Here is a 144179-nt window from a genome sequence, read left to right as displayed (position 1 = left end):
GAAAGAAAATGGTTCGTCTTTTCCGCACACTGTCAGCATTAGCCAGGATTCTGGCTGGAAACAGATGGTGCCCTTAAAAGGGATAGGAAAGGCACTATTTACAAAGGTGTGGTCAGAGAGGATAGAGAAGCCTCGGAACCCAAGGACCACCGGAATCTATCACTACCCTCTGCCTACAGAGACAAGGACTAAGGATGGGGTTGGGTGGGGTGGGAGTGGGGCAGGGTGGGTCGTGGGGAGGCGCAGACAAAACACTACCTACCATAAGCAAGGCTTCCTCGGGATTGCATCGAAGCATGACATGACAGATCGATAGGGGATGGACAGTCAGGCCGGCAGACAGACAGACAGATAAAGACAATAGCTATACTTCCAGAAAGCTGTGCCAGTAAAAGTAACTTTTAGGGGGCACAGGCTAAGCAAGCGTGTGTCAACTCGGGTGTCCCCAGCCTTCTGACATTGTGACATGATACTGTCATCTCTGAAGTTTACACTAAGGAACAGTGAAACTGAGTTATATTTTTAAAAAGTCACACAGGGGCTCGCTGGCTCAATACTTAAGGGAATAAGGAAATGCCCAGACTGACAACCTTGGTTTGATCCACAAACTCCTAGGTGTTAGAAGTAGAGAAGTGACTCCTACAAGGCCCCCTCTGATTCCCATGTGTGCCATAGCACATACATGCCCTCCCCTTCCAAATAAATGCTTTTAAAAATTGCAAAGAGGTGGCTCAGTGGTTAAGAGCACTGACTGGTCTTCCAGAGGTCCTGAGTTCAAATCCCAGCAACCACACAGTGACTCACAACCATCTGTAGTGAAATCTGATGCCCTCTTCTGGTGTGTCTGAAGACAACTACAGTGTACGTATATGTAGTAAATAAGTAAATCTTTTTTTAAAAAAATTGCAAAGTATATTTTTCAGTGTGTATTGGGCTTGTCTCTATAGATATCCTGGGACGTGTGTGCACCCGTTAGAAGCCTGACTGGGGATTAGATACAGTTTACTCATAGGAGTTGCAAGTCATTGCAAGAACCCAGTTACCCAATACTAGGCCATTATTCCTAAAGTAAAAGCAGGGTGAGGTGCTATGGGCCTCCAATTCCAGCATGGGAACTGACTAAGCTAAAGTCTGTGAGGATGTCCTGGATGCAGAAGATTGTGGCATGAAGGGCTCTGAGCAGGTGCCTGGAGCCCAGGCTAGGGCAAGCTGGGAAGGTGAGGGACCAAGTCAATGAGGGACCAAGCATTTACATTTCTGTGATTCTGAGAAGTGACAGGGCAAGCACTATAGAAGTTCACAGAAGGGTCCGGTCACGTGGGAGCTGGCACTAACAAGGACTCTCAGGACTTGCAGAGAAGAACTAGTCAGGATGTCCTAGAACTGTTGGCTTTCGAGCTCATTCTCTAAGAAAGGCAGAGGCCCCTCTCATCCCTCCCGACCCTCCGTTATAGGCTACACAGAGCTGGGAAACCTTCCAAGTGCTCTTCTGCGAGCTCACATCTGCCTGTATGCCACGGAGGCCTCCTCGTTCCTCTGGGCACGTGGCGGTGGAGTTGTAAGGAAAGGCACCCCCGAAAGCTAAACGGGATAAAACTGCGGGAGAAGCTGAATGCTGAGGAGGGGCTCCATTCACGTTGTGCAAAATGGCTGCCTTTCCTCTCCTGATGGTCCTGAGATTAAAATAAAAAAGTGTAATAGCAACACACATCCTCTCCAGCACATCACAAAGTGAGCATGCTCAGTGGAAGCTGGAAGGACGGATGGACAGGCGATGCGTGAGAAACTCAATTCGTACCACCATGATGCTGCGCGGGGTGGGGCGGGGTGGGAGCGGCGTCAAGTTGCTGAGTTCCTTAAGTTTTTCCTATCTGCCCAGCTCTGCCCAGGTCCTTCTTATAAATATGAACTTATTTCACATTCCAATAGCCTTGATGGATGGGTGTTGATTGTCCTGTTTTGTAAGAATGTGAGACCTACAGAAGCCGAGTATCCCATTGCAAAGATCCAAGTTGTCGGGTTGTTGGGCAAGAGTCCTAACTGGAATGTAACCTTACCTAGTGCGTCTGTCTCCAGGCCATGTCTTCTTCTGTTACTCTGCTTTCTCTTTTGCTTTCTTCCTTATTTATAAGAAGAAAGTCCTTTTTAAAATGTTATTGTACTCACTTTTTATTGATTTAATTTAATTTGGGGATGGAGTGGGGCAGGGTACTTCACAGCCCTGGGGATTGAACTCAGGTCCCCAGGCTTGCACAGCAAGCACCTTTACCTGTGGAGCCATCTCACTGGCTCTGGAAAAGTCCTTTGGAGACAAGATTCTAGTCAGAGGCCGAGGCAAGGGGACAATAGTGAATGTGAGGCCAGCATGGTCCACAAGCAAGACTCTGCTTCAACAAAACTGAACCAACCAACCAAACAAAACCCCCGAGCCCAGCCCAGATCTTCTCCATGTTAAAATATGCCTTAATGGAACTCTCCTGCCAGCAGAGGTGAGCGACGGGCTGCCCTTCTGGGACTTCCTTGTTCTGTTCAGTTTCCAAACACTTCCTCATTTTTCTTTGCTCCAGAACAGCTGTATGGGATGGTCCCGTGAAAAGACAGACTCCGTCTCACAGATGAGTTAACACGGGGTCAGAGGGATTTAATGACTCCTGAAAACTATGCAACCTCACCTTAAAACCAAATAAGAAAGACGTTCCCCACCCCCCAACCTCTTTCTCCTGGCCTGGAATTGCAAATGATTCTATCTCTCACAGAGAGGAGTCTAGAGCTAAGGTCAGGCTCCGTGGCAAAGGCCCGTGATCAGCTAGCAATGCCTCTCATGAGTCAGGAAAGATAAAAACTGAGGACCACGGGCTTCGTGTCTCAACTTACCCTAACTTTCCAAAGCCTGACATTAATTATTTCTTAAGAACTGTGTTAGTTTTCTTGTGAGCATGGCCTGGTTCAGGGTTGATGTTCCACACAGAGAGGTACTAGAATTTATCGAGAAGCAACTGTCTACCAGGCACTGGGCTGGGCTATACAGCTATATTTTTTTATTTACTGCCATTCAAGTTGTTTCTCAACAAGCATTCAGATCCAAGTAAACTTAGGCATGACCTCAAGAAGCTGTTGGAAAAACTTATCTCCTTGCAGAGACTTCTTAGAAGCCAAAATAAGTTCAGAGAACTTCATAAAGAAGAAAGTATAGATGGGGGAAACACCTCAGTACTTTGGGCATACATTTTTCTGCCACGGAACACAATGAGCCATGTTCCATTAATTTTTAAAACTCTACTTATTTAATGTGTGTGAGTTTGTGTGTGTGTGTGTGTGTGGGGGGGGGTGTGTTGGAGGGTATTCCACCATGCATGTGCAGAGCTCAGGAAACAACTTGAGGCAATGGCTCCTCTCCTTCTATCATGTGAGTCCTAAGGTTCACACCCGGGTCATCAGATTTGGTGACAGGTGGCTTTAACCTTGAAGTCATTTGGCCAGGCATGTTCTATTCACTTTTGTCTCCCACACTTGTCTGGCTCTACACTAATTCAGAATGATCAATGAGGGATGAAATAAAGCGGGTTTGCTAATTAGGCAAACAGGAACATGCTGTGGACCGTCCCTCTAGTGGCCATAAAAGTTACAACCTCCCACGCCCACCCTGCCCACTTTTTTTTTTTAACCTAAGAGCTTTATATTTATTCTGTGTATGTGCCTCCAACACTTTCACAACACTTTTCTGCTCCTCCATAAGGAAGCAAGCTCCATCCCATAATAGGTTTGGTTGCTTCTTTTTTTTAAAACGAGCTCATAAGGAGTAGGTTTGATACGCTGAGCCTGGAAGTCTGCCTGGGTACACATCACATGCGGACTGGGGTGCTTTCCCAACCTTCTTGGTGTAAAGGTGAACGGTCCCACAGCCAGGCTATTGAAACAGCCTGGTCTTGTTAGAGGCGGTACTGTAGAAAAGCCTATAACTGTCGAGCGGTAGATCAGGTTGAGCGCCTCCAAGCGTGGTCTCAGAAGAGGAAAAGGAAACTTTTTTTTTTTTTTTTTTTTTGGTTTAATCAACAGTCAACATTTAGTGACTTCAGCAGATATCTTAAATATGGACAACACCTTTGGTCCACGTGTGTGTGTGTGTGTGTGTGTGTGTGTGAGAGAGAGAGAGAGAGAGAGAGAGAGAGAGACAGAGAGAGAGAGACAGAGAGACAGAAAGAGAGAAGGTCCCATTATGTAGCTTTCCCTGACTGGTCTAGAACTCACTGTGTAGACCTGGCTGGACTCAAACTCACAAAGATCCTCCTGCCACCCCTGAGTGCTGAGATTAAAGGTGTTTGCCACATCTGGCTGGTCCACAATTAAAAAAAAATAAAGCTCTCTATTTTTTGCTTGTTTTTGTTTTGTTTTTCCAAATGGTTTCTCTGTGTAGCTCTGACTGTCCTGGAACTCACTCTGTAGAACAGACTGGCCTCGCACTCAGACGAGATCTGTCTTTGCCTCCTAAGTGCTTGGATTAAAACTTGAGTCACCACTGCCTGGCACAAACAAAACAAAACAAAAAACCTTCTAAGATGACAGGTGACAACTGCTTCTGTATGGATGTGTATGTAGGTCCACGAAAAGGCAGTTTCTGACACCGAGGAGCAAACAGCCACATGCATGCTACCAAAGACAAGGTGTTCTTCATGTTTTAATTATCCATGGTCATATCGTCGTATATGGGACACTACCTCTGCCCAGGGAGGAGCTGAGGGTGATGGCTTCAAGGTAGGCCAAGCTACCAAGTGAGATGATCAGAGAACCACTGTGCCTGACCACAACAGGGTCAGTGTCACTTGGTATGAGCAATAAAAAAAAAAAAAAAAGGAAGATCTCAGATCAAAACAGGGCAAGGCTGAAGGGCTCTGAATTACGTCTTCGGGTGGCCCTCAAATACATACATATGTACACCATACACACACACAGGCACACGCGTGAATGAGAGCATGCATGCACACAAGGGCATGCACACAGCTCAGGGACTTGTCATGCACACATTCCAGAAGGTTGATTGTCCAATTCCTATCTCAAACTTGTTTCCTTGGAGTGCTGGGAACGAATCTTACTAAACAGCAGCTCAGCCAAGGCTCTGCTGCTCTGACTTTGGCAAATATACTGCTCGTGGGTGACCATTCCTGCCTTCTGGCATCTTCAGCTGGGGAAACATCTGCTCCCAGCGTATCAGCTTTATAGCCCATAACTTGCTTTCTCCTGCCTCAAAGACATCATTGGAAGGGCTAGGTGCCTGATTATATTCACACTGCTCCTCCCTCTGAGGCCTTACATCATCATTTCCTTTATGTCCTCGCCCTGTTTTAGGTTAGGGAACCTTCAGTATTATGGGGGAGGGTTGGTTGCTATGGTTTGAATGAGCCCTTCAGTCTTATGGAAGCCCCAGCATGATGGTCCACGCCTGTCCTAAAAGCTACTCAGGACAGGAAGGTAGAAAGATGGCTGAAAACAGGAGATGAGAGCCAAACAGGACAACACAGAGAGACCCAGCCAAGAACAAACAAGTCGCATGTTGAAATGCAAATGTGGCATTGTTAAGAAACAGACTTTTAGGAGATAGTCTGGGAGGGAATTTGTTCTGTGATCACAAATGTGAGTTGGTTACCAGAGGGAGTTTGTAATAGTAACACAGAGACAGAGATAGAGAAACAGACAGACAGACAGACAGACAAACAGACAGACGGGCAGGGGCAAAGACATGGACAGAGACAAAGACTCTTAGAAAAGACAAATACTGGTTATAAAAAAAAAATCAGTAAGTCAAAGATTATCCAAGTGATGCAGGAAATTTTGGAGTGTCTGTGAGAGTGACCAACCCTTTTTTTGGTTTTTGATGACTAAGCCCAGGAGTTGGGGGACTGGGCACTCACAGTCACAATGAGCTGATAGCTTCCATGATCTCACCCCACAAACTCGAAGCATGAAATTCATGGACCTCAGATGCTGAGTTTTAGAAAGTAACTGATAATAGATTTCTAGGTGGGCGCTTAAGAGAAAGTAAGAAGAAGAAGCTGCTGTACGATGGGAGCAGGTCCCTGGGGATGGGGTGCCACTGAAGGCCACTGCATAGAGTTAGTAAGGCTGTACGGATGAGGTTCAGAGGGAACATGAACTAGTTAGTGTAGTTCTATAAGGTTATACGTATAAGGTCTTTTATGCTCACCCTAGCTTTGAATAATGACATGGAGACTTACATTTATTTAAAATAGCTTTGGGCCTTTGGTCATCCTAGTTGCCAACTAGCTCTTACAGCTTCTATTTATTCTATATCTGCCATGTGGCTTATTTCGTCACAGCCTCTAGTACTGAGGCCTGCTTCTCCACCAGGTCGGGCTGGTGAGTCCTACTGGTCTACGGCCACCACAACTGGCTTTTTATTAAAACCGATGGGAAGGGTAGAGAGGGAGTGTTTACAAACTATGTTGAGGTTCTGCTTAACTGGAATAACAAGAACAAAGTCTGGCCTGTAGTCAGATCTCTGCCAGAACAGGAATCAACACTTGTGTAATGCAGAGATAGCCTTTGCACAGTGTGCAAAAAGAATATCCCCATACAAGGTGTCCGGGTACCTCTTGGTTTTAGTTACATCCTTACATATGGCTTCCAGGAAAAGGGGTGTTCATTTAAGAAAAGCAAGAAACCAGACTCCCACCCTCTTTGTGGCACTCTTGGCCTCTGGGCAGAGTAGAGTTGAAGACATTTTGGCTTTAACATTTTGGGTATCCTGGCCTCAACAATGGAGTTGTCGGGAGGACAATGACACTTTCTGTGTTCATTCGCTTTTGGGGTCTTCTATCCTGCATGCTTAGCCACTCATGTAGCCACTCTGGGGAGTTTAGGCAAGGCTCCCCTATTGCTATGTTGAAGCTGTGGGGTCCAGGGACTCATTAGGCTCCCTCCATTGATTGGAATGGACATCAGAATAGAGTAACAGGATAAATAATTTTCTCAGTGATGTTGAGACTTCAAATAAGGTGGCTGAAAGGTTGTCATCTAAAGAAAAACCTACCCTAGGGGGTTGGCATAGCAGTCTTCACGAGCCAGCATTCCAGCGGTGCAGGCATCCTGAGTATTTGTATCTGGATAAGGTGGTAGAAAATGAGGTCTCAGGATTCCTGCCAGTCACACCTCTATCTGGTAACAGGCTGAGGGAAACAGTTATTAAAACCAAAACAAAAGGGGCTGGTGAGATGGCTCGGTGGGTAAGAGCACTGACTGCTCTTCCGAAGGTCCTGTAGTTAAATCCCAGCAACCACATGGTGGCTCACAACCACCCGTAATGAGAGTCTGAAGTCAGCTGCAGTGTACTTATGTATAATAATAAATAAATCTTTAAAAACAAAACAAAAATGAAATTCAAAATTTTTATAAGAAACTGCTCTAAAATTTCCCTGATATCAAAGAGTCTGCCAAGGCATAACACCAAACCTTAAATGTAAAACACACGGAATACTTTACTTTCCAAATTCCAGACGAGTCCATTTTCTCTCGGCCCCTTTCATCCTTCCTCACCCAGTACCTGCACTGCTCTCTAGGCAAGCACTTGGGGCCATAATCTGCAAATATGGAAGCTGATGGACAGCCCAGTCCTTCTGCACAGAGACCGTTCATCGTGGCCACGGCATTTCATGTGTCCCTGTGCTCGCCTTGGGAGTAGAGCTGTGTCTCACCTCCGAGAAAGCTGTCCTGCATGAGTTAGGCTGAAGCCAGGTTGACAGCACCCTTCCTGTTGATGGAGATGGATGGTCACTGGGGTTTGTTAGGGAGGAAAAACTGATTCTGCCTTCCAGGCTATGAGGGCTTCCCGAAGGTACTTCCTAGATCGCTTGCATCGCTCACGTGAAAACTTCTCACGGCCCCAATATCCCTAGAACCTCCCAGTCTAGGCAGTGACTTTTGATTAGGCCAATACTTAGTACAGACCCTGAGCACCCAGGCTTACCTGGCTTCTTCCTCTAAGTGTTTGTGGGTTACAGGAAGTTCACACCAGCCTTCCTCCATCTTCCGGGAAGCTGCTAGGCTCTGAGCCAGCAGTTCCGTGATTTTTCTTTTTCTTTCTTTCTCCCCATTTTAGAGATGAGAACACTGAAGCTCAGAAGGGGAAATCAATTAGCGAGATGGTGTGAGTAATAAACGGTGAAAACTGGAGTTCAGGGCCATTCGTGTTGAAAAAGGAGTGTTTCCACTTGCTGCAGTCCCCGGGGGACAGGAGGTTGTAAAAATCATGAACCGGGCGTAGAGGAGCTAGGGAGTGTCCACTAGGTGGCGGCAGAGAACCAGTCAGTGGCTTGGAAGGTGCCAGGGTGCTGCTGGTTCTAACCTGGGACAAAGGCAGAGTTAGCAATCCAGAGCTGGGGCTAAGGGAACAGCTCTGCTTCTCTATGTATGCTCTGTGTGAGCACTCACCAGCGTTACCTTGTTAACTCTCACCATCGACCTGTGCAGAGAATGCCTTTAGCCCCATGGTCTTCAGACAAGTGAACTGAAGAAGTTTAAATGGCATGCAGCTCCTGCTATTCATTCAGGCCCATTGTGGGTGGATGTTGCCTGTGCCCTGGACAGCTCTCTGCAGGACCCTACCTGCCCTTGGGGGGGTTAGTGGGGAGTTAGCACAGGGTCAGCAACGCAGACTCTGGGAGCAGGTGAGAAACGCTGCAGCAAGCTCATCTGAGCAGTGCTGCAAGTTCCTTTAATACCCTCCACCTGCATCCCCCATTGGTCCCAAGAAAGCATCTCTTCTAAACAGCGGTTCCTGGTTGGCTGGCATTATTTGCACTAGCAATCCTTGTTCTCTCAGGCAGTCCTCAATTAGGTCCTCCTGCAGGAGATGCTTCTGCGTCTGCGTAGCTCTCAGCATTTACATTACATGTTCCTGCTACAGGTGGGGCCATTCCTGTGTTCTGTAAGAAAGCAGGCTAAACGGGGCGTGGTGGCGCACGCCTTTGATTCCAGCACTTGGGAGGCAGAGGCAAGCGGATTTCCGAGTTCAAGGCCAGCCTGGTCTACAGAGTGAGTTCCAGGACAGCCAGGGCTATACAGAGAAACCCTGTCTCAAAAAACCAAAAAAAAAAAAAAAAAAAAAAAAAAAAAGAAAGCAGGCTGAACAAACTATCTGAAACACCCCTCCATAGCCTCCTCTACCTCCTGCCTCTGGGTTCCTGCCCTGTTTGAGTTCCTGACCTGATTTCCTTTGCTGATGAACAGCAGTGTGGAAGTGTACGCTGAATAAACCCTTCCCTCCTCAAGTTGCTTTATGGTCATGCTGTGTCATTGCAGCAATGGAAACCCTAACTAAGAAACTCATAAGATTTAAAAAATAAATTAGGGTTTATTTTTGTTTGTTTTTGTTTTTCATTTTTAATATAACATTGTAGGCAGTGATGATTGTTAAGGCCCTGTTTCCCCATTGGTTCTTGATCTGTCAGTAAAGAAAGTCACGGGCTAATTGCTGGGTGGTAGGTACGGGTGGGACCTCCAGGTCTCTGGAGGAAAGGGGATTCGAGGAAGGAGAGAACCAGCCAACCATGTGAGGTCTCGGGAGGAGCAGTGGGCTCTGGCTGCTCCCACAGGTGGGTGGTCCGGGGAGTTTAGCAACTGAAGTTTAGGGCAGTGGCAGAGATGGAGATAAGAAAATGGTAAAGGCACACTTTTCCAGGCGGGAGATAGCAGCTCCCAGCGATTGTGCTAAGGTTTCAGGGGAAGCTGGAAGGGGGCTGGTAGCATGGTCCGATTTCTGAAGCAAAGGGAGGTAGCACAAAATTATACAGAGCATAACATTTTAATTTTAATATAACATTGTTTGAATTATTTGAAAGCTCCAATCATGAATACACTGTACTTATATCACATCTACTTCCTATACCCCTACTTCTCCTAGATCCCCTCGCTTCCCTTTCCCAACTGTATATGCCCTTTGCCCCATTTTTTCTTTATATTGAAAATAGATTCTTTCCCCATATAATATGCCCCTTCCCTCTACTCCTGTTCGTTTCACCCCGCCTCCTCTCCCCTCCAGATAATTCACTCCCTTTCTGTCTCTCCTTAGAGAAGAGAAGTCTTCTAAGATTTAACAACCAAACATTACAAAATAAAATATAATAAGAGAAAGCAAAGCCGTCACGTTGAGGCTGGACATGGAAACCCAACAGGAGGAAAAGAGCCCCAAAAGCAGACAGGAGAATCAGAGACCCACTCATTCTCGCATGCAGGAGTCCCATAAAAATACTAACCTAAGAGTTATACTACACAGGGGACCTGGTGCAGACCTGTGTGTAGGCCCTGTGCTTGCTGCTTCAGTCTCTGTGAGCTCATTTGCATCTTGCAGAGTTGCTTCAGAGGGCTGTGCTCTTCTGTCTTCCTCAATCCCGTCTGACTCTTACACTCTTTCTCCCTCCTTTGCCTTGGAGTTCCCCGAGCTCTGAGGGGAGGGGCTTGATGGAGACCTCCCACTTAGACTCTTTACGTGTAATGTCTGGCTGTGGGTCTCTTTCAAACCCGTAGTGTTTGGGTTTACCCTAGGTCTCTGGATTATCTAGGCTGTGGTTCTTGGTCACCTAGCAGTGTTGGGTACGGGTTTGTCTTGCGGAGTGAGTCTAGAGTCGAATCGGATGTTGGTTGGTTGGTCATGCCCACAGGTTCTGTGCCTCTGTTGTTCTGACTATTCTGCATGCAGGTCAGACTGTGGGCCTTTAAAAAAAAATCTCCGGACCCAGCCCCAGTTCTGGGGACAAGCGTGTGTTCCGGTTCTGCCCCAATGCCTACCTGAGGTTGTTCTACCTGAGATGTTTTTCTCCCTCCTTTTCTTTTTTCTTTTCAACAGAGCCAGGAATTGAACACAGGGAGTCACCCGTGCCCTGCCACGGAGCCACAGTCCTAACGCCTCTCCATATTATCCCAGAATCACATTTCTGCCATTTCATTCTCTGTTAAAAATGTTAGTCCTGCCCTGCTGGGTAGTGGTGGTGCACACCTTTAATCCCAGCACTCGGGAGGCAGAGGCAGGTGGATTTCTGAGTTCGAGGCCAGCCTGGTCTACAGAGTGAGTTCCAGGACAGCCAGGGCTAAACAGAGAAACCCTGTCTCAAAAAAAAAAAAAAAAAAAATTAGTCCTTTGCAAAAAAGGCTCCCCCCAAGGACAGGCTTTCTCCCTTCTCTGCTTTGTGTGTGTCCCTTGCTAATTTTAGTAACAGTCATTAAGTTTCCAGTAAGCTATTATCCTCACAACAAACTTGTTTGTAGCCCAGCATGGAAACTAGAGAGTCATAGGCTCTGAGAGGAGGTGCTCTCAGATATAAGGGGGAAGGGATCTCTGTGGTCAGCTCACCTGAGTCTGAGCTGATGAAGACTCTTGAACTCCTTAATCGAGGGGGTGGGGGTGGGGGAAGGGCTTGTCTGCCTGTGATAGTTAGGGACAGCCAGTTAACAAAGGTGACTTCTGTCCCATCGCTCACAGTGATGTTAATGTGGAGTAGAATTATCCCTGCTTTAGTGAGAGTCCAAGTAGGCCTTGAAAAGGAAAATTTCACCTGTCTCATGAAAGTGCATGGAAACTCTCAGTCCCCAGTGGACAGTTATTCCCATGGCCACCACAAACAACGAGGACATGGGCTGTAGGGCTTGCTTTCTAGATCTCAGTCCCCAGGCTCTGAATCTCTGATGTGGAAGTGCAGGACCCAGTCAGCCTTGGACTTCAGACAGACTCTGTCTGTCTGTGTGGAAGCAGAAGAAGCTGGGGTGGGACTTGATTTCCTGTCTCAGCTTCCCAAGTGCTAGTAGCGTAGGCGTGTGCCACCATGCTCTGCTCACAAAATACTTTTTTTTTAAAGTGTAACTTTATCCCAACAATATCTGAGACTTTTTTTAAAAAAATGTTTTGAGGGCTGGTGAGATGGCTCAGTGGGTAAGAGCACCCGACTGCTCTTCCGAAGGTCCAGAGTTCAAATCCCAGCAACCACATGGTGGCTCACAACCATCTGTAACAAGATCTGGCGCCCTCTTCTGGAGTGTCTGAAGACATCTACAGTGTACTTACATATAATAAATAAATAAATCTTAAAAAAATGTTTTGAGACTTTTTTTTTTTTTTTGGTTTTTCGAGACAGGGTTTCTCTGTATAGCTCTGGCTGTCCTGGAACTCACTCTGTATACCAGGCTGGCCTCGAACTCAGAAATCCGCCTGCCTCTGCCTCCCGAGTGCTAGGATTAAAGGCATGCGCCACCACGCCCGGCTTGAGACTTTTTAAAATAAAATTTTATTTAAAATTTTGAGAATTTCACACCATGTATTTTTTTTTTGTCACATCCCTTCTCTGCCTTCAAGAGCTTACCCTCTCTGCTCTCTACCCACCCAACTTGGAGTTCTCCTCCTCACCTTCCTCCTCATCTTCCCCCTCCTCTTCATCTTCCCCCTCCTCCTCACCTTCCTCCTCCTCCTCACCTTCCCCCTCCTCCTCATCTTCCCCCTCCTCCTCATCTTCCCCCTCCTCCTCATCTTCCCCCTCCTCCTTATCTTCCCCTTCCTCCCCTCTTCCTCATCTTCCCCCTCCTCCTCAACTTCTCCCTCATCCTCATCTTCCCCCTCCTCATCTTCCCTCTCCTCCTCACTTTCCTCCTCTTCCATCCTCCTCTTTCTCTTCTCCTTCACTCTTGAAGTACAGTTTGTGTTGCCAACCTACTCTCAGGAGTGGGGCCTGCCCTGGAATGTGGTCACACCACCAAAGAAAACTCACTCTCTCTTCTAGCATCTATCAAACAGCTCCACGGCTGGGGGAGGGGCTGTGTGTTTTTGACCTTAAGTAGGTCTTGAGCATGGTGTCCCAACTGCTGTGAGTTTCTATGTGCCACCGCCCTGCTGTGTCTCCTTGAAGGCAGCCACCCCCTCTGACTACTACACCCTCCTCCTCCTGAAAGAGCCCAGAGCCTGGCATGGAGGAGATGTGACATGTGACATGTGACACTCAAGTTGCACTTAGAGCTGAGCATTCCACAGCCAGAGGAATTTTTGTAGTAGAAGTATTACATTAGACACATGATAAAAATACTTGTTTATCTGAAATGTAAGCTTAACTGGGTACCCTGTAATTTACCTGGCAACTTAAAGAGGAATGGCTTGCCTGGGGCAAAGTGTTGGGACTGGGGAAAGCACAAGCCATCAAGGGCTCTGTTCTTTTTCTTTCTTTCTTTCTTTTTTTTAAAGGGTAGAATGAAGTTGGTTTCTTTCATGCCAAATAAGCAATCACAGACAACCCATTAGGAATCCAAAACGCATGACTATCATGAGACTCAAGATCAAGAACGGAAAAAAAAATTATTTTTTTTTTAAGATTAACAGCCAGAGAAGCCGTCTTCACATACACACAGCCAGACAGCAGGAAGAAGTGTTCCTCGGGGAAGGTAAGAACACCGGCTTCTTGTTAACTGTACACTGTCCTGTTCTTCCAGAACAGGGCTTGGTCTAACCTTTGGAGTCTCTTAGACTCTTCCTCATTCCTCCAAGATTGCCAAGAATATCGACGTGTGGGGTGGGGTGACAGGAACCCCTGTGCACTACATTTAGTCTGTCACCCAAAGGGACTTCTGTTGGCTTCACTGGGGTGAGGTACACGTATCCTGTAACTGTTGGCAGAGGCTCTGAGCTTGAGGTAGACACCCACAGAGACAATTAATGCAGAGTTAATTGAGTCTCTTGTCTGTCAACGCAGGGCTCACCTTACACTCCCCATCGGAGGTGATCTCCAGAGTTCAACTGTAGTTTCCTTCTTACACCTGGGAAGGGCAAATTACATGCAAAATGCCCCCGTGGAAAGGAGTCACCTTCTGGGCTCAAGGAAATCCTGATTTTGCCCTCCCATTATCCCTGTTCTTCACATTGGAGCTAATTAATGAACTTCCGTGCGGGTTGACCCTTAACATTTATAATAGCAGTAATTTTAAAAAAGGCAAAAACCTGATCATAATGACAAGGGATGAAGCTTCTGTTATTGTCTTTTATTAAGCTCACAGTAGTTATAGTCACTGTAGTCCATGAGATTCTTGTTATTATTCATTTATGCACATTTTGGGTGTTTGGTTTGCGTATAGTGGCACACACCTTTAATTAATTCCAGGACTTGGAAAGCAGGGGCACACAGGTCTATACAAATTTAAGGCCAGCCTAGTCTACATATTTCATTCTAAGACAGCCAGAGCAGTGCAGTGAAACTCTGTCTATAAAAAAAGCTTTTAATTTCTCGCCGTGAGACCTGGATAGACAGAAACAGAAACTGAACTGGAGGGGGAAGAAGGTACTAGACGAAAGGAGGTCCCGGCTTCCTCAGTCTGTCTTGGGTGATGTGGACTTGGCCAACAAGAACAGGGTCCCTTGTGCAAAAGTGGCTTTGGAAGATGTGGCCTATACACCTGGTCAGGCTTGGGCTGGGGTACTCTGGGAGACACTGCTCATTAAACACTGCAAGCTTCTGCTCTGCCAGAGATTGATAACAGTGGTAATTTTGGAAAAAAATAAGGCATATTTTTTGCTTCTCTCTCTCTCTCTCTCTCTCTCTCTCTCTCTCTCTCTCTCTCTCTCTCTCTGTGATTGATAACAGTGGTAATTTTGGAAAAAAATAAGGCATATTGTTTTTGGCTTCTGTGTGTGTGTGTGTGTGTGTGTGACATGCGCATGTGTTGTTTTGTTTTTGTTTTTGTTTTTTGAGACAGGGTGTCTGTGTAGCCCTGACTGTCCTGGAACTTGCTCTGTAGACCAGGCTGGCTTCAAACTCACAGAGATTCACCTGCCTCTGCTTCTCCAGTGCTGGGATTAAAGATGTGTGTCACCTCTGCTCAGCTTCTTTTATTGTTTTATTTTTACATTTATTATTCTATTATTATTATTTACTATTTATTATTATTATTATGTGTTAATTTATTATTACTGTGTGTGTGTGTGCACTTGTTACAGTGCACATGTGGGACTATTAATGATGCCATGGGGCCTTCTCCCACTTTCACCAGGGTTCTGGGGCTCACACTCAGCTAAGTGAGGTTGCCAGACTCACGTACAAACACCTTTCCCCACTGAATCATCCCTTCAGCCCCACCTCTTACAGACTGATGCGCTAGGTCAAGATGGAATGGCTAAAATCCTCTCAGGAGTTTATCATCGAATCAAGCTGAAGGCCAGAGAAGACACGTCCCTGCGATAACTCAGTTTTAAACGTTGTTTCCTTAGCAGTCTCTTCTTAGAATTTAGTTTTCCAGAAGGTAGAGGGTGTCAGAGCCTGAGCTAATCTGAAAGCTCTTGGAATTAACAAGATGATATGTGAATCCCCACAGGGAGGACACAGGGGTGCTAGCTAGCTGATACCTATCCTGGGAACAGTCTCTGTGTGTCATCTCTGTGAGATGAGTGTTGATGTTTTGGATACACTAAGCAATCCCTATGTGCCCTTCCTTTAGGTGTCCTGTGCTGAGTCCACACGATGCCCCGAGATGACATTCACTTTGGTTATCCCAGGAAGGGGCACAGCCACTCCTATGTCACTGCTGAAGAGTAAGTTACAAAGCAAACTTTTTGGGATTTCCAATTTGCCATTTGCAGACACGGCCAACTGACTTCCACATGTGCATGCCTATCTGTAACTTTCTCAAGCATTAATCTCCCCAAAGAATAAAACCACTGCCATTAAGGGGAGTCCTGGAGGTCCTACAGTGGTCTAACTCACAGTTCTCTGGGGCCAAACAGGTGGGGAGGAACAAGTGAGAAAAGTTAGATATTACTGTTTTTGTCCACATTTTTTGGGCCTTGGTTGTTGGTTCCCAAGTTGGGAAAATATGTCCAGGACTCAGATACCTTCTTCCTCAAGCCTATTCACCAATTCCTCTCAAGACTCCTGCAGGTGCTTTGTAGACAGAGTTAAGTTGCTAAAGAGCCAGCGTGGATGAGGGGCATGGGTGTAGGTCTCAGGCTGCATGCAGACTCCAGGCTGAAGATGGCGGCCATGACTATTGCTTGAGAGCTCCATCCTACAGAAAGGTGTTTGAGCTTCTGAGTTAATTAGTAAGAAGTATTTATGCGATTATTACTTCTAAGAACTAAGCACTTCATCGGGAGATACCGTTCTATATCTCTGAAAAGGTCTAGAGTCCAGTGGGAGAGTTAGGCAGGGAGTCATTCTGGCACCTGTAAGTGCCCTTAGGGGACCTAGGGACACCCTTTGCAAGTCCTAGGAGTGGAAAGGGTGTGGTCGGAGCTGAACCTGAGCAGGGACTCCAGACAGGCTTTCATTTAGTTCCGTGTTCTCAACTTCCTAATGCTGCGACTCTATTAGTTCCTCAGGTTGTGGTGATCCCCAACCATAAACTTATTCCCATTGCTACTTTATAACTGTAAATTTGATAGTGTTATGAATTATAATGTAAATATCTGATATGCAGGATATCTGATACATGATCTCTGTGGAAATCTCCTGGGGTAGGGGGCCAGGGGAGTGACCCACAGGTTGAGCACCTCTGTTTTAGACAGTCTTTTAGCAGTCAGCTCAGAACCCCTGCAGATCTGTTCCCCTGTAGAAAGAGTTGCTGGAAAATCTTACTGAGATTACACAGGTCAGGCAGCAAACAAGCAATCATCAATGCAGTCCAGCTGGGAGCACTTCCCAGGGGATTTCCCACGCCACAGCATAGCCAGTTGGGGAGGTGGGGGAAGTGATACATTGTAGCAAATTGTCTCCACAACATTCCATTTAGGTGGGAGATACATTGTATAATGCATTGTTTACGCATCTTTAGGCTGATGCCACAGACCCTTAAACTGGAGTTTTTGTTCTCTCTCACTCAGTAGTCTAGGAGTCTTAGTCAGTCAGTTCCCTTCTTTCTCTGTCACCCCTGCACATCACCTCTGTCTAAGTGAGGATGCGACACCACCTTCTTTGTGTTTCCACATCAGAAAGTGAGAAACCAAGGGAAGACTGGGGCCACTGTTTTCTGCTACCCCCCACATCATGACGCCCATATTTGTCTGCTGTGTTGTATGTGGGTGGGAACAGCTTAGAGAAACTATGAGGTGTGCCCCTGGATGTGGTGATGTTGGGATTTAATACAGGCCTTCAGTCATGAGAGCCTGTTTGCCTATGGAGCACTAAGCTGGTGGGTTAAAGATGGCAAATATTTGCACAATCTCATCCACAGGGAGGTGAGACAGTATCTCCAACTGCCAAGCTGGAAGCTAGAGGCAGGCCTTGTCAGCTCAGTAGGCTGAAAGCTGAGTCTTCCTGTGTGGTGTACAGCTCCGGTCTCAGTGGGTGAAGGCGGTAGTGGCTCCCACAGCTAACCGTGTGAAGAGCTGCTGTGAGGTGATGCTTAACAGAGTGGCAGGCAGACTCTGAAGAGACTCCACACACTCTCTGTAGGGGCACACTGGCAAAAAAGTCATTGGATTTTCAGAGTCCAGTGCCAGCGCCCAGAGCAGGGCATAGGAAAGTGGGTTTGGGGTTGGAGACAACAGTTTACGAAGGACACCTGTGACTTAGTACCATCATATACATCACACACACACACACACAAATTCTTCTTCTTCTTCTTCTTCTTCTTCTTCTTCTTCTTCTTCTTCTTCTTCTTCTTCTTCTTCTTCTTCTTCTTTCTCCTCCTTCTCCTCCTCCTCCTCCTTCTTCTCCATCATCATCATCTTCACCATCATCATCATCTAACCCCTTCACTGAAGGCTTGTGTTTTCTTTTGTACACCTTGACCAAAGTCCTTACTCAGGGGCAGCGAGTACTCTGGTGTCTTCCCTGAGAGGATAGGAGAGCTCCTTGGTTCCAGCAGGAGAAAAACTCCCGTTCAGTCTGCCATGGTGTCCATCAGCATCACCAGAGGCCCCAGCACAGGGCAGTGACACTTTTTTACCTCAGTCCATGAAGGTTGTCCAGTACTTGAAGCATGGTACATGATTTTCAGCAAGGTAATGAAAGAGACCAGTGAAGACTACAAGAAAAATCACTGCACAAGGCCGTCAATATCAGGATTCATCCTGACAGGTGCTCAGTCATCTGGCTGCCCTGTTTAAACAGGAGGGTCAGATGTAGCGGGGAGCAGAGGCCTCTGCACTGAAGCATCTGCATTGAAGCAATACATCTCTGAGATTCTCGGAGGATATTTCTCCTCCATTGAAATCTGCCAGTGGTATGAGGAAGAGTAATATAAAGTGAGTTCCCATAGCCAGTCAAAAGGGGCTACCCCCCTATTGGCTGTTAGCTCCCTCTGAAGCCTCAGTAGACAGGGACTCTTACATGTATGGCGATAAGGCATCCTGGGAGCTTGCCTAAACTCAAGATTCCTAGGTGCTGCCTCCAAGAGGAGTCAGTTTAGACCAGGAGTGGGGCCCCAGGGTCTGTACTTTAATGGTGCCTCATGTGACCACCCCCCAAGGTATCTGGGTGACTGAGGAGTCTTGCAAGGCCAGGCAGCAGCTTCCTCTGGCATGTCTGGCATTCTTTGATGTTTTAAGCTTTCAATCACTTGTGTGTGTGTGTTCTCAGTAAAAGATGACTGTGCATAAAGAGGTAGAACAGAGCCGTCTGTGTCAAGATGCTCAAAGAGAGAGTGCAGGGTGAGCTTAGAGCAAGAGCCTGCTGGGAATTATGTCAGATGCCTTCAGTCAAGAGAGCCAGTGAACACTTTTTGTGACAGTTTTATCTTAGAAGACGGTTCTTCCAGGAAAGGACAGAGGACGTAGGTCTGGCCTGAATCGTAGCACTCCCATTGCGGCTGTCTAGGGCCACTTACTCTGCTGGTTCGTCTACATGCTGGCTGTGCAGCCTTGAGCATCTTGTAAGCCTGACAGCAGCTGTAAAACGAACTATCCTTAGCTCAGAGGACTGCTGCACAGTGCCTGGCACAAACCGGTGTTGAGAGAAGGTCCCAGTGCCTGGGATCTGGGCGCTTGGACCATGATGCAGTTTGTAGCTCTACCAAGATTCCCCGGGCCTTTGCAGCTACTGTAAGGGATGGTCCTACACTATCAGGGCAGAGCTTCCCCTGGAAAGGCCATCCTCCAGGTCTCTCCATCCCATTTGGAGTTGGACAGGACATGCTTGATCGCTTGACACCTTGAGATGGAGGTCGGCGTTCCTGGCAGAACTCCCTCCCCGCACCCTGCAGCCACTCAATCTAGTATGCACCACCTGGCTCTGCAGAGCATGTCTGAGCAAGTTCATGGTCACATAGTGTCTGGTCCTCAGTGCTGAGCACTGTAGATGAGCATCTGCCTGGCAGGGCCGTGCAGGAATACACATGCCAAGCTCTGTTCCTGAGGCTTTTGCGACAACTGCAACGCTTCCCACGGGTCTCTGGACGCAGTGCAGAAGTGGCTGGCTTAGAGCCTCAAAACCGTGTCCTGATGCTCAGGGCCAGATGCATAGGTAAGTGCACCAGGTCCAGCTCAGACTCCTCTGTCGGTGCCACGGGGGATCAGAGCAGAGCAGAGTTAGGAGCAGGGATAGCCTCGGGTTCAAACCCTGGCTCAGACTTGTGATAGTTCTGCTGGGCAAGCCCTCTAAGTTTATTTCTTCCTCTGTGAAATAGAGATAATAAATGGTATCTACGCTGCAGATTATTATGAGAATTATCAAAAATTGGTGAGCACAGCCACTGGTTCAGAGTGTTCATTTCTGTTTCTTTTAATCTGAATTGAGTTGGAAAAAAAAATGCTTTAAATAAGCCACGTTCAGAGGAAAAGATCACTCTACTTCAGTAAGTAAACTGTCCACACGAAGGTCAGATGCCAGGGCAGCTCTTATGCTTGGGACTTGGATGTGCTAAAGGCTCCTAAACTAGGTCCTGTCCTTGGATGGTGGCGCTGTAGGTCTGGTCAGGTGCCCAGTGCGAAGACTCACAAACTGGAGACTAGAAGATGTTTTCCTGGATCACGAAAAGGGAGAAGGTTGGTTGCTGTCTCGTCCAAGTCTGGAACGATGTTTCTGAGCTCTGTTGGACATGCCTATCTCCTCGTCCAGGGCTGCAGGGATCGGCATCCTGATCGTGGTCCTGGGGATTGCACTGCTTGTCGGCTGCTGGTACTGTAGAAGACGAAGTGGATACAGAACCTTGATGGTGGGTAACGGTCCCCTGAAGGGTCTGATCCTTCCTCTGAACTTCTGGGGATGCCCGTGGATGGATGTGGATGTGTGTGACTTGTCATGGTACGGGTGTGGAGAGTGGGGATGCCCGTGAATATATGTGCATGTGTGTGTGTGCATGCCGCGTTGTTTCTCTCCTATCTTGTGGTGGTTTGGGATCAAAGTCAGCTTGTCAGTCTGGGTGGCAAATATTCTTCCTTGCTGGGTTGGGTCCCTGCCAGATTCTTCTGTCTCTATCACACTAAGTAGCCCATGGTATCCAACATCTTACTGATAATCACACCAGGAGGAGAAAACCATCCTCCCCACCGCATAAGGTGCACCACTGAAAATCTTCCCTCATCTATCCATCCATCTATCTATTGGTCATGATGTAAGGACCACATGCTAACTTGCTATAGCTCTTACATTAGGAATGGAGCCTTAAAAACCTGAACGTTTGTATAGGTTCCAAGACAAAGTCTGGGCGTTTTGAGGCCAGCAAGCCACTGGATAGGAGGGGTGGCTCAGCAGGTAAGTGCACTGGCTGCTCTTCCAGAGGACCCAGGTTCAGTTCCCAGCACCCACATGGTGGCTTATTATGTGACACGGTGCAGTAACTATTATGTCTTAGCTGTTTTCTATTGCTGTGCTAAAATACTAAAACCAACTCGAGGTGTAAATGATTTGCTCGGCTTACAAGTTGGCTTCATTCTTCATTTCTTTTTTTCTTTTCTGAGGGAGTTCTTATTCTGTAGCCTCAAAGTAATGGTCCTCTTGCTTTGGCTTTCCTGGTGCTGGAATTATTCAAGTATAGCATCAATCCTAGCTTTCTTCTTTATCTTATCTTTTAAAGAATTATTTATTCATTTTATGTATACGAGTACACTGCAGCTATCTTTAGATACACACCAGAAGAGGGCATTGGATCCCATTACAGAAGGTTATGAGCCACCATGTGGTTGCTGGGATTTGAACTCAGGCCCTCTGGCAGAGCAGTTAGTGCTCTTAACCGCTAAGCCATCTCTCCAGCCCATCTTATTTATTTATTTTTTAAAGATTCTATTCCCTATGATGTCTATGAGTGTCTGCATGTATCTATGAAATGCAGAAGCCAGAAGAAGCCAGGATCCCCTGGAACTGGAGTGTTAGGCAGGAGTGAGGCACAGTACCAGTACTGGGAACTGGGAATCCAGGTCCTTTGCAAGAACAGCGAAAGCTCGTCACCAGTGAGGTGTCTCTCGCGGCCACCTCATTTCTGAAGGATAATTTCACGAACTGTTCACTTTGTAGATCCAGTCTCCTCTTCCAGGCTCCCCAGTTAGTGACAGTGTGGTGCCAGGCACTTTAGTCCGTCCTGACAACTCTGAAAAGTGGGCTGCATCATCTTGCTACTACAGATCTCAGGACTGGAATGAAGAGTAAGGAAGTGTTGTGAGGATGCCTGGCTAGTAAGTGGAAGCAGCTAGCTTAATGCCCATTTTCACATGTATATGTTTTTAAAATTTTAATTTCATTTTGTGTGTACTGGTGTTTTGCCTGCATGCGTGTCTGTGTGGAGCATAGGATCACTTGAAATTGAAGTTACAGACAGTTATGAACTGCACTGTGGGGGCTAGGAATGGAACCTGGCTACTCAGGTGGAGTAGCCAGTGCTCTTAACCACTGGGCCATTTCTCCAGCCCTAATGGTAATTTTTAAAGCATTGTTTCCTTTTTCTTTTCTTCAGTAGACTGTCATCATTATTGCTATTCATTCTTATGACTTTATATTTCAGGACAAAAGGCGTCATACTGGTATTCAAAATACCCCAAGGGAAAGATGCTCATGTGAGAGTCCTGATCATCAGGACAGCCGACTGTCTTCTCAAGAGAAATCCCATCAGCCCGTGGTAGGTGGTGGTCATGCATCCGGGCATTTTCTTGCCAGCTGCTTTCAGTCCAAGTAAACAAAGTTGATTTCTATTCAAGTGTAATCTTAAATCTACTTACTGTCACTAAACTGTTAACTGACCGATAATGCTTATAATTAGGGCTGGTATCTTAGCTCAATGACAGAGCACTCGCTTTGCATGCATGAGGCCCTAGCATCAATCCACACGTGTGCTCCTCCCCCATTAAGGTCAAAATGGTAATTGTTGTTTTGTATATTTTATAAACAAACAAACAAATGTGGGAAAAATATGTATTTTAATCTGTGTCTTCTTATACTTAGATTTTACAGTCAATGAGATTCCTACATGTAAGAGACAAGGGGAGAATTTTCTCCTAGAGAGCTGAGCCACAACCACATGTATTAAACACTTGAAACATGGTAGTGTGGTAAAAGCTACTAGGCGTTTACATTCTGCATGTGACTTGCATGCATTCCTGCTGCACAGCACTGGTGCACACTAAGCATAGCAAAGTAATGCCCAGCTTTGGTTCTGGAGTCAGACAGGCGTGCTTGCATCTTAGCTCCATGACTTCCTAGTTGTGAGCTAGGACACGTGACTTTTTTATGTCTCAGTTTTCCCCTTGAGAACATTTCCTTGAACTGTTGTGAGCCTTAGCTGAATGACCGGCACATTGTGCTCAGTTGGTAGATCAATGTGTCTCTCTTGACTCCATCTTTTAATGATGTCTATCATTGAGTTGCCCCTAACCCCACCCCTAGTCCTAAATGTGCTTTTAGACACAACTAACAGGGTCCTGTGTGGTGAGTGTTTGTTGAGTGATACTCAGGATTCAATGGGTAGGCAAGTTGCCTCAGGGCTGCTAAACCTGACAACTTTGAGGTTGATCCCTGAGCCCTACCTGGTAAAAGGAGAGAACCAGGTCCCCCACACTGTCCTGTGAATTTTGCATGTGTGCTGTGGTGGCACAGGTGCTGCCCCCCACCCCAGACTTTCATTACGATTGGAAATTCTGACGAATGATCTGAGCATAAACACACTTTTCGATTTTGGGAATACCCTCATCTCTCTTTTTCTCTTCCCTCCAACGTCTCAACATAGACACTGGTAAAATTTAACAATTACTTCACTGGGTGAAAGATATGTATGAATGGTTAGAAGCTTCAGTATACAGCGGAAGTATAAATGCGACGACGCAAACTGCCTTGCCTCAAGCCCCGCCCCTAGACCACTCTCCACTGCCAAGCCCACTCTCCTCCTCTCTGCTCTCCTCCTCACAGGTTCCCAACGCTCCGCCTGCCTACGAGAAGCTCTCTTCACCGCCACCATATTCACTCTGAGAGCCGGGAAACTCCTGAGAGCGCTGAACAACTTCCCTCACACTTCCGCTTTAAGGCTGAGTAGACGCCGGTGTTTCGCTTTAGAATGCTGCAGAATGTGCAGCTCTACTAACAGGCCAGTGCTAAATTCTTGACAGGGCAAGCAGAGGGATATTGGAGGAATGGTGAGAAATATTAACCTTGGAAAAGCTTCAATAAACATCTTAATGTATATTATCTGTCTGGGCAGTAATGCTATTAAATTGTCATCGTTAATATTATTTTGAGGGGTAAACTCACATGGATGATCAGGGAGCACCTGACTTGCTAAAATATTTTTTATGTGTGTCCACATTTATGTACGTGTCGTTGCATGCCGATTCCTATTGAAGTCAGAAGCTGTTGGAATCCCTGGAGATGGGGTTAGAGGAGGCTTTGAGCTGCCTGATGTGGGTGCTGGGGACTTAAGAGCCATCTGCAGGAAGCAGCAAGCACTCTTAACAGCTCAGCCACCTCTTCTAACTTTAGCTTTTAAAAGCAACTTATTGGCCAGTGAGGCAGGTGTTATGGAGGGTTCATTCATAAAGGACCCCGTTACAGGTTTAAAATAACTTACTTCTGGGCTGGACAATGTTAACCAGGGAGCTTTGTGTTCTAAAGTGATCCTGCAAGAAGACGTTGTAAAGCCTCTCTCTCCTCCCTCCCCTCTCTCTGTGGTGTATGTTATGTATTTGTGAGGACTGAGGTCAGTGGTGGGTAGGTCTTTGGACACAGGGTCTCTCACCGAGCCCTCAGTTCACTGGTTTGGTTAACTGGCCAGGGAGCTTCAAATACCCACCAGTTCAGCTCTGGAGTTTATGTGCTGCCGTCCCTTAACATTATGTGGATTCTGGGCTTCCAGACTCTACGTAAGTCATCTTCTCAGAAGAAAATAAAATTAACAAATATATGTATATACTTGTCAAACTATAAAGTTTCATTTTTGAGAACTTCAGACACGAGAACTGCTAATTACATTATTCTACCCCTTCCCTTCCTCATCCATATCCCTAGCCCACCCCTTCTCAAATTCAGGACCTCTTTCCTATAATTGCTAGTTACACACACACACACACACACACACACACACGTTAATATGTAGTGTATGTAGGAATTCCCCCCCCCCCATCCTTCCCATCCCCCATCCCCAGTCAGGACTCCCTTTCCAAACCCAGCTTCTGGAGGGTAACTGTGTCAGCTCCTTCTCACAAACCCGATGCTCTTAACACTAAACACATCCTAAATGCAGCCAGTATCACTTTCCTAGGTAGAGCTATAAAATGGAAATAATAGTAAGAACAGGCTGTTCTTATTAAAACCTAGGAAGATTCTCGGTTGTAAAGAGCCATGAGCCTGAGACCTGCTGAGACATTGCTAAGAACCACAGAAATCTCAAGGCTGTTTAAAGAAATGTTTGTCACTACATGCTTCTTACTTATGGTTAAGTCAATAAACCACCTGTAATATCGTGTCACTAGAAACACAAGCGTAAGATTAACAGACCGTTTCTACCAAAGACAAAAGTAGATTAAAGGGATAAACACAACAACAACAACAACAACAACAACAAAAAACGAGACCCTAAACAATGTTTGTGCCTTTCTCAAATTTCAAAATACCCCGATTCCTCTTTCAGACAGATGAATTCTAAATGAAGGGACTTTATCAGGATTTTTGCCACCCTACTACCTCCACCCTGCTCCACAAGACCTTTGAATCTCACTCACATCTTCAGAGGGACCCGTGGCTTGATGGGGAAGGCCCATTTCAGTGGAGGGCTCTCCAAGCCTCTCACACTATCACACACTGACAAATCTCTTTTCCTTGTGGACAGCTTTTCCTCAGTGTCCCTCTTAACAGTATCAGGTGATGGGCAATAGGTTTGGGCTGAGTCCACCAGAGAGAAATTAGAATGTACACTATAGGTATAGCAGGTGAGCAATCTAGCTCTGCTTCCTTGGACTCACAATCAACTGCAGGCAATCCTGGGAGCCCTGTGCTAAAGACAGAAGTACCACGAGGTGCTAGAAACCTGTGTGGTAACACCAGGAGTCTACCCCATCTAGAGATGCTCACACTAAATCAGAGGATAAACATCTCCATAGAAATGGATGAGTGTTAAGGCTCTGGTACCCTGACAGTAAGTTGAGGCTCTGAATTCAGTGCTGCCTGGATTGAAAGAACTCAGGGAGGGGAGATCCTTGTAGACACTGCAGGTAAGATTGGCTTACTTGCTGATGGAGAAAGTGTGAACCTAGATCAAATCCCACTGGTAAACGCAGGGCTCCAGGCCTCCACTGCAGTGCGCTCACTTATGGTCAGAGAAGGGTTCAGGGCACAGTGCTGCTCTGCTGTTTTCTGGGAGCCAGGTGGGGACTCGAGTAATCAGAACTCACGACTAGTCAGTCTCCTCTGACTAGAAACAGCCTTTTCCAGTTAGCCAACTATACTGGACAAGGAACACTAGCTTCACTCTGAGGTGAGCTAACAAAGTCAGAGAACAAGTTTATAGAACCACCTCGCCTTTCTCCTTCAGTGCTCACACTGTGGTCTCGAATTCAAGCCTCAAGCCTCTACAGATTCCCCATGGAGATTCTTCAAGTGGAAACTCCTAGTTTCTTTGGAAAGTTGGTTATGTCAAATGTTGTTTTGCTGGGGCCCACAGGTGAAAGGATGTTTGGTTATAGCAAACATGTGAAAGGACACTTGATGAAGGAGTATAAATATGACCCCACAGACAGCGGGGGACAGCACAGAGCATTGGTTTGCTTTGCTCCACTCCCTACTCTTCCCTAACAACACACATGTATTGGTTCGCCATATATAGTACTGTTGAGCTCAACTTGTGGTAATGCTGTCAATGAAAGAAACTTGCCCAAGAACTGCTGGTGAGGTTCCCACCACAGATTGCTGCTTCAGCAGCCTAGCCTCAGGCTGGCTGGTGAGCCTGGCAGTTTCCTCAGGATTATGTTAGAGTTTGATTTTAAAAGCTCAGTCACTTGAGATATCAAAATCCCTTAATCTCATTATGGCAAAAACATCTTAAATGTGTCTAAGAACTTTGGGTAGGAAAACCAAAACCACATCATTTTTAAGAAAACCTAAACTATGAGGGGCGAAAAATCAAGAAAATTGAAAAAAAAAATAGACATGAAAATATGAATGAGAGAGGCTGTAAAGGACGCAGCCTGAAAACATTTCTGAAACTGAAGACTGGGTCAGCCTACTTCTTTTTTTAAGAGACAAGAGCTTTGTGTATCTAGAATGGTCTTGAACTTCTGATCTTCCTGATTCTATGTCCTCAGTGCTGGGGACTGAATTCAGGTCCTCATGAATACATGATAGGCAAGCATTCTACTGTTTCAAAACAAAGCGGCCTAAGCAATCCAGGGTTCTGTTCAACAAGTGTGTGTCAAACCCCCCGGTGCCAGCGCTGGGATAACAGTGACTGATGAGGTTCCGTTTCAGAACAGCAGACATTTACATACAGAAGTGACCCAGGGATGCCCTCAGGCTATAAGTGACTGCAGTATCAAGATGGTATTGCCTCGTGGCAATGACAGGGAGACATGAAGCAACTAGAACTTATAATCACGCTCTCAACTCAGAGAAGGGAGATGATACCTCAAACTCTGAGTTATATATCATCAGTATAAAACAATTATTTGAGAAATGTGAGTTGAGCCGGGCGTGGTGGCGCACGCCTTTAATCCCAGCACTCGGGAGGCAGAGGCAGGCGGATTTCTGAGTTCGAGGCCAGCCTGGTCTACAAAGTGAGCTCCAGGACAGCCAGAGCTATAAAGAGAAACCCTGTCTCGAAAAACCAAAAAAAAAAAAAAAAAAAAAAAAAGAGAAATGTGAACATTTTAGTAATACTTGTTATCCTTTCCAATTTAATGACATCATCTTGATGTAATATCAATTCTCTTCTATTTATGTGTGTGGAATGTACATGCTGCTTGTGTGCACTGGTCCCCCTGGAGCTGGAGTTAGGAGCAGCTGTGAGCTGTCAGGTATGGAGGCTAGGAACTGAACTCAGGTCTTCTGGAAGAGCACCAAGTGTCCTCAATCACTAAGCCATCTCTCGAGCTTCTTTTCTTTAAACAATGAAAAAAATATCTTAAAATAGTAAGTATTTTGTGTGTATGTTGTGGAGGTCAGCAAATGACTTTCACAACCCTGTTCTTTCCTTCCTTCATGTGGGCCATGGGGATTGAACTCAGGTTTCTGGTTTGGTGGCAAGCGCCCTTATTCACTGAGCTACCTCATAGACCTAGGCCCATTTCTTCTAGTATTTTAAGTTTTGGACTAGAATGCTGTGATGAGGTTAGTACTGTAAGCTGAATGTGTGTCTGAGCGTCTCAATAAAGTAATGAAATCATGGGGCTGCAGCAAATGCAAAGCTACCTTTTATTTACAATGAGGCACATTCTGATGCACTACAAAGTCAAGCCCTGAGTCAGAACTGAGCCACCAAATTTGCTTCATAATAGAACTTAAGCAGTTGCTCTCTAACCTGACCAAAGAGCACTGACCAAAGAGCATTGCTATTCTCTCTCGCTTTTAATTTCAAGTGACAAAGAAATTCATGTTTTTAAACATAATTTGGAAGACCAGTAACAATGAACCAAGCCCTCAATGTAAACAGAAATGTACCTGGAGAAGGAAGGGGAAGGTTAACGCCACCACTCTGCATTACTTTTGTAACCTTTTACGAACCCAGATTATTAAAAACTAAGTTTTGCCAGACATGTCCAGACATGTCTATAACCCTGGCACACTAGGGAGGCTGAGTCAGGGCCAGCCTGGGCTACATAGAAAGTTCCAGGCCTGCCTAGGGACACAGAGAAACCTTTTAAAAAGTTTTAAGAAACATGTTTTGAATGCATAGACATAAACCAAATATACTTATCTGAAAAAAAAACAACACCCATTTCTTTTTGTCATTATAGAATTTGGTGGTGATTTTTTTCTATTTTTTTTAAAAAATGTCTGAAACCATAAAATTTTGAATGGAGACCTCAAAATAGAAGTAAAGTAGAACTATGGAGACAGAATGTGAAGCCTTAGATTCATGCCCTGGCTCTACTGCCCATGAGCCATCTAAGACTGGGCAAGCCACTCACTCCCAGGGTTACACAGGGAAGGAAGCTCCATCTACAGTGAAGCCTGTGCAAGTGTAATCTTCTAGATGCTTCCCAATTCTAATACAAAGTTTTAAAGGGCTATTTTCATTTATACCATGTATTCTTTCAATGGACAAGAACACATTTTAAAAATGGTATTCAAACAAAGAAATACAGCAACTCAGTTTATTATATGCAGATTCTTCTGCATCGTTGCTAACAGTTCACTGGTCCAAAATTACTAAAATACTTAAAAAACTATACATTATGTAAACAAAACATAAATAAGACAGTATTGTTCTTTGTACATATATTTAGTACAGATTATTAGGGATTTAAGGAATATGTACAATTTTACACCATAAACTGCATTTTCTTAATGCATAAATATATATATATGTATTCTTTTTACAGAAACAAAAATGTCACTAATGACACAGAATACTACTATACTGTAGATACATCACAACAATCCAAATTCAAGAAGAAACATATCAATATAAGTGTGAAAAGGCTAGCTTACTTAAACTAGTCAAACTTGACTTTGTTCAATTTATGTTATATAGACAAGTACATCTTGATGACATATTTTGAACAGAAAAACCTTGGAAAACATCCTTACACCAATGAATGAAATGGGACACCTTCTCCTCTCCAATAAAACAAAGTCTTGGGTAACTTAATGAAGGTACATTAAGACACACCCTGACCTCCCACATACACACACACACATGTATCAACAGCATGTTTTCTCGCAAGTATGAACAATATGTTTTCAACAGTATAATAAACAGTTAAAATTTTTATAGGAGTTAAAACAATGCCCTGTTATTTAAAAACTGGCTCAGTCAGTCTAAATTCAAGATGCAGCTGTGTCCGGCTTCTCTAAACCAGATGACGGAGAGGCAGGGAAGACAGATGCAGAACTCTGACTAGCAGATACAACTGGAGGAAGAGATAGAGGCAATGAAGACACCTTAGCTGCTGGAGTATCTATGGTATTTAAAATGGCTCCTTCTGGGCTGACCAATAGCTTTTTGACAGAGGTATCCAAATGCAGTACCGATGTGCTACTTGGCAGTGGAGGATTACTGGAGGAAATGGCAGAAACCAAAGAGGTTTTAGCTAAGAGAGTAGCTGGGGAGGGCTTAATTACTGAAGTCAATGCTGCCGGTGGTGCAGGTGGAACACAGACTTTAGCAGGTGTGTTTACGATGTGTGGTGGTGTGTGGACTGCAGAGAGAGAACTTGGACTTCCGAGAGAGTTTACAATCTTTGGAGAGTTTCTTACAGAATGCTTGAAAGGCTGTCCACTTAAAGAACTATTTGATGTCTGTATGATCTTCTGGACAGGATTATCTACTGGTGTAGCCAATATGCTTTGGCCACTGTTAAGAACTAAGGGAGGTCCATATTTTGGATTAGTAGAGATAAGGAGGACATGGCTACCAGCTCCAAGACCTTGCGGCGGAACAATAAACCGGGCTCCATTCATCATGATTTGAGTTCCTGGTGCCAAAGGTGTACTTGTGTTGATAACTATTTTTTGCTGAATACAAGGTTCACTGAACGGAGCACCTGCCAGACTAGTTATATTTGATGGTGGTGAACAAGTGTGAATGGCAGAGCCACCTGCAATAGAATTGTTACTGAGAGTAGTTTTTACTAATGAAGGGGACATATGCTGGTTTGGCATAGAAGTAACATTGGAAATATTAATTATTTTCCCTGGACTTGCTGAGGGGGATAATTCAGCTGGAGGCTTATTTGTGTTTGCATTTGTTGGCACTATAGTTGTAGTTCCTGGTGACTGAAACTGGAGAGAAGTTTGAGACTGTCTTTTAGAGAAAGATACAGGGTGCATGGCTCCTGGTATTGTTGCTGACTGTGGAACTGTGTTGATAATTTTTGGAGATGTAGTTACAGGTGTAGGCAAGGCAACAGTCACAGGAATCTGCAAAGCTGGTGTCAAGCATTTGGGAGACACTGTTGGTTGTGTAGTTGAAATGAGAACAGATGATGCGAGATGTCCTGTTTTTACAGTTGATATGGCCACAGTGTTCCCGAGATTTGATGGACAAAGTCTATTTGACAAAACAGGCATAATTCTGGAAGAGGTATCATTTCCGCTGACTAAAACAGGAGGTCGTGTCCCAGCTGAAGCAGGGGAGGAGGTCACTGAAAGGGAACTCAAAGGTACACTTGCTCCTATTCCTGAAAACGTATTTGCAGTTCTTGCTGACTCACTAGCAGCAGGAAGACTGTGATTCACAATATTTGAGCTTGCTGGAACTGAGTTACTGTTTGGTGAGATGGGGGAGATGCAGCCCTTACTACTTTTGTCTTCACCTTTTGGCATTACACTCTGCAATATATTAATTGATGACAAAGCTGGCAGATTTCCTGGAGGATTTATAATTGCTTGACCTATGTTTAGTCCAATTTTCACATCTTTAATCTGAGACACAGTTGGTGAAGAATTTATTTTTATTGGTGCTCCTACTGTAGAGGGAATTAGTACTAATTGGGGTTGCTCTGGACTCTTAATGTATGTTTTATTCAAGGGAGAAGGAAGTGACTGTTTTAATGATTCTGCAACAATAGCTGAGGATGAAGTGCCACCAGGAACTGGAGCATTAATAAAAACTACCTTCTGGGTGGAAACACCTGCAGATGTTGGTTCTGGTGCCATGTTAACCGAAGGTCCACTGCCAGAAGGGAGAATAGATGGAGCTGACACCAGCATCAGTCTCTGACCTGGAGTCTCACCGACCACATCGCCATTTACTGCTGTTGGTGCTTCTGATCTTGTAACTGGGTAACTTTTTGTGATATAATCTACTTGTTGCGGTTTAGTTGATGTATGAATAACATTTGTATTGGTTTGCCCAAAATTTCCTGTTGATATGCTAATTACACTTACTGAACTATTTGTTGTTGATGGTAGCAGTGAGCTGGAAGAAACAGAAGGCTTCAAGGGTGAAGAGGAAGAAACAGAAGGCTTCAAGGGTGAAGTGGGCATGTATGACGTTTTTTCTATCATGGGGCCCACATAACCACTGCTCAAGGTTTGGCCTTGTGTAGATTTGAGATTTTTCCCCATGGGTGGATGAAAGCCACATGAAATAGACACAGACGTAGGTGCTTGGCTGAAAGATGGTAGACTAGATGTAGTAGTCACTCCGGCTACTTGTGAGGAAGCAGAGCATGATGTTGATTTTGGCACAAGAAATGCCTGAAATTGAGGTGTAAAGGTGAAAACAGAACTTGAAGATAAACTGTTGGGTGAATTTTGTTCCGGATTAGTTTGCACTTTTACAACTCCAGTGTTCCCACCTCGAGTCCTAACAAGAATTGACTGTGAATCTCGTATACATACAGTTTTTAGTTCTTGCTTTGCCTCAGAAGAATCAACAGTTTGCTGTGAAAAACAGGGGAGGGAACTGCCAGGATCTGTAGATTCATTTAGTGTTGTTGCTGGCAAGAGAGGCTGAACTGTTGATGAAATGGTAGGTGAAGTGTTAGGCTGGGGGAATGTGGTGGACGAGATGGTACTCTTGACTTTTCCTGCTTCACTTTGGCTAGTCTTAACTGGTGATGTTAATGCATTACTTACAGAGGTTACAGGTGACAGAGGCTGTGATCTAGCACTCACATTTGATGAAGGTGTAGTTGTCTTATTGAGAACTGTATTAGGCAGTTGGGTAGAAACAGAGGTGATAGGAACAGATACTAAGGAACAGTTTACACTTGTCTGTGGGCAAGGTGAGCAATGTTCTGTGCCTTTCTGTTGAGGTGGTGCTATCTCTTTTCCAACTGCTTTCCCCTCTTTGTGCTGAATCACAAAATTCTTAGGCAGAATAAGAACTTGCTGCATCATCTTTTCTCCTGTTTTAGAATCCACCATAGGCTGCATGTGAATCTTGAGAGAACTACTGTGAAGGTCTACTGGCAGCCACTGACCACAGGGCATCTTGTACACCATCTGTAAAGGTCCTTTTGTACTGGTGAGGCAGCTCAATGCTGGCTTTAGGGGGCTTGTTTCTTCAGGAGATAGAGCTGGCTTTTCCACAGCAGGAACACTCCTACCTGTGGAAGGGGGCAGTTGATTTGTTAAGGTCACTTTGTTCCCAATATTCTTTGCAAGCAAAGCCTGAATAGGTTTGGTCCCTTTCTGGAGAGTAGACACTGGTACTGAATCCTTTGAGGCAAATGACTCTGGAATTGGCAGTTCTGGAGGCTTTGATTCTTTCAAACATTCAATCTGCATGTTGACGTCTAAGTTCTCAACTGATGTCTCATTTGTGCTTAGCTTGGCTTTCTTCCTTGGGGAAAGCTCTTTTGTGCTATCATCTAGATAACTACTTTGTTTGGACTGTCGTTTAAGTGTTTTAGGCAGTGTCTTCACTATATCTTTAGAAGGCAATTCTTTTTTCAACAACTTGCTTCTGCCCAGAGGAAAGCCTATTTCTGATAACTTCATATCATCTGAAAATTATAAAAACAAGCATTTTGTTTATAGAAAACAGTGATCGAGTAACACCAATTAAAAAAATAAAGTCACCCTTTGAGAAGGTAATTTAAGTCGTCTATTGTACAAACATTTCAAAGCTTCGGCACTACTGAAGAAGGTTGACAAGCTGACTTCCGTATCCCAAATATGCTTAAGAGCAACTTATTACTAGCTTTGGTCTAATCCTGCTGTCTATGTGTGTTAAGGAAAAACTCATGGCTAAAAAGAAGTTTAATCCGGCTAGTTTTCTTTCTCTAAATAGGGAAAACTGTATACCATAGAAGAATGGTTGCTATTCTTTATTGTCTTTAAGGACTCTAAATGAAAACAAATGTTCAACCTTTCCTGTTTTTTATCCTTAAATAAATAATTTATGGTCATATCTGGTCAGAAGAAGTCCACTTTTTCAATTCACAAAAGACATGAGCTATGTTAACACATCATTGTCAGTTTTCACATCAACTTCTTACATAACTGAAGAATGTCGCCGGTGAGTTAAAATGAGCCACATGCAGTTGAATCAATCGCTCGAGCTTCCCATACTTACTAGAATGGTATGTTTACGTTGGTCTCAGGTGGCCAAGAACCTTGGCCACACCTCATTTAAAAAAATCCCCACAATCTTAATGACTTGTCAAATTCATTTACAGTATACTTTGCCAACAGAATTTTATGAGTAGTAACAATAAAAAGAAAATCAATGAATTCCAAAGAGGTAACAGATTAGCAGTGCAGGATCTGTAACAAACAATGACATACGTGTAACTTAGGTTTAGGCATTGGCTCCAGAAACTCTTAAAATTTAACAATAACTTCCAAGGATATAAATATTATTTCTTTAAAATATCAGACTTCCTCAATCACATTCACTGACCAGATTACCTTTTGCCTTCACAACAAACAGCGGATTCTCTCTATACTTATATATTTAGAAAGCTCGAATGCCTACCTGAATCCTCCTGTTCTTTCTCCAGGGTGTCTAGAGGTTCTGCTGCATCTACAGACTTACTGACTTCGGCTTTAGAAGCCTCTCTCTCGGGGTTCCCTTCACACTCGTCAGTAGCCCATAGTTCTCTAGTGAACGGACCATGATCAGGCTGTCTTCGGAAATCATCATAGTCTTTCTTCAGGCGGCTCCTGAAATACACCAACTCAATATGGAACTTCTGGAAGTTAAATTAATTTAGCATTTTAAACTAAATATTGAAATACTTTCAATTGTCATTAAACATTTTTTTTGTGTGTTTTAAGTGTATCTAAATGTCTATTAGTTCAGTCTTGCTAATTATCCAAGAAGACAAAACATATAAGCTTAAGAAACTTAAAGGCTACATCTTTAAATTTCTGAATAAAGTGTAAACACACCATCTCTCTTGAGGGCTGTGGTTAAACTATTTAAAAAAGGCAAGAGATAACTAAAATTTTCTATCTGAATTGAAAAATGGGCCTGAGTCACTGGCCTGGGGCCACCAAGTAGCCTGGCCAACAAGCCCCAGGGATGGACTTGCATGTCATATACATGCTTGATTTGACATGAATTAGCAAAGAATAACTGTAAAACACATTTCCCTTTTTATTTATAAGATTAGAACAGAGAAACACCTATACAATGGTCGAATGCCATCCTCACTCTCAGCTACTGACTACCTGTATTTCATGGAAGATAACAATTGGAAAAATACTTGATATGCTTACATCTTTGTCTTCAAACACCTTCACGTTCACATTTCCCACCTCTCTACCGACATGAACCCCCCAATTACATGCACCTCCTCCTGTCTACTGACTACTGTACTGTCATGCCTCCATTTAATCCAAAACAATTTATTAAAAGACAAAAAATTTTAATTAAAAAAAACCACCCAAATGCATTCTTCATACCCCAATCTGTATTTCTTGGTGCTACCTCCCTTCTCTACTCCATTTTGTGGCAGAGGTCACAGGAGTACTCCTCTTCAGGTCCCCTCCTACTTCTCTTCTGTAGCTTCTTCTTCCTCAACTCACCTAGTTTCTAAGATGCCTTTCTTCCTTGGTTATCCTTGTATCTTACTAAGCATTTGTCCAAAGCCTCTTTTCAAAGTGTCCTGTTCAACCACCTCACTTACAAATGTCCACAATGGAATGTCCACTCTCCATATAACTTTTACTAATCTCATGGCTTTAAATATAATCAATATTGGTAACTCCCAAATTTGTACCTCAAAACTAGTAATGCTCTTGATTACTTATATAAGTCACATTATACCTACTCACTACCACCAAGTAGATGTTTAGAAAGTCTATCAAACTTAATATGTTTAAGTCTGAACTATTCCATCCCTCTCACTTCTCAAACCTGACTCTCCTCAGTCACTCCTATCTCAGTTAATGGGACATCTATGATCACAGCTTTCTAGATCAAAAATTTTAGGCATGAGAATTTTACTCATGAATTTCTACCATATTAGCTACTTCATTCACTGCTGGGACAGAATACTTGATAGAAGCAACTTAAGGAAGGAAGGAAGGGGTATATTTGTCTCAGTCTGAGAGTGCATCATGGCAACAGGAGCCTGAAGTGGCTGTTTCTTGCACTAACCATCCCGAGAGAGATGAATGCCGCAGCTCACCTCCCTTTCTCTTGTTTGTTCAGTCCAGGGTCCCCTCCATACTTAGGATGAGCCTTTCTATCTCAATTACCCTACTATAGAAAATTCCTTGCAGACATGCCCCTTCCCATGGCATTTCAAAGGTCCACCAAGTTGACAACAGCATTAGCTGATCCCAGACTCTGTAGTAAAATATTTAGTCAGAAATTTCCAATCACTTCCTGTCATGTATGATACTACAAGCTATTCTCCTTTAAAATTTTTTTTTGGGGGTAACTACTACACTATGACTAGTCCAACTGCTTTCATCTTTACAGTTAATTCAACAGCAGCTAGAGCAATTGCTTTAAAACTTAATGTCAGGTAGTTGCGGAGATGGTTCACATGGGTAAAGGTGCCTGCTACCAAGATTCACATGGTAGGAAGGGAACAATCAACTCCTTGCACATTGTTCTCTGATCTCCACATGTACACCACGGCAAACACTAGTGTATTTTAGGCCACAGCCTATACCCAACCTTCACACACACAAAATCAATCAACCAACCAATCAATGTAAAAACAAAAACCTAGCCAAACCAAAAGAACTTAAGGTTAGAAATACAGCTCAGTGGTGTTTGCTTAGCCATGTGCAAAGATCTAGATTCAAGTTTCAGCATTGCTAGCAAGCAAGCCAGCCCAGCAGAGAGGATAACAGCCGGTCTCTGTTAAAAACCTTTGAGAAACGTTTCATCTTGGTTAACAGAAACTCTTCCATTCCTGACCTGGCTACCTTTACCTCTGTGTCCAACCACAGTCTTATTAGTCACTTTTCTGTGGCTGTAACTTGACTTGGTGCTTCCTTCATATGCTTCTGTATTTAGAGACTGTGCCCCTCCTACCCCGTTTTCCTCTCTAATGCGTATTAGCGCATGCACTGCGAGTGCACATATTAGCGCATGCTTTACGAGGAGTTTCCAGTCTCAAACAAGAACCTGATGTTCCCTTTCTCATGCTCTTTTCATCTCATGCATTTATCACATTTGACTTTGTGTATTTCTTCCATTAGAAAGTAAATCACAGAGATGTTTTTGTATTTGCTTAATTACAAATGAATGGAAAGAAATATAATGATCTTATTACATTTTCCCAAAATCATAAATGGGGACTTAGAATAAGTTATATACATCACAAAACTTGTTACCTGTTTCTCTGAAAAGCCTTCATTAACTTTGGTTCCCATGGTAGCAATTCATTTAAAAGGCGTATTAGTGTACTATGTAATTCTTTTACAGCTTGCCTCCGATGGTACCATTTGCCCTAAAAACATAAATTTTAAGAAGTAAATTCCTTAGACTTAATCTAAAGTCAATGTCAATTAAGTTTTATTCTCTAATAAAAACTAACAAAGTGCCAATAATTCAAAAATATTTTCCACAAAAATTTACAAAAAGAGGAAATATTTTATAAGAAATCTGAATGTTTAGTGACTTTCAATTCTATACTTGAAAACCCAAATATATATTATATAAGTAGAAAAAACAAATTTAAAAATGATCTAATTATGTTAGTTGTAAATACCTTAATAAATCATTTACTGAATGTATGTAGTGTCTTGTGGTTAATCCCCAGTGCCAACATAGGCAGAAAAGAAAAAAAAAACCCTACCAACTAAATGAACAAAACAATGTAAAGGCACAAATATTTAAATACATTAATTAAATAAATATGGTTTCAAAACACCCATGGAAAGAGTTACAGAGATAAAGTTTGGAGCTGTGAAGAAAGGATGGACCATCTAAAGACTGCCATATCCAGGGATCCATCCCATAATCAGCTTCCAAACGCTGACACCATTGCATACACTAGCAAGATTTTGCTGAAAGGACCCAGATATAGCTGTCTCTTGTGAGACTATGCCGGGGCCTAGCAAACACAGAAGTGGATGCTCACAGTCAGCTATTGGATGGATCACAGGGCCCCCAATGGAGGAGCTAGAGAAAGTACCCAAGGAGCTAAAGGGATCTGCAACCCCATAGGTGGAACATTATTATGAACTAACCAGTACCCCAGAGCTCTTGACTCTAGCTGCATTTGTATCAAAAGATGGCCTAGTCGGCCATCACTGGAAAGAGAGGCCCATTGGACTTGCCAACTTTATATGCCCCAGTACAGGGGAATGCCAGGGCCAAGGGGTGGGGGTGGGTGGGTGGGTGGGGGACTGGGGGGGGGAGTGTATTGGGGACTTTTTGGATAGCATTGGAAATGTAATTGAGGAAAATACCTAATTAAAAAAAAAAGAAACTTAAAAAAAATTAAAAAAAAAATATGGTTTCATGTTGTAAAGTTTTAACTTCTAAGAGAGAGTGAAAAAGAGTTCCTACCCATTTACTTTACAATTACTTTAGTAGTCTCTAGCATAGAAAAGTAACTAAAACAGGTAACTGCTGTGTATCTTACATGTGTTGAGATATCTGTGTGTGTGCATGTGCAGGAGGATGTAGAGACCAGAAGGTAACATTAGGGCGCAAGTTCTCTTGCTTCTACAGCAAGCATTCGGACCCACTGAGATACCTTTCTAAGCCCAATCAACTAGACACTAAACTAAAATTAATTACTTATGTACCTCTTATTTGCTAGTATTACATGGATTTTCTGTTCTCCCTCTCTCCTTCCCTCCCCCTCCATCTATGTAGACTATATCTTTGTACACTATCATCTATGTACATCCACATCTGCTTGATTCTGACGGCCAAGCTCTTAGAACTGCACAACTACAACAAAGACTCTAATTTCTGCACTGGAGAGGAAGAAGCAGAGAGATCTCTCTGAGTGTGAGGCCAGCCAGGGCTAGATAGTAACAAAGTGAGACCTTGGCTCAAGAACAGAACAGAAAAGAACAAGGAAATAAACAGCATCAAATAAACTCACATGACGTAGTTTACAAAAACCTTAAGTAAAGATATACCTCATCAACATATACACATAATCATCTGATCACTACAGAAACAATACATTTAAGCACAGTACTTAACTAATACATTCATGTATCATATAATTCATATGTATAATTTCCAATGAAAGATACACAATTATCTATTTTAGATCACATTTAACATATCTAAAATCAGACTTCATTCTATAAGCAACTGTTGAGTTAATCTGCCCATATATAGAAGAGTAAAGCCACTATCTATAGCAAAGGTATATTCTAAAGTTATACATGGAGTTTCCGATTTTTTTATATATACACACATGCACATACACAAAACCTTCACAATTTATAATGGCAATTCTGTAACTTTATAACATAGTCATTAATAGTACAACTTGACCAGAAACTTTCAATACTTTGAAGCAACAAATTATGTATTTACAAAAACAAACAGCTATATTTCTTCCAAGATTTTTGAATCTTTTTAATTTTTTTTCTTTTTTAATTGGTTATTTTATTTACATTTTAAATGTTGTTCCCCTTCCTGGTTTTCCCTCTGCAAATCCCCCAAGCCATCACATCCCATCCCATTCCCCCTCTCCCCTGCTTCTATGAGGGTGCTCTCTCACACACCTACCCACCCACTCCTACCTCACCACCCTGGCATTCCCCTACACTGGAGCATGGAGCCTCCTCAGAACCAAGGGTCTCCCCTCCCACTGATGCCAGATAAGGCAATCCTCTGCTACATATGCAGCTGGAGCCATGGGTCCCTCCATGTGTACTCTTTGGTTGGTGGTTTAGTCTTTGAGAGCTCTGGGAGTCCAGTTAGTTGATATTATTGTTCTTCCTACAGAATTGCAATCCCTTTCAGCTCATTCAGTCCTTCCCCTAACTCTTCCATTGGGGTCCCTGGGCTCAGTCTAATAGTTGGCTGCAAGCATCTGCATCTGGAGTACTGCTCAGCTATTAAAAACAATGACTTCATGAAATTCTCAGGCAAATGGATGGAACTAGAAAATATCCTGAGTGAGGTAACCCAGTCACAGAAGAACACACATGGTATGCACTCACTGATAAGTGGATATTAGCCCAGAAGCTCGGAATATCCATGATACAACCCATAGACCATATGAAGCTCAAGGAGGAGGAAGACCAAAGTGTGGATGCTTCAATCCTTTGTTAGAAGGGGGAACAAAATAATCAAAGGAGATAGAGGGAGGGAGAGACCTGGGAGGGACAGAGGAGGGGGAAGAAAAAAGGGAGGGGCAGGATCAGGTGTAGGAGGAGACAGGGGAGAAGTACAGATGTCAGGAAATTGAATAGAAATATGTAGCAGTGGGGAATGGGGAACTGGGGGGTAGCCACTAGAAAGTCCCAGATGCCAGGTAAACAAGAGGTTCCCAGGACTCAATGGGGATGACATTTGCCGAAACAACCAACAAAGGGGAGATAGTACCTGTAGAGACCATATCTAGTGGATAGGCATGGCCTCCAGTAGGGATGGGGCCACCCACCCATCTCAAAATTTTTAACCCAGAATTGTACCTATCTAAAGGAAATGCAGGGACAAAGAATAGAGCAGAGACTGAAGGAAAAGCCATCCAGAGACTGCCCCACCTAGGGATCCATCCCACATGCAGACACCAAACCCAGATACTATTGCTGATGTCAAGAAGTGCTTGCTGGCAGGAGCCTGTTATAGCTGTCCCCTGTGAGGTACTGCCAGCACCTGACCAATACAGATGAGGTTGCTCACAGCCAACCATCAGACTGAGGTTTTTGAATCTTAAAGGGAACTGTTTACTAGAAAAGTAAGAAAAGGTAGGATTATATATAGGCTGTAGAGACACCAAATTTGAACCTTTAGGCATGTTAACTCTCTGTCTACAAATGATTTATTTTATGTGCATGAGTATTTGCCTGCATGTGTATGAGTGCACATGTGAGTAATGCATGTGAAGCCAGAAGAAGGAGTAGGACCTTCTGGGATTGAGTTAGAAGTGCTTGTACACCTTCTTGTGGGAGGTGGTGAATGAATACACGTCCTCTGCAAGAGCAACACATATTATTAACTGAGGATAGTTAATATGGGATTTCCTACAACATAATGATTCTCAACCTTCCTAATGCTGTGACCCTTAATTCAGTTCCGCATGTTGTGGTGACCCCAACCATAAAATTATTGTTACTACTTCAAACTGTAATTTTGCTATTGTTATACATCATAATATAAATATTTGATATGCAGATGGTCTTATAAGACTCCTGTGAAAGGATCACTTGACCTCAAAAGGCTCGTGATCTACAGATTGAGAAACAATACTATAACTAAATAGTCCTGTTTTCTTTTCAAATATAAGAAAAGTCCAAGTAAGATCCAAGTAAGCAGTTAGTTATACCTTAAAATCAAACTTTTCTCAAAAGAATTGGTGAAATAATATGAGGTGCTTATTCTAATCCATAAAACAAAACTGTTAAACAGAATAAGAAATAGTTTTTATCTAGGACAGTCACACTTCTTTTGGCTTGGAGACAGAATCTCACTATGTTAGCCCTTTGACTAACTATGTAGCTCTGGCTAGTCTGGAACTTGTGAGCTTTCTGACTTAGCCCCCCAAGTGTTGTAACTACAGTTGCCAATTGTATACTCAGCAACTACTTAGTGGAAAAGTGAAATGGTGAGAGAACAAATAAAATTTCCTTAAACTTAAGGAATAAAGTTAAAGATGAAAGTAGAAAGAATATTCTCTCTGTGGTAAAATTCATTATTAAAAGGATTAAAAATCTTAAGAGAACAAGTGGGGAATCACAAGTTAAAAAGGGACATTTGCAGAGCTAACCTGTCTTGCACAGAGGTTACAGGGTGGGAAATGTAGATGACATCAGTTAGGTCTATGCAGACAAGGAACAGGAAGGGTAGACTATGTACCTGGAAATCTTTATATCAAGTCATTGCTGTAGTGGTGTCTGTGTTAAACTACTAAATTAATTTCTGCATTATAAGAGTTTAAAAATGACTAAGAAGATTTTACATTTAATTTTGATTAATTTAAAATTAACTAACATTTAGAAAATGTACTACTGAACTAAAAGACTACAAGGAACTGAACTTCAATGGTCCACCAGAGAACAGATTTATACCTTCCACGCAACTGCCTTACCCACTAAGCTGTTTTGAAATACCTATGGTCTTCTATCATAGAAAATTAATAAAATGTATAAAACTATAAAAGCTAAGATGTCTCCAGTGAAAGGAAACATGTACGTCCATGGCAGTGTGAATCTACAGTCTCAAGGTGATTACAAGAGCAGAATCATGGCACGCACTGGCGTCTAAGGTAAGTTTTCACTCCACTACTCAGATGGGGAACTCATAGCTTTATGTGTTATCCTGTTCAGACATGATATTTACAGTCCAAATGCAATTAAAATAGTAACATTCTGTGCCCCATACCACTGGTGCTAGGGACTGAGCTGTGAGCCTTGCGCTTTACTACCAAGCTTCAGTCCTTACACTGTTGCTGTCTACTGAGCTGACTTCACTTTCACACTGTGCAGTGGAACTAGTACAAGAGGCATAAATATTATTCATTTTTATAAGCAATTAGTAACAATTTACTTTACCTTTGGTCCAATATAAACAATCTACTTCAAATCAAACAGATAACTGTGTTTAAACTAAGTAAATAACCAAAAGACAGAAATAGCTTTCTAACTGATTAATAACTTTATTGATGAGAAAAACCCAATTTTGATACTTCTTCCAAGATGGATTTATTAAAAAGGGCATGCCGTTCCAGAAGAAAGATGGCTAAAGTCAGCTTGGAAAATACTTGTAAAATGGAATCTACTCTCTTTTCAAGACATCATGCTGTCTCTCTTGGTCCCTGCAAAACCAATCCCTAAAGAAGTATAAATAGATTATATTGTGCAGACACTTTTGCAAAATCAAAAGCATAATAGTAATTAAAATAGGGACATATTTTAAAACTGAATTTAAAACAAAGGAAACATCAACTACTTGGTGGCACAAGCCTGTACTCCTAGCACTTAAGTTGGAGGCAAGAGGATTGCTGCAAGTTTGAGGCCAGCCTGGGCTACAAAGTGTTTCAAAAGAAAAGAAAAACAGAGGACTCCTTTACCTTTATTAATGTAAATTTTACTGATTATTTTTAAAAGAAAGGCAAATTCTTCATGTGTATTGATTACAGAACTAAAAATAAAACTGTTAAACAGAAGGATCAATAGAATGGATTGGTATTTGGGGCAACTACTCAGGTGCTACAGTGCTAGAGCACTGCTAAAAAATGTATTTAGTATATTATTTAATATATAACACATATAATCTGATTATTTTTAAAACAAGTAAGTGAACACAGGGAAATTTAAACCTTTTTCTTTTTTTAACCATCAAAATCTTGACCATTTTCAGAGATTAAAAAGTTTAATAATAAATTCAAATGCATTATATAAATTTAGTATTATGAACATTTATTAATGGTTAATTTAATAAAAACAGAAATAGTATTTTTTTAAAGATTTATTTACTTTATGTATATGAATACACTGTAGCTGTCTTCAGAAATACAAAAAGAGGGCATCAGATCCCATTACAGATGGTTGTGAGCCATCAGGTGTTTACTGGGAATTGAACTCAGGACCTCTGGAAGAACAGCCAGTGCTCTTAAGGGTTGAGCCATCTCTCTAGTCCAAGTAATTTTTAAAAAAAGATTTATTAATTTTATTTTATGTGTGTTTTGCCTGCATGTATTTATATGTACACTATGTGTGTACTTCATATACAAGGAGGTCAGAAGATGGCACTGGGTCTCCTGGAATTAGCTACGGTGGTATGGAACGCCATGTTGATGATGGGAATTGAATCTGGTCCCCCTGCAAGAACAACTGCTCTTAACCACTGAGCCATCCTTCCAGACCAAGAGTAGTATTTTTTTATGAATAGATTATAAACTTTAATATGAAAAATGAATTTCGAGCATTCAACAGAAAACCAAAAGCTAATAGCCTAAATTTGCAGCTTACCTTTCATTGCTTCTCATCCAATGTCCACAGCATCTGCAGATTGCCAGCTCCCTTTGTATTACATTAAAACCCATGGAGTTTTAAAATGACCCTCTGGGGAATATTATTAAAAGAAGCTGATCTATGGTCACAAGGTAAGTCCGTTATTATATTATGCAGTTTTATAAGTTTCTTTGAGTATAATACACCAATAACCTAAGGAATCATGAGGAAAGAAACAAACTTACAAAACTACACAATACTGTAAAATGAAAAACTGCATCTTAATGAATGTGAAATGAGCATGGGGGAAACTTACCTCATAACTAAAGAACAACTCCATCCTGCTGTAGAAGTCTGGGATGGGTTTGACAATGCCAGCTTAACACTGGCTAGGGTGCTGCAAAGAGGGAGCTGGCAATCTACTAATGCTGGGGACATTGGAACCTAAGGGGGAAAACAAATAAATCCTAGGTTTATTAAGTATCTCATCATCATGGATATGTCTGCACATTAATACATTCAGATGTTCTGTAAAAACACTTACTCAAACCATCCTTCTTTTAATAAAGATGTTCTTATACTGTTGTATGGAATCAAAACAGGTTATTAGGAATCATATAATAAGAAAGTTAAAGATTATATATTAATACAACAGAATTTCTTTTTAAATTGAGAAAGTATAAAAGAAAATTTTATTATGTTGTAGGTGATGTTATGTTGTTATGTAAAATGTAAATACATTACATTTTACCCTTTGAAAAATTACATAGCAAAAAGATTGATAAGTACAGTAAAGCATGAATGCTGCTTTCCAGCATGTTTCTGCTTACAAATACTGGCACATGGAAAGGAACATGAACCACAGGACAAGGGACTTGTATCACAGGCCTCCTCCTCACCACAGACAGAAATCCGATGATGGAAAAGAAATGCCAACTTCTCATTTCAAGAAAAATGAGAATAATTGTTATAGTGTCAGTAGATCCCTGATGATCAATGATGGCTCATTTAAAACTAAATGCAATTCGAAAGTGGCTTGCAAAGAATGTAAATTCATATGAATGGAAACAGCACAAATACAATTTAAAATTATTTTAGCTGGGTTTGGTGGTGAACTCCTTTAATCTCAGCACTGGGAGGCAGTGGAAGGAGGATCTCTGAGTTCAAGGCCAGCTTGGTCTACAGAGTGAGCTCCTGGACAGCCAGGGCTACACACCTTGACTTGAAAAACCAAACCAAACCAAAAAAACCTATGTACCTATGTTAATAAACTAAAGTCTAAGTAATAGCAAATAAAAAATTAATACTACATCTAGTAAGAAACTGCCTCCACATTTCCATAGTCCTGCTTATTCCGTTTAGGAGATAAAATAATACTGTGACCTTACTGTTAAACAGTACCTTTTGAAAAACTGCTAGTTTTGATAATACAGTAAAATGACTGCACAGTACTAGAGAAAAAGTTACAAAAGTATTTTAACATTGCCAGGTGGTGGTGGCACACGCCTTTAATCTCAGCACTCGGGAGGCAGAGGCAGGTGGATTTCTGAGTTTGAGGCCAGCCTGGTCTATAGAGTGAGTTCCAGGACAGCCAGGGCTACACAGAGAAACCCTGTCTCGAAAAACCAAAAAATACCAAAACCAAAACCAAACCAAAACCAAAAAAAAAACCCAAAAAACCCCACACACCAAAACATTGCCAGGTGAAATTCTCTCTAAGACTCTAAGTAGCTTTCACTTAAGTCTCATGTTGAATGTACATATCACCATCTGCTGTACTTCTAAATAAGCATTAAAAATCAGTACAAAAGTACACTGTGGTGTACACAGTTACCACTGTGATAACGTCACCGCTTTGTACAAAGAAACACCTGGGTGGCAGGTCACATTCCTCGGGGGTGAAGCAGCGCATTCTTCACTATAGGAAAACACATACTTTAAAAATACCTTATGTTCAATCTACACACGAATTTTTGCTTAAAGGCAGATGCCTCTTGGAACAAACTATGACAAAGCATAAATTGGGCAAATAATGAAAAAACAGGTTCACGTTTTTTCAAAAAAAAAAGAGTGATAAAAATCTTCCATTTTTTACTACTTAGAAGGCAGTATGTCTAACAAATTTCAAATACAGCAAGACTGAGTAAATGTATTGAAACATTCATGCTCTTAACTTCCAGGAAGACTAAAACATTTCCTAGACTAAAAGAATGTTTTCCAAATAACTCAGCAGAATGGAAATTTATCTCAACTAAAGTCACAAGAACACAAGCAACAAAAAACAGGATTCCTCTTTGAGAATACTAAAAACTCCTCTAGCCTAAATTATGACTGAGAAAAATTAAAAGATCTTGTCAGACTATGTTTCTCTCCATCTCAACCAGATGCCTTACTTTAGACAAAGCTGAGGCAGTTGTAACTACAGAGTGGCAAAATCCATAGGAAACAATCTGGATGGATAACCTTCTATTATAATTTACAGTTTGATGGCAAAATCTGAGATATTTTTAAAAGTCTTTTAAATTTAACGATGAAGTGCTCTACAATATAAAATCTGGTAATGAGAAAACAAAAATAACCTTGTAAATGCAACATTGGCTGGATTAGAGAATGGAATTGTTTTTTTTTTTTTTTTTTCCTACCCCCAAAGCAAGGTCACATGTATTTCAGGCTGGCTTCAAGCCCACTATGTAGTTAAAGATAACCTGGCCCTCCGGCCCTCCTTCCTTTCCTCTACTGCTAGGGTTACAGGATGTACAACACACTTGGCCTTTCTTGTTTGTTAGAAAAGGTATTTGGAAAAACCTCAGAGAAAAACGCTCTGAAACAGCGAGGTGTTTATTAATGAATTAAATCAATATCCCATGTACTATTTTTAACTTTAGTAAAACTTATGGGTAACTAAACATTTACATCTTCTTTGTTATTCATTGTTATAAAAAATGAAAATCAATATTAAATGAAAGAAATGTTTTGATTCTAAATACTATGTTAGTCCTGATAATAAACCTCTTAAGGGATAAATATTACTCTTCATTCATCTTGCCATAGCAAAGGAAGCCCACGAGATGAGGGCTATGTCAAAGCAACTATCTCTATCATCTAGTCCACACATTTTATATATATATAAAAAAAGCTTCCCTACAATGGTGTTCACTGTGAATCCAATTCTAATCATTATCAACTTGTGCAGATATATGACTACAATAAGAAGTGATAACCAACAGACAGCCTGACAATGAGGAAAAAAGAAAACAGACTAAAAGCAAACATACCAAAATAATCCTTCAAAATATATGGATGAATATTAATTAGAGCAAGTAATAGCAACAGATTTTTATAATAAAACAACTGATATTCATAACTGATCACTGAGTCAATCAGAGAGGTTTAAATTATGCTCAGTAGGAAGCACAAAACATCATTAAATGATAAAAATAAGGATTTTTGATAACATTTATGTTTACTAAAAAAAAATCCGTTAAGTAGAGCATCTTACTCTTAAACGATATCAAACAAATACAAGGTTAATTTCTGTAATTTACACAGATCACCGTCAACATCAGATTTTGTAAAGGAAAAAGGTATGTGTGGGGAGAGATAATTCTAAAATCAAAACTGGTCACTTGCACTGGTTAAGACAATTGTTTATGTAAACTATCCTTTAGATAGTATCAGCAGGGGAAATGGTTTATATCCTATTGGTACTTCAGTAAAATTATCCCTGGTAAAGTACAGTTTCAAGAACCCAATTTCTTCAAGAATGGAAACATCAAAAACAACCTGTAATAACAAAGGACATGAACAAGTTTGGAGACACAAAATATAATCCATCAAACTCTACATAGCCTCAAACTTCCTAATAACCCTACTCTCAAAGACTACAGCGGCATGGACCTTTAGTTCATTTCTTTAATTGGTTTTCTACTTCATCCTATGACGGAAGGCAATATGCTTATACTGCAGTTCCACTTCACTAAGGATGGCTTTGCGGAAAATCTTGAGGGTCTGCAAAAATTTTTCTCCTGTAATATGTGCTGTCTATGCTTAAGTCAACTATGCTTAAAACTATGCAGAAGGAACAAAATTTGTATCATATAAAGTAATGTTTAAGTGTAGTATATACGGGCTGAGCGATTTACAGAAGTCTACTTAGTTATGAAACATGAAAACAATAGCTTCTGAGGCCATAACTAAAAACAATAGCTCCTGTAAAACTATCATTTATGCTGATTTTTAAAAAATGATAATGCTTTCCTACTAAAGAATCAGCCTTTTAAGAACATAAAATACTAAAGTAAGATGAAAAAAACCTTTATGGCTGAAAATACTATCACATATTTTTTTTGGTATAGAACATATTACTGTAGTAAATTTTAACAAAACAGCCTTCCACACCAAGAGATTTCCCAGATACATAAAGTACATATGAAAACAAAGGTTTCAACTATTTTTAAATGGAGGCATTTCTGAAATGTTTTCCCTACTTTCTGATGATATACTAACCATATGGTTTATCTTGTTAACTTTTGTTTTGAGGCGGTCTCACTAGGCAGTGTTGACTGGCCTGGTTCTCACTATGCAGACCAGGCTGGCTTTGAACTCAGACATTCTTTTAGCACTGCCTCCCCTGAAGGCTGCTATTAAAAGCATGCCCCACCACATTTGGCTGATGACTAATATGAACATTACTTCACCTCTAGCATCACAGTGATCCTCTCAGATGTATCCTATGATAGACTTCTGAAATGCTTAAGGTCTTTCCACTCTTTGCATTAAGACAGGACTGAAGTTTTCTGATACTTCAGCCTAATCTCTTCACAGTACTTCCAATATATCATTCTTAACAGTATGTAAAATGGCTACTACTAACCTGCTGAATCACTTATATTTTATAATATCTATATTAATAAGTTCTAAGCACAAAGCAAGTGGTTTCATGAGATAACAGTTTATTTTAATGACTGATTTTCTTAAACGTCTGATACCTTCTCCCTTTACTTATTGGTATATGATTGTGTTTCTGATATGACATATCTGACTATAAATGCTAGTTAAGTAGCTGTTATCTATTTATAATGAACGCAGAGCACTTTACCAAGTGAGAGCATATATATAACATGTTCATATATATAATATAGCCTCTTTGGAACAATGAAAAATTCAGGAATTTAATTGCTCAATTATTGTTAAGATATAGAGTAAAAACCTTAAAAGCCTCCCGTCTGGTAATGGTTCTTTTAGAAGTCATCTTGGTAAAAGTAAAAAAAGGGCCTGATTATATTTGTTTAATACTACATATGATTAAGTTTGTTGCTATGTAATAGCCTTCCATTAAAGAGACGTAATCAAGAGTACGCAGTATCTTAAAAGCTACCAGTTAAAAATACTACTGTATGGATACTATCTAAGACTATACCTGTTATAAACCAGGCAAAGAAAATTAATCTTCTTGCCCCAATACCATCTTTTTATACTAAAAATGAAAATTAGACCACACAGGAGAAATGAAAGAAACAATGCTTCTATTCTTAATTGTAAATTTTCATGTAATTAGATTTTTCATGTAACAAGATTTTTAAAAACTTTGGGAAAAAAGCAGGAATGAATTTTAATGCTGACAATAGTAGACAGAACTTTTGGATAAACACCTACCGATTTTTTTCTACTGTTTTCCAGATCTTTGAGTTCATTCTCGATTTTTGTGATTAATTCCCTGAGTTCATCAAGATTAGTGCAAATAAGCTAAAACAAAACACAAAAACACAGCTTGATAACACATAATATAAAACACCCAAAATGTGGTAACAGAATTATTTAACATATACTGAAATTAAAACTATTTCTCCACAATAATAAAAGCAAGGAAAGCTCTACGGTTAATATATGAGATATTTACTTCAGGCTTCATAGAAAATGTGCTAAAGTTTCACACTGGCAGTCTCATCCTACACCCCCACCTCTACATTTGTGTTATGGTCCTGTCCTTCCTTAGTATCATTAACTTTCAGCCTAGAATGACAAAGATCTGGAAACTCATTAATTTTATAAATTACTGAATCATCTGTAAGAAAGAATCCCACCAGGCAGTCTCCGAGCAGGTGAAATACAAGCCTGCAAGCGGCCATTATCCTTTTGCCTTCAGGTTTGCAACCTGTCTCCTTAAACACACTAAGTTGCTGCTGCTGGCAGTTGAGCTAAAGGAGGACTAAAACTAAGATAGGAGCACAGTTAAGTACATATTCTTACCATGCCTTTAATAATTTTGACTGTTGCTTTTTTTTTGAGAAAGGGTGTTATATATAGCTCTGGCTTGTCTCAAACTTTGCATGTTCTTGCTCAGCCATCAAGTACTTGATTTCAGACCTGTGCCACCCAGCCCAACTGACCTTAACAGGTTTTAATAAAAATATTTTTTAAAAATAAAAACATTTTTTTTACAAAGCAGTATCTATTTCCTTCTATAATTATGTGGCTCATTTTATTTTACTTTGGTTAACACTGGCAAGTGACCAAAATGATGACTGACCTAGCTTGGCTTAACTAAAGTTTTATAAACTGAAGATTAAGAAATACTAACAAAAATACTAGTTATTCCATATGGTTCCTGTAAAATTGTATTGTGTTTGTTCAGTGAGCTTAATACATTTAACCATTTCCTAAAATAATTTAAGCAATTTAAGATCACTTTAAAAAAAAAAAAAAAGAAACAGAAAATTTAAAAGCAAAACTACATCTATACAGACAAAAAATTTCAGATCCAAGAAAATCTTGTGATGTTTATACTGTATAATTTAAAATATGCTATAATCACAGGCTGGAGACATAGTTCAGCAGTTAAGAGCACTTAGTGCTCTTCCAGAGGTCCGGAGTTCAATTCCCAGCAACCATGTGGTGGCTCAAACCATCTGTAATGGGATCTGATGCCCATTTCTGGTGTGTCTGAAGATAGCTACAGTGTACTCATATACATAAATTAAATAAAATATGCTATATACTTATAAATTATCACTAACCTTTATCAATGTGCTTATTACATCCATTAACGGAAAGTTACTGTTTTTGTAAAAAGTGCACATTCTTTCATTAGAAAATCAGACAAAAATAACAAAGTGTGTCGCCAAGATAACTGCTAGTTGTTATTAAGTAATTAAAAATAAGAGACAGAAATTGCTTTAAATTAGACTAAAACCTTAAGAAAATTATATATATATATAGCTGTAAAAATGGCAAAATGGTTCAACCTGAGATTAAGAAAAATTATCACATGTTATACCATAATTAGTATTAAAAATTACTTATTAGAAATATCTGAAAAACTTCAAATTTATTGATAAAGCAGGGCAAGTAAATAATTAAATAATCCAAATGAAACAATTTTAGGACTGGGGATGTACTCAGTGGTAGAGTACTTGCAAAACACAAAAACAAAAGTAACTTCAGAGTAGAAAATATTAAACAGAATTATAGTAGGAGAGTATAACTGATAATTATTAGAAACCACAGAGTCTAATTTGCTAAATCTGGTTATGAAAGAAATGAAAACAGTAGACTGGTCAACTAGGTAAGAACATCTACAACTAGGTAACATCTTCAGCTTCTAGTGTAACTATGAAGCCACAGAGCAACATCAGGTCTCCAGTGGGTTTAATGAGTACTCACTGGAGACTTAAACTTCTTTGCACTCCAGTCTGTTATTTCTGCTTTGTCATATTTGTCCTTTTCCACTGAACTTGGTGTATTGGTTAATATCCTAGCATAGATTTTTATTTTCACTTACCTATGGCAAGGCCCACAGTATCTTTCCTTATATTCTAGGTATCTCACTTAAAATGATAAGAGCATGTTTTATGTGAGTTTGTTGAAATTTACAGGAATACTGAAGACAAATCCTGACAAACTAAACATATCCTGAAAGCTTGAAAGATCTTTCAATTGTCAGCTACTCATGACATCAACTACTAATTATATTTCATCTGCTGTAAAACAGCTGAGGCCAAAGCATTAAAAGTTACATGAAGTAACACCTCTAAGTGGCTTATCTAGTTAATAATAATAATAAGTTACATGAAGTAACACCTCTAAGTGGCTTACCTAGTTAATAAGCTGTGATAAGTCAACTCTTCTCAAATTGCAGTGTGCATATAAAGCAGGGGAACCTTGATAGTTCTGGATTTATTATGTTTCACATATGACAAGTTTATAGTTATAGTCGGTGGATTGTACTTTTGAGTAGTCATGTACTTAATGGCTGTGTCTTATAAACCAGCACAGCTACTGAGAAACTGAAATATTCTGGTGTTAGGTAGCTAATAAAATAAAAATTCACAATTAATTTCCAAGTTTAGGGAGTGGGATATTTTTAGGATAATGTTCTTAAAGTAAATTACCTTACTTAAGTCCTACGTGTAATTTTTAAAAACAAGGATCAGAATATTTTTAGTGATATTTATCTTGACGGTACATTAAAATAACTCAAATATCTATATAATAATTTATAACCATTGTTGTGGAGCTAGGATCTCACTACACTACTACAGTGCACGATGGCCTCAAAATTATGTAGCTGAGGCTAGTCTTCGCCTTCCAGGCGCTGGGGTTACAGATATGTGCTATTATAACCAGGCCTGGCTTATACTCTTAGTATGCAAACGTAGTCTTCATATTTTTATATACCTAATGCATGCCTATTATACAATACACAAAATCATGCAAAGCTATCACAAAATTCTGTAGTAGAAAAAACAATTTGATTTATGCCAACTGTGTGTCTCACATAACTCAATTCCTTCTTTTTTAAGAATGAAGTCTTCAATTTCAAATGATAATTCTATTAAAAATAGAATCAACACAGTAAAAATTCATTTTTGTAGGCAGAACAAATACAATAGTAAGAACAAAGAAAAGCATCTCATTAAGTCCTTTTCTTGTTCAGTATTAATTTCAAAAGCGCTGCTGAGGCACAGGGCCTGGGTTAGAAAGAAAGACTGAGCTGCTGGGATTCTCTCCAGGCCAGACCACACCCCCGGAACCTTTCCTTCATACACCAGAGGCTACTACTGCCCTTCCTTCCCAGGGAGAACCTAAGAGAGATACTTGACTGAATCAAGACTGAGCCTCAACCAATTTACACATGAAAGGGACTGAAATGAGGTAACTTGGTTTGAGGCTTAGAGCAGGCTAGACAGGTGTATGGACACATAAGAACTAAAAGCAGCATATGAAGTGACCGAGATGATGCATTGGTAGAAGAGACTACAGAATTCTAAACTCCTCTACTAGACCATAGGCTGAGGGCTCTTTCTAAACAAAATAGAAAAATTTAAAAACAAGCAACAATTCAACACATTTTAGGGCAAAATTCATAATTATTTTCACTGACAGTATTAAAATGCTATCTCTTTGACTAAAAAAATATACACGAATGTATGTATTAGGGAAAGGAAAGGACTATGTAAGTAAAAGAATCTCACAATCATATCTCAGAGAATTACATAATAAAAATTTCCTTATAACTTCAATCATGCCATTTTGGTAGATCCACACTAGATTTGAAAAATACTTCCAAATAAGGCAAAATAAAAACTGTAGGTTATATTTAAAAAGCAAAGGGGAAATCATGGTAAAAAGTAAAAATAATTATGTTCAAACAAAATGGGTCATTCTCACTACCATTCTAATAAAAGGTCCTACAATTATAAAATCTGTAACTATAACACAAACTATAGGATATAAATTAGAAATCTACATAGTATTCAAACAAAATTATATTAATAGTTGTTAAGACTATGCTAACAGGAAATTACATATTTCTTATGATCACCATGGCACAACAGCAAGGACAGTGTAACAATAAAATATTCAGTTGACATGAAAAAAAATTCTAAAAACCAAGTTAACAAAATATGTAACAATACTATGTAATTAAACATGTTTTTCTAATGCCTTATATTAAATAAAATTGAAAGGTTTTAAAGAGGTTAAAAAATCTTGAATTTATAAATTAAAAAAAACCTAAGTTGAAATTATGTAATTTAAGAAGTAGCAATTAAAATATGACTTAATCTATAGACCTTTATAACATAGGAAAGTTAAAAACTTATTTGAACTTTAGTCTCAATTTGTTTTATGAAGATATACTTAACCCATAGAATGAATCACATGTATAGATCAGATGCCAAGTACATAATCATTAAAAAAGTATTTTGTGTGTATTTGTATGTGGTGGGATTACCAATGAAAAGAAAAAAACATGGTAAGGCCACTTAATTATATGTCTAAATGACTACCAAAAATGGGAGTGCCTATGGAGGCCAGAAGGTGGCACAAGATGCTGTGGAGCAGGAGTTACAGGCACTTGTGAGTCACATGACATAGGTGCTGTGAACAGAACTTGTATCTTCTGGAAGAACAACAAGTGCTCTTAACTGCTGAGCCATTTCTCCAGTCCCTACTTATTAAAATGTTAAATTATTTTGACTACTTTCTAATTGTGTGTGTGTGTATGCGCATGTTGAGTACAAGTGCCTACAGAGGTTGTAGGCACTAGCACTAACTAGATCCTCTGGAACTAAGCTGCAGGCAGGCAGTTCTGAGCAACCTGATTAAGCTGGAAATTCAACTCAGATCCTCTCTCTGAAAGAGCACACCAATGGACCATTTTCCCAACTCCTATTTAATTATTTTTAAAAATGTGGAATTTACTGGGACTTGACACATCAAGTTAAAAAATACTTTCTAACTTAATTTAGCACAAAAGAAGAATTTATATACTATTACACGTCCCAAATACTGAACAAAAAAAAAAAAAGGCTCTTTGGGGCAATCAACTTTATTAGGAAAAATGACACTTAGTTTTGAGTCTAAAAGTCTTTATATTACAAAATAAAAAAATTGTAACTGTTAAATTTGATATAAAACTTAATATTCTAACCATCTAAATTAAAAATATTCTCTGTTTTTGCAGTTAATGCTGATAAAAAATAAATCCCACAACTCTGCTGATATGCCACTGTATACAAATTATAATATTAGGGTAAGGAAGTCTACGTTTTCATTCTGTGGGTCATGTGTATTATTTGGTTTTTTCACTTTAAAATTCTTACAGTTTCCACCATGTGCTATTTTAATATGACCAGATCCAAGGCTTATTTATTGTCCTAAGTAGCTGGAAAAGTGCTAAAGTCAGCAATAGATGCTCTTAAGGAAAATCCTAATTAATTTTCCTACTTAAATTACAGTATTTTAACAGAAGTCTCTATGCCTATTTGGAAAATAGAATGTTAAGAACAGCTAGAAGAGTAAGCTCTAGCAATGTAATGGCTTCTATCATTCCTCTGTGCAGATGAAGAACTGGACTTAGAGAAGGTTAAATAACTTAGCTAAGGTGATAGAACAGTCAGGTGGTAGGCCTGGCATTCGAACTCAGCCTAGTTCCAGAGTCCACATGTTTTAACTAGAACATTACTGATACCCATTACTCACTTAAGGTTTTTGGAGGATAAAACCTACAAACCTTCACTTTTAATAAAGGCATTAGCCTTTATATTATTTATATTATTAATATTTATAAACTTTTAACAAGGAAGGGCATAGCTCTTAGGAAAAAGTAACACAGACACTGTTAGTTTCTTTACAATACACATACAAAATGAACCCAAAGCCATTACTTCAGTGTCCCTGGTGCATGTTCTAAATATGAGTATGAAGACATTTTCTGACTCCGAGCTTTACAGTGTTCACATAAACATGAGTTCTTAGGAAGCAACTAAAGGAAGCAAATTTCTAGCGTTTAACAAGTCAAAACAAAAACTGCCAAGAAGTTAAGATCAAAACAGGCTTCACTTTTTTAGATCATTAAGACTTAAAAAAAAAAAAGACTTAAAACTTTAATCCTTTAAACTTTATTTCTAAGCATATTTTCTATCAGTCAAAGATCAGCCTTTTGGTAAATAGGTCAGGTTTTTAAAAAGCAATTGAATGTTTATGCACCAAAGTTTTCTTTATTTTCAGCAGTTAGAATGGGTATTTTAGTTTAGAATGGCTACTTATGTCTACAAAGTACTTTTATGTTTATTACTAACAGATGAGATGCTATATTTATTTCCAGGACTTTGGGGAAGAAAAAAATTCACTTTATTAGATAATAACTGGTATTTTATGTATACAAGTATTGGTCTGCATGTATGTATATATACCACACATGTGCCTACCACAAGGCTAGAGGAAGGTGCTGGGTCCCCAGAAACTGGAGTTACAGATGGTTGTGAGCCACCATGTAGATACTGGGAACCAAACTTAAGTCGTCTGCAAGTACAGCAAGAGCTCTTCATAGCTGAGCCATTTCTCCAGCCTCTTTGTCTCTATTTTAGAAGGCAGTTTCAAGTTCTCATAACAGAATACAAGATCTACCTTAGCCCAATATAGACTCAAAAACAAGAACAACACACACACACAGACACACACACATACACACACACAGTACTCCTCTACCTCTCATGCTTAAGAACCAGGAAAGGAATGACTTTATGTATTTTGAAGAACAGCTCAATTTAACGAAACATGTACTTTTGACCTTACATTTCTGAGCAATAAGCAAATGGTCAATAACTGACTAGAAGTATTACTTACAACAATGTTTTCCAACATGTTTCTATGAGCCAGAGTCAAAACCACAATTTACCATGCATGTCCACACACAGAGGCAACTAAAACCAAATTTCATATAATACATATAACTATACATATTCATGGTGTTATACATGACACAGATATGTGATATTCTGACAAATTTTGATAACTTAAAAAAGAAATGTAACCCACTGAGTGATTTCATATATCACTAACCGCACCCGTAACTGTACAAAGCATTACTTACGCAGTTTGTATTACTATTACACACAGTCCACTTACAAAAATACCAAGAATGGATGTACCACTCTGTCTTAACGTCTATATTAAAAAACGGGAGAAAATGAGTGGGAGAAATAAAAAGGCTAGCAGGGTGACCAGTGGAAACATAAAGATATAATAGAATACCATTAACATGTTACAAGAAATGAATGGCAGGATGGCCTCCAGCCAAATTAATATGTAATCCAGTAAACTGTATTTTACTGGATATCCTGTATAAAGGTTATGTAAAAATTTCTAAAGAATGTATGTCATCCTAATGTCATTAAAGTATTCTACTATAAAATATATATTTTCTTTTTACTATTTAAGGATATCTAATTTTTATGAATTTCAACTTCCCCTAAATATAATTTTTACTGAAAATAGAAGTATAATATTGCTATATAGTATTTTCTTGCCCCCTATAATCTTATAACTACTTAAGACCTACATTCAATTATATTCAATTATATTACTTCAATTAAATTCAATTATATTACTTTTATTTTATGAGCTTATAAAACTTTTAGAAATGGCCTGGTTACAATAGTACAAAATTTTTTTTAACAAGTATCATTTGTTGAAAAAATACTGTATAAATAGAAAATGAAAGCATAGTTATGATGAGATTGCTTATTTTCAGCATTAGTGCTTCACATATGGCAGCAAAAATTCTTTTTTGCAGAAATGTTTAAAGACTATTATATTTAGCCTTTACTGAATATAGTTTATTTATAGTTAAAAGTTAAAATACCTATTTTTCAAGTTAGTCCACCATTTCTATACTGGTTAAACTACATAAGAATGGATTATCTGAGTAGCATCACTATGTACAAAATATGATTTTTTTTCCTTAGAAGACTCATTTACATATTTGTTTATATGTACTTAGGAATACATGCAAACGGACATAAAGAAAAGAGATATATGTATATATACTTGATTAAACTTTATAAACAAATGTTAGTATAGGTTTAACTAAAAATACCAAGGTTTATGAGAGATAAAGAGGTTTAAAAAATTAACCTTTTGCCTACATCTGTACTTTAAAGAAAAACACATTGTTAGAAAAAGTCATTAAAAGTATACATCTTGTAGTTTCTTAAAATTCAGCTATTCTCACAAGGAATGGAGCTAAAACAAAAATTAAACGGAAAAACTTGGTGACAATATTGAAACATTTACCTGAAATTCCGGCACAGCAGGTGACTTTGTGACAGTTTTCCTCTTCTTTGTGATTGCTTTTTTAGATATGGATTTTTTTCCTTTCAAGATTAAAAGAGAAAAACTTCATAATGCTGCTTACGGCACCTTGTTAACAGAAACCACATTACATAGAGCCTTGAAAGTTAAACTTTAACTAACAGATGGTTGCTGGAAGCCAAATGAAAATCATGAATCAAACAAGCCTCAGTGAAAGCAAATATTAAACTGTAACTACCCATAACAGACTCATTAACAATGCTGCATATTTATATAAGAACCAAATTGATTGTACTGTTCACAGTGATGCATAAACATTTGAGTTTATTAAAAGGAGTAGGCATAAACGCCACAAAACTACTGCTTAGTTAAAAATCTACATTCACAGCTTACGTAAGACTACACAGAAAAAGTGTCTTGCCTGAACAGTGACTTCTGCAGTTAGGAACCTGGGTAACCATTTTATCTAAGGATTATGGACTGCTCAACCAAAAGTGGAAACCCCTTAGTGACATTAGAATGCCACCCTGTACTTGTCTAATGGTCTGGTCTTGGCAGTATTTAATAACCAAACTTTAAAAAGTATAGTTAGCATATCCTTTTAATGTGCAAATAGTACTTTGTGCATTCAGAAATCATGGGGAAAAATATACCTCATCCCTAAAGAATACAATTTCTAGAATACATCTCAAGTATTTATCTACTTCTTTGCATTTAACTTCACAAAATGAAACATACACACAGTTTTGGCAAGGAACATGCTAAAATGCATTTTTCCTTATTTTAATATTGAGGATCTCACACTGTAACCAAGGCTGGCCTCAAATATACAAGCTACCACATCTCCTTGTATGTAATTATCAAATAACAAATTTATTTGATGGTGGGCTGGAGAAATGGCTCAGAGGTTTTAAAAGCATTGGCTATTCTTCCAGAGGACCTTGGGTTCATTCCCAGCAATCCCATATAGTGGCTTATAACTACTGCCATGAGATCATTGTCTTCCTGCCTTCATAGACACTGCATACACATGGTATACAGACATACAAGCAGGTAAAACATGCATACACATAATAAAAATAAATAAATACTAAATGTGCAACAAATGCTATATACATGACACTAGTTTATAAGGACAGTAAAGACTTATTGAATGGAGACCTTGCCTTCCATGAGTTTATGATTGTTAGGAGCACGAAAATGTTTCTGTCCAATGTTTTGTGTGTACTGGTTTTAAATCCAAGATCTGTCCATGTTGGGCAACTGTTCTACCTCAGAGCGACACTTGTAGTCTTTCTCTGTTAATACAATGTAAATATTACTTTCTATATTCCCTTTCATTGAAATCACAGAATTATAACTTTGATATTTTATAACCTTGACACAGAATATTTATGTATATGACTGAAATATGTGAAGTTTGAGGTACTTAAGTTTATATGGATTTCACTGTTTGGTTTAAACTGGATGAATATAAAACTATCCAACATACATTTCCTTGTTCATCACCATTAGTTGCTTCTGTGCTTACATTGTTACCTTATGACAGTACTAGGTCTAGGAAACTAGAATTGAGCCATTAAAATGAGGAAAGCTCAGGTAATAACTAAATTCTTAGTGTCTGTAAAACAGAGCTAACTCAAGGAGTTTTTGAAATCTTAATGCCAAGATATCTTTTCTACTTATAATTTTAAAGTGTTTTAGATTTCTTTCTTTTTTTTTTTAAGATTTATTTATTTATTATATGTAAGTACACTGTAGCTGTCCTCAGATACTCCAGAAGAGGGCATCAGATTTCGTTACGGATGGTTGTGAGCTACCATGTAGTTGCTGGGATTTGAACTCAGGACCTTTGGAAGAGCAGTCAGCGCTCTTAACCACTGAGTCATCTCAGCAGCCCAGATTTTGTATTTTTATGTGTATGAATGATCTGCCTGCATGTATATTTGAGGACTACATGTGTGCATGGTACTCAAGGCTGTCAGAACAAGCTATTGATTCCCTGGAACTGGAACCAGAACATTGCGACTCACTATATGGATGCCAGTTCCTTTTTTCTCTTTCTCCCATTTATTTACTGATTCACTTTACATCCAGTCATTGCCCCTCCTGCCAGCCCTCCTCCTTCTCCTCTGAGAGAGGAGGCCACATCAAGTCTCTGCAGGATTAGGTGCACCTTCTCCCACTGAGGCCAGACAAGGGGACCAGGATCCATAGGCTCTTTGGTTGGTGGATCAGTCTCTGAGAGCCTCACTCTCCTTGTCATTTCTTTCTTTCTTTTTTAAAAAGTTTTATTTATTTATTATTTATATGAGTACACTGTAGCTGTTTTCAGGCATCAGATTCCATTACAGATGGTTGTGAGCCACCATGTGGTTGCTGGGAATTGAACTCAGGACCTCTGGAAGAACAGTCAGTGCTCTTAACCACTGAGCCATCTCCCCAGCCTCTCTCTCTCTCTCTCTCTCTCTCTCTCTCTCTCTCTCTCTCTCTCTCTCTCTCTCTCTCTCTCTTTTCCTTCCTTCCTTTCTTAAATTTCTTTTATGTATGAGTACACGTGGATCCCATTTCAGGACCTCTGGAAGAACAGTCAGTGCTCTTAACCACTGAGCCATCTCCCCAGCCCCACCTTCTCTTTCCTTCCTTCCTTCCTTCCTTCCTTCCTTCCTTCCTTTCTTTTCCCTTCCCCTTCCCCCTTCTTCCCCCTTCTTCCCCCTTCCCTTTTTCCTTTCCCTTTTTCCTTTTTCCTTTCCCTTCCTTTCCCTTTTTCCTTTCCTTTCCTTTCCCTTTTTCCTTTCCTTTCCCTCCCTCCCTTCCTTCCTTCCTTCCTTCCTTCCTTCCTTCCTTCCTTCCTTCCTTCCTTCCTTCCTTCAATTTATGTATGAGTACACATGGATCCCATTACAGTGGTTGTGTGCCTCTATTACATATGGTCGTTGGGAATTGAACTCAGGACCTCTAGAAGAGCAGTCAGTGCTCTTAACAAGGTTCATAGGAAAATATTTGCTAGGTAAAAGTAAATTTGCCTTACATTTTATGGGAAGGCGTTTAAAACACAATTTGAACAAAAGGAAATGCTCTCTCAATCCTTTCTTTTACTCTTCTATCAGGCTTGCTTTATTTATTTGTTTAGATAATGTCTCTTGTAGCCCAGGATAGCATGAAATCTGAGTCCAAGACGACCTTGAGTTTCTGATCTTCCTGCCTCCAACTGCTGAATTATAAACATATACCATTATTTTTAAAAAGTGATTTATATAGTGTGCACATGTGTTCTTCTATGTGGGTAGTCATGTGCCACAGCACCCTTGTGGGGGTCAGAGAACAACCAGCATGTAGGTTCTAGCACCTCTCTGGTTCTTTCCTTCACAATGTAGACTCTGGATATTGAACTCATTGATCAGACTTGGTAGCAAGTATCTCTAACTGATGTGATGACCCATCTCACCAGGCCCTGCAAATCTTACGTTTTAATCTTTTTTTCCTTGCTTCTTCATAGCTTTTGTTATTTCCTAGGTTCCCTGCTATTATTATCATTTTTTTTTTTACATTAAGTCTACTAATCATGGTGCTAAATTTCTGATGATAGAAATTACATACTGTCTATCATACAATGCATAGCTTCCAATAAATGATCCTCAAATACTAGACCCAATTTCTCATCCGAACTTTTGACAGTACAGTTGTAGGGAACAACGGAGGCAAGGTATTTCTTAGTGGTTCTGTCCATCCACTTGTGATCCACTTGTGTCCATCTTGCATTAAAGACCACCCTGAAATTACTATGAGTAATTAATACTTTTTTTCAGCACTGGGTAACTGAACCCAAGGGCACAATGCTTTTTCTGAACACTCACTCTGCCACTGAGGTATACCCTAGTCCTTCTTTATTTAGAGCTAGTCTTGGTAAATTGCACAGGCTGTTCTTGAACATGAGATCCTATGGCCCATCCTCTGGAGCACCTGGAAGTAAAAATTATTTAACAGTGGACACAGGGGGACTAACATTTATAGTGATTATAAGAGGACTAATATTTATCTGGAACCTACTATAGGACATATTTACTAAAAACGATTTTATATAAATGATTTCTCAAAACAAAGGTTGAAGTAGGAAATAACCAACATGTTACTAGAGATAACTAAAGATCAAAAGGACTAGTTAACTTACTCAAGTTCCAGTAAGTAAGCACCACACCCAGGGATTCTAACTCCAAAGTCCAAGTTCCTTCCACTATGTAATTCTATTTCACATACTCCATGCTTTTCCTCTCAAAGCCTCACATCACCCCGGCCCAAAAAAACCAAATATAATCTACACTTAAGATTGTGTGTGAATCAGAAATCAGTTTAAAAGACAAGCAGAATTTTTAAAAAATGATGCTTAGATGTGCAAAGTTATTTTGTGGTTGAAAAACATAAGAATATCTTAGTAATCCTAACCAAAAAAAAATTTGTAACTAATGTTACAAGAGTAACAACTTAAAAAACTCATAGTTTACCTAAAAGAAAATTGTAACTAAAAGATACATTATCCTTTAACTGAAGCACAAATGACTTGTCCTTTATAAAACTGGACCTAGAAATTCAGTTCTCCTTTCTTTCATTCTATTCCTTATCTTTCTTCCTGCCCTTCACCTGTTTTTCCATGTCTTCATCCCTAAGCTCACTGGGCTACTCAAAGACTTTTTTTTTTTTTTTTTTTTTAAGTTTTTTCGAGACAGGGTTTCTCTGTGTAGCCCTGGCTGTCCTGGAACTCACTCTGGAGACCAGGCTGGCCTCAAACTCAGAAATTCGCCTGCCTCTGCCTCCCAAGTGCTGAGATTAAAGGCATGCACCACCACACCCAGCTCAAAGACTTTTAACAATTCTTTCTGGACCTAACCTTTCTGTAGTTTGAAATACTCATTTTTTTTTCAGTTAATGAATATTATTAAGTAGATGGGTAAAAAGGCTTAAGTTACTATTAAAGTAAAAAAAAAAAAACCAACAAAAACACAAATACATTGTATATGGGTGATGCTTGGGATATCAAGCCACAGAAATGGAGTTTAATTTGTGTCTACACATACATGTCTTAGGCTACTATTTAATCTGTAGAAGTTCCTGGACTGCTGTAAGTAAACAATCTGATCTTAGTAATTGATTTTCATATTATCTCCTTGCTTATAAAAATGATCATTTAGTGGTAATTCTTTTACTAATCACACAATATGACTCTTAAATATCCAATTATTTTTCTCTTTAACTTAGTGGTACATGTTAGTTCTGAGGAAACAAATAGAAGAAACTGAAAAATAAAAATTAGATGCCAAGTTCTGCTACTTTCTGTATACTGCTCTCTTTAAAAAAAAAAAAAAAGATTTATTTTGTTATGTCTGAGTACATTGTCACAGTCAGATCCCATTACAGATGGTTGTGAGACACCATGTGGTTGCTGGGAATTGAACTCAAGACCCCTGCAAGAGTAGTCAGTGCTCTTAACTGCTGAGCCATCTCTCCAGCCCATGAACACTTACCTCTCTTAAGAGGATATTCTTCCTGTCAGTGCAATAGAAAAGGTACATGGCACTGTTTATTTGCATTTAAGTTCCTCTTCACAGTCATCTTCCAGCTCTTCATTTAAACTCTACCAGCTTCTTTTCAGGCCTATTTAATGGCACCCTAATTATCTTTTCAGATTTTTTCTCTGAATCCTGCTATAAGCTGTTTAACAATGGGCAAGTAAATAGACCTTCCTGCTCCTCATGGTAAAGAATGTCTACAGAATCTTGGGGCTGGAAGGTGGCTCAGCAGTTAAGACCACTTGCTACTATCATGGAGGTGCAGGGTTGAGTTCTCAGCACCCACATAATAGCACCCAATCCTCTCGAACTCCAGTTCCAGTGGATCTAACACCTGTTCTGGCTTCCTCCAGCACAGGTACTCATGTGATGTGCGGTTATAAAAGCAGGCATAACACTTGCATACCTAACATAAAAACAACAGTAGCCATCTACTTTTGGAATGTTTATGAGTAAGTGAAATAATATATAAGGCTAATAGTGTTACATGAATATTAATTCTGCTGAGGAAAAAAGTAGAAGGGACTGAAAAATGGCATGGGTTTGAGGATGGAGTAGCTTTGTGGTTGAACACATGCCTGGTATATGCATAAAGACCTGGATTTCATTCCCAGCACTGCAAAGTTATAAAAAATAAACTGATAAGACAGAGAATTCTTTCACTTGCAGTCTCTAGTTGGTATTCTAAAAATATGTTCCACGAAGACACATAGTTAGGTTCTAGGTGCTATCAATATAGAATTCTACAAACTTCTCACAAATATGGCCCTGGGAGGTAACCAAATATTATGAATAATATTATTTTTAAGGTATTTTCTATAAATTGCTTTTTATATATCTGACACATCTTATATCAAGCTCATTCATTTGCTCTTTGGATATTGATTCAATTTTTTAAAAATTAGTATCATATGACTAACAAGAGGTCTCTCCCAAAAGATATACTCTCAAATGGCTTCTAACACTTCAACTTTTAGTTTTTATTGTGCTTTTTTTTTTACAACTTGATTAATTATAACTATGCTTTTGCTCATGATATTAATAATTTTTTAGCTATTTAAACCTACTTATTCCTCAAAGTCCTTCATTCTTTGTGAAATCTTCCCATTGGCATACAATGAGCTTCCTATTTTTATTGTATGGTCTTATTAAATTGAAAAGGCTGTTTATCAGTTTTAATATCAGATTTATTTATTCTTATAAGTTTTTGTCTGCATGTATACTATGTATACTATAGTGTGCCTGGTGCAGCAAAGTCCAGAAGAGTCTCAGATCCCCTGAAAGTGAAGTTGCAGATGGCTGTGAGCGCCTTATGGGTGCTAGGAACTGAACTCAGGTTCTCTGCAAGAATAGCAAGTGTTCTTAATAGCTGAGCCATCTCCACAGACCCGTATTTACCAGCTTTGAACTTAATTTTCTTTTTCTTTTTCTTTTAAGTTAGCAAGGCATGGTAGCCAGGCCTTTAATTCCAGTACTTGGTAGGCAAAGGTAGGTAGATCTCTTTGAGTTCAAGGCATGCCTGGGCTACACAGACAAGCTAGAGCTATAGCGAGACCCTGTGTCAAAGAAACACACACACACACACACACACAATTTTGAGTCCCAGAAATGAACTCATGGCATCAAGCTTGGCAGAAAGAGCCTTCACTCAACTGGGCCATCTTGCTGACTATAGTTTCTTAACCTATAAGGAAGTAAGACTGCTTGGCCTTATCTAGTTAGATCAGTTTAGAGATATTACAAAATGACCTGCTTGAAAAAAATGACTATTGAGGGAGAAAATTCCTTTAGAGTAAGTGGATAACTTAAGATAGGTCTTTTATTACTGTGAATGCATCTTTATACTTTAAGTTAATTTGAACTATTTGCTTCACACAATCTGTAACAATACTAAAACAGCCAAAATGTCTACCCAGAAGGGTAGATCATTAACTACAAAATGTGGAATCCTAAAAAGTCATTTAAAATGATGCAGGAAAGATCTATCTATAGCAAACAGGTGTTCATGTATTCTGTAAGGTGAGAATAATGCGAAGTATAAAAAGTAGGTTTACTTTGATCCTATTAAAAATATGTGTTAAAACAATATAAAAGATACAAAGGAGATGGAGAGATGGCTCAGAGGTTAAGAGCACTGGCTGCTTTTCCATGGGTCTAGAGTTCAATTCCCATCAACCACATGGTGGCTCATGACTATCTATAAAGAGTTCTGATGCTCTCTTCTGTTGTGCAGACATATATGCAGATACAACACTGTATACATAATAAATAAATAAATGTTTGAAAAGATACATAGTAAGAGGCTAATATTAGATCTGGGGAAATCATATATGTTCATTTATGAAAGATTTATTTATTCTTTCCTTTTTTCTTTTTCTTTTGATTTTTCTAGACAGGCCATCTCTGTGTAGCCCTGACTGTCCTGCAACCCCTCTGTAGACCAGGCTGCCTACAGATTCGCTTGCCTCTGCCTACTGAGAGCTGGGAGGCTCTACCACCATTTGGTTTATTTAACAGATTCTTAAACATGGTGCTAAGTGCTAAGGATGCAAAACCAGAAACTGTTCAGTCCTCAAGAATGTTAGAGTAGCTAAGGGAGACACTCACCAAAATATTCTAGGAACAAATGTCACTATTTAGTTAATTACTATAAAGAAATGCCTAGTGTTCTAATTATGTGCAAAAGAGAACTTAGAAAATAATGGGACATTTCCTTAAGGAAATGATAAAAGAATAAGGTAATAAGGAATATTTTTTTTTAAATTTGATTTTTACTTAATAGTAGATGGAAAATGAACTGCTTTTGCATTTCTACTAATAGCAAAAGTAATTTTAGAAAGACTCTGCCATGGCTGGCGAGATGGCTCAGTGGTTAAGAGCTCTAGCTATTCTTCCAGAGGATCCTCATTCAATTCCCAGAACACACATGGCAGCTCACAACTGTCTGTCACTCCAGTTCCAGGGGTATCTGGCACCTTCATACAGACATACATACAGGGAAAAAAATCAATGCATATTAAAAAAAAAAAAAGGAGTAGAATCTTTTTTTTTTTAAAAAAAACAACTTTATTTTTTTCCTCTGAAAAAATTATTTCTATTTAGTGTTACATATGTGTGTGTGCGTACATGTGTGTGTGTATATATATATATATATATGTGTGTGTGTGTGTGTGTATATATATATATATATATATATATATATATATATATATATGTGTGTGTGTGTGTGTGTGTTTACAGTTGATCATTTATGACTGGATAATCCATCAGTGGAGGTGGGCATGAGGCTCATCTCTGGAAAGACTGATTCTCCTCCTTAGCAGCAATTGATTGCCTGCAACTCTTTTTATCTAGTGATAGGGCCTTCAAAGATACTGAATGGACTGAGCAGGGTGTGTGTGTGTGTGTGTGTGTGTAACAATGATAATTAAAGAAAAGGTCATGAAGTGGAAAGGGACTGGGCAGACATGGGAAAAGTGTAGAGTGGAAGTGATGAGCACGTAGTTTCTACATAAAAATGTGTAAAATTCTCAAAAAGTAATAAAATAAATATAAAAATTATCTCTATTCTCAGTCCTACTTGCTAGGCTTAAATGAAAGAGATAAAAGGCATAAATGATTTTAAAAATGAAACCAAAATTTAGAAGACAGAAATAAACACCTAACTCTGAAAAGCAGATAAAATGTTTAAAAATTACAAAACAGGATCACAGTGCACTAAAATTATCAAATCTTTCAAATCGATTTGACATTGGACCTTCTATTAAAAATAATCATCTCCTGTCACAATAATAAGCCTAATTAAATTTAAAAGTCTGTAAAATTTAAAGCCTGTAGTAATCAGTATGCTGTGGACCACATGTAGGAATTTAGTCCACTCTAAGTGCACATTCATAAATCAGTCATGAATGACATAGCTTATCCCAAAGTATGCTCTATAAAGCACATGAGCTAACCATTATTTGAAAAAGTTATGTGTCAAAATAAATTTGAAGAGAATACTATAATAATCAAAATTATTTTCTTTCCTTTGAAGTTTTCCAGAACTGCTAATATAAAGGCCCTAAAACATTTATCTAAAATTTTAAGTTTAAAAAAGGGTCTGAAAATAGTTTTAAAATAATTTATATGGCTCACAAATTCATTCCTGAGCTATTATAAGCTTTTAAAAACAATTTTCATTTCATCTGATCTAACTACCCACAAGCCCTATTAGGAATGTTATTTAGTACTAGATACATGATAATATATATCCCTGTAAAATCTTTTTAAATTTCAAAATAAATGTGATAGGAGCTTCCCAGTATGCACTATGAACCTATACTAAAACACAGTAAGAGGAAACCTTGTCAAATCTATGACCCTTTCTAAATCTAAACTCCCTTCCTAAAAAGTATGACAAAGGAAGTATTGGACTCAAGTATGACAGAAACTCAACTAAAAAAGGCCATGCTGCCTCAACACCTAATAAAAATGTACAAAATAAGTGGCATGACACGACGTAAAACAAATGTTTATTTTTATAACATCTGCTATAATACTATTACATCTCAGTTTTCACAGTCTTCATAAATTTTCATTCCAAAGGTTTATTTCTGAGTTATTTTTAAAAATTAGGTTAATATGGACCACTTTTGAAGTTTTAGTACTAGAAGCTGGGACTGGTTTTGGCAGTAAATATTAAATTATTTCTTTAAAAACGTATGTTTATTTATTGTGTGTACCCTAACCTCCCACTTGCGTGTGTGTGTGTGTGTGTGTGTGTGTGTGTGTGTGTGTGTGTGCTTATAAGAATTCAGGTCATCATGCTTGGTGGCAAGAGCTTTTGCTTGTCAACATCTCTCTGCCTTGTACTTAATCAATGATTTATTACATACACGTTACAGAACATAATGAGTTCTATCTCATTATTTAAATAACTAAAAGTTCACTCCTTCATTTGGTAATTCAGTAGCAAATTTCAGCTAATTTAGTTAGTTAGCTCTGTAGCTATGAGAAGGAATGAAAATGAGACCCACAATGATGGTTGGAACCACAAATCATTTTGGTATGCAATTCTTACTAAGTTTATGTCTTATTTGTCTATCCTGTGGCAAATTAGATATAAACTTATGACAGATAGTAGCAAAAGCAACAGAGCCCCCTAACCCCACAAGAAAGCAACCAATCAGCCTAGAACTGCTGTTGTTCAAATAGGCTGCTGGCAAATATATAGGGCATTTAAATTGAGCAAAAGACACACAAATCCTTCTCTAAGTATATGCTTCATATTTTGCATTTTACTAGTTGACATAATTCTCACACTCAGTTTTTTCTAGATGTAAAAATATATTCTGAAAACAAAGTGCTAAAAAATATGTGATATGAGGAAAAGTTCAGACTCAAGTAAATCATATGTTACTCTAGATAAAGAACTGAGCACCTATACTTGTTTTGTCCTTAGACTGGAAGGAAAAAAAAAATCACTTAATGTAAGTGATAAGACATCATTTATAGGAAAAGATATAAAAGTATAGTATTCATATATGTCAAATTGAGAGTTATTAAAATATTCTAGTATTTTTTGTGAGTATATAAAAATCTCACCTGTTCTGGATTTTTAAACATGTGAAATAAAGCTTGACTCTCACACACATAAGTACACATATTCACTTCATGTTATCAATCAGAGCTTCCATGATGCAGAATTGAAAGACAATTTGAATTACACTTAAATATAAGTCTTGCCCATTAAGTAAGCTTACCAGATTTGTGCTTCTTGTGTTTTCCTTTCTTTTTGATGATCAATAATTTATTCTGGATCTCAGGTTTGTAAGACTTGAAGGGAAGAGAATGAAGACCTTCACGCTTTCTTTGTAAATTTTCATTCAAAACATCTTTCAATTTCTTTTTTTTCTTTTTCTTCTTTTTTGCCCTCATTTTAGTTAGCTTGAGTTTCTTGTGGCTTTGCAGTGAGTGCTCTAACAATATATCCCTTACAACTTTGTGGCAGTTAATGTCTGGATGATCAATGTGACTTCCATTTATATGAATTTGGCAAGATTTCAGAGCATTTTCTTTCAATAGATTGGATTCTGTCTTTATTTTGGAAGCTTCACCATATTTTTCCTGATTTTCTATAAATCTTATTTCACCTGGACTGAGTGGCTCTCCAAATCCAGTAACTTCTCCAGGACTTCTGGGTTTCTGCAAATTTTCTTTACAACAATCAGTTTTTTCAATTTCACAAGGCCTGTGAGCTTTAATGTCACAGTTGGATTTTACTTCCATTTCAACAGTGATGTCATGATTATCAAAGTTCATTTTAGCAGGACAACAGGCTGGATCAAAATCAATTTCTTGCTCTTTCTTGAAAGCCAAGGGCAGGCCTTCTCTAGTACATCTGTGTTCCCCGTTACTTGTATTAGCATAGTCACACTTGAACTTCTCCAATTTAATCCGAGGTACTCTTTTTACTTTAATGGGTGGAACTGGAAATTCTGGGGCCTGAAAGGGTCTTTGTTTATAAATCCGCACATCTGCACCACAGAACTGTGGGAAATGTACATAAGCATTCTCCAGATAGTCATAACCAAGGATAACTTCCCTGCACTCATGAATAGGCTGCCCAAGCACAGCATCTTGAACTTCTTTCTGTGTTTCATACACAAAGTCACAAAGTCCTTTAAGCAGCCATACTTTCTGGTAGAAAGGTAGCTCGTGAAAAGGTCTTTCTTCCAATGGATTAACTTCTCCAAGAACCTTAAAGAACTGAGGACACAAGCCAAGCTTTTCAGCACAGTTATCAGGATTCTCAGTCTGTCCCACAGCAGTGTACCACTGCTGTACTTTCTGTCTCAGCACTGCTTCCCAAGTCCTGTAAGGCAAAGTAGGTCTTCGATGTAAGGTAGGTCTGCGATGGGGAGGGCTTAGTAGAGAAGTCATTATTTTAGAGAGAAAGGCATTACACTGAGGCATCAGAAGACAGCGTTCCAGTTCATAAAAGACAATTTCTGGCAAGTTTAGAATCTGTTGGGCTAAACAAAGGAAATGGCCAATGGCTGGAATTTCCCACATGTTCTCCATGCAGGCTGGAGCTGCCTGAGCAAGGAGCTTTCTTTCCCACTCTTCTACTTCCTTTTGACAAGCTTCTTCTGCTTCTTTTCTTTCTTGCTCCCGAAGCCTAAACAGAATTGAATACTACTATTACTTAAAGACAGTAGCACATTAATACTGAAATTTAAAGTTGCACTTATCTTCAGTCATTAAGACATCTGTTCTACTTTTCCACATCAGTAAAATATGCCCCATTAAAAGTATGCTGTCCCTCAATTCCCCTAAGGAGTTACATATAACCCTGTATTCTCAGTTTTACTAAAGGAGAACTATCACTAAGACCATCTCTAGGGTGAAACTTCATCTTACAATGTAAATTTTGAGTGTAGTTATTTCTATACTATGACTTGATATAAAAGCAAAAAAAGCTTATATTTTTACCACATTATTTCATTTCTAAAAATTTATAGTAATGGGACTGTGTGACTATAAACAGTTTACTGAGTGTCTGTCTAGTATGTAATGAGTGTGATCCCCATTACTATATAAAAACTGACGCTTTAGGCCATTCTTCGCTATACAATGAGTATAAAACCAACCTGGAATATGAGAAATACTGCCTCAAAAAAAGAGAAAGATTATAGTAAATAACAACAACAATAAAAATAATTTGAGCAAAATGTTATATGCTTGTTACTGTTACATGGAGCTTCACTAGAAGAAAAGGACGATAAGGAAACTGTAGAAGATATTGGTAAAGAGCCTGATGCATAGGGATGAGGTTGTAGGTTTAGATTCTAGCACCCATGCAAAGGCTGGGAACAGTGATATGCATTGTGAGTGCAGGGTGAGCGGTACAAAGTGGTATAGACAGACAGATACAAGGAGTTAACTGACCTGACAGTCCTGACAGAGATAGGGAAAGGCATCCGATGGTGAATCTGGGTCTCTACACACATACATTTGCAAACACCCACTCTTAGACACATGTGCACACACCACAAACACACAAAATAGTACATTACTAGCCTATACATAAAATGAGCCAAGATGCCTATCACAGATAGGAATATAAGGAAAGATGAGGTAACATATATGGCATATTACTTACTTAGTCATTAAAGAAATTAAATTTTGTTATTAGCAATACGGATGGAACTGGAAATTATTATGTAAGTGAAATAAACCATAATCACATGACAAAGGTTACAAGTTTTCACTCATTTGTAGCAACTAAAAAGTCAATCTAATGGAAGAGCCAAGAGAAACAATGATTACAAGAGACCAGCAAAAAGGACTGTAAAAAGCTGCGAGAAAATACCAGAACACAGGAAGGAAGAATTTATTCTGGGTTTCAGCAACTATAATCTTTTAAGACAAATATAGAGTAAAAAACCTACACTAACAAATATCAGGAGTTTCTTTTATAGACTAATCCTATTTTATGGTTTTGGTTAAGAGTTAACACTACTATCCCACTTATATTAAAAATGTAATCAGTTATTCTTATTTTATAGACTTAGTTAATTAAGATTTTATACAGATACCTCCATTAGTGATTTAGTATGTGCACACATTTGGCCACTCAAACAATGTTAAGTATTATTAGCAAGATTCAGCTATTGATGGCTAGCAAGATGGCTCAGAGGGTCAAGCCACTTGTTGCCAAATCTGATGTCCTAAACTTGACCTCCAGGACAGAAGGGAAGATTCAGCTCCCACAGGTTGCCCTCTGACTTTCAAATACATGCTATATGCAGGTATAGGAGAAAACACAAATATATCAAACAATTTTAAAAATTCATGATACTATATCTCAAAAAAACAAAACATAACAAACAAAAGGCTATTCCTTATAAAATATCTTTCCAGCCTTCTGTTTTCCATCTGTGCCCGGAGCTGACCCTGTGCCTCAGCTCTCTATACCCACATCCTGCTGGGAGAGAGCTGGTCACCCAGGAGTGCTGACACACCTGAGAGCACAGGTGAGACCACCACTTCTGCTCAAATTCCTGGCCCAAGAGGGACCTGCCCAGAGCCATCAGGACACAGGAAACAAGGAACAGCCCAGAACAGGATCCTTCCGGATTCCCTCTGCCCCCAGGGAACAACCCTGTATCACAGCTCTCCATACCCAAATTCCACCTGGAGAGAGCTGGTCTCCCAGAGGTGCTGACACAGGCTTACAAGAGGGACAAGCCACAGTCAGAGACAGTAAGACCAGCTAACACCACAGATAACCAGATAGCAAGAGGCAGGGGCAAGAACATAAGCAATAGAAACCAAGGCTACTTGGCATCATCAGAACCCAGTTCTCCCACCACAGTGAGCACTGGATACCCCAACACGCCAGAAAAGCAAGACTGATTTAAAATCACATCTTATGATGATGATAAAAGACTTTAAGAAGGACATAAATAACTCCCTTAAAGAAATACAGGAGAACACAAGTAAAGAGCTAGAAGCCCTTAAAGAGGAAACACAAAAATCCCTTAAAGAACTACAAGAAAACACAATCAAACAGGTGAAGGAATTGAACAAAACCATCCAGGATCTAAAAATGGAAGTAGAAACAATAAAGAAATCATAAAGAGAGACAACCCTGGAGATAGAAAACCTAGGAAAGAGATCAGGAGTCATAGATGAAGCATCAGCAACAGAATACAAGAGATAGAAGAGAGAATCTCAGGTGCAGAAGATACCATAGAAAACATTGACACAAAAGTCAAAGAAAAGGCAAAAAGCTCCTAACCCAAAACATCCAGGAAATCCAGGACAGAATGAAAAGACTAAACATAAGGATAATAGGTGTAAAAGAAAGTGAAGATTCCCAACTTAAAGGGCCAGTAAATTTCTTCAACAAAATTATAGGCGAAAACTTCCCTAACCTAAAGAAAAAGATGCCCATAAACATATAAGAAACCTACAGAACTCCAAATAGACTGGACCAGAAAAGAAATTCCTCTTATCACATAATAATCAAAACACCAAATGCACAAAACAAAGAGAGAATATTAAAAGCTGTAAGGGGAAAAGGTCAAATAACATATAAAGGCAGACCTGTCAGAATTACACCAGTCTTCTCACCAGAGACTATGAAAGCTAGAAGATTCTGGGCAGATGTTATACACACCCTAAGAGAACACAAATGCCAGCCCAGGATACTATATCCAGCAAAACTCTCTCAATTACCATAGATGGAGAAACCAAGATATTCCATGACAAAACCAAATTTACACAATATCTCTCCAAATATCCAGCCCTACAAAGGATAACAGATGGAAAACGCCAAGACAAGGAGGGAAACTATACCCTAGAAAAAGCAAGAAACAAACCCAAAAGAAGATAACCAGACAAACATAATTCCACCTCTAACAACAAAAATAACAAGAAGCAACAATCACTTCTCCTTAATATTTCTTAATATCAATGGACTCAGTTCCCCAGGAAAAAGGTATAGACTAACAGACTGGATACGTAAACAGGACCCAGCATCTTGCTGCACACAGGAAACAAATCTCAGTGACAAAGACACTACCTCAGAGTAAAGGGCTGGAAAACAATTTTCTAAGCAAATGGTCCCACAAGCTGAAGTCATCATTCTAATATTGAATAAAATAGACTTTCAACCAAAAGTTATTAAAAAGGATAAGGAAGGACGTTTGATATTCCTCAAAGGAAAAAACTACTGCACCTCATACAATAATAGTGGGAGACTTCAACACCCCACTCTCATTAATGGACAGATCATGGAGACAGAAATTAAAAAGAGACACAAACTAACAGAAGTTATGAATCAAATGGATTTAACAAATATCTATAGAACATTTCATCCTAAAACGAAAGAATGTATCTTCTCAGTACCTCATGGTACCTTCTCCAAAACTGACCGCCTAATTGGTCACAAAATAGGCCTCAATAGATACAAGAACACGGAAATAATCTCATGCAGCCTATCAGACCACCATGGACTAAGGCTGTTCTTCAATAACAACAAAAACAATAGAAAGCCCACATACACATGAAAGCTGAACAATGCTCTCTACTCAATGATAACTTGGTCAAGGAAGAAATAAAAAAAGAAAACAGGTGAAGGAATTGAACAAAGTGATCCAAGACCTAGAAGTAGAAGTAGAAACAATAAAGAAAACATGAATGGAGGCAAACCTGGAAATGGAAAGCCTAGGAAAGAGGTCAGGAATTACAGATGTAAGTATTACCAACAGAATACAGGAGATGGAAGAGAGAATCTTAGGTGTAGAAGATATATATGGTAAAAGAGATTGACACAACTGTCAAAGAAAATTCAAAACATAAAAACTCCTAACCCAAAGCATCCAGGAAATTCAGGACATAATGAAAAGACCAAATCTAAGAATAATCAGAATAGAGGAGAAGGAAGAGTCCCAGCTCAAAGGACCTGAAAATGTCTTCAACAAAATCATAGAAGAAAACTTCCTCAACCTAAAGAAAGAGATAGACATAAAGGTACAAGAAGTCTATAGAACACCAAATAAATGGGACCGGAAAAGAAAATCCTCTTGTCATATTATAATTAAAACACTAAATGCACAGAGCTAAGAAAGAATAGTAAAAGCTGCAGGGGGGAAAAGGCCAAGTAACACACAAAGGTAGACCTTTCATTAGAATTACACTAGACTTCTTAACAGAGACCATAAAAGCCAGAAGAGCCTTGTCAGAGGTCATGCAGACACTAAGAGAACACAAGTGTCAGTCCAAGCTACTATACATACCCAGGAAAACTCTCAATCAACATAGATGGAGAAAACAACAAATTCCAGGACAAAACCAAATTCAAATATTATCTATCTACCAGCCTTACAGAGGATCCTGGAAGGAAAACTACAAAACAAGGAAGATACCTGCACCAAAGAAAGGACAAGATATTAAGCATCTCACAACAAAGTCAAAAGCAGAGAGCTGCAAGCACATAAAGCCACCTACAAAAACAAACATGTCAGGAACCAACAGTCATCTCTCTTTAATATTTCTTTGCTGCAGACCCTCTGGGTCCATTTGTCTGCTTAGAATGGGTCTCTAGTTGCAGATGGGCAAGGAGTCGGCAAATGACAGACAGACACAACACAAGAGGTTATGTAGAATCTGAATGTAATGTTTCAAATTGAGCATCCAACTTTTTATATAGAAGAAAATAGGGAAGTTAGGTGACACATCAGCAAGGCACAGTGAGGTTAGCGGATGTTTAATGACTCTTACACAAAACAGAGGAATGTAAACACAAAGACTGGCAGGAACTGGGCAATAAAACAACTGAGACAAAGTTAGGTCTATCTAAGGTCAGTCATAGTCTTAGAAGCCAGGTGTGAGGTCCTTACACTCCTAGGGCTAGGGCTTTCACACCCAAGTCATGGTTCTAATTAGGGAGTTCCACTCTAGCTAACCATCTCATGAATAATGCAATACTCTAAAACCACAGCCCGATCTACTTCCTAAACCATTGTAAATTCCTGTATATGGGAGCAACTTGCCTTTTATTCTAAGTGATAGTGTAATACTAGAGGCAATTCTGAATGTCACTGAATAGGCAACATTCTTACTGAATTCCAAGCCCATGGTCAGCTCAAGGACTTTCTAGGACATTGGAACACTGGCGAAGGCTTAGCTATGTCAGAATTCAATCTTAAAAGGCACTTATAATAAAATAATACTAAAAGAGAGCACGTGGATCCATACATTAGACTAATGCGGGGATAGGGTATTTGTATATGGGTTATGAGAAGGTCAAAGTTCCAGGATGTGTTTCCGTGAAACTCTTTGTCTCATGAGTGCTTCCAGGCCTCTCGGCCTGCCAAGCAGACTTTACTGGAGCATGCGTAGCATTTCTTAATATTAATGGATCCAACTCATCTATAAAAAGACATAAGCTAACAGATTGGATACACAAACAAGATCCAGCATTTTGCTGCATACAAGAAACACACCTCAACAACAAAACTAGGCACTATCTCAGAGTAAAAGGATGGAAAAAGGTCTTCCAAGCAAATGGTCCAAGGAAACAAGCAGGAATTAACATCTTAATATCCAATAAAATAGACTTTCAACCAAAATTTATTAAGTGTGATGAAGAAGGACACTTCATATTCATCAAGGGGAAACTCCACCAGGAGAAAGTCTCAATTCTGAACATACATGCCCCAAATGCAAGAGCACCCAAATTTATAAATAAACTTTTCTAAAACTCAAAACTCACATTGAACCACACACAATAATAGTGGGAGATTTTAACATCACACTCTCACCAATGGATAGGTCATTGAAATAGAAACTAAACAGAGACACAGTGAAACTAAGGGAGGTTATGAACCAAATGGATTTAACAGATATCTACAGAACAGTTCACCCTAAAAGATACACCTTCTTCTCTGTACCTCATGGTACCTTCTCCACAACTGACCATATAATTGGTCACAAAATAATGCTCAATAAATACAAGAAAAGTGAAATAATACTATGCATCCTATCAGACGACCATGGCCTAAGGCTGGTCTTCAATAACAGCAAAAACTACAGAAAGCCCACATACACGTGGAAACTGAACAACTGTTTACTCACTGATAACTTGGCTAGGGAAGAAATAGAGAAAGAAATTAAAGACTTCCTGGAATTTAATGAAAATGTTGACACATCATACCCAAATCTATGGGACACAATGAAAGCAGTGCTAAGAGGAAAGTACATAGCATTAAGTGCCCTGGTAAAGAAACAGGAGAGATCTTAAACTAACAAATTAACAGCACACCTAACAGTCCTAGAACAAAAAGAAGCAAATTCACCCAAGAGGAGTAGAAGGTAGGAAATGGTCAAACTCAGGTCAGAAATTAACCAAATAGAAACAAAGAAAACAATACAAAGAATCAGCAAAACCAAAAGCTGGTTCTTTGAAAGAACAACAAGATTGATAAACCCCTGGCCAAACTAACTAAAGGGCCAAGAAGCAGTATCCAAATTAATAAAATCAAAAATGAAAAGGGAGACATAACAACAGAAACGGAGAAAATTAAAAAAAAAAAACAAAAAACATCAGATCCTACTATAAAAGTCTATACTCAACAAAACTGGAAAATCTAGATGAAATGGATGGTTTTGTAGATAGATGCCACATACCAAAGTTAAATCAAAAGCAGGCAAACTATCTAAACAGGCCCATGTCAGACAAAGAAATAGAAGTCATTAAAAACCTCCCAACCAAAAAAAGCCCAGGGACAGATGGACTTAGTACAGAATTCTACCAGACCTTCAAAGACCACCTGATAACAATTTTCCTCAAACTATTCCATAAAAGAAACAGAAGGAATACTACCTAACTCTTTCTATGAAGCCACAATTACTCTGATACCTAAACCACACAAGGACCCAACCAAAAAAGAGAACTTTAGACCAATCTCGCTTATGAATATCGATGCAAAAATACTCAATAAAATTCTTGCAAACCGAATTCAAGAACACATCAAAACCATCATTTACAAAGATCAAACCTTGCACCCCAGGGATGCAAGGTTGGTTTAATATAGGAAAATCCATGAACATAATCCACTATATAAACAAACTCAAAAAAAAAATCACATGATCATCTCCTCAGATGCTGAAAAAGCATTTGACAAAATGCCACACCCCTTCATGTTAAAAGTACTGGAGAGATCAGGAATTCAAGGCCCATACCCAAACATAATAAAAACAATTTACTGCAAACCAATAATCAATATCAAATTAAATGGAGACATTCTTGAAGCAATCCCACTGAAATCAGGGACAAGACAATGATGCCCACTCTCCCCATATCTATTCAATATAGTACTCAAAGTATTAGCTAGAACAATAAGACAACAAAAGGAGACCGAGGGGATACAAATTGGTAAAGAAGAAATAAAGGTATCACTATTTGCAGATGATATGATAGTATACATAAGCAACCCCAAAAATTCTACCAGAGAATTTCTCCAGTTGATAAACAACTTCAGCAAAGTGGCTGGATATAAAATTAACTCAAATAAATCAGTAGCCCTCCTTTATACAAAGGATAAACAGGCTCAGAAAGAAATTAGGGAAACAACTCCTTTCACAATAGCCACAAATAATATAAAATATCTTGGGGTAACACTAACCAAGCAAGTGAAAGACCTGTATGACAATAACTTCAAGTCTCTCAAGAAAGAAATCAAAGACGATCTCAGAAAATGGAGAGATCCCCCATGCTCATGGATTGGCAGGATTAACATAGTAAAAATGGCCATCCCACCAAAGGTAATCTATAGATTCAATGCAATCCCCATCAAAATCCCAACACAATTCTTCAAAGACATGGAAAGAGCAATTCTCAAATTCATCTGGAAAGGCAAAAAAACCAGAATATTGAAAACAACTTTTTTGTTTTTTTGTTTTTTTTTTTTTTTGGTTTTTCGAGACAGGGTTTCTCTGTGTAGCCTTGGCTGTCCCGGAACTCACTTTGTAGACCAGGCTGTCCTTGAACTCATAAATCTGCCAGCCTCTGCCTCTCTAGTGTTGGGATTAAAGGCGTGCGCCACCCCTGCGCAAAAACAACTCTTAAGACTAAAAGACCGGCTGGGGAATCACGATGCCTGACCTCAAGCTTTACTACAGAGCAATAGTGATAAAAACTGCATGGTACTGGTACAGAGACAGACATGTTGATCAACTGAATAGAAATGAAAATTGAGAAATAAAACCACACACTTACCGTCACCTGATCTTTGACAAAGATGCCAAAAATATACAATGGAAAAAAGAAAGCATCTTCAATAAATGGTGCTGGTCTAACTGGCTGTCTGTATGTAGAAGGATGAAAATAGACTCATATTTGCCACCTTGTACAAAGCTCAAGTCCAAGTGGATCAAGGACCTCAACATAAAACCAAATACACTGAATCTAACAGAAGAGAAAGCAGGAAAGAGCCTTGAACTCATTGGCACAGGGGGGAATCTCCTAAACAGAACTCCAATGGCTCATGCTCTAAGATCAAGAATTGATAAATGGAACCTCATAAAACTGGAAAGCTTCTATAAGGCAAAGCACATAGTCGATAAGACAAATTGGCAACCTACTGATTGGGAAAAAAACTTCACTAATCCCACATCTGATAGAGGGCTAATATCCAAAAGATATAAAGAACTCAAGAAGTTAATCACCAAAAAACCAAACAACCCATTCAAAAAATGGGGTATAGAACTAAATTGAGAATTCACAACTGAGGAATCTCAAATGGCTGAGAAGCACCTAAAGAAATGTTCAAAGTCCTTAGTGATCAGAGAAATGCAAATCAAAATGACCCTGAGAATGGCTAAGATCAAAACCTCAGGTGACAACACATGTTGGAGAGGATGTGGAGAAAGAGGAACACTCCTCCAATGCAGGTGGCATTACAAATTGGTACAACTACTATCAACCTGGAGGCTCCTCATCTACCTGAAGACCCAGCTATACCACTCTTGGGAATATATCCAAAAGATGCCCCACCATGTCACAGGGCACCTGTTCCATATGTTCACAGTGGCCTTATTTGTGATAGACAGAAGCTGGAAAAACCCCAGATGTCCCACAACAGAAGAATGGATACAGAAAATGTGGTTCATTTACACAATGGAATACTACTCAGCTATTAAGAACAAGGACAACCTGACTTTTGCAGGCAAATGGATGGATCTAGAAAATATCATCCTGTGTGAGGTAACTCAGACCTAAAAGGACATGCATGGTATGCACTCAGTAATAAGTGGATATTAGCTGAAAGAAAAAAGAAAAAACCCATACAAAACACACAAGATACAGTCCACAGAATTCAAATGGCTCAACAAGCTGAAGTGTACAAGTGAGGATGCCACAGTCCCCCTTGGGAGAGAGAAGAAAGCAATCACAAGTGTGTGTGGGGGGCGGGGGGGGGGGGGGGGGAGGGGGACTTGAGAGGGAATGTGGATGAGGTGGGGGGGCCGTGGCGGGTAGAGGGGAACCTGATCTGATATTGGGTGACAGAAAAGGACAGAAGCCCCAAGGGCCAGCAGACAGAATGTAAACTGGCAACCTCGGGAAATAGGAGGTTGTGGGGGGTATCTCCCAGAATGCACCAGAGACCTGGGAGGTGAGAGACTCTCAGGACCTTTGATGAAATGCCCTATAGTAGGGAGAGGGAACTTATAGAGCACACCTCCAGCAGGAAGACAGGACATCAAGTGAGGGATGGGGTTGCCATCCCACAGTCACATTTCTGACCCATAATTGTTTCTGTCTGAAAGAATTACAGGGATGGAAATGGAGAGGAGCCTGAGGAAAAGAAGGTCCAGCAACAGGTCCAAAGTGGGATCCAGCTCAAGGGGTGTTCCCAAGACCTGACACCATTACTGAGGTTATGGAATGTTCACAAAAAGGAATCTATCATGACTGCCCTCTGAAAGACCCAACAAGCAGCTGAAACAGTCAGATGCAGTTATTTGCACCCAACCAATGGACAGAAGCAGCTGACCCCTGTTGTTGAATTAGGGAAGGCTAAAAGAAGCTGAGGAGAAGGGCCATTCTGTAGGAGGACCAGCAGTCTTAATTAATCTGGACCCTCAAGATCTTTCAAACACTGGACCACCAAACAGACAGCATACACCAGCTGATGTGAGGCCCCTAACACACATACAGTAGAGGACTTTCGGGTCTGTGTTCATTCAGAGATGAAGCATCTAACCCTCAAGAGACTGGAGGCCCCAGGGAGTTTAGAGGTCAGGTAGGGTAGGGGGTAGGGACATCCACATGGAGATGGGGTGGAGTGGGGAGGAGGTGTGGGATGTGGAGTAGTTGGAGGGTGGATGGGGAGGTTTGAGGAATGGAATATAGAGTGTAAAAAATTAATTACAAATAAAATAAAAAAAATCTCTCAAAAACTAAATCCAAGAATACATCAAAACGATCGTTCACCATAATCAAGTAGGCTCCATCCCAGGGATGCAGGGATGGTTCAATATATGGAAATCTATCATGTGTAATCCACTACATAAGCAAACTCAAAAGAAAAAAAAATCCACATGATCATTTCATTAGATGCTGAAAAAGCATTTGACAAAATTCAACATCCCTTCATGTTAAAAGTCTTGGAAAGGTCAGGAATTCGAGGCCATACCTAAACATAGTAAAAGCACTATACAACAAGCCAGTAGCCAACATCAAACTTGAAAGAAAACTAGAGAGAAACTTGAAGCAATCCTACTAAAATTAAGGACTAGACTCTCCCTATCTATTTAATACAGTACTTGAAGTTCTAGCTATAGCAATTATACAACAAAAGGAGGTCAGAGGGCTACAAACTAGAAAGGAAGAAGTCAAATTATCACTCTTTGCAGATGATATGATACTTAAGTGACTCTAAAAATTGCACCAGAGAATTCCTACAGATGATAACTTCAGCAAAGTGACTGGATATAAAATTAACTCAAATCAGTAGCTTTCCTTTATACACATGATAAACAGGTTGAGAAAGAAATTAGGGGAATGACACCCTTTATGATAGTCACAATAATATAAAATATCTTGGTGTGACTCTAACCAAGCAAGTGAAAGATCTGTGCGACAAGAACTTCAAGTTTCTGAAGAAAGAAATCGAAGAAGACCTCAGAAGATGGTAAGATCTCCCATGCTCATGGATGGGCAGGATTAACAGAGTAAAAGTGGCCATTTTGCTGAAGGCAATCTACAGATTCAATACAATCCCCATCAAAATTCCAACTCAATTCTTCACAGAGTTAAAAGGAGCAATTCTCAAATTCATTTGGAATAACAAAAATCTCAGGATAGTGAAAACTATTCTCAACATTGAAAGAACATCTGGGGGAATCACCATCCCTAACCTCAAGCTGTACACTACAAAGCAACAGTGATTAAAAAGAAAAAAAAACTGCATAGTTTTGGTACAGAGATAAGCAGGTAGATCAATGGGATAGAATTGAAGACCCAGAAATGAACTCACACACCTATGGTCACTTGATCTTTGACAAAGGAGCTAAAACCATCCAGTGGAAAGAAGACAGCATTTTCAACAAATGGTGCTGGTTCAACTATCAGTCAGCATGTTAGAATAATGCGAATTGAACCATTATCTCCTTGTACAAAGCTCAAGTCTAAGTGGATCAAGAACCTCCACATAAAACCAGATACACTGAATCTAATAGAAGAGAAAGTGGGGAAAAGCCTTGAACACAAGGGCACAGGGGAAATTTTCCTAAACCGAACACCAATGGCTTAAGCTCTGAGATCAAGAATTGACAAGTGCTATCTCATAAAATTGCAAAGCTTCTGTAGGACAAAATGGAAACAAACAGACTAGGAAAAGATCTTTATCAACCATACATCTGATAGAGGGCTAATACGTAATATATTCAAAGAACCCAAGAAGTTTGACTCCAGAGAACCAAATAACCCTATTATAATGGGTTGTATATTCTTCCACCAGGGAATGGCACCATTTGGAAGTGTGGCCTTGTTGGAGTAGGTGTGTCACCCTGGGTGTGGGCTTAATACTCTCACCCTAGGTGCCTGAAAGTCAGTCTTCCACTAGCAGCCTTTGGATGAAGACATAGAACTCTCAGCTCCTCCTGCACCATGCCTGCCTGGATACTGTCATGCTCCCACCTTGATGATAATGGACTGAACCTCTGAATCTGTAAGCCAGCCCCAATTAAATGTTGTTTTTTATAAGACTTGCCTTGGTCATGGTGTCTGTTCACAGCAGTAAAACCCTAACTAAGACACCTATCAACAAACGGGGAACAGAGCTAAACAGAGAATTCTCAACTGAGGAAACCTGAATGACTGAGAAGCACCTAAAGAAATGTTCAACATCCTTAGTAACCAGGGAAATGCAAATCAAAACGACCCTGAGATTCCACCTTAAACTAGTCAGGATGGCTGAGATTAAAACCTCAGGTAACAACACATGTTGGAGAGGATGTGGAGAAAGACGAATACTCCTCCATTGCTGGTGGGATTGCAAGCTGGTACAACCACTCTGGGAATCAGTATTGTGGTTCCTCAGAAAACTGGACGTAGTACTACCTGAGGACCTCCTAGCTAACTCCAGGGCATATACCCAGAATATGCTCCAACATGCAGTAAAGACACATGCTCCACTATGTTCATAGCAGTCATATTTATAATAGCCAAAAGCTAGAAAACAACACAGATGTCCCTCAACAGAGGAATAGATACAGAAAATGTGGTATATTTACACAATGGAGTACTACTCAGCTATTAAAAACAATGATTTCATGAAATTCACAGGCAAATGGATGGATCTGGAAAATATCATCCTAAGTGAGGTAACTCAGTCACAAAACACACACAGTATGTACTCATTGATAAGTGGATATTAGACAAAGAGTGTGGACTACCCATGATACAACTCATGGACCACATGAAGCTCAAAAGGAAGGAAGACCAAAGAGTAGATGCTTTAGTCCTACTTAGAAGGAGGAACAAAATAATCAAGGGAAGTAGAGCATGAGAGGAACTTGGGAGGAAGAGAGGATGGGGAGGGGAAAAAGAGGGGCAGAACCAGGTATGGGAGGAGATGTACAGAGGGGCAGTAAATTGAACAGAGGTGTGTAGCAATAGAAAATGGGGAACTGAGAGTAGTAACCAGAAAGTCCCAGATGCCAGGAAAGTAAGAGCCTCCCAGGACCCCACGGGGATGACATTAGCTGAAATACCCCAGAAAGGGAGGGAGAACCTTTTGAGACCATATCCACAGGTTAAGCAAGGCCCCCTGGTTGAGGGATGGGGCCACCCACCCATCTCCAAAATTTTAACCCAGAATTGCTCCTATCTAAAGGAGATACAGGGACAAAGAGTCAAGCAGAGACTGAAGCAGAGGCCATCCAGAGACTACCCCACCTAGGGATCCATCCCACATGCAAACACCAAACCCAAATACTATTGCAAGAAGTGCTTGCTGACAGGAGCCTGATACAGCAATCTCCTGAGAGGCTCTGCCAGATCCTGACCAATACAGATATGGACGCTGGCAGCCAACCATTGAACCACAGGGACCCCAATGGAGGAGTTAGGGGCAGGACTGAGGGAGCTGAAGGGGCCTTATCCGGCATCAACAGGAGGGAAGGCCCTTGGTCCTGTGAAGGCTTGATGCCCCACTGGAAAGGAATGCTAGAGTGGTGAGGCAGGAGTGGGTGGGGTAGTGGGGGGAGCACCCTCATAGAAGCAGGGTAAGGAGGGATGGGTCAGAGAAAGGTTTGCAAAGTCTCTGTGAGCCCCTATGAGCCCTGATTACTTGATTCTGTGGGCCATGTTCTTCTCAACCCTTCTGGATCCTACAATCCTTCTTACCCCTTTTCTGTGTGATTCCCCAAGCTCTAAGGGGAGGGCCCTGATCTTCTTTTTGTGCTCTCTCTACCTAATGCTGGCTGTGGTCTCTGCATCTGCTCCCATCAGTTGTCAGAGGAAACCTCTCTGAGGACGACTGGACTAGGCAATGATCTAACTCACTATGCTCTTTAAAAGAAACTCCCAGAAGTTTGTGGGAAATCAGACTGTGACTGCGGATGATGAAAGGCTCTGGTGGAATGTAGCTAGTAAATTTCCATCTTCCCCAGAATTTAAAAGGGATATTGCCACTTGTTGGCTTTGACACTTAGTGTCTGACCTTCATTAGGATCTAGTGTCATTCTGAGACATCTTTCCAGGTGTGGCAGCCATTCTCTGGCAAAACTCTGAATTTTCAATGAAACCATCAATTACGTTTTCATAACAATTAAACCCTACTGAAGAAAACTAGGAAAGCATATTTAAAAACACACTGTTGCAGGTAAAATGATTTATGATGTGTTAACTCTTTTAAAAATATTTTTTTAATTTAGTATTTGAGAATTTAATACATCTGGACATTATATTTTGATCATATTCAACCCTTAGCCTCTCTCTAACTCCTCCTGGATCCCCTGAATGTGTCATATCCTCTGTCCAACTTTATCTCCTTTTGTTTTCTGTGCATGGATGTGATGCCATCTACTGGAGCCAGAGTCTTTCTGGACAAGACATGGCCATTGCATGACCACAGCCATTGCAGCTGGGGTTGCAGTAAAGTGGGTTTCATTGTTGCTATTTGGGGGATGGGCAGCAAAAGAGGTTGTTAGATATTATTACATAAAATTAAGCAATTAAAATAGTTCAAAAAACTCTTTATAGTTTTCAAGAATTTTATTTTTACTTTGTGGGGGTGGCAGTAATAGTATACTTGTAGAGTTTGGCTTCATCCATTAAAAAAGATGACAGTCTGAGTGGTTTCACCTTGATTATTGAAAAAAGAGGAAAAAAAGGCAAAGAATGTATGCATAGACTAATAAGATATAACTGTTCACCTTAGCAGGTCAGGCTTAAAAGAACTGGCAGAATCCATAAACTTTTCTGTCTCATGCTATTGTCAGTAAACCATTAAACAACAGTCAGAAGGCTAGGACCAAAGCATCCATGATTCAGTGTCTAGCTATTCCATGTGTCCTGCAACATAAATGTTTAAATATTGTCCAGAGGAAACAACACACTAAGAAAAATAAGGATGTTATACATGAAGAAAGCTAAATTAAAAAGTCAGAAACAGACTGCCAAGAGGCATGCACTATTTATAATGAGCACTAGGAATATTTGAAAAAGTCATATGGAAACCCATTTTATAAGCATTTAATTAGTTACCCTACACAGGGAATTTTGCTTCTTGGCAAAGGCACATATTGCCAAATAAAATGCCCGGTGCCAGGTATGTGATACCTCCCTTTGAGTTGTTGGTCACAGATATCCCAGAGATCCTCAAAGCAATACACACTACTGACATCGTTCTTGGTTGCCTATTAGAACTTAATGGTAAGACCCTACTGCTGAAGATACCACACACATTACAGGACATGAGGAAATCAAGTTGGCACTGAGCAGAGTGCTTCCCTCCTGTAGGCTTACATAGTACTGGAAGGTGTTATGTAGGCTGCTGGGTGAACAAGTCAACAGTCTCCCCCAGCTGAGAACCTGTGAGTTATAACGATAAGCACTATGGAGAGACACTCTCATGGGTCCACTGGTGATACAAATATGGGGATAAACAGCTACTTTCTGGTTGGATTTATTAAAGCCTGCTCCACAGGAGAAAACTGCAGGCGTGGTACCTCCAATTTGGCCAAGGACCCAGGGTTGGGGAATTCACAGGTCCCAGGAATGAACCTATACTTATTCTGCTAAATGGACAAAGTCAATCAAACTGCCTTCTAAATCCATCACTCTCTGCCCACAGGTTAGTACTGTTATCAGACCTCATTAGCGATGAGCAGCGGATGATAGCAAACACAGGAATTCACAACTAGTCAAAATGCAGAGAACATGTTGTCAATGGAATGCTCACCCATAATTAGGACACTATATAACACCCCCACCCAATACTCAGGAACCACTGTAGAAGAAGAAGGGTTGGAAAGAGCGACAGGAAGAGTGAGGGGTAAGGGAGACCAGAATACAGGAATGTTGTATTTATGAATTCACAGAGCTGTGACTGCTGGCAAAAGGCCTATACAAGATCAAGCTAGTCAACATTTTAGCATGGAGGGGAAAGGATTCACAAGCCCTACCCATAACTGATAAGCAACAGACAAGTGATGGTGACACGGGGAGGAAGAGTCAGTTTTGTTAAAGGGTGTGGCCCCTGATAGGTTGGCCATGCTCTACTGGCTGCTGACATACCCAGCAGTATATACATGGGCAGCAGGGACTCAACAGGTTATTTTGAAAGGAGAGAGAAGACAGGAAAATGAGGGAAAAGTAGAGGTAAATTTGGTAGGAATTAAAGGGAGGAGTCAGGGTAAATAAACTACATAGCATGTAATTCTCAAAAAAAATTAACAAATACTGATACTGATGCTAGAATTACCAGAAACTGTGATAGTTATTGAAGCTATATTTTGGCATGGTCAAGTAGTTCACTTAAACTAGGTGTGTGTGGCACAAGTGTGTAATTCCAGTACTTGAAGACAAGAGGCTACAAGTTCAAATCTAGTCTGGTTTATGATAGTGACTTCCATGTTATCCAAGGTTATCTATATCTAGTGAGAGCTGGTCTCAAACACAAGAAAACAAAATCAAACAACATTAACAACAAAACTCACTTAACTTGAAAAGTATTTAAACAAATAAACAACAAAACAATGTCAGGTGGTGGTGGCCCACACCTTTAAGACCAGCACTTGGGAGGCAGAGTCAGGCAAATCTCTCAGTTCTAGGCCAGCCTAGACTACAGAGTGAGTTCCAGGACAGCCAGGGCTACACAGAGAAACCCTGTCTGGGAATCAAAACCCCAAGACCAAAAACCAAAACCAAAAGTCAAAAACAAAATTGGAACTTTTATTGATGAAAATTAAAATGTTTCAGATTAGAAAGAAAACACACTAAATGGAATTAAAAGCAATTAGAGGTAGCAAGGAAAGAAAGGTCAATGAAGTGAAACAAATGAAGAGGAGACTACTTTAATGGAGTATTTAAAAAACGACCACAGAAAGAAATTATACAAGAATGCTTAGAAATAAACTGTTAATCATATGGGTATATATTCATCAAAACGGAATGGTTAGTTTGGTGTTAAATTAAGATGGCTAAACTATTAATACAAAACAATACAGGCAGAGCATGAGGGAGGCAGAGGCTGGTGCATCTCAGAGAGTTCAAAGCCAGCCTGGTCTACCTAATGAGTTCCAGGACAGCCAGAGTTACTTAGTGAGACCCTATCTCAAAAAACAAAAACAATAACAAAAACAAGCAAAACACCTCCAAACCATAACCAAAACAAAACAAAACAAAAGGATGAGCAGAAGAGGTCAAGATCAAGACAAAGTCGAGCATGCAACTTTCCTACCAATGGAAGGAGCGCCGACAGGACTAAGCCTTTTTCTTTTTCATACAGGCATCAATGTATATTGCTATACTAAATAAGACAAGAAACAGCTGATCCTGAATCTGGGAAATAAGTTGTAATGAGACTGTTTTCTCTCCCCTTCTTTCTTTCTCTCTGTTTCCCCTCCCCCTCCCTAAAATTATCTTGTTATTTATTATTTATTTTATGTATATGTGTGCTCTGTCTATATGTACACCTATATGCCAAGAAGGCAGCAGATCACATTTTAGATGGTTGTGAGCCACCTTGTGGTTGCTGGGAACTGAACTCAGGACCTCTAGAAGAGTAGCCAGGGTTCGTAAGCACTAAGCCATTTCTCTAGTCTGAGACTATTCTCTTTCACTAGAAGACTTAACAGTATTATATGACTTTATAGTTTACAAACTAACATAAATAAATAATTCTTAAATCAAAAATTTAAAACCTAAAGATGAGCTAGGTCATTATTTGAAGATCCTGTTTATCTAACTCAAAGTACAGATTTTATTTGTTAACAGTAAATGAAGTTTCTCTAGCCTTATAAACTAGGTCAAGCAGAATTTTCTTTTCAAAATTCTGCTGTTAAGTATACAGATTTTTTTTTCATTTTCCATAAAATTGAATTAAACTTAAAAGGCTGTTGTAAGACCCTGTATATGTTAGAATATCAAACATTTAAAAAGGTGGCTGACTTACTCAGTAAAAAGAATAAAAAGTAAAAGTAAAGGTAAAAAGCTAAAAGTACAAAGAGTGGTTGACTTGTCTCTGAGTTTGATCAACTTTTTCAACCTTTCACTATGAACTCACTGTAAAATCAATTATTGGCTATTAAATCCTCTCAGATCCTACATTCAGAGATCTCTATGTAACTGTACATACAAGCAAATTTTAACAGCACTTATGATAAATTTCTACTATAAAATCAAAATGTAAGGGTCTGGGACATGGCTTAGTAATTAAGTTGTCCTCTGTCTTACATACATACACTGTATGGAATACATGTCCCCCATCTCTGTCTTGGTCTGTCTCTCTCACACACACCCCACACTTTTAAAAGAAAGTCAAGTCTGGCAAGATGGCTTAACAATTAAGAGTAGTTGCTCATCTTGCAGATAACACACGTCCAGTTCTCAGTACCCACATGGCAGTTCACAAATGTCTGTAACTTCAGTTCCAGAGGATCAGACAGCCTCTTCTGGCCTCCACACGCACCAGGTACATGAATGTTGTACATAAATACATGCAAACGAAATATATATATATATATATATATTAAAAAGAAATGAAAAGTACGATTAAAACAAAACAAAATGTGTAATACCTTGTTTTTGTCCAAAGAATGAATTCACATGCTGAGTATCTCTAATGGAAATGCTGGGGACAAAAGCTTTGGATTTCATAGTTTTTCCATATACTTAAAGTATCTTGAAGATGGAATCCAAATTTAAACATGAAATTAATTTACATTCCACATGTATCATATATATGTTGACTGAAGGTATTTTATGCAAATATAGCATGTTAATGAGCCCATGCACTGAATGCAACCCATATAAAATTTTTAAATTTGAGTGTAAATTTCATCAGATGTGAAAATTTCCATTTGGGTGTTATGTTAGAACTTCAAAGTATCAGATTCTGGGAGTATTAAATTTTTAATTTTTATTTGAATCAAGTATGCTCAACTCTTATGAAGGAATACCAAATACTAGAATAGATAAGATAATAATGATAATGACAGTGATAGTAAGAATAATGAGCCCCAAGTAGAGAAAGAGAACAAAGTAGAATCATGGTATTCTAGAGGCAATACATAAATATCAATGAATTATTCTTTGTACTGATAAAGGAAAATCACCTGTTTCTGAAGAGATGGCAAGAAAAGTAACCAGTGCTTAGGAAAAGAATGAAAGAGGAAATTTAAGCAGATGAAAAAAAATTATGGACTATTGTTGTCTAAATCAGAGTTAAGGTGCCTTTGGTTATTAGGTTAGTGGCATGGTCATTTCTGAAACTATTCACCTAATGGAGACACTAAAGAACACACATAGAAAGATGAGAAGATGTCTTCAGAATTCCATAGCAGGTCAGTGTAAGAGAGTCTAAGTGTAGAATTTACTTGGCAGACTAAAGTTAGCATCAATGGAAATTAAGTGATGATATAATATATAGATTCTGTTAGGTCAGGTCCCTAGAAGAGCCACCATGCAATTGAAATACGATGCTGACAGCTCAACATGCTCTATGTGCAGTTACTTAGGAGATACTATTCACAATGCTACTCATCATGAACTATATCTTTTCAGAGGAGGATGCTAGAATCTAGTTCAAGATTTTGGCTTCACTAAGGAAGGGTATAGAGGGGGAGGAGCGCACGGTGCTATGGGTTTTGTTTGATTTCTTGCTTTGTTCGATATGGGGTCTCATTCATGCAGCCCAGGTTGGCTTGGACCTCACTATACACTGCAGGCTAATCTTGGCCTTGCAGAGATCTTCCCGGTTGTCTTCTGGTGAGTGCCACACACTGGGCTTAAATATACAACTGTGGAGCCTTTCAACTGATTCTCAACAATGTGGTAAATAGGAAATGGAAGAGCCTTGGTATCTAGAGCTCTAGAGATAACGTATCTACCAATCTTTAATTTATCTAACATACATGAGTATTTTGCCTGTATGCATATGAACCTCATGTGTGCCTAATGCCTGTGGAAGACAGAAGGTGGCACTGCCTATCTGGAACTAAAATTACAGAGGGTTGTGGACCTCTCCATTTGGGTGCTGAGAATTGAACCTAGGTCTTCTACAATAGCAGCCAGTGTTCTTAAACACTGGAACCATCTCCTTCCACCCCCTGCTTTTTTGAGACAATGTAGCTCACACCTTTAATCCCAGCACTGGGGAAACAGAAGCAAGTGCAGTCAAAGTCTACATAGTAAGTTACTAACCAGTCAAAGGTACATACTGAGACAGTGTCTCAAAGCGGGGAAAAGACAGGCAGGCAGGCTGAAGCTTTCCACATTTTCCTGATACAGACTTTTAAAACCAGCTCATCATATGTTAGTTGAAACACACAGTAGTAAAATAAGACAACGCTGGGCTCAACAGTTGAGAATAATGACTGTGCTTAAAGTCCTGAATGGTCATTCCTTCAGTCTCTGCTCCAAACTTTGTCTCTGTAAATTCTTCAATGGGCATTTTGTTCCCCCTTCTTAGAAGGATAGAAGTATCCACACTTTGGTCTTCCTTCTTCATGAGTTTCATGTGTTTTGCAAACTGTATCTTGGGTATTCTGAGCTTCTGGGCTAATATCCACTTATCAGTGAGTGCATATCATGTGTGTTCTTTTGTGATTGGGTTATCTCACTTAGGATGCTATCCTCCAGATCCATCCATTTGTCTAAGAATTTCATGAATTCATTGTTTTTAATAGCTGAGTAGCACTCCACTGTGTAAATGTACCACATTTTCTGTATCCATTCCTCTGTTGAGGGTCATCTGGGTTCTTTCCAGCTTCTGGCTATTGTAAATAAGGCTGCTATGAACATAGTGGAGCATGAGTTCTTATTACAAGTTGGAACATCTTCTGGATATATGCCCAGGAGAGGTATTGCTGGATCTTCCAATAGAACTAAGTCCAGTTTTCTAAGGAACCACCATACTGGTTTCCAGAGTGGTTGTAACAGCTTGCAATCTCACCAGCAATGGAAGAGTGTTCCTCTTTCTCCACATCTTTGCCAGCATCTGCTGTCACCTGAGTTTTGATCTTAGCCATTCTGATTGGTGCGAGGTAGAATCTCAGGGTTGTTTTGATTTGCATTTCCCTGATGATTAAGGATGTTGAAATTATTTTTAGGTGCTTCTTAGCCATTCGGTATTCCTCAGTTGAGAATTCTTTGTTTAGCTCTGTACCCCATTTTTTAATAGGGTTATTTGGTTTTCTGGAGTCCAACCTCTTTTTTTTTTTTTTTTTTTTTTTGAGACAGGGTTTCTCTGTAGTCTTGGCTATCCTAGAACTCGCTCTGTAGACCAGGCTGGCCTTGAACTCAGAAATCCACTTGTCTCTGCCTCCCAAGTGCTGGGAAGGAGTTCAACTTCTTGAGTTCTTTATATATATTGGATATTAGCCCCTTATCTGATTTAGGATTGGTAAAGATCCTTTCCCATTGTTGGTTGCCGTTTTGTCTTATTGACAGTGTCCTTTGCCTTACAGAAGCTTTACAATTTTATGAGGTCCCATTTGTCAATTCTTATCTTACAGCACAAGCCATTGCTGTTCTGTTCAGGAATTTTCCCCCTGTGCCCATATCGTCGAGGCTTTTCCCCATGTTTTCCTCTATAAATTTCAGCGTCCCTTTTATGTGGAGTTCCTTGATCCACTTAGACTTGAGCTTTGTACAAGGAGATAAGAATGGATCAATTTGAATTATTATAACATGCTGACTGATAGTTGAACCAGCACCATTTGTTGAAAATGCTATCTTCTTTCCACTGGATGGTTTTAGCTCCTTTGTCAAAGATCAAGTGACCATAGTGTGTGTGGGTTCATTTCTGGGTCTTCAATTCTATTCTATTGATCTACCTGTCTGTCGCTGTACCAGTACCATGCAGTTTTTAATCACAATTGCTCTGTAGTACAGCTTGAGGTCAGGCATGGTGATTCCACCAGAGGTTCTTTTATTGCTGAGAACAGTTTTGCTATCCTAGGATTTTTGTTATTCCAGATGAACTTGCAAATTGCCCTTTCTAACTCTGTGAAGAATTGAGCTGGAATTTTGATTGATTGATTTACAATGAATCTGTAGATTGCTTTCGGCAAGATAGTCAGTTTTATTATATTAATCCTGCCAATCCATGAGCATGGGAGATCTTTCCATCTTCTGAGATCTTCTTTGATTTCTTTCTTCAGAGACTTGAAGTTTTTATCATACAGATCTTTCACTTCCTTAGTTAGAGTCACACCAAGGTATTTTATGTTATTTGTGACTATTCTGAAGGGTGTTTTTTCCCTATTTTTTTTCCCTCAGCCTGTTTATCCTTTGTGTAGAGAAAGGCCACTGATTTGTTTGAGTTAATGATATATCCAGCTACTTCACTGAAGCTGTTTATCAGGTTTAGGAGTTCTCTGGTGGAGTTTTTGGGGTCACTTATATATACTATCATATCATCTGCAAATAGTGATATTTTGACTTCTTTCTTTCCAATTTGTATTCCTTTGATCTCCTTTTGTTTTCTAATTGCTCTGTCTAGGACTTCAAGTACTATATTGAATAGGTAGGGAGAGAGCGGGCAGCCTTGTCTAGTCCCTGATTTTAGTGGGATTACTTTAAGTTTCTCTCCGTTTAGTTTGATGTTGGCTACTGGTTTGCTATAAGTAAATAAAAGAAAGCAGTACATGGTTTTGAATGTTAGCTCATGATTCTTAGCCTTCTGTTTGGGGAAATATTAAAAGACTAAGAATCATAAAGCTCACAATTGCTCATTTAAAAAAAAAAATCAAACAGACAAAACAACTGGCCTTTTTTTCCAGATAAGCTCTCATTTTCTTACAGGCCTGTTTCTTACACTTACCTGCTACTGTATGAAATAGTAACAGAAATTCTCGTTATTTTAGCTATGTATAATTTAGAAAGAACATTGCTAATGGTAAGTGGCTTTACTAAAAAAAAAAAATCACATTTGAAAGTATCACTAGTTTTACAAACTTTTAGTGAATGCTTATTATAAAGGAGGAAAAAACAGAGACCTCTCTTTTCAAGAGTTTTCAATCCAGTAAAAACACAGAGGCTTCCATTAAAAATTATCCATTAAGGAAACACTACAATGGAAGCAAACTGAAGGCATGACAAAGGGGAGCTAAGGCATTTGCATTTTAAAATAAGTAATATATATTACATTTTAGGAACATTAACCACTCATATCAAATTTATCAGCCAGGTTTTTAACTTCTCTGGTAACAACAGAATCTCAACGTTAAAACCAAAAAGGAATTTAAAGTTTAGTAGGAAAATTACCGAAGCCCTAAAGAAGCACAAAGTAATCTAAATTACATTTATGTATTTCTCTAGGAAACTAAGACTTCTAGTAGTATTTCACTAGTAGTATTTCACACCTCTGAAAATGAGAACCTAGAATAATCAGAAACTCCTATTACCACTTCTGCCAAGATACATAGTCTCTTGTCTTAGCAGTTTCACTGAAGAAATCTATACCTGGTCGCATGCCCTCACCTTAGATGTGGATAGTTAGGAGCAGATAAAGCTGTTGGCATTTGATCTGGAACGTCAGGATTTGTATGGGAAATTAGCAAAAGGCAGGCTAGAGAGATGGCTCAGTGGTTCAGATGGCTCAGCTCACTGGCTGGTCTACCAGAGGTCCTGAGTTCAATTCACAGCAAACACATGGTGGCTCACAACCCTCTATAATGTGATCCTATGCCCTCTTCTAGCATGCAGGTGTACATGCAGATAGAATACTTACATACCTAAAATAAATACATAAATCTTAAAAAAAATTAGCAAAAGAGTAGAAAGGTATAAAGATTCAAGGTGATAACTGTCAAACATCACTGCTATTTTTGGTAGAGAATTTGAACATAAATTAGAAAGTCAGAAATTTTATTTTACATACATGTAGAAACTACTTACTGCTTTAATTATGGTGATTTCCAAATCAAAAGATGATTTAGTTCATACAGGTATGTGAAACAATGAATATTCAAGGATATAATTTCTGGCAATCTAAACATTAAGTTTTATAAAAAGTAGACATGAGAGGATTTTTAATACAATAAGATATCAAAACTACTAAATGATAACATATTCTAGGCTGAGTAAGATGGTGCATGCCTAAGATCTCAGCACTTGTCCCATAAGACAAAGAAATTAAAACAAAACACACACACACACACACCCCTAGATTCTAGATTCACAGATTTTATGTAAGGCGAGCCAATATGTTCTTGTAACAAATTAAAAAAAAATCATATAGCTTTTTGTTCAATAAATAAGGTCTACAAAATACATTCTTCCTTTAATGGTTCAAGGTCACCATGAGAAATAAAATGAAGTGGTCGGTATAGTGCTATGATTATTTTAGCAACCATAACTTAACTAAATCTAACTCAATTTTCTAAATCTTTGACTTATATTGATAAGGCCCTCTCTGTAACAATTAGCATAAACTGCTTGCTGTCCTGTCGGTATTTTCCTAAAGATAGCTAAGTATAAATTTACCAGCTCAGTTATACCCCCAGCCCTCAATACAGTTTAATGTGTAAAACACACTAGAATGAGTAGGGCACAGATACTGTTAAACCAATAAAGAAACAATCTCCTTTGTTAAGTAAGATAAATAAACTAGATGAAGTAAAAAACAAAAGACAAATATAGATATGAAAGATACTTGGGAAATAAACTGGCATAATCTTAGGGTGTATTCAAAATGAATGTAAGAAATATGAACATTTCTAGAATGAATCCCGGATTTCTAACCTGTACAATTCAATATATGGTAATATCATTCATCAAAAAAGGCCCTGCAGTAATGCTGAGTTGTAAGAAGTAAACCTGTACATTTGTAATTAATTTTAGATAGGAACAATTTAAAGATACTGTATCAAGTATCTTTTGTTTGCCTCTATATTTATCCCACTCTTTCTTGTATAGATTATCTACAGACAACCTCATCTTCTTGGTGCTCTTATTTCAGTCAATGGAGACCTCTGAGAACTGATCAGAAAGTATATATTTTACTCTTTTGGCTCCTTCCTTGGCTTGAGTTGAACCCTTCAATGGGAGATGTCATATTTTCAAAAGAATTTTTCATAACTCCTTCCTGAGTACCAGAAGAAACTACTCCCTCAAACAATTCCATAAAGCAGCAGGGAAGAAATGCTTCCAAATTCATTTTTACAAAGCCAGTTTACTCTGATATCAAAACTAATAAAAGGACAACAACAAAAAAGAAAACTACAGGGTGACATTCTCAATGGACGTATACACTATAGTATTTAATAAAATATTCAAACACCAAACTGATCAATTAATATGTACAACACATTTTATTTTGTGTGTATATGTTATATGCCCGAATAATTGTGAAGGCAAAGTTAATGTTGACTGTTTTCTTTTACTGGGCTCCATCGTATTTGTTGTTTTGGTTTTGTTTGTTTGTTTGATATGTCTGATACAGGGTCTCACTATGCAGTCCTTCTGTCTTTGAACTCTCTATGTAGAATAGGGTGGGCTGTAACTCATAGAGATCCACCTGTCTCTGCTTTTCAAGTGTTGGAACTAAAGGCATATGCCATTGAACCAGGCACCTCACCTCATTTTATGGAGAAAGAGTCTCTTATTGAATAAAAACATGAAATGCTAGTGGGAAAATATCCTACCTAAGTACACATTTAATGGAAGAGTTTTTTTGCTTATATCAACCCAAACAGCTGACAACAAACACTATCACTAGAGTCACTATAGTCGTTAGTATACTACAATTTTCCTTTCTTGTTTTTCTTTTTAAAAATTAAAAGCTTGTGTGTATGTGTGTGTTTGTACCTGAATGTGTGCATGCATGCGTGTGTGCAGATGTGTGCAGGGGAGTACGTGCTTAGTGTAATTAGAGATTGATATCATGTGACTTTCTCTATCACTTTCAAACTTATCTTCCTGAAACAGTGTCTCCCACTGAGCTTGGAGCTCACCAACTGCTTAGACTGACTGGGTAGCACAGCCAGGGTATCCTCCCGTTTCTGCCTCCTAGTACTGGATGTGTGCTGCCACACCCAGCTTTTTATAGAGGTAACAGGGATCAAACGCAGGTCCTAATGCTTCACCAGCAAGCACTTGACCCACTAAGCCTTCTCCTTGCCCAAATTTGGTTTTATGAGACAGGATCATACACAGACCAACACACACCATGTTGACCCTCAAACTCCCAGTGCAGCCAAGGATGGCTTGAATTCCTGATCTTCCTACCAGTTTCTTCCAAGTGCTGAGGCTACACATGCACACCACCATGCCCAGCTAATTGGTACAATAAAAGTTAATTTTCCTAATTAAAAATTACATGTATGTAGCAACATTTTACACTAGATGAAGTGTAATCTGACAGAATTAAGAAATAAAGGTCACTATACTACATAATTATAAATTTCTACATAATTACAAGTTAAAATGACTTATAATACAAAATACTATGGAGAGAAATTAGAGAGAACAATCACCAAAAACTAATCAGTAATACCTGTGCAGTATTAATCAAAATCCCCTCAGATTTTTTTTTGTATAGGAACTTATAATTATTCTAAAACTACATGGAAAAGTAAAGATCATAATACAGACAAATGTGAAAATCATAAAAAGTACAGTTGGAAGACTCACGTTATCTAATTTTAAAGCTTACAATATAAAGTTGAGTTCAAATAGTACTCAGTAACAGAGTCAAATAGTCATCAAAGTAAGCAGAAATAGCTTAAATGTATTTATATATAAGTGAATTCAGAATGACTCACAAATACTTGTTCTATTATTTCAATAAAGATGCACAAAGAATTCAGTGGAAAAATAATAGGTTGGTTTTGTTGATATTGGTAAAACTGATTACCAGTAAGAAAAAAATTAGTTTTATACTATTCTCACACTACACACAAAAGTTTAACTTCAATTATATAATAAATGTAATCATAAACTTAGAAATTTCTGGAGGAAAAAATGTCATAACCCCAGTTGTCTATAGTTTTTTTATACAGTTCACAATAAGTGTAGATTTTTAAAAAAAATCCACTGAACATCAAAGGTAAAACTTTCTTCTTGACATACAATGGAAACAGAAAGGCACGCCACAGTTTTGAAGAAGCCTCTGCCAGTCATATCTGTCTGGCAAATGACTTGCATCTTGAGTATATAAAGAATTCTTACAATTAAATAAGAAAATAAATGTGAGTTGGGTGTGGGGGTGCATGGCTTGTTCTCCTCTGTTTATTTGTGGCAAGAGTCCACATAAATTCATGTTAAGGCTGAAAGAAAACTTCTAGCTTCTCACTCTATATTCACACTTGAATGCTAAATGTTTGTCATCATCTCAATATCTTTATTTTTGGACAAATTCTGTGTTTCTTCTCATTTTTAAACTTAGTTTCTTTGCTATTCTGACTTTTCTGCAAATCACAGGGTAGTATACTATGTGACTTTGGGCAAACTACTTTATTTTCTGTGACTCAGGATACAAATTGACTATACATGTTGAGAGCTAAGTCTGGCTTAGTAAATTCCTTCTAAGTATAGTGTCATTTATGGCTGGCCTCAAACTCACAGAGGGCCACCTGCCTGAGTCCTGAGTACTAGGATTAAAGGCAAGTGATACCACACCCAGCTGTGCCCGTGCTCTACTTCTATCAAGGAAGGTATAAGGTTAGGTCTGTTAGGCCTTCTCAGAGCAAGCTCATCTCCCTCTGCTCTTGGTAACTAGTAACAGAGGCACTGTCTTCCACCAGCCTGCCATTTTTTTTTTGGTTATTCCATTCCAATCAATTTAAGCACTACTGTCAGGTTAATTTTAATTCTTTCTAAAAATCCCTATTTCCTATAGAGAAAAACTCCCTGGGGCTCTGTACAAGTGGGGGTGGGGGTGGAGATGTATCCAGACATAGTTGTGTCTGAAATGAATCACTGCTAAAAAAAAAGTTAAGATTGCTGAAAGTATCATGACTGAGTATGAACCCTACAATTAGCAAGTTACATTTATTAGTATAAGAGCAACAAAATGGTTTAAGTTGCCTTCAACTAGCACTAGCAAATCCTAATTATACCAGCAAAGATTCCTAGTACAGTGTGAGATTTGATTTGGTGTACAATCACTACTCAATTACAGAAATGAGTTTCACTTACCTCTTGGGGCTCTATTTTACTTTTGTTACAAATAAAACTTTATATAATGTCATCACTCTATGCTCCTGGGCACAAAAGGAACCCACTAATTGAGTACAAGACTCCTTCCTGAAGAGTCTAAAACAAGCAGTTAGCCAAGAAGTTAATAAATGAGGAAATGGCAGAGGTGGGTTTATGTCATTCTATTTTTCAAACTTTAATTTTTTATTTTATGTGTCTGGTTGTTTTCTGTCTGTGTATTATTATGTGTATGCCTGGTACTTTTAGAGGCCAAAAGAAGGTGTCTGATTCCCTGGAATTACAGTTAGAGAGCTGTGAGCTACCATGTAAGTCCTTGGGAATTACACACATGTCTTCCACCAGATGAGCGAGAGCTTTTATCTACTTATTGAACCGTCATTCCAGCCCCTACGCCATTCTTAAATGTCATTATTTCTACAGTTAGTAGTAATATAAAGGTGAGATTCCACTCTAAAACTACAAGTCTATATAAAAATTGCTGTCATTTTAAGTTCCCCTGAGAAGATTTCTAGAAAATTAGAAAATCTTTTCTAAAAATTATTTTTGTATAGAGTCGAAATAATTGTTTTATAATTTAAGATATACTTTAAAACAAATTTCACTGTGATCCATTAACAATTCATATTTTGTTGACAGTGCACTACTACTAAATACCGAATCCTATTAAAATGGGACCAAAACTGTGCTATTGGCATGTAATGGAGCTATTCTTTTTAAAAGTAATTCTGGTAAGTCTGAACAGTTTACATGTTAACATTTACCTTTTTTCTTCTTTTGCTCTCAGCTGTTCTTCCTGTCTCAAAACTTGAACCATTATAGATTCAAAAACTCCACTTGTCAAACCTGCCAAACTTCGAGGTGTTGACCGACGCCTTGTTGAAGGACATGCAGTTCCCTTCTCCTCCTCCAATCCATAGTAGCCTCTAGATGTAACTGCTATCGTTGTCTTTTCTCTCAAGTGCCTTGGAGAAGAATAAGTCAATTCACAAGGTCAAATCTTCTGGACAGGCAATGCACCCTTCCAACTAGTACCTCAGTACAATTTCTTTTGCTGTCCACATACAAAACATTTACTCAAACCTTTCTTTGCCATGTTTGAGTTTTATCTTTTCCATACAAGATTCTAACTCTTTCTTATAAAATCCACTGAGGGACAGTACCTCTTCTACATTTAAAAATACAAGCTTGTAGCATTCAAACTAAGGACTGAAACACTAATTGTTTAATAGACAGTTTTATTTAAAATAGTTGTCATATTGTTTATTAATGTATGAGAAAATGTACAATGATCTAAAAACATTTTGAGAAAGAAGATTTTTGATACATAAATACTTTGGGGAAATAATTAACAAGTGGGGTATTATAATAAATAGCAATTATATGGGCTGAGAATAAGGAATTATAAGGCCCAAGGAAATCAGCTGCCTAGCAATAATAGATCATGAATGGATGAAGGGTTCGTTTTAATGTGTTTTTACAAAGTGATCTAACTCATTCTGTAACATTAATTACTTATCAATACTAATGAAAGAAAATATTAATAGGAATATGAATGAACAATGTAAAACTTGACTTCTGACTGAACTGTAAAAAGAATTTATAACTCCAGAATTCCTTTTCAATCTCAATGCAAATGTGTCTTTTAAAATATTTTTCTTAATTCATTGAGATTCTGGTCTAATGCTTAAGATTAGTATCTCAGCAGTTCGCCTAACTGTTCACAAATCATCTTAAGGAATCTGAAATGACTAAAAACATTTACAGTCGCCCTAAGGGTGTGGTTCTGAGGGAGCAAATCTTATGACCCTAAGATTGATCTGACCAAAAAAAAAAAGAAAAAAGGGAAAAAAAAAGTCAGTAAGAATATATTTACCCCGGAAAAGAAAGCATTATACTGACCTTGCTAAGTTTTAAAGCCTAGTCCAACTACTGATTTTTAGGACTGTATTTATTATATAAACAGTAATTATAAAAAAAATTTAGGCCTGGTGGTGGTGGTACATGCCATTAATCCTAGCACTTAGGAAGCAGAGGTAGGCAGGTCTTTGAAACGGAGGCCAGGCTGGTCTACAGAGTGAGTTGCAGGATGGCAAGGGCTACACAGAGAAACTCTATCTCAAGCAAGCAAGCAAACAAACAAAAAATAAATAAAGTTCCAAAAAAATTCAGATAAAATCTCTCTTCTACCTTTGTAGAGTATGGCAAAGCTTCTAAAAATTTCACGTTATTTCTACAATGGCAAATTCAAGTTAGCACTTAAAGCATGTCACTCAAATACTCAAAATTACTCAAAATACTATGTAATAATTGATAAGGGATGTTCCTCCCTTGGAGTTCCTCCCACTCTTGAGTGTTCTTACTTTATTTTAATAAATCCATATTCCCTCTGTTAAGCAACCAGGCATACAAAAAAGAACTTATATGAACTAAATGTTGGCAATAGTTGTATTTCCTTGCTTTCCTAAAAACTGTCAAAAAGGTCACTGAAGCATAAACTTTTACACTATGAGATACAATTAAAGTCTGCCCTTCTTAAACAGTGCATACATTGATTTATGACTATAATTAGAATAACTTATCAATCACATTCCCTGGCATCTAGATCCCAAGAATAGATTCTACTGAATTATTGTACTAGTGGTTTTTTGTTACAAGGAGGTAAAACTAACTGATTTAGCTTTATATAGGATAAGAACATTAGTTTTCTAAGAATGGAGAATTTGAGCTAATCTCATTTGCTATTTTAGGCAGTTGTTATCTTTTAAAAAAATAATATTTTAATTTAAAAGTTTACATTCATTGTATGTTTAGAAGGGCATGCATGCCACAATATGCCTGTAGAGCTAAGAATACTGGTTTCAAGTGTCAGTACATTCTTTCTACCTTTTAACAGAATTTTACATTTATGTATTAGTGTGTGTGTGTGTTTGTGTGCATGCGCATGGAGGTCAGAGGACAACTGAAAGTTGGTTCTCTCCTTCCACATTGAGGTTTCAGGGAGTGAACTCTGGTTAGTCTTGGCAGCACAACCTTTACCTGCTGAGCCAACTCCATAGCCCAGATTACATTAATTACGAAACCTTAGAACCAATTCACCTGAGAGAACCAGGCACTTGTATATGTATTCACAAGTGTAAAAAAGGTTTTGAATAAAATAATTTAATCTACAAACATCACAAATAAATGCCATCTATAAGTATGTGTGCTGAGTATGAGTTCAATTTCTTAACCTAGATTACTAAAAATGCTTCACGACAAATTTTTTTTTTCCTTTCATTCTGTTCTATCAATACACTGCATAACACTTTTAAAAGCAACTTGGAGTATTTCATTACTTTGTTGTCTCCTCCCAACTCTTGCAGTCATACTTAGAACACATCGATGTTCTTATTATCTATAAGACCTAGTGTGACATGGTTGGTCATCATCTTCTTAATGGCATCCTTTCTGCTTTTCTAAGTCTTTGCTCTCTGCATGCCAGCCAAAGTCTCCCATTTATTCTCAAGCACACCATCATACCTGCTCCCTTAGAATCTTTGCACTCCATCCATCTTCCATTAAAATACTCTTCCCTAGATCTAGATGCTCATGTGTAGGCCACTCATTTTAACCATCTTTTAGATGCCACCAAATCTGAAAGGTTTTCTAATTGTGGTGTTTAATAACACCTCTATCACTCTGTGACCTTATACTGGTTTCTTTGTCTTTATGCTACTTATCACACAGTGTTAAATAGTATTTACTTAATAACTGTCTACATCTCACCCCTGGCAAAACTCAGGGACCTATGCAAAATAGGAGGCAGGAAGACTGTAAGAGCAATAGTTGATGGATGACTCCAAGGAAACAGCTGTCTTCCAGACACAGCAGGACTGAAGCACATATGAACTCACAGAGACTGTGGCGGGACACACAAGGCCCAAACAGGCTCAGTTCAGACAGAATCCAAGCACTGAGGAGAAAATTTAGACACTGGCTCCCACCAGCCCTAAGCAAGAACTGCAACTGGCATTTGTTATGACCTCAGAGTAGGCCCCAGGCCCAAGAATAGTTGGCCAACACAAACAAACTCAATGGTATTTTTGTTCACTTTTTGTCTTAACTTGCTTTAGGCGTTTTTTGTATTACTGATCTTTTGTGTATATATTTGGCTTCTGTTTTTATGTGGGTTTTGTGTGTGTGTTTATTGATTTTGTTTGTTTAAAAAGAAAGGGAGGGGAAAAACATAAAATTGGGGGTATAGGGAGGTGGAGAGGATTTGGGAAGAATAAAAACATGATCAAAATATACTGTATGGAAAATTTTTTTCAATTACAAAATTATCTATTGAGGCTGGAGAGATGGCTCAGTGGCTAAGAGCACTGCTGCTCTTCCAGAGGACCAGGTTCAATTCCCAGCACCCACATGGCAGTCCACAACTATCTGTGACTCCAGTTCCAGAGGATCTGACACCCTCACACAGACATACATGAAGTCAAAATGACAATAAAATTTTAAAAAGCTAATTTTAAAAACTTATATATTTTCAACCAGAAGGAAAGGCCCAGGAATATAAGGGAATTTTCTCTCATTATTGGCTATACTTTGACCCCAAACTATAGTATACATATTGCTTACATATACAAGTTTTTGTGTGTATGTACACATATGTGTATACATGCATGTTTAAACATCTTTGAAAGGATACAAACCAAGCTGTTTCACATTTTCAGTTATGACTATATTTAAAATTTTAAACTCCAATCTATGTATATTTGTGCACAGTAAGAGTCCTGATTAAACATGTTATTTGGTTTTTATTTATTAGGGAATAAAGTCCTATAAATTAAGATAAATAAATCTCCCCTCACCTCTAAACAGAAACTGTCACATGATCAAGAACCACATAAATACACTTAAATAACTCTTCCCTTAAAACAAAACCAAGCTATTTTCTTCCTGTGAGGAAAATTATTTCATAAAATCAGTATGATAGTAGTTTGAAATCAATATAATGCCAACTATACACAAAACCTTAGCAATAATTATAGCTGACTCACTGAGTTTTTACTATCATTTCCATTGTTTTTTTCTTTTAAAACATAAAATGTCTATGCTAATACATTCTGAATTTCAGAATTCAGAGACTAAATTCTATTTACAATGACTAAAACAAGTAATAACAAGAAGCAAACTGATGTTAAGTAATAAAATATACTTTCTATTTACTTGATAAACAGACACAGATACCTATTAAAAACAGATTTATAAATGCCTCCATTATTGAGGGTTTTTTTTTAATATTACTAAACAGCAGTGTGAATGCCATTAGTACTACAACTATGTGTATGGAAGTACAGCTCAAAAGTAGAGAATATATTTAGCATACACAAGGCCCTGGGTTCAATTCTATGCATGTATACACACACACACACACACACACACACACACACACGGGGGGGGGGGGGGGAGAGAACACGCACACACTCAAAAGTTTCACTTTGTTAACTCATTCATTAAAAAAAAAATGTTAAAACATAGCTATAACTATTATCCAGGGTTGTATAGTAAGAAAGGACATGTAAAAGACAGTGAGTGTTGTTTAATCCAGGGACTATTTACAAATGTGCAGGCAAGGCTAAGAGAAACTAGGAAGAGATGAAGTGTTGCTGGGTCCTCCATAACAAGGAGTTATTCCCACTCTAAGCCTAAAAGAGGAAGAGCAGGGAATGGGGAGTAGCTATTAGACCAAGAAACTTATAATCAAAGAAGAGCCACGCAACGCCTGAACATTTACTCACAACCTGAAGGCCAGCAAAGAGGAAGATGTTAAAATAAATACTCCTACCTCTTGGTCCTCCTGTCAGTGCCTTCCGTTGGCTGAACCCAATCAGAAGTCAGGGGACAAGGCAGACCAGTTGATGCAGTCCTTAGAAATCAGCCTCCTGGGGCACAGAGCAGAGTATACAAGGGTGGAGAGAATACATTTGGAGAAGCGTATGATGACTAACAGCAAAGCACAACCTGAGTATTAGTTTTCAAGAACAACTGAATGAAATTAGAAAAGAAAGAAATTTTACTAGGGACTTCAACAAAAACTTGGGCATATTTTATAGATAAGCAATATATAGTCATTGCAGCTGGTGTGTACTTCTTCCATCTAAATGGATGCATATTTACGAGTTCTGAGCTGCACTAATCACTAAAACCAAGTATCCAAATAAACCTAGCATAAAAGATGTTTCAAATATCTCAACCCAATTATTAAACCAAACCTTGACAAACAAATCACAATGCTCTCATAAAAGATAAGTTTTGTACTATTAATGCTTGGAGAAATGCTTACTTGCAATTTATAAATACAAACAAGCTACAGCTCACACACTAGTTTTCCCCCTCTTTCAAAGATCACCTTATAAAAATTTAGAAACCTGACAACTTCTTGGTGAAACCAATCATTTGGTACAAATAATATACACTAATTTTTTTTTTTTAAAGTTTGGAGACTACTGCTTTCATCTTTAAGCTACTTGATAGCCAAGATTTTTTTCAGAAAACAAAACAATTCTGTAAGAAAGTAGTAATCACAACTACTCCCTATTTTCTTCTGTTCCTTCCCTGTTGTCCCCATCACGACTTTTACTTCCCTTGAAATTCTCAGCTCACCCAGAAAACTAGGATCTCGCCTTGCTTTCATTTGTTCTAACAGGACTCAGCTTCTTCTCATTAGTCGTAAGTAAGCTGGAGCTCAAAATGCATTAACACATTTCTTCTCTCCCTTGACCAAATTTCCCATGCATTTAACTTCTTTTAAATCTTAGCCTAAAGTCCCTCTGCTCATATATTTCTACTACTAAGCATTACTATCAAAATCAAAGCCTTGTTGTTTATTTTTTAGTTATTAAAAAAAAATGGGTTCAACCTAGACAAAGACTACTCTTTGAAAGTAGTTAACATCCTCTCTTGGTCCCCATAACAGCCACTTCTAACGCCCTCATTAGGTAAAAGCTTCACCTAGCACCCGCTATAACTCAGAAAGGAAGTTCTTCAGTAAGATATACAATCATCTCTACTTTTGAAAAACTATAACTATCTGAATTTAGACATGTGTCAATGTTCAAGTGAAAAATTTCTCTGATCCAAAACCAACTGTTATACAGGTTTTCAATATCCATATTTCATGAATTCTCCTGAGCACTCCTTTAGCATAAAATCATGTCCAAATCTGATTAAAAGCAGCCACTCCCCTTGGAAATTGAACCTAAATTGCTAATCCTTTGATTCACGCTGCAGTCTAACATGGCAACTGCCTGCACATACTCCACTGAATCATTCTTCCCAATCTTCTTGCTAGGAAATTAAAGGGAGACTTCCCAGGTCTTACTTTACTCAAGTTCCCTAGCATCTAGTCACTCTTTTCTCAAGACCATTAACTGTAACTTAACACAATTAAGACTTTTTAGGATAGGAAAGTAGAGAGGTAATATCCATTCAAATTCAATCAGACATCTACTAAACAATAAAGATTCAGCGATGAACGTAACGACAATTTGTGTATATGGAATAAAAAGTATAAATATCAAAGATGATTGATATATACTGGCTGAAACAATGAGAAAATACCAACAAAAACCTAAAAAAAATGCTGAGAGTCAGAATGGAAAACTAAGATTTGAGTTAGAAATAGTTAATACTTTTGAGGTAGCAGTTATTTTAATTAGAAAAGTTCTGCAGGGAAGTTGTGTCGCACACCTTTAATCTCAGCACTCTGAAGTCAGAGACAGGTAGATCTCTGAGTTTGAGGCCGGTCTGGTTTACAGAATGAGTTTCTGGACAGCCAGGGCTACACAGAGAAACCCTGTCTCTATAAAAACCAAAAAGAAAAAAAGAAGTTCTATGGACAGAAATAAGTTATTTTTTAAACGAAAGGGAGGACTTAAAATACTGACCTGGAAATCTTTTGGTAAGTAAAGTCATGGGAAGTGAGTAATGTTATCTAGAAGAATAAATGCAGAAATAGTAGTTCTAAAGGTGCAATTAAAGGAACTACCTACAGATCAAGGAAAACCCAGAAGAAGAATACTGAAAAGATGAGTTGAGGAGTAACTTAAAAATTCAAAAACAGAGAGCAAAGTTTAATTGGTAAGCAATCTAAACTCTTTAATTTCCAAATGGACTGAGAAAGAACAAAGCCAAGGATTGAGAAGGAAGGCATTCATCTTAGAAACTTCAAAGACAACTTCAGTAGAGACTACTGCAGAGACCCTTCAAGTTAAACATTTCTATGCCTTATTTATTGAAACAGCAGCAGATCAATAAAAATACTGCCCACAACTGAAGACAGACGATCCTCTAAGTTTTCAAAGCACACATTGTGAGCTTTGTACAAGGAGATAAATACCCATGATACAGCTCACAGACTGTAGGAGACTTAACAAGAAAGAAGACCCAAGTGTGGATTCCTGAAACCCACTTAACAAGGGGAACAAAATAGTCATGGGAGGCAGAGGGAAAGAGGAAGGAACCTGGTGGGAGAGTAGAGTGGGAAGGGTTTGGAAAGGAGGGGCAGGATCAGGTATGGGGAGAGACAGAAGGGGTACCCAGAGGGCCAGGAGAATGAATCGAAATATGCATCAGGGAGGTTAGGGGTTAGAGGGAACCTCTAGAAAGTCCTGGGATATGAGAGTCTACTAGGACTCAATGAGGATGACGTTAGCCAAAATGCCCAACAGTGGGGAGAAAGAACTGGAAGAGACCACCTTCAACAGATAGACATGACTCCCAGTTGAGGCAGGGGGCTACCTACCTATCTTCAAAATTTTTAACCCAGAATTGTTCCTGTTTAAAGGAAATGCAGGAACAAAAATGGAGCAGACAGAAAGGAAGGCCACCCAGTGACCAGCCCAACTTAGGGTCTATCCTATAGGTGCACACCAAACCCTGACCCTATTACTGATGCTATATTATGCTTACAGACAAGAGCCTGGCATGGCTGTCCTCTGAGTGGCTCTACCATTAGCTGACTGAGACAGATGCATATACTTACAGCCAACCATTGGATTGAGGTTGGGGATCAATATGAAAGAGTTAGGGGATGGCAACCCCATAGGAAGAATAGCATAACTAACCTGGACCCCCTCAGAACTCCCAAAGACTAAGCCAAAAAACAAGGAGCACACATGGGCTGGTTTGTGGCCCCAGGCACATATGTAGCAGAGGTTTGCCTTGTATAGACTCAGTGAGAGAGGATGCACTTAATCCTGTGGAAACTTGATGCCCCAGGGAAGAGGGATGCTGGTAGGGGTGAATGGGAGGGTCGGCCGGGTAGGGAAGCACCCTCTCAGGTAGGAAGGGATAGGGTGAAGAACTCGGGGAGGTAGGACCAGGAAGGGGGGCAACTTTTGGAATGTAAATACATAGAATAATTTAATAATAAAAAAAGAGCCAGGCAGATTTCTGAGTTCAAAACCAGCCTGGTCTACAGAGTGAGTTCCAGGACAGCCAGGGCTATACAGAGAAACCCTGTCTCGAACCACCACCACCACTACCCCCCCAAAAAGAAAGAAAGTTATGGTTGAGAGAAAACCACACATTTTGATTAAATTAAATCTAAGTCTCCATTTTGTTTACTTGAGTTTAAAGTACATTGGTAAGCCTAAAGCTGTTAACTTTTATATAAAACTACTGTCTGAACAGTGCCTTACCAACCTTGGCAAGTTTGATTTCTAGTTAGCTCTCCCAAACATATTACTACTGCTTAGAGCAATTCCTTGCCACACGGAATAATTCAAGAGGTTTCAGTGCAGGTAGAACATAAATAAGCTCATTGCTAAGTGAGTTACTAACTCACTGTCCAAATACGTCTGCATTATCTAAAAGATACTTGAATAGTAATGAGTTCCAAAGGAGGCAGGCAGGTATCTTAGCTCCCAGGCCCTGGCTCTTCTCTTTATCTACCAAGCTATATATCTAGAAGAGTTTGAAATAGTAGACTATAAATTCAGGAAACTCCTATTAGGATAATGGCACAAAGACACACAGGAAAACTCAAGTTTTGCCTTTGCCAGATTAAAGTAACAAGTCTTAACAAAGTAGTAGGAACCTAGCAAAAGCTAACAACAAAACTGACATTAGAAGGATATGTCAATTAAATTTTGTGATATTTACAGAAAATACCTAATGCTCAAACTGGTTTTCTTCTTATCTTTTATTTCACAAACAAGAATACCATTTATCTTCTCTACAAACCAGTAATTTATATGGTTTTCTTATATATTTCTTGTGCCAAATGACTAAAATGTGAGTTTTTACAAATGCCCAATCTATCAAGTTACTAAAAAGAAAAACTGCTTATAGAAAAATAGAAGAAAAGTAACTCCAGGTAAAATACCTGTTTTGATGGAGGACCCATTTTACCAGATGTTAAAGGATTTTAGAGTCTGAAGAGGACTCCTCACTCAGTAAAAAGCGCTTGTTTTGCAAACCTGAGGGCCTAATTTTACCATGAAAGCCCAGGTAAGAAAATCTGGGTGGGGCAATATATACCTGTAATCCCAGCATTACGGACAAAGGCGAATCCTGGGCTTGGTGTTCACTAGTCTAGGCCTGCCTCAAAAGAGGGGGACATTGTCCCTGAGGATGACACCTAAGTTGTCCTCCGGCCTCCACACACATACATGCATGCATACTCTCTCTCTCCCTCTCTCCTAAACACACACAAAAAGAAATTTAAAATCACAAAATTAAAGGAATACAAATGAATAAAGATCAGCAACAGAGTGGAGAGTTCAAAATACACCCAGGATGTTATCATCAAGACAGTATTTCAAAACAATGGAGGAAAGTGATGTTGCAACAACTGGTTGCACATAACAATAACAAAACAGCTGGAATTCAACTTCATTTTTTGACTAACAAATTCTAAATAGACCCACTCATTTTTTCATCTTATTTATGCTTTCATTCGTCATTAGACACTCATAGGTAGTATGGCTAGGAACTGGTACAACTGCTGTAGTAAAGATATACGAAATCAAAGTAAGCAAATATACATAAGTTGTAAGTTATATACTCTTAGTCAGTCAAGATTAATTTCTCTGAGGAAGTGACAGCGGGAGCCAACCATGCAAAACCAAACCAAAATAACAACAAAAAAAAATTAGTAATATATGTTCAAAATAAAAGATCAAGTACAAAGGCCATGAGATGAGAAATGGGTTTAGGGGGTGGTGAGATGGCTTGTTGTCAAGCCAAATGCCCCAAGTTTGATCCCCAGAACCCATGTGATTGAAATTGAGAGAACCTCCTCTCCCCAGCTTGCCCTCTTCTGTCCTCCACTCTAGAGCCACAGCACCCAGATACTAAATAAATGAGACGTCAGTGGGGAGGGTGGAGAAGTGGTTTGGCAGACATGGTAGAGAACAGGGTCAAATTCTTTAATATACCCAAATGCCAGTGAAGCACCTAGCCCGAAGAGCACTTACTATTTTCTCTCAACATATATTTTTAAATGGTTGATGGACAGAAAATGAACTCAAAGGAAAATGAAACTAGGAAACTACAAGTAAGAAATGGTAATGGTTGAACTTAAGCAGCAACATTAGAAATACATAAGCTCAGAATTAATTGACATTTTTAATAAGGGAAATAAATGAAATGGAAGAAACTCGAAAACACAAAGCAACAGTAAAACTATCAGTACTACCATAAAAGGTTTAAACATGCTTGAAATGGTTATTAGATACCAGTTAGATATAAGAAACAACTGTGGTCTCAAAACAGTAACAGACTGTACTGCTGGTGAGAGTCTCCATGTAAAGTGTGCATGTGCGTGCAATATAGATATTTATACAAATGCCACGCCTGTGTGTAGGTATGCGGAGAGCAGAGGTTGACCTCTGGTATATTTTCAATTGCCTTTCCCCTATTTTCTAAGACAGGCTACTGAACCTGGAGCTTTCTAACTGGCTAGACTGGTTGGTCTGTTGAGCTCCTCAGCATCCTCCCATCTCTGCTTCCCAGTACTGGGATTACAGGAAAGCATTGCCATTCCTAGTTTTTATGTGAGTGCTGAGGTTCTTAATTTATCAACAAGCACCTTATCTCCTGAGCCAACTCCCTAGGTCAAGACTTCTTAGAAACATTTTACATCTTTCTTATACCATTTAGCTTTTGCTACCAGATATACATATCATTTCTTAAATTAAAAATAATTGATAATGTAAACATTAATCACTGAATTACTACTTAGTTTCTTTAGATTTCCATAACCGTTATTTTATGTATACTGCTGTTGGTTTGGCTTTTGAGACAAGGTCTCACTGTGTAACTCTGGGTAGCCTGTAACTCCCTATGTAGACCAGGCTCTTCTCCAACTCAGAGATCCACTTCCCTTGTCCTCCCATCTACTAGAAATAAAAACATATGCCACTATGCCTGGCCTGCGTTATCATTTTTAATACTATTACAAATACTGTCAATCCTACAACACTAGGTCTCTAGCCCCTATGCCCTGACGTTCCTTATAACCACACCCTCTCCAGTCTGTCTCTCAGTAGACTCCCTTTTCTCGATCCCCACACCTTTGCAACACAGCACAGTGGTTAAATACTGTTAAGCCAAAGCACCTGCATTCCTACTCAGGTCCTGCCACTAATTAGTCTGGGTAAACTAATCTTTTAGTACCCAATATTTCCATTTGTAAAACAGTTCATGAAATCAGAAACTACCTTTCTTAAGGATTCTATTTTATGTTTATATGTGAGTGCTTACATGTATGCATGTGTAATGTGTGTCAGAGCCCAAAGAAGCCAGAAAATGGTACTAGATGCCCCAGAACTGGAGTTCAAGTTGGTATTGAACTCCCTGATGTGGATGCAGGAAGCAGAACTGGGATCCTGCCTCTGCAAAAGCAACTCGTGTTTCTCTCCTGTGAATCATCTCTCCAGTCTCTTAATAAGGATCTCAAGAGCTATGAGAACAACAATGTATGTAGTGTCTTGCTAACACGGTTGCAGTGACAATAAATGTTAATTAGTGTTAAAATAATCTTAAAATGTTATTTTAAAACTTTTGCTAAGATTTTATATATTACAGGTAACCAAGACAGGCTTTTTCTATTTTCTTTTTCTAGACCAGTGGTTCTCAACCTGTGAGCTGAGACCTATTAGGGGTTGGTGGGTGGAGCTATAACCGACCTTTTCACAGGATTTGCTTATCAGACATCCTGTGTATCAGATATTTTATATAATGACTCATAACAGTAGCAACATTACAGTTATGCAGTATCAACAAAAATAAACTTACGGTTGGGGTCACCCACGACATGAGGAACTGTATTAAAGGGTCAGAGCATTTAGAAGGTTGAGAACCATCTCTCTAGACTGATAAACCAATCTTGAGAGTACTGTTATAAATTAGAATGAATGAGAAAAATACAATCAAACTAGCTAACTCTGTATGACCTCAAATACCAAACTTTGTAAGGTATAGTTTTACTGATAATTCCTTTAAAAATCATCATGGTGTGATTGATGGCATCAACTTAGTCAAAGTGGTTTTCTTTTCTCTCTTAGAAGCTCTATTAGTTCCTTTTCTATGTTATGTGAAGAAATACCCAACAAAAGCAACTTAAGGAAATGAGGGATGGCTGGCTCACAGTTTGAGGGTACAGTCCATCACAGCAGGCAAAGTATGTCAGCAGGAATCTGAGACAGAAAGTCACACTGGACCCACAGACAGGAAACAGAGACATGAATGACGTTACTCAGCTCACTTCTCTTCTTATTCAGTCTAGACTCTAGCACACATAACTATACACTGCTTTAAAAAAAAAAGGATAAGAGTCTCACTGTATAGCTCTCACTGATATGAGATCTTTGAAATCCTTCTGCTAACATACTGCATCAAAGCAAATACCAACATCCCCAGCCCATAGTACCTTTTATTATATACACACGTGTACATCTGTTGGTTACTTCCTCCCTCCTCTCCTCACTCCCTCTTTAGATGGACAGCTGAACCTACCAGCACCTTGCACAAGGCAGGCAAGGTCAGTGTCACGCTCTCCAAGCCCTCTCAGCAGGGTCTCACTAAACTGGCTAACCTAATTTCAAACATGAATTTTATCAGGCTTCTAAAAACTGTAATTCATTCCTTGAGAAGAGAGTATGAAGCCTTTTTTCAACTCAAGTAATTACTAAAATTCTTTGTTTTTAAAGAGCCACTTACTTTTTATTTCAAGTGAATAGTCACAAAAGTTAAATAGCAGCACACCAAGTAGGAAAAATTCCTGTGCTCAGAGAGAAATGATTATATATGACATAAATGGAATGACTTTCATTAAGTTGCAAAACAAAACCCTATTAAGAACAAAGCACATTAAAGGTGATAGTGACCCAAAAGAGGAAAGTGACTTAAGAAAGAATGGTCAGGAAGTCTCAGATCAGGCAGCATCAGAGAAGAAAATAAAGAGAGTCAAGGACAAATGTATTTGTAGTATATTTTAAGCACACACACAGATATCCAAAGCAAACATAAAATGTCTTTTGTTGATTATTTTCTAGTATTTTCATCTTCTAATTTAAAATTTTCATATATGTCAAAAACACTTTTTGTAACTACAGGAAAAATATGTAATGAGTTTTTTTAAATGTCCTGTTTCCTTCTGTATGAAATGAAATGGAGTCTTCTTTTTTAGGACAAACCTGAGAAAATACCCTGATCTGTCTTTGTAGAAATAGTTTATTTAGTAAAATTTCAAAAAGATTTTTTTTTCTAGTTTTGGAATTTACCTGCCTCTATGATCAAGCACTAAAATCAAGAGTATGTCCCACCAACTCTGGTATAGTATTTTTTTTTCTTTCTTTTCTCTTTCTCTCTTTCTTCTTTTCTTTTTTTCTTTCCTTTCCTTTCCTTTTTCCTTTTTCCTCTTTCTTTCCTCTTTCCTTTCCCTTTTCTTTCTTTCTTTCTTTCTTTCTTTCTCTCTCTCTCTCTCTCTCTCTCTCTCTCTCTCTCTCTCTCTCTCTCTTTCTTTCTTTCTTTCTTTCTTTCTTTCTTTCAGGCAGGGACTCATAGAGCCTATCAGGCTTTGAATTTATTCTCCTACCTTGACCTTCCATATGCAGAAACTACAGGCATGAGCAATCAGGCTTGCCTAAAAAGCAATTTTCAAAACAAAACTCTGAGCCAGTAAGATTGCTTTGCAGGTAAGGCTGCTGGTCTAAGCTTTATCCCTAAGACACACATGATGGGAAGAGAAAGCTCAGTCCCTCAAGCTGCTCTCAGCCCTCTACAAGGTGCCGTGTGTGTGCACAAATACACATAAACATACAAATAAATAAATACAATAAAATATAAAAAATAAAAATGAAAGCATGAAATGCTACTGGGAAAAGTGCGTGTTTATGGAAAAGATTTGCTGTCGCTCAAAAAGGCTGAGAATATATACTACCACAAAAGTCATATAATGTGGTAGTAGATTATAATTTATTCTTTTTTAAAAGAATTGTGTATGTGTGTGTGTGTTTGTGTGTATGCATAGGTTAGTGCAGACATGAATCCATCCATAGGCCAGCAATCAAGGCTGGTGTCTTTCTTCATCACACAATTTTTATTTACTTTCTTTTATGTGTACAAGTGTTTTACCTAAATGTATATATGTGCACAATATGTGCATCCCTAGTGCCCAGAAAGGCCATAAGACAACATCGGATCTTTTAGAACTACGTACGGTTGTGGAACCACCATGTGGGTGCTTGGGATCAAACCTGAGTCTTCTGCAAGAGCAACAAGTGTTCTTAACACCAAGCCATCTTTCTAATCATCTCTACCTCGTGTTTTGAGGCAAGGTCTCTCCCTGAACCCAGAGCTTACCACCAACTGGCTACACTGGCCGGCCAGCAAGCCTTGGGAGCCTGCCTGTCTCTGCACTGCCCTTCCTCCCTTCCAGGGCCACCATACCCAGCTTTTACAAGTTGGAGAGCCACACTCAGATCCTTACGACCCCTTTAATGGTAGGTGTTTATTAACCTCTTTATCTTTCTAACCCAATTTTTCCCTTTAAAATTATTTTTCTTAGCATGTATTAATTGTACAATGGTGTTTTATTATAACAGTTCCATATGTGAATATAAATGAATATGACCTCCATCACCTCTAACTCTCCTTTACTTTCGCCCTCTCACATGCCTAATAATCCAACTTTTACTTTCATGATATGCCCTACACCATTATATATACAAGAAAAACATCATATGATGATTTGTCTTTGTGAGACTAGATTAGATTAGAATTTTTTTCAATTGCTAACCTGGAAGTCTTTTGCAAAATAAAGCTGTAGTTCTACAAATTAGGATGCTATCATTTGAAACAAAATTTATCTTTAACAAATGGAATGTATCTAAAGAAGAGGCTATCTTTGAGAAAAGAAGATCCCAAGCAAATGTCACGTACTAAATTACCAATTCAAACACTTCCTGCATTTTATCTCTTAGCTCTGCTCTTCACTGAATTTTAACATAAAAGACAAACTTCACAGAAGAACAACACTTGTAAGGTGAAGCAGTTCTATTTTCTTTATTCACCATTTTAATCTTTTAGTGCATTCCAACACCAAAAGGAACAAATGTGAACTCTAAGGCACACTAACATTTAAAAAATAGTACCCAAAGAGTTATTTCTATCTGCAAATACTTTCAGAAGTCTTTACTCAAAACCTTTAGGCAGTAAAATTTGTATTCAATCCTTAGTACTAGCTATTTTAAATCTTTAAAACTGCACCTAGAAAACTCGTAGGTTTTATATTCTGAGTGAAATTAAAAAACAAAAACCAAAAAGAAACAACTGCAATGCATGGTCATTGCAGAAAAGGCAAGAGAGTAGAAGGACAATTCAAACACCTGCAATGCCACGGTATAGCTACAACTCCATATCAAGTACACTGCATCACAGCCCTGACGGTGCACACTCAAACCCAACTTTTTACCTATATAGTGTATTCAAATTTGTAAACATTACTTTTTCATAAAACTTTCAACATACAAAATAGCAAGTTTACTATATAAACTTCAGGAATACGAGCAGAACCTTTTTTTAAGGGGCAAAGGATGTAGCTTAGCTGGCACAGTGCCTTTCTAGCATGCACAAAAGCCCTGGGGTTCAATCCCTAGCACTACAGTGAATTCAAGGTCAGCTTAGGGTACTCAAGACTCCGTGGAAAGGAAAGGAAAAAGAGTGGCCGATAAATCTAGCAACTTTCTACTTAGCAATAACCATAACTGATTCTTTTTTTTCTCGTTTCAATGTATATACATTCAATATCCTCAGATCTAAGCATGAGTAATTCTAGAACATTTACAAGTCTCAGGTGGAAGGTGATACAGCCAAAGGTTTGGGTAGATAATATTACCTACCACTGAGATTTGTTAGTCTTTCCTGCTAAAGCAAAACAAACAAAGGTCAGGTAATTTAATAAGAATGTTAAGGATCTGTAATATTATACAAGGTTGTGGACACCAAAAAATGATTATTTGTTTTGAGTAATTCTAATTTTAAGAAAATAGTCTAAAAGTGATCTGAAAGCTAAAATACAATTATAAAATGGAATAAAACTTTTAAAAATTGTTTTTCTCAGGTACTTGGCCATAGTACCAGAGCTTACAACCATACTGATAGGCTACAAAGTAAAAATACACTGTTCTCTCCCAAGGCATTTTTATTTTAAGAAATCTACAATATTCTCAAATATTTTCAAGTGAAACAAACTTTAGAAAAAGTTTACAGTACTGAAATAATACCTTTTATTGGTGCCATAATATACTCTTCCTAGCCTTCTATCAAGCTGCCCAGCTTTCAATATATGGTATATACATTTTAATCATAAACATTTTTTAAAAAATGGTTTTAGAGCTTTATTGTAGAAAGGCAGAGAGAAAGAGAGAAGGTAGAAAGAGAGAGGCTGGTTATGGCCATGTGAAGGGTGGGGGGAAGGGAGGGGGTTAACCACAATCTTTTATAAGGCTCCCAAAAGGCTGCTAAAGATCAACAATTCGCATATAAAGTTCTGCCTTGGTACCCTTGTCCAACACTATACTCTCCTGTCTCCAGATCTGTGTGTTTCTCTTCACCTATCAACCTGATGGAACAAGATAATGTTTACCAATATATCCAGAGGATTTTATGTACTATCTAGTACTGAACTACTCAAATACACATTCAATGATATCAATTTCATCTAGCTCAGAACTACAATGTCTTGAATAAGACATAAGATATTTTAAACTTCACCCCTGTCCACGCCGTAGTTTATACAATGTCTATATACCTCTAACACTCTAGAACACAGCTCATCACAGTATTCCCAAAATATGTTCCCATGGAATACATAAGAGTACTTTATAAGCTAAGCCAAGATTTCAAGTCAATTCCATCAAGTAAATTCAGAAAATTTATACTATCAACTAATCTAGTTTATCATCACTGTCACTGAATGGATGATGAAACAGATCTGCTCTAACTTGTTCACAATACCAGTACCACTAGGCTGCTCACTAATGATCATGTGGCTCCTCTTTACCTAATACCTCATCAACTGCTTAACAGAAAGCTCAAGAGTGTATGTAGCAGCTCAAAATAAAACAACTTTTTTACATGTCTTTATGGAAGGGCTCAGAGGGCGACTTTCAGGAGTCAGTTCTTTCCCTCTACTCTATCACAGGAGTCCAGGGATCAAATCCAGGTCTCAAGCCTGGCAGCAAATATTTTTTCCCACGGAGTATTCTTGTCAGCCCCATATATGCAGCAACTTTAAAGTAATTTTTACCATTTGAAAATAATAACTCAGTGTCTAAGAAATATACATCAGAAGACAAAACTTAGATAACGTGATATTTGTTTAATGACTAACATACCACACACCACTTTAAGATACTCATAAGGTCATCTCTTTTCCGAAAATCATAATCACATAAAGTCTGTAAAATATTGTTCTTGAACATCTATATATCCAACCTATATTCTAAGAAGCTGTAGCTTTCACTCAGTTCTGCCCACTCAAAATACTTGCTAAGTTATGACTCAGACTTTAAGCTAATATAAAAAAGAAAAAATTTTAGTATCCACAGATAGAGTCTAGCACTTACAACGTGTTTGTATACATCAAATACTGGCACAAAAACACGAGGGACTCAAAATTATCTATTTGAGACTATCACATTACTTTTGCTACTAAAACACATGAATTTTTATTTCTTTTGGCCTAATAAATCAGAGACATCTATTTTTTTATTAACTTTACAACATTGCTAGTTTAAATTCTAAGTGTAGACCTCATGGGGCTATTTCTGAGCATAAGCTATTAGGAATAATGATATTTATACATTTTTCTGCAAAATAGAAATAACCTGTCATTTTGTAGACAAAGATTTGTTATGCACACAGTAATTTTGAATATATCTATAGTTGCGCTGTATATACATGCTACCCTTTAGAACTTCCATAGAGTTATCCTGTCTCATTCTATGTGCTGCTTTGGCCATCTGTAAAACTAGGTGAATGACAAAAACTCTAAGGTTCCTTCTGTGTTTCAAATCCTGTGACATCAGTTTGGAGTATATTTAGCTATTTAAAAATAATGACATGTGGGACTGGGGAGTGGCTCAGATGATTAAGAGCACATACTACTCCCTCCCAGAGGACCAGTGTTTGATTCCTAGCACTCACCTCGGGTGGCTCACAAACACCTGTAACCAGCTCCAGTGACTCTGACAAACTGTGGCCTTCACAGGCACCTGCACTCACATGCATATAAGCCCTCTGCCACAAGTTAAAAAATAAATCTTTTTAAAAAGTTTTTAAAATTTATGACATTTGAATGGACTGCTTTTTAAATATGTGCCATTTCCACTACACTGCACTGTAAAGAGTAACAAACACAGTTAAAAAAAAAATCACCAAATAATAACATTAAACAAACAAAGCTAATTTGTAAACACTTAACCTATTACCAAATAATTCTACTTCACTGCAGAAACAACTTTGTCTGTTTAAAGAGAATCTGCCTTTTAATGAGTAAACACTCACTGTATTATTCTTTTAGTGAAATTAGTAATAAATTTTAAAATAGTATATGAGAAGCCAAAGACAAATGAATAACAGATTTTATACATTTCATACAATACCAAGTCCAGATTTGAGATAATATTCATTTTATTGTGCTTAATACATTGAGTTACATGACCTATATTATTGACTTTGTTTAAAAAAAAAAAAACCTCATTTAGTCCTCACAGCAACCTTTTTAGTAGATACTATTTTATAGACCCTATTTTATAGACAAGCAAACAGGTCAAAAAAGTCAATCAGTCAAGTTCAGCCCGGTAATAAAACTCAAACCCCCATTCCAGGAGCTGAAAAGCTGACTTCGCACTTAACAGCCCTTGATGCCCAATCAAGAGGACTTGAGTTCAGATCCTATTACCATGGAACCAACCTGTAACCCCTGTTCCAAAGGAGATGAAGACTGGAGGCTGGCTGGGGCTTGCCAGCTTCCAGTCTCTTAAAAAAAAAATGCAAATCTCACGTTTTCCCAAAGGAAAAAATGTAGAGTGATAGTGGCCACCAGACACTTTCTTCTGATTTCCACTGCATGATCATGCCCCCCCCCCCACAGTGCACATACACTCTCTCATACACACAAAATAAAAAATCCTGGTAATTAATTAATCTACTTTAATTAACATTTCTAATATTTTAAAACTTTTCCATTACTGAAAAAGTTAAATTAACTGGGTTCATGTTCACTATATACTGATTATTGTATAAAATACCTTCAGTGTCCTATGTTAACTTATTTTCTCTTACTAAAAGGGGGGATCATATAGATGGTGTATGCCGAAAGCACTGTACAATTTGAATTACTTATAATTTCTAGTAGGATAAAAAATGTTTGAGGCTGGGTTCAAGAGTGCTTTGTCTGGTATGCTTGAAACCCTCTGTTCTATCTAGCACTGGAAAAAGACTCAGACAGGCCCACACCATGCAAGTCTAAACTTATGAAAGACGTTGTGTTGGTGCATTCATTTCTTGTCACTGCAAAAAAATTCAATTTCCTCATGAAACGGAAACATTTAATCACACTTAAATTCCAAATGGTTGAAACAGACAGTAAAAGACTATCACTCCCTACGAGATTTTGCTCGACTATCATTCCCTACGAGCAACATTATTCTTCTAAAGGTATCTCGCCCCACGTGCCGTTGTAAACTGTCTACAAGTGGCGGGTTCAACTTCCATCCTACAAAAAAAAAAAAAAGCTTTCGCCTTCTCCGGTAGGTCTTACATCTTGAACCTTATCTACCTGTTACATCCGAGTTGGGGGTTCTTAGGACAGGGCTACCTTCTCGGCTTCGGCGTGGGTGCCCACCACACCCCTCCGGTCCGGCGCCCAGCGCGGCCGCTCCTCCTCCCGCGGTTCTAGCACCAACTCAGCACCTATCAGCGCCGCCCCCCAGGCCCTGGCCCAGCCCCTCCTCGGACACGTGTGCGGGTGTGTTTGTGTCGGTCTGTCAGTCCCACCGGGGACCCGGGCTCGCTTACCGAGAGAGAAGCGCCAACTTCTGCTCCAGCAACATCTCCAGCTTCTGGCCCTGTTTGGAGATCCAGTGGTCGACGCCGTGCAAGCGGTAGCAGGTCTCCAGCATCAACCTGAAGTCCGCCACAAACTCCGTGATGCCCCTGTACTGGCCGCTGGAGAACTTCTCCTCCATCTTCAACAGACACATGCCCTGGCTGGGCTGCTGCGGGGGGACGCGACTGCCCCGGCCCCCGCTGCGCCGCCCTTCGGCCACCTCTTCTTCCCCGGCGGCAACGCCCCCCAAGGGCTGCAGGAAAGGGGCGGTGAGGCCGCGGTGCTTCTCCTGCAGGAACTCGCCCAGGATGCGGTAGCCCTGCTGCAGCTCGTAGGTCAGCTCCTGCTCCTTGCAGCCACCGCCTGCGACCACCGTCGTCTCCGCCGCCGCCACCGCTTCCTCCTCCTCGTCCACCGAGGAGGCACTCCTCCGGCGGACCAGTCCCGAGGCCCGGGCCGCCGCTGCCACCACCACCACCTCTTCCTCGTTCCCTTCTCCGGTCGGCGGTGGCGGCCGCTCCTCCTCCGCGGCCCGCTCCATCTCCCCCGGTGGCTCCCGCACGCTCATGCCCCCGGCAGGCCCAGGCTGGGTCGAGAGGAGCAGTCGCTCCGGGCGCCGGGGGACGCGGGAGCGCGGGCCGCTTCCTCAGAGATCCGCGGCGCCGCGCAGCCCCTGCCGCATCGGGCCTTGCTCTCCTCCGTCGCCCGCCGGCCGGGGACCCGCGCGCGCGGGGGTCTCAGGCTCGCGCCCGAGGGGCGGGGTTACATGGCGCGCGGGGGAGGGGGGAGAGGAGAGCTAGGTGCCCTCCTCTCCCCTCCCCCCGGCGGCGCGCGGCCCGCGCCGGCTGCACGCTCCACACCCGGCCCGCCCGCCCGCCCGCCCGCTCACCGGCCCGGCCCGCGGGGCCTCGGCGCCCCACCCCCTCCCGGGCCGACGGGGCGCTGGGAGGGGGCGAGGACTAAGAGGGCTCGGCTCCTTCCCGAGTGGGCCGCAGCCCCGGGCCGCCGCGGCTCGGGCTCCTCCTCTCCCTCACACCCCCTCCCGCCCCTGTCTACCTGCGGGGGACCCGGGCAGGAGGAGGCGGCGCACGGACCGGGCCGGGCGACAACTGTCAGTTAGAAGCCCCGCTGGGCGGGAGGGGGCGAGGGGAGGGGCGGGGAGGAAAGGGGGAGGGCACTCAGCCCCCCCGGCCGGGGAGAGCCGGGGAGAGAGGCGAAGAAAGAGCTGCGGTCGCCATGCCCGGCGCGCATGCGTAGTAGCACGGGATGACCCCGCCCCCTCTGGGCCCGCCCTGCTACGCGAAAGCCCTGGACTTGGCTCCCCCACAGGCTCGGAGGCCCAGGGTGTGGCGCGGACTAATGATGTCATCAATATGCGAACTTCTGTCAGGGGTGGGGTGGAAGGAGAAACAGAGCGCCTGCGCTGGCGCAGTCTGGAAGGCGAGCCATAGACTGAAAGTATCCTTTTGGTGACACCCTAGTATAGTATAGTTCTAAAACTTTTACTATTAGTTTTCTCAAGGCAGTTACTAGATAACCTTTGTTAACACAAGTGAATAACGAGAATGAACAAGATTAAATCCTCTCCGTTGTAAAATATTCTTTGTACCTCTCCTTCCTTGTGACTGGGTTTTGTTTTTTACAAAAAAAGACCCAGCATTTAGAAAAGTTTAGAAAGAAAATTTAAGAGCTCCTCAAAAGAAGAGTGGTGGCCTGTAGAACTCTAGTTCTCAAAAGCGAATCCTGTTTTCTATTGACTTTTAAAAACCGAAAACACATGGGATCTTGAGTTCGGCTAAGAATTTAAGAGAATGCAATCTCACTAAAAAGTCTCCATATGTCTATTCTAAGCTGTACAGCTTGTCACTGGTGTGGCTTTAAAATCTCGCTACATATTTTTAAATGACTAAAATGTGGACTCACTACATTAGTTTACTTGTTGCTTAAAATGAGGGGGAAATTAATGAACCCCAAATAGATGTCACAGCTTTCTAATGCACATAATATTCAGACTTAAGCTTGCTTGAAACTTGGAATGAAACATAAAACCCAAACTATAGAAATGCATCTTAAACATGATATTCATAACTAAATGGTTGAGATTATCTCACCTTCAAAATGGTTTACGACTATAAACAAAGACTTTAACTACTAAAGGACTGATAAAATTTAATAATGTAAAACTTTCCTGTGGGGACTCAGTAAGTTAAATACCAGTTGTAAGTAAAATAGTGCAACAGAAATACAAGTTATTAAAGTACTTCACATATGCATAGACTTATACACATGCATGTATTTATCTGGAATTTATAGTTTTCTCTCAGACATACCTCGGCTCATGATGAAAAGGTGGGACAGTTATATTTCAGCAACTGGCAAATATGTCTGGCTAGCCTTTCATTTCCTCTGACAAAGCCCACAAATCTAAAGCCAACCAAACTCAAGAAAATGTCCTCTTTTAGCCACCAGACCCATTTCAAAACTTTACACAATAGCTTCCACTTTCTGAAGCTTATGGTCATTATCTTCTTTGACTCTTAACAACAACCATATAAGCTACCCATTAGGCTATCTTACAGATGGGGAAACTAACAGGAAAAGTTTGACAAAATTTAAATTTAAGAACTCTTACTTCAAAACTCCAATTGCCCAATTACAAATCATTTGTCAGATTTCTACAAGACTACAGAAAATGAAAAAAGAAGATTGGTGAAAGATTTCTTAAGACAGAGAGAGAGCTACAGATAAGTAGAAGGAACCGTAACTCTATTCCTGAACTGATCCTAGTTATTATGAAAGAAAAAATCAAGCCCTTGGAATTCAAAAAACTTTTATTAATAAGAAACATATTGTTCATAGGTTAACTATAGAGAAGAACTGGCACTTAGTCCCACCACCCAGAGAAAACATAAACTTCAAGGTAGCTATTTTTCTATTTATTTTAAATACAATTATAAGCATAGTATATATCAAATTCTGAACTATCTGACTTTATAATCCTGACTTTATATCCCTGTCTGCAGTAGTCTAGATAGACCTAGTAGGGGAGGGAAATTGCATGTAAAAAATTTCTAACGTATAAAAAAGAACACAGTAGAAGGACAATCAACAGTAGTAACACTGACAATTTATTGAGCACTTACTGGTTTGGACATATTTGGTCTGTTACATACACAGTACTCACAACAGGCTCAGGAAGTCACAACAGACATTCTTGTTTGTAAGTTTTGAATGAAGTTCCGTTAAGTAGAAGTCTTTTCCTATCCTACCAAAAAAAAAAAAAAAAAAAAACAAAACCCTTCAACACTAAAGATATTCCATTTAATGTAATTAACCCTAAATTGATAGCTGTTTTGTAGTACACATACACTGATATGTGACTAGTCTTAAAGCTCTTTTCTTTTTAATGTCTAAGGATAACATTTGGTTTCACTGTTTCTCTAGAATGTTAGGAACTGCTTCAAAATAGAACTCTAACCCCCATTCTGAATAAAGGTTTCCCTTTATGTTTGAAATGGGAGTAATGGGGATATGACATACAAACACAAAATAATACTTGGCCAAAACATGTAACAATACCCGACTCCCACAAAGACTGACTACTTAGTATCTATTACTCTGTTCGCGTCTGCCAGATTCTTTCAGTGTCAAATGTCTCCTCAGTACCTCCTCCTCCACACCATGAATGTTTCAGTTCTAGATAATTTTTTAAGACCAGTTTGGTTAAGGAGATTTAAAAGTTCTCATAACTCTCAGCTGGAAACTTTAGGAACTGGAATTTAGACATGCTATAACCACTTTTCAGGAGTACCATATGAAAAGGTTCACTTATATTGTAGAAAACAACTCCAACATCCACTGACGTACCTTGACACACTCAGTTCTAGCATCCTTCCCTCACTGTAGCAAACACAGTATTACCAAGGAAGAACAAGTCTGCCCCTGTATTCTTCACCCTCAATTCCAGAAATGTTTAACCTGGAAGTCTCCCTTTCTTTGTGAGCTTTTTTGCATCTTGTGACAGTCACAGACATCTTGGCACCAAATATACCGTCTGCCCAGCATCAGTAGGTCAGACAAATAACAATTTATACATTTCACACTAAATAGGGGGAAGGTGACAACTGGAAGCACAAGTTACAACCACAGTTTAAGAGGTGACACGTGCAAAGTAAACAGGAGACCTTAACACTAATCCTGGAGAAACACAGAAGTATGAACTGCTTAGCAGAGAGAAATGGTATATCTCTCATTTGTAATGAACCCACTCACGACACGTTGTAGCTACTTTTATGATAGATGGTATTAAACTGCTTCAAGCAAAACTGAGTAACTCCTGTAAAGCTTCCTGCTGTTCATCATCGAGTTGAGATGTGCATTCCAACCACAATTCTTCAGAAGTCTGTATCTGACGAACAACATTAGCTAGGCGTTTGGCACAGGGGTCTTCATGGCTAATAGTTTCATTAATTTTTCCTTCTGCGATTATACTGATGATTTTGGGAAGATTGGAATTATTTGGACCAATCACAACTGGGTGGTTGCTTTCAATTAGGTCACAGAGAAAATTCAAAGTCTGAATAGCTTCTTCTTTATCTTCATGCAGCGGAAGCCACGATAACCAGTGTGGGAGAACTTCATCCACATTTACACAGTTGGGCTTAAACTTCAGAATCTTTCCGATTGCTGAGATACAGTTCTCTGTAGCAATCACATTCTTTTTGGTTTTGGAATTTGCACACTTAATAACTTTTACCAAGAGTGGAACGGCTTCTGAACACAAGGAACGATAGTCATCTCCACCAAACTGTGCCATGACTCCCAGTCCGTAAGCAGCAGCTTGTCTGACTTCAGGGTTGTTGTCTCGCATATTGAGAAGCATCGGCCACCGAAAATACTCAACATACTTGAATGAGGTTGGACTGCAATGCTCTATGATGTCATCAAATATGCATAGTCCCCACTGTCTGTCTGGCCATGGCCTACTTGAACAAATTAGATTTACAATTAGTGGGAGTAGCTGCTCAAACCATGGCAAAATTTTTTCCTTGTAAGTACTAAATAATGAGTGCAAAATATCTGATACTTTGGTCAGAATATAAACATCACATTCATCCTCATCTTGAAGAGACATTTCAACCTGTTGGTCATAATTTTCTTCTTGCCTTTTTACTTGCCGTAACTCTTGGTTTTTAAAGTGCCCTTCAAGTTTTACCTTCAAAATTCCTCCCAGTTCTTCCAAGTGTTCATCGTTGAGGCAACCATCTCCCATGACCTCAATGGACTTGGCAAAAGAATTCATTATTTCTGAGAGTACATCTGTATCAGGTTCAGTTCCAATTGCCTTGATTAAGGGATCACATATAAACTGCCACATCTGTGAAAGATACTCTGAGCCACGAATTCTTGCACATTCCAAGAGAAAGGGCATGGCTTCCGCAGCTGCCACTCGAACATTGTCATGAAAATAAAATTTCAGCAGAGGAACCATCATCTTCACAACTTGTTCCGTGTATTCCACAAATCCTTCTCTTAACTCCTTAGCATAGTAAACCAACATCTGGCAAGCAGTTGCTTTTGCTTCAAGTCCTGAAGTTTTGATACCAAAGCTTTGCTGGTCTCCGAGGTTTACAAACTGCCAGCCATCGTCGTCACTCATGTTCTCCACATCCTGTGTGTCTAAGAGAGCGACATCAGGCTTAGCTGAAGCAGTCTTGATAAGTGGCTCAATAACCAGTGGGAGATATTGCTCAAAGTCTTTGCCAAGGATTTTACACATTCTAGCCCAGGCTGAAACCATGTAAGAAGTCTGAGGGTCATCATCTTCCATGTTATTTAAGTCTGATTGTGTCTTCAACAGTAACTGCATCACATTTGATGCATCTTGCATAAATTTTTCCTTCCCAACGGCAAGTCCAACATGGCTAATGCATTCAATAGTTTTTCCTCGAAGAAGTTTGAGTTCCTTTTGAACAGCGAGCTCAACAACGTGTTTGAGTGAGGGCATAAATATATCATAATATGGAATAAAGCTTTCTTCTATTGCATCTGCAACCGAAGCAATGGTTGTCACAAGTTGTTCTAAGGCCAACTTAGTTCCATTCCGAATCAGCTCTTGAAGTTTAATTACCAAGATGGAATGGAGACTTTTTGCCATATTTTCCAAATATAGAATTAGCAATGACTTGGGGCAGTCTTCAATAAAAATAACAAGAGCAGAAGCTGCGTGAGATTGCACACGTTGATTACCTTGGTTTTCCATGGTTCGCAACAAAGCTGTAATCACTATCTCATGGAATTTCTTTTGGAAGTTAGGTGCAAAATCTGTAGCCATCTGTCCAAGTGTAGTACAGGCAGCAGCCCTTACCCTTGGATGAGGATCCTGAAGAAAGAGTAAAACCGAGTTAACTGTTTCATCTAGAATTGGTTCCATTTGCTGATGGCAACCTTCTCCAATGGCTGATAAGGCCATTAATCCGGCGTGTCGACATTTCCAGTCAGGGCTCTGAAGCATCTGCATGATATGCTCCTTGGTCATTGGCAAAACAACTTTCCCACCAAGTCCACAAGCCAGTCTGTCTAGGGCACTCTCAGCAGCAACCGCATTGCTGTCAAAGTCATCTTCTTCCATTTCATCAGCATTTACCCAGTCATCATCATCTTGAAGATCAACCATCATTGCTAATATATGGGGCACAGCCTGTGCAATAATATTCGTATGCTTTTTCAACATTGGAGTTGCAGTTTCTGATAAGGTGACTATTACTTCCAGAGCCAGCTGGCGTTGCAGGTTACTAAGCCTAGAGTCTCCACACAACTTCAGGCTCAACTGCAGAGTATCTTCTAGATAGGGACCCAAGTACTTAGGTACAGTATCTGCAATCTCAACAAGGGATTCTAGCACAGAATCATCATCCTGGTAGCAGGAATCATTCACAGCCTGTAAGATTCCAGGAAGCAAATCCGCAAAGTCTTTGAAAAGAGCAATATTGTTTTCATTAGCAAGGACGAACGTAGCTGCAGCTCTAGCAGATAATGTCCTGATTGCTGGATGCTCCTGATCTTGAATACACTGGTCCAACAACCTCTTGATGATATCCAAATCGTGACGATCTTGGTTCCCAAAAATCCCAGGAAAGTGCCAGAAAACGTGAAGTGCAACTTCCCACAGAACCACATTTTTAGAGTGGATCGAATCAATGAGGAATTTCAGACCTTCTGGCCAATGGTTAGTGCCGCTCTCATCTATCAAATTCCTGGCCAGCACCGCAAAAATATCACAGAGCTTTTTCCTCATGCTAGCATGTGTTTCTAACTTAACGGCCAATATCAGTTCAATCTTGACATCCCTCTGCACTTCAGGAGGTAGATTTGGATAGACCTCCTCAAACCCTGAGGACAAAAGCCGTCGTAGCAGTGCGGCAGCCATTTGTCTCACCTCATAACCTGCTCTTCTATTTCGGACGGCGTCTAAGAGGAAGGTAGTCTTACACAGACCTGGGATATTCTCATAGACCTCCTCGGCTTGCCTCCGCACCATGCAGCTTGGATTGATCAGGTTCTTCAGAAGCTGGTAAAACTCCTGCTTTTCCGACACGGTCGCCGGCAAGCTTGCAGACCCGGCCGCCGCCATCGCGTCCTGTCAAAGCTACCGCGACCGGGAAGGAGGGAGGGAGTCTGCGGCTGGGAGCGGTGACGTCAGTGAGGCGACGCCGGGGATGGGCGGGGCGCTGCTCCCACTCTCCGCTGCGGCGAGGTGAAGCTGGCAGGCGGGGGGTCTGGGTTTTACAGGGTGGACAGAGCTGAGTGCGTTTTAGGGGTATCGTCCTTCTGATCTCCGACCCGTGTGCTCCTGTAAAGGCTGGAAGGAGATGGGGAGAAATTCGCTCCGCAGGTCTACATACTGTATGACGCCGTTATTGTTTGTAAAAGACCTCGAATAAGCACCTCTAGACGAACTTTAATTAGCACCTGCTATGGAGTGGGTGAGGAGGGAAGAATGGAGTATAACTGCTGTCCGGGGATTTCTTTTTGAGGGTTGGTAAAAATGTTCTGCAGTTGATAGTGATGATGGTTTCCCCAATGCCATGCCGTTCTACTAAGAACTACCGAATTATACAATTTAAATTGTTAACTGGGTATAGTGAGTAAAACTATAATAAAGCTACTTGCAAAATAAACTCAATCAAAGGTTAATGATTTCCTCCCCGTTGCCACACCCAAAGAAGTAGAACCCGTGATGTTCAAACTCCGGCGAACATCCGAATCTCTTGTCCTGTGGATTCTAGCAGAGTGGGAAAGACAAACGAGTAAGGTGGGAGGTGATCTGGAGTAGTGATAATGAAGCTCCTCGAATCCTGATCTTCTATATACATTACTTTTGTATTTTTGTTACGCAAGATTTTCCTTATGTGTTTCTAAACTGTGATATGACAGTTCAGTTATTAGAATCCTAATTACCCATGAATAGGAAGCTGCAAAGATTATCCTAAGAACAAATTCCCCAAGGCTATGTATTTTTAATGTAGGCAGATGAGTTATTTAAAACCATAATTATAAGGTGTAACAGTCTGAGATCAGATCTTCCTCTCTGCCAGCCATTGTCACACTCATTTAAGCCCTAGGTAATTCTGTACGGCTGATAAAGGCAGACAAAGCACTACTTTAAACCAAGAAATGAAGAGCCAGAGAGGCTGAGGCTCACAGCAGATGAGTCTAAATTCTACCTAGTCTTAAAGCAGCGGCACCTTTCGTCATCACAGAACATCCCCTATAACCGCTGTTGCTTTTGCAACATCATCAGAGACCTTCATTTATTGTGTTATGTCTTAAACTCTGCCAAGAAATCTGAATTTCAGTTTTGTGAAATTCTGCTGCATATACACACAAAATGGAGAAAGTCTAGTTTCACATTAACAAGTTGACTGACCAAATAGGTGGTCTCATAAATTAATTTGTAATATGAAACTAGTCTCTGAACAGTGTTTCTCATTTGGTGGACCGTTTCAAGGCCGTTTAGGGTGTTTATTTTAAAATACAGATGTTAGGACCAGCTTCCAAACTACTGTACTAGATTTCTGAGAACTGTAACCCAAGCATGCATAATTAATAAGCACAGAGAGAGTTTATATAAATACCTAAACTTTATAATTATCTATCAAATCAATTCTTGTTTTGATTCTAAAATCTTACCTACAGTGTGCTTCATCTTGTACCAGACTCACTGCTCTTCTTACTGCTCCTAGAAAAAGTTTGGCCTCTGCATCTGCAGTTTTAGGAAATGTTAATGAATGCTGGAGAAATGCTTTCCCTACAGCTGCATCCGTTAGCATACTAAGGGCTTATTAAAACCACAGCAAGATCCAGTGACAATCCTCTGTAGTGTTTGGAACGTAAATGACTGACAGTGCCAAGGCCTGTGCAAATGTGGAACACCAGGGAGCTTGGCTATATTATGTGGGAGTATATATAAATTAGTACAGCTTGCAACAATAGTTGAAATGCTGCTAAGATTGTTTAGTCATCGAGCCACCAGCCAGGAGCATACATGGGCTGGTCCAAGGCCCCTGGCATGTATGTAGCAGAGGTTTGCCTGGTCTGGACTCAGTGGCAGAAGGTGCACTTAATCCTCGAGAGACTTGGGGCCCCAGAAAAGGGGAAGGTTTGCAGGGGTCAGGGAGAAGGACCCTCTCAGAGGTAAGGGGGAGGAAGAATGAGATGAGGAACTGTGGGGGGGGGGACCAAGTGGGGGACAATGACTGGAATGTAAATAAAATAATTTTTAAAAAGATTCTTCAGTTGTACATTTATTCCACCAGAAAATATTCACTGGAGCTTTATCAATCATAGTGCTGGACACCAAAAAAAATTAAATATGAGAGGAGCTTGGAAATGGCTCAGTTGATAAAGTTCCTGCTATGTGAAGAGGATGACTACCTGAGTTTGGATCCCAGTACCCATGGAAAAGCTGAGCACCCCGTTGCACATATATAACCCCACACAGCACTGTGTGGGAGCAGGAAGAGACAGGCAGATCTCTAGAGCTCAATGGCCAGCCTAGCCAAATCGATGAGCTCAAAGTTCTGTCAGAGGCCCTTTCTCAATAAGGTGAGATAATTTAGGAAGGCACTAGAAATTGACCTCTTAACTCCACTTGCACAAATGCACCCCCCCACACACACATGAACACAAACTATACACCACACACACAAAGATCAACTGCATGAAGATACTTATAGGAAATGGTAAATGCCACACACTCAGGGAATTAGTGTGAAAATAATTCTGCCCAGGCATCACGGAGGCAGCTAATCCACTGGGGCGTAGAGGAAGTCAGCTGGGAGTTTGCACAGAACAACATTCCCTCGATCTGAGTTACAATTTGTGCAGTAAAGGGTAAGGGGGGACTTGATAATTTCTTTTAGTCAATTTTCAGAGTTGATGACATGAATCTCAGATGGAAGTGATGCCTGACTGGCTTTTAAGAATGAGTCCTAATTAGCTATCTTGGCGACGGGGGGGGGGGGGGGGGGGGGGGGAATTGTCCAAAGTAGACAAAACAACTTGCTGAAATGCAGAGGCCTTGAGGCAAACTGTGAGAGCTCTTTGCCACTCCTCCAGGGTCACAGCATTAGGTGGGGGCCTGAGGAGCCTGGGACAGTAAGGAGGAGGGCAGGGAAGTAAGTAGAGCAGACGATGGAAGTGTCATAGTCCACTGAGAAACGCGGATTCTTCCCCTAAAGGTAACGAGATTTCAAACAAGTGGTATGAACCAAATTGTAGAAAGATTCCTTTGGCATGAATATGAAAAGGGATGCACACAGAATAGACATTGAGTAGGTCAATTACAAGTTCAGTTTACCAGAAAGTCCAAATTAGCTGACTTTGATGGTAGGAAAGAGGTCAAGGGCTCAGTAGCGCACGCCAAAAGAGGAAGTGACTAAGACATCTTCCCACGAGTTGACCCAGTGACCTGGTTCGACCACGTGCCGTTCTTTGTTCTTTGCCAGCTTATTTACTTCTAAAAGAATAAACAGCAGTGTTTGTGTCAATCAACACACTGCTCTTTGGGAGGAAAAGGCTTTTCTCAAGATAGGTGAATCCTGGAGTCCATAGTTTGTTCTTTCACTGGTCCCCGCATGTTCAAATGACAGTTATAATTTCAATCGTAGGAGCAAAACTGAACCCATCTTAGAGCAATCATTTATGACTTATTGCTTTAGAAAAACACAAGATGCGGGGCATGGTGGCGCACGCCTTTAATCCCAGCACTCGGGAGGCAGAGGCAGGCGGATTTCTGAGTTCGAGGCCAGCCTGGTCTACAAAGTGAGTGCCAGGACAGCCAGGGCTACACAGAGAAAAAACCAAAAACCAAAAAAAAAAAAAAAAAAAAAAAAAGAAAAACACAAGATGATTTACAATCTTAGCTCTCTATTTTAAAATGAATGATTCTCTTGTATTCATTTTTTTCATTGCTATCCCCTTCTTTCCCCCATGAGAAGTAGGGGAAAGACTACTGCATAATAGCCAAAATTGGCTTGCCAATTTGGTTAGAATTGAACAATTTTAACTTTTATAATTAACACTAGCTGTGTTGTATTGGTAGAGAGGGCATCTCAAGATTACTTCCCCAAGGGCTGGTGAGATGGCTCAGTGGGTAAGAGCACCCGACTGCTCTTCCGAAGGTCCAGAGTTCAAATCCCAGCAACCACATGGTGGCTCACAACCATCCGTAACAAGATCTGGCGCCCTCTTCTGGAGTGTCTGAAGACAGCTACAGTGTACTTACATATAATAAATAAATAAATCTTTAAAAAAAAAAAAAGATTACTTCCCCAAAGACATCTCAAGGACATCTCAAGGGCATCTCAAGATTATTTCCCCAGAGACAACTAAGGTGTTTGTTAGCATCTTACCGCGTGGTAGAAAATTCAAGACAAGTTGCTAATTTCACCAAAGAGCTGGGATTTAGAGCCAAATGAGAGGGATAGAATTAAGTTGATCTTGCATGATATAATCCAGAACTAAAAATGATACAGAAAACAAACAAAAATTCCACAGACACTTTAACTAGACTAAAATGAGACAACCTCAATATAAAAAAGAATAATGCCTACAGTGGGCTAAAAGAAGATTAAAAATATGAACAAAAGTGACAAGTTTCTAACATCAAAAGTTACTAACCCCTTAATCATCTTCTGAGCTGAAAATGGACTTAAGGGGAATAAGCAAGTTTCCCTTGTCTTTTCCTGTACAAGTTGTAAGTCAGATCATAGAGACCATTATGAGTGACTGTTGCTCTGTGCAGACTCCACCTAATGAATTCGAAAAGGATGCCTCAGTCAGAAAACCACTCTGTCATAACTTTGAATGAACCGATGAATCTTAAGTAATGATGACCAGCAGGTGTTAGACCACTAGATGAAACATACCTTGGGAATTTCAAACTAGGGAGTTTAGGCTGAAGCCACTGGAAATCATCGTTTGAACTTTGTTATGAACCCAGAAGTGCCACTTGTCAATTGTCTTTTAGCTCTGCATCTATACTTGTATGATTTGTTCTCTGATGCTAAGATTAGGCTTTGGAAATAAGTTTTTCCATTCATAGCTGGATTTTTTTTTTTTTTTTTTTTTTGGTTTTTCGAGACAGGGTTTCTCTGTGTAGCCCTGGCTGTCCTGGAACTCACTCTGTAGACCAGGCTGACCTCGAACTCAGAAATCCGCCTGCCTCTGCCTCCCAAGTGCTAGGATCAAAGGTGTGCGCCACCACGCCTGGCTTCATAGCTGGATCTTTGTTGGATTCTACCAACAAGAACTTCAAGAGACTGGCAGTTAAAAAAAAAGAGGCAAGGTCAAAAAGAATGGATCCTTTCTTGTTCTGTTTTTCTCTGTGTTGCCTCAGCAATGGTCCTTCTTTCTGAAGGCAGCAACCTCTTGTAACCCTTAAAACACACACACACACACACACACACACACACACACACAGCTCTCACCTATGAAAGAATGAGGGAAAGTTTATTGAGCATTGCAGTATGAGTGACCATGGCCTGAGGATAGATTTAGGTTACTCCAAATTCCATATTCTAATAGTGCAATAGTTTCGCTGAGTTTTTTTTTTTTTGTAACAAAACAAAAAAAGCCAGAGATGAAAATGTTTTTTTAAAGACAATAGCGAACCCCTCAAGTTGGTGGATTACCACCAAGTGTGGAAAACTCTGCACCAGGCACCCATGTTTACATTGGCTGTGACACCAGTCACACGTCCAGGAGGAAATGCAAGGGTACAAGGACCCCTTTTACAAGGGTATAAACCCTCCTTATTCTGCTTTACTGATTTCACTTATCATGCCCTATAATGGTTATCACTGACTCTAGCAATCTAGACTGGGCTTAACAATATACCATTAATCTCAAAACTCAAAGACCTAAGTAACTTCATATATATTGTTATGGTGTGTGGTCAGAGATTTCCTATGCCAGGCTTCCTATGCCCACCTTAAAAACTTCCTTTTGAGCTGCCATTCATATCTGATTAAGTGTAATCATATTGTTTTGGTGTGTTGTGATTTGGGTTCTATGCTGCAGCTACTTGTTAACTATGGGGCAGAGAACAGTAAGACCTGTGACCACTGTTAAAGTTATACAACACAGTATACCTGCCTTTTAAGATGTGTACATGTGTATGGATGAGTATGTATGTATAGTATGTGAAGCTTGAGTTAACAGTGGAGACCCCAGGATATTCAAAAGGCCAGCATCGTGGAACAAACACAGGGGACATGTGGAGTAGAGCCAACCCAAGCTAACAAGGCAAGCTGTGTGTGTGGCGGAGATGACAGAACTGGAGAAGTATGACCGCCTGCTTTTGTTTACCTTCCTCTAATTTTTCCTTCTTCTACTGGCCAAAGCATGCTTTCCTGGACACTCTGGGCTTTTTTTTTTAAGAGTTATTTATTATTATATCTAAGTACACTGCAGCTGTCTTCAGACACAACAGAAGAGGGTATTAGATCCCATTACAGATGGTTGTGAGCCACCATGTGTTTGCTGGGATTTGAACTCAGGACCTTCGGAAGAACAGTCGGTGCTCTTAACCACTGAGCCATCTCTCCAGCCCCACTCTGGGCTTTCTTACTTTTTCTCTAAAGCTCACCCCCTTTTGTCCGTGCAGCTGCTTACCAACCTCCATTGCTAAAGACATGCCTTTTCCTTTTCTCATTTTCCCTCTTCTCAGCTGCTGCCGAGATTTCCTGTTTGCCTGCCTGGTTCTCTTTCTCTCAAGCGTAAATATAAATATGCAAGAGTTTTCTTCTTGGTCCCCTTTAAAAATATTTTATTAATGACCAAGAACCATGAAAGGAGAGTCACCATTTCCCTAATAACAGAAAGACGTTCCTATTTATTCTACATACTTTGGTACAGTTGGATTCTTTTTTTGAGTGGTGTGTTTCTTGTGGTGCTTGTGTAAAACATGGTAAATGTGATGTAATGCTTGAGTAAAGACACTGTCAGGGCCAGTCGTGGTGGCGCACGCCTTTAATCCCAGCAGAGGCAGGTGGATTTCTGAGTTCGAGGCCAGCCTGATCTACAGAGTGAGTTCCAGGACAGCCAGAGCTATACAGAGAAACCCTGTCTCAAAAAACAAAAACAAAGAAACAAACAAACAAAAGACACTGTCTGAGTCCTCGTTGCTATATAGGGAACATCTAGAACCTGTCTAGGAAAACTTGGAGTTTCAGAACCATCAAAAGCTCTGCATGGCCATCTGCGTGAGAGGTTCCACCCAGCAGCTGGCTCAGACAGATGGACATAGACACCCACAGCCAAACAGTGGATGGGGCTTGGGGAATTTTATGAAAGAATAGGAGGAAGGATTGTGGGCCTCAAAGGGGATAGGAATTCCACAGGAACCAACAGAGTCAACTAACCTGGACTCCTGGGGCTCTCAGAGTCTGACTTACCAATCAAAGACCTAGGTCTTTCTCTCTTGAACCCAATTGAACTGCTGAACTGAAGGAAAATGCTACACAAACTTAGTTCAGAAACAATGATAGCTCAATCGCTGGGTGCAACAACTAAAATCCTAATCTTGTAAGCCTTATTAAATCTAAATCTCCCCCGTGGTGAATCCTGATGGATCCACTGTTGAAACCAGGAGACACTAGTCATTACATCTTGTCCTCATGCTATCCCTGTCCAAAAGAGACCTAACTCCTGCTTCCTCTCTTCCTCTGTCCAATCCGGAAGTCCCACCTACTCGCCCAGTGATTGGCTCCTTTATTCATTAGGGAATTGGTTCACAAGAACAGCACCAGGCCCATCCATAATAAATATGAATATAGAAAAATCGTACAACATTAATTAATGTGGGACTGTTTCCTCGACTTTTTCTATTCTCCATTCCCAAGGTCATTTGTGCATTTTTCCCCTTGGGGTCTATTTGTAAGGAAAGGAGCAGTTGGCTGACGGGAGTTCTCTCTGCGCTGTAGAAGCTTCAGTTCATCAAGGAGATTGTGTTGAGGTGGGTGGGGAAGAAGGAACCGGGAGGATGTTGGGTAGCCTTTCAGGGAACGAACGAATTAAGATAGAGAGAGTGGATATTTCTGTCAGGTTTATGGAGATGAAGGAACTGGATCCTCTCATGTTCACGGTCTAAAGGTGAGACTGCTTTCTAATTGCATAGCTCCTAGCCCTGGAAAAATCCCAGCATGTGCACAACAAGGTGGTATGACAGCTTCCAACTTCCAAGATGTCACTTGAGTTTGAGTAATGAAGGTGTCAGCGGTGGCTCCTGTGACCAAAGCCCAGAGGGAGTTCTCTGCTTACTTTTTTTTTCTTGATAAGTCCCATGGGATGGGACTTTAATACAAAACAAAACAACACAACAAACGTAGTCGAACCAGAGGTGTCTGGAATTATAGACATAAGCCTGAGGTGAGCTACTATCAGGGCACAGGCAGTGTAACCTCAAAGGGACCTTTGATATCCATAGCCATGGCTGGAGTCATAGCCAAGGCTTAGAGGAAATGAAGTAAGGGCTCAGGTGTTTGGTACAGGAAGCCAGGCTTAATGATGGCTAAGGAATAGGAGGCTCAGAGAGCTTTACATTTTTATTTTCATTCTGATTTTAACAAGTAATACATACTTTTTTGGAGAAAAATTAGCTTAATTTGGTTAAATGTGAATGTAATCTTTCTGATATAGCCTTTGTAGTCTACAGTTTATTTTTACAATAGCAATACAATGTCTAATATAAGCACTTTTTTTTTCGAGATAGGATTTCTCTCTGTAGCCCTGGCTATCCTGGAACTCACTCTGTAGACCAGGCTGGCCTCGAACTCAGAAATCCGCCTGCCTCTGCCTCCCAAGTGCTGGAATTAAAGGTGTGTGCCACAATGCCTGGCAAAAAACATATTTAGTAGAACGAAATTTCTTCTAATAATACACTAATACACATAAACAGTCACATACATATACATATGTACTCATGTCTAAAATATAAGGTTAAAAAATTATGGGGCTGAGTGTAGAGCTTCATGCCTTTAATCCTACTATTTGGGAGACAGATACAGGAGGGATCTCAGTGAGTTTAAGGCCAGACTGGTCTATACAGCAAGTTCCAGGCCAGCCAGGGTTGCTTAGTGAGAGCTTATCTTAAAACAAAACCAAAGAAAGTCATCCAAATAAACTTAGGATGTGCCTACCCTTGTATGTTGGTGTCTGACTCTAACACCCCACCCCCAACACACCATCACCAAAGCTGATCTGGAACCTTTCCCTGCTTATTCAAAGAGTTGCTTTGCATTTGACAGGCATCTCCATCCTTTATTCTGCACCGGATCGTTGTGGATCATTGCTCCATTACATCATAACTCCTCACACTGAAAAGTCCTGGATTCCAGAAACATCATCATCACCATCATTGTCATCACCACCACCACCATCACCATCATCATCATCATCATAATCAACAACAACAACAAAAAAAACCAAACCGAACAAACAAAAAGCCAACTCAGACCAGATGCCTTTGCCACATCACCCTCTTGGCTTTCGATGAATTTAAACAAGTCCTTAAATAGGTTATGTTATGTTGGAATAATGAGCCATAATATCTAATCCCCACATATCTCAGGCTTAATATGAGATTTATTTCACAGGCATGTCACATAGTGATGGTTCAGTAGTGCGACAGACACTGCTCATTGTAATTAAGGCCTCAGGCTGCTGAGTATTTTGAATTCCTGGTGGTCCTTAAAGAACGCCAGGAGATCTGTAAAGTAAATGCCTCTTTATTTTAAATGAGGAATAATAAAACGTAGTTCACTAAGTCATTCTAGCATCTAGATGAGAGAAAATAAGATTTTAGGAAAAATGCACAGCTTTGTTTTTTCCTCAGGCTTTCTTTTCTTTGCCTGAGGTCACCTGCGGACCTTTACCTTGAAGGTTATTTATGTGGAAGGGACGCACAGCTTCTTGAGTCATTCTAGAGGGTTGGCTGTCTTGCCCCTATTTGATCAGTATCACAGTGCCCTCTAGTGGGATAAGATCTACTTAGCCCTCCTAGGAGCCTTAATCAGAAACCTCCATAGCTGAACTTCTTTAGAGCTGTCTTGCTGGGCCCAAATAGATTATTTTTATTGTATAGAGACTTCCTTTATGTCTTCAATAGCCTTTTTCACACACACACACACACACACACACACACACACACACACACACACACACACGACATAAAAATATTTACACCGTTGAGGACAAAAGGACAATTGAATTCCCGAAGACTTTTGGAATAATGATTTTTTTAACCATTTTTTAATAGATGTCTTCTTCATTTACATTTCAAATGCTATCCCCTTTCCTAGTTTCCTCTCCGAAAATCCCCTATACCCACCCTTCCCCCTGCTCCCCAACCCACAAACCTCCCACATCCTGGCCCTGGCGTTCCCCTATACTGGGGCATAGAATGTTTGCAAGACCAAGGGCCTCTCTTCCCATTGATGGCGGACTAGGCCATCCTCTGCTACATATGCAGCTAGAGACACGAGCTCTGGGGGTACTGGTTAGTTCCTATTGTTGTTCATCCGGAATAATGATTCTTAATCACAAGACTAAGAGAGAAGACTTGCTATAGATAGGAACCACAATTGCATCTTCCAAGTCTGCTATAGCTTGCCTGGAGCCACGGACACCTAGATGCAACAGAATTCCCGTACAATCTGTTTTCTTTGTGATCCTCTCTATATCCATTTAACACTAATCTGAGAGGGACTCCAGAAATCCAGTGTGCTGGAGAATTATTTGGCACATGTCATGGTCAGTAATCAGAGAGGGACTGCCAATGACCAGTTTTGGCATCTATGTGGTGGGTAAACTGAGGCAGGCAGCCGTTTGGGGGACAGTGCTTAGAGCCACTGGCAAGGGTGGATCCAGATACCTACATACCTACTGGCCAATGGCAGCCAGTGGTTAGAGAAGTCACTCAGCTGGCTTTTCTCTGAGGAAACAGAGCTTAATTTACTGGGGCTGGCATTTCCTGTGGCCCCTGGAAAAACTGTGAACTCTTTTAACTCCTTGGGGTCAGGGAGAAAGAGAAGGAAAGAGGGAGAGTTCACACACACATATATATACACACACACTGGATAAAACAAAAGGCAGAGTCCAATAACTTCATACACACAAATATACACACATGCATACATACATATAGAACTATAGACAGACATACACATTCACACATAGAATGGTTAGAGCAAAGCTCCAGCAAGCAGGGTCCAAGCATTTCACACACACACACACACACACACACACACACACACACACACACACACACACAATTGGTGGATGGAGCAAGCTCCAACACACACCCAGACAAGGTTTACATATATTCATACATACATACATACATACATACATACACACACACACACACACACATATGATGGGTGGATGGAACAATGTCCCAGCCCCCATACTTTATTCTTTCTTCCATAGCTTATATATCCCAGAAAAAAATCTTTCAAGCAGTATAAAATTACAATGTGATCACATTTTAGTTTTTTTTTCTAGTAGTGAATGGTTATGAAAAACAATGTGTTTCCCCAATACCTTTACAAGAAATAACATTACGTAGTACAGGTAAAGAAAACAGATTATTCTCCAAAACTCACGTACATTCCTAACTAAGCCACTTGTGATAGATTAACAAAGTGCAAGCAAACAAGGTAGTTTTCTCAGCCAGCTTCTCTTACTGGCAGGCAGCAACTTTCGGTTACAAAGAAAGGAGTAATTATTTTATTATTTATCTTTAAAAGCAATCTTTTAGAACCCTAGAAGAATCACAACTCTAAATTTTTATATAAAAATCAGTCACATCTACCTTAAATCCTCAGAATGCATATCTGCTCATCAGCAGTTCTTAATAAATCATACCAGAAAGCTGAGGGCAAAAAAAATGGGTATAAGAAAACAATCACCCATCACCAGTCCAGCCTCGGTGAGAGTCATGTCAGTCGCTGCTGCCATTGTTCTTGTTCCCTGACCGTCAAAGGTCCCTAGCTTATCTATTAAGAGTGTGCCTTTCTGAATTTCAGATTGTTCCCTAAGATTTTTTTTTTTTTTTTACATCAGAGCCAGCAGTAAAAACATCACAATCTAGCTTCACTAGCAACTTGATTTTTCCTATTTTTTTTTAAGGGTGGTGGTCACTGCTGACAATCTGCATCTCTAAGTTCTTCTCTAGGGTGGTGATTGAATCACTAACCTGCTCCAGCAGCATTGCCTGAAGGAGATCAAGCGTTACCACTGTTGAGTGTCAGAGATACCGCCTAGTGAGGGACTTGAAGCCCCCTTAAAGTTTTCATACAGTTCTTAAATTAAGAGGGATGTGAGGGCGGCAAGCAGAACAGAACTCCATAACAGCACGAAGTCCTCAGGACATGTGTCCTTGGGGCCATGCCATACCGAGGCCCACCCATGTGGCTGTGGTAACCTGTGGACTGCAGTCCATGGGTTCTAAAGCTATTTATTGTTTCTCCTGCATGGCCCTTAGTCAGGGACTTACAACTAAGGAAGTGCTTATGTTGGATTGGCCTGTGGGCACGTCTGTGGGACACTTTGCGAAGTGCTAGTTGCTGGAGGAGGGTTCATCCCACTCTGAGTGTGCGGCCCTGGGCAGGCAGGCTCAGGCTCTATACGAAAAGTAGCTGGGCAAGTCAGAGGAAGCAAGCTTGTAAGCAGCATTTCTTTGTGGTTGCTGCCTCAGTTCCTACCTCCTCGTCCCTTCCCCGAGTCCCTGCCTTAGCGTTGGTGGATAAAACTCTAACATGAGATACCCCGATTTCCTCCCAAGTTGCTTTTGGCCATGGTGTTTATCACAACAGAAAGCAAACTGGGACAATATGGTTAAGGATTTGAGTTTTATCAGTGTCTTTGTTAGCTTCTATTGCTGCCACAAAACACTATGGGCAAGGCAACTTACAGACAAAGAGTTTTTTGGTGGTTTACAGTTTCACAGAGTGAGTCCATAGCCATCAAAGAGGAGAGCATGGCAGCAGGCTGGCATGGCTCTGGAGCTATTAATAGCTGAAACCTTGCACTTTGAGACCTTGTATTTTGATCCACAAGCGGGAGACAAATTGAGGTAAAGGAGAGTGGTTTGGCTTTTTGAAATCTCAAAGCTCCTCTTCAGTGAAGCACCTCCCATCAACAAAGACACACCTTCTGATCCTTCCCCAAACAGTTTCACCCACTGGGAATCAAGCACTCACACATCTGCATCTCTGGGAGCCATTGCCATTCAAATTCTGGGATCCATTGCCATTCAAATGACCACCATCCGCGTGAAGAAGCATTCTACAACTACCAGTGGGGGGCGCCCCTGCTTGAAGAGTGAAAGAGACTGCAGCAAGCTGCTTGCACAACCACAAAGGAACTTCCTAGAGGTTTGAGAAATAATGAGAGTGAATTAGGCCCAGAAAGTTACAGTAATCTTAAGCTTTAAGTGAAAGTCACAGATTAATGCAAGTCCATTAATTAAGATGTGCTAGTCTGGTATAGTGGAGCCCACACAACACAGAGTTGATTAAATTGGCAAAGATGAACACCTAATTGCAAATAACAATTTTTACTTCAAAAAAGTTGTAAGGCAGGAGTGGGCGAGTGGGTTGAGGTGCACCCTTCTAGAGGCAAAGAGGAGCGGAGGGAGATGGAATGGGGGGGGGTTGTGGAGAGGAATCCGGGAAGGGGGATATCGTTTGAAATGCAAATGAATAAAATGATTATTAACTAAAACAAAACGTTGGGAGAGAAGGAGGTGGTAGTGAAGTGGGCTGAGTTACAGATGAAAAAAGAATTCCTTGTGAGTCAGGCCAAAGCAGGGTGATGCATAAATAGAGGGTTCTTATCTAATCCATGGTTTTGTATATATTTGAGATTTTTCATTAAGAATAAAATCAACCTACACGTAAGATAACAATGCCAAGGAGTGAGGCTGAGTATGTGAGAATACACACCAAACCACAGAGTTAATAGGAGGGAAAGGCTAAATATTGACACAAAGGAAGCTGTAGTTCACAGGAAATGAAGAAACTCTATGAATGTGTAGTGCTGAGTCACGTTGTTCAAACCTCATTTTGATTGCCAGGAAAAAAAAATCAGCATCGCATTAGCTTGAAACGTCAATTTTAAAGCAAAGTATCAGTTGTCTTGTCCTTTTGTTTCGGGTGAATCTGGGATGAGCAGATGGGTGACACCTTCTATAGAAAGCCCAGAGTTAGTGAAGACAAAAAGCTCTAGCCTTCAGATACAAAGGAGCAAGGGGAAATGTCTCACCTTACTACTGTAAATTCTTCATGGCTCAAAACCACAGAGGACCAAGCTGGCTCGTTCTGATTAATGATGGTTCATTTAAAGATACTTCTTTTTAAAGAATCTGTTTTATGTCCACTGACAATATACACACACACACACACACACACTCATACACACACACACACACAATATATATATATATATCCATTAAATTTAATATTTCTGAAGCATTAATAAAAATACTTTTAAAAATCTATTAATGATTCTATTCATACAAAAGGATAAAACCCCTTTCAACTGATCTTTTTTAGTATTCAGAAAATTCTTGCTTTTTCTTTTAATTGTAAAAGGATATATATATACATATATGTATATATGTATACATATATATAAACATTCATATGTGTAGATATTTTGCCTAAATGTCTGTGCACCATTTGCATGAAGTGCCCACAGAGACGTTTAATCTCCTAGAACAAGAGTTATAGACAGTTGTGAGCTGCCATGTGGGTTCAGGCAACCAAACCTGGGTCCTCTAAGACAGCAGCCAGTGCTCTTAAACTGAGCTATCTCCTCAGCTCCAAGAAAACTCCCAGTTTTAAAGATTTTGCTGAGTAAGATTAAGAAGGTATTTCTATGTTTAGTTGTACATGGCTAAGTAACAATCACAACTTATTCTGCTATACATGCACAACACTCTATGCTCTTAAACAAAAGGAGCAGTTTGTTAACGATAAAGCAATGCATTTTCCTCTAAACCACAAATGACTTATAATCCTATTAATAATACAGTCAGTTGTCTCTTTGGTAAACTGAATATTTTTCCCTTCTATATTTTAGCTATCATGAAGGCTCTGCCAAGAGATGGAATTTGGAATAAGGATGATATGACTTACAGGAAGCCAGAGGCTTGAGTGTCACTTCTGGCTACCAAGGACTGGTGAAGAAGGAAGCCAGACTGAGGGACAGTTGAGTAGAGAGGGCCTTGCCGCATACCACATTTGGGCTGTAGAAGGAGCTCTCACACCAATCATGGCCAGCCTGTGCATAGTATGGGACATTGCTCACACCTCCTGAGATGTGTTGGCTATTAGGTGCTGAAGATGGAAAACTGTAATATATCGCTGAAAGGCTGTGAGGAGTGCAAGCCTCAAAGCTGGGACTGGGATAATGTGTGGACACCCAGGGGTGCTGTTGTCCTAAGCAAGAGGTCAGGAAAGGACTGTCATGGGGCCAAGATGGTTCAAACCATATCAGACCCAGAAAATGCTTGACGTTATACCAGGAAACTGAGATTTTATCTGTGGACTCCCTTGTCTTTCGGGAATATTTTTAGGAGAACACAAGTATGTCAGTTATTTGTTCTGTCCCATCTTCAGTCATATTTAAGATGTAGCTAATGCTCCCTTAGAGAGTGAGGCTAACGCTGCAGAGTTGAGCAAGAACATCAGAAGACTCTGCCTGCATTCCACAGTGTACCACACCACCTCTGCACCTCTGATGTCCACCTTGACTCAGAAGGAATAGATTTCTACTTCACTCAAAGCAGGTGTTGCTATTGTACATATATTTATAGGGACTCTTGATTTCTCTGACTGCAGAGTGAGGAGAGGACCACAAATAGCAGGGATGGTGTGACTCAGGCCGAAAACGAATCTTTGGCC

The 144179-nt window shown here is 39.7% G+C and overlaps 3 protein-coding genes across 7 annotated transcripts; 1 reads left to right on the top strand and 2 right to left on the bottom strand.

The window, feature by feature from the left end:
- Nucleotides 1–13147: 13147 nt before the first annotated feature.
- Nucleotides 13148–23655, top strand: Mlana (melan-A). Its single transcript, XM_021152573.2, has 5 exons — nt 13148–13428; nt 15472–15565; nt 20028–20124; nt 21907–22020; nt 23304–23655. The coding sequence occupies exons 2-5, from the start codon at nt 15495–15497 to the stop codon at nt 23361–23363; spliced, it is 342 nt and encodes a 113-aa protein (XP_021008232.1). The 5' UTR covers nt 13148–13428; nt 15472–15494; the 3' UTR covers nt 23364–23655.
- Nucleotides 23656–27367: 3712 nt separating this feature from the next.
- On the bottom strand, nt 27368–121555 carry Brd10 (bromodomain containing 10). 4 transcript variants are annotated; one of them, XM_029472439.2, is made up of 8 exons: nt 120675–121555; nt 99863–100063; nt 68956–70373; nt 57630–57709; nt 49206–49295; nt 36792–36907; nt 33970–34157; nt 27368–32596 (listed from the first exon to the last, which is right to left on the bottom strand). In XM_029472439.2, exons 1-8 carry the CDS (start codon nt 121271–121273, stop codon nt 29367–29369), a joined length of 5922 nt encoding a protein of 1973 aa, XP_029328299.1. In that variant the 5' UTR covers nt 121274–121555; the 3' UTR covers nt 27368–29366. The 4 variants fall into 4 exon arrangements, with proteins under 4 accessions (XP_029328299.1, XP_029328298.1, XP_021007569.1 ...); XM_021151910.3 differs by having other exon boundaries at nt 27369–32995; XM_029472438.2 differs by lacking the exon at nt 99863–100063 and having other exon boundaries at nt 27368–32995.
- Nucleotides 121556–123812: 2257 nt separating this feature from the next.
- Ranbp6 (RAN binding protein 6) lies at nt 123813–128501 on the bottom strand. Of its 2 annotated transcripts, XM_021152266.3 has the most exons (2): nt 128203–128501; nt 126733–127087 (listed from the first exon to the last, which is right to left on the bottom strand). In XM_021152266.3, the coding sequence occupies exons 1-2, from the start codon at nt 128336–128338 to the stop codon at nt 127017–127019; spliced, it is 207 nt and encodes a 68-aa protein (XP_021007925.2). In that variant the 5' UTR covers nt 128339–128501; the 3' UTR covers nt 126733–127016. The 2 variants fall into 2 exon arrangements, with proteins under 2 accessions (XP_021007924.1, XP_021007925.2); XM_021152265.3 differs by having other exon boundaries at nt 123813–128473.
- Nucleotides 128502–144179: the final 15678 nt, after the last annotated feature.

This window comes from Mus caroli, unplaced genomic scaffold (genome assembly GCF_978045245.1).
Source record: "Mus caroli unplaced genomic scaffold, Mus_caroli_1 scaffold_20, whole genome shotgun sequence".
Lineage (NCBI taxonomy): Eukaryota > Metazoa > Chordata > Mammalia > Rodentia > Muridae > Mus > Mus caroli.
This window is presented reverse-complemented; position numbering and strand designations above follow the sequence as displayed.

Coding starts and splice junctions, on each gene's coding strand:
- Mlana (XM_021152573.2), top strand. CDS start 15,495: ATGCCCCGAGATGACATTCACTTTGGTTATCCCAGGAAGGGGCACAGC. Junction 15,566..20,027: donor TCCTATGTCACTGCTGAAGA/GTAAGTTACAAA, acceptor CTCCTCGTCCAG/GGCTGCAGGGATCGGCATCC. Junction 22,021..23,303: donor AGAAATCCCATCAGCCCGTG/GTAGGTGGTGGT, acceptor TCCTCCTCACAG/GTTCCCAACGCTCCGCCTGC.
- Brd10 (XM_021151910.3), bottom strand. CDS start 121,273: ATGAGCGTGCGGGAGCCACCGGGGGAGATGGAGCGGGCCGCGGAGGAG. Junction 70,374..99,862: donor AGAGCAAAAGAAGAAAAAAG/GTAAATGTTAAC, acceptor AATTCTGTTTAG/GCTTCGGGAGCAAGAAAGAA. Junction 57,710..68,955: donor ACACAAGAAGCACAAATCTG/GTAAGCTTACTT, acceptor TAATCTTGAAAG/GAAAAAAATCCATATCTAAA.
- Ranbp6 (XM_021152265.3), bottom strand. CDS start 128,338: ATGGCGGCGGCCGGGTCTGCAAGCTTGCCGGCGACCGTGTCGGAAAAG.